Genomic DNA, 111,784 nt, shown 5'->3' with positions numbered 1-111,784 from the left:
TGTGATAGGCTTCAGACCCTCGTCATCCTGGTAAACATGAGCGGAAGAGAATGGATGGAAGAACCGCTCCATTTAACATTTACCAAAAGCATTAAAAACATCCTCACACATACATGTACAGTGGGGCAAAAAAGTATTTAGTCAGCCACCGACTGTGCAAGTTCCCCCACCTAAAATGATGACAGAGGTCAGTAATTTGCACCAGAGGTACACTTCAACTGTGAGAGACAGAATGTGAAAAAAAAATCCATGAATCCACATGGTAGGATTTGTAAAGAATTTATTGGTAAATCAGGGTGGAAAATAAGTATTTGGTCAATAACAAAAATACAACTCAATACTTTGTAACATAACCTTTGTTGGCAATAACAGAGGTCAAACGATTACTATAGGTCTTTACCAGGTTTGCACACACAGTAGCTGGTATTTTGGCCCATTCCTCCATGCAGATCTTCTCGAGAGCAGTGATGTTTTGGGGCTGTCGCCGAGCAACACGGACTTTCAACTCCCGCCACAGATTTTCTATGGGGTTGAGGTCTGGAGACTGGCTAGGCCACTCCAGGACTTTCAAATGCTTCTTACGGAGCCACTCCTTTGTTGCCCGGGCGGTGTGTTTTGGATCATTGTCATGTTGGAAGACCCAGCCTCGTTTCATCTTCAAAGTTCTCACTGATGGAAGGAGGTTTTGGCTCAAAATCTCACGATACATGGCCCCATTCATTCTGTCCTTAACACGGATCAGTCGTCCTGTCCCCTTGGCAGAAAAACAGCCCCATAGCATGATGTTTCCACCCCCATGCTTCACAGTAGGTATGGTGTTCTTGGGATGCAACTCAGTATTCTTCTTCCTCCAAACACGACGAGTTGAGTTTATACCAAAAAGTTCTACTTTGGTTTCATCTGACCACATGACATTCTCCCAATCCTCTGCTGTATCATCCATGTGCTCTCTGGCAAACTTCAGACGGGCCTGGACATGCACTGGCTTCAGCAGCGGAACACGTCTGGCACTGCGGGATTTGATTCCCTGCCGTTGTAGTGTGTTACTGATGGTGACCTTTGTTACTTTGGTCCCAGCTCTCTGCAGGTCATTCACCAGGTCCCCCCGTGTGGTTCTGGGATCTTTGCTCACCGTTCTCATGATCATTTTGACCCCACGGGATGAGATCTTGCGTGGAGCCCCAGATGGAGGGAGATTATCAGTGGTCTTGTATGTCTTCCATTTTCTGATGATTGCTCCCACAGTTGATTTTTTCACACCAAGCTGCTTGCCTATTGTAGATTCACTCTTCCCAGTCTGGTGCAGGTCTACAATACTTTTCCTGGTGTCCTTCGAAAGCTCTTTGGTCTTGGCCATGGCGGAGTTTGGAGTCTGACTGTTTGAGGCTGTGGACAGGTGTCTTTTATACAGATGATGAGTTCAAACAGGTGCCATTCATACAGGTAACGAGTGGGGGACAGAAAAGCTTCTTACAGAAGACGTTACAGGTCTGTGAGAGCCAGAGATTTTCCTTGTTTGAGGTGACCAAATACTTATTTTCCACCCTGATTTACAAATAACACTGTAATAAAACTGTTTTTAATAATATACACTGTAACAGCTCAAAACAAAGAAATGACACAAAAGGAGCTGACCAAGTTTCTAGGAATCAAGCAAAGAAACAAGGTTTGGAGGCCTATCTCCCCCCACCACCACTCCCCCTGCCGGTGGCGGACTCCCTCAGACATCGGTGCGTTGGTGGTTCTTTGTGTCCGGGGGTGGGCGTCCAGGTACACACCGGCTCACTCCTTGGCGGCCGCTTATCGGGTCCTGGAGCCTGGGGCTCGCTCGGGCCACTTCGGAGGTGGGGTGCCCCCGGCCTCTCGGCCTGGGGCTCGGTCACTCAGGCGCAGCTGGCTGCCGGCGGAGCTCACGGGCGCGTCACTGCAACTCCCCCTGGTTTCTGCTCCGCGGCTGCTGAGTGAGCCCTCATCTGGGACTCTCCTCAGCTCTTTCTGGGACAGTGGCGCGGCTGCCCCTCTGTTGGTCTTCCTTGGTCTCTTGTGTTCTGGGGGCCTCTGGATGTCTGGAGTTTTGATCTCCTCCATACCTGCTTCATGCCCTGGAGGACGGGGCTGTGGCCCCCCCACACCCTCTAGCAGATCATTACATGAAGGAACCTTTTAAAAAAACAAAAAACAAGCGCGTCCATGCTCACAGGTGTACACACGGGGGATCACACCCACAAACTACACCCTTTTTGGCTCCTACCTCAAAGCACACTGTGTTCTGTTGATCTTATGTGCTGCACAATAATGTTTAATATTTACTGTCATATTCACATAGATTATTGCGATCATGTTTATTATGTTGCTCTTTTTTTGCTTGTTTTCTCTCTTTTCTTTCTCAGCAGGTGATCCAGGTGATTGATAGATGTGTTTTTGTCTGTTGGTTTTGTTGGTTTTTGCCCTTTATCCCCGTCCCTGTTTTTCTTTCTCCTGTTTCTTCTCCCAGTCAAGTCTGTGTAGCAAGTGAAAATTAAATGAAGTAAACAATAAAAGGTGAATCAAATAGACCAATACGGCAAGGCTGGGATGGCCCAGTTGGTAAAGTAAATCCGTTGGTTCTTTGCCTTTAGACAATAATTCTGATGGCAAAAGAGCCAAACAGGACAGGCGGAGAAAAAGAAACAAGCAAAGAGCTCGATAAACCCTTAAACAATGAGAGAAATCCTGACCTTATGGCAGTGCAGTCAAAACAGGTTAGGCAGCTCCACCCGAGGGATTTGGTGGAGCAGGAAATTTGCATCATTGATGTGCAGCAGCTGTGATGCTGTCAGCGTGGAAGCTTTCCAGCAGTTTGATATTTGATGAAGATCTCGATGGATGCTCAGGAACTCAGAGGAAGATCCTCCTGTTTGTGTGGACGTTGTGTTTTCAGCGGGATAAGGATGAAAGATGAATTATAGTTCGTCTCCCTGCTGAGAGCCTCGGTGTGTCGGTGCACTGGTCTGTTGAGGACCACTTTAAGCCCTGGCTGTTTGTAGAAGGACACTTCATGACCTTTCACCTCACCTGTCTGCTTCACAAACTGTGGAAAGCAGAAATCATATTAACGAGTCTGCGAACAGCAGTAATCTGTACGCTGATCTAAGTTTCAACTACAGGAAGCTGAACGAAACACGTGCGTGTGCTCATCCTGTGCTGTGGTCCAGAGATTGGGACCGAGACTGTTTAACCGTTCGACACGACAACAACTCCTGGCAGCACAGCGGCAAGAAGGTCCTGAGTTCGAGTCCAGCATCAGGCTGCGGGCTTTCTGAGCGGATACTGTCAGGCATTTGTCGTGTGTGTTATAAACACACACTTAAACATTTACACTTTGTACAACTTGGATACATCGACTTGCAATTTTCATTATGAACCATACAGGTACATACTCTCTATAGATGATCATAACTGACATAAGTATTCAGTCTTAGCTGTGCTTACAAATGTTTGCTGTTAAACTACAGCAGAGAACAAACGTGACGACAAACGTGCTGCAGTCCGTTTGAACAAAGAGTCAGAAACACGCACGTTTAATACGTTTATTGGGTAAAAAACAGAAAATAACATCGCACTGAGACCATGCTTCGTTTGTTTTTTGGAAAACACGTCACGATGCAGCTGCTATGGTGACGACCTCTGACCTTCCAGTGCCCTGTTCTACACAGGAAAGATGAATGGAGCCATCGCTGCAACATAAAGAAGAAACATATACATGTTTGCAACAACAACATCATCATCACGTGACTCTTGATGTTACCCAGGAAGGAAATACCTTTTCATGGTCACCACAGTGTCAATGCTGTGACTCTCCTCTGTGGGCTGCAGGTCTCTAAAAACAATCTGTGACACAGACACAAACATAAGCAGGAACCTGACAGTGATTCTAATAATAATGATGATTTTCTCTGGCTTATCCATCCTGGATCACAGGGGCAGCAGCCTAAGCAGAGAAACCAGACCTCTCCCCCGAGGCGATCTGAGGAATTTAGAGGCCAAGCCTAAAACTCAGGAACACCTCAGAGAAAACATTTCCCTGAAAGGGTGTATGTGGTCTGAGAGAATGCTGAGGTACTATGTGCCAAAGTAACATCCACATGGACCCAAGATTTCCCAGGAGAACATTGGCCAAATCATCAACTCTGGCTTGCTTCCCATAGTGCACCTGGTCTTGTCCAGGTAAGTGACAACACGGGGTATCTGTTCTAGGAGACACTTCACCATCAGTGCTGAGAGGAGCACGAGGCCACGGAGAGGACGAAGTCTCTGCTTAGACTTTAGTTTTTCTCTCTCTCATATCATCAGAGGAGAAACATGTTCAGATGAACCTCAGAAACTGCTGCAGGACGTCTCTGTCCAGCTCGGCAACAAGGTGCAGATGCTTAACATCAGCTTAACAAGCATGCTTTCACCTTCATGTCCTCCACTGTTGTGTTTGTGTCGCAAACAAATGACGTCACCGGACTTTTGGCCAACATGGTTCCCAGCTTGTTGTGACGTTTTTCTAAAGCAGTTCGTAAACTGTGACTTGCACCAGCAGGCAGACAGGAAGCAGGAAGTCTGTTTGTGCTTACCTTGGACAGCTTCTCCGGCTGCTCTGTGATGAATCGCTGGTAAATCTCCAAACACAGCGAGGACAGTTTTCCGTCCCCCCTGAGGATGTGATGTCTGTGGGCAGGGAGGGGTGTGCCCACAGGAAGGAGAACCGTGAACATCTCAGCTCCAGACTCATCCATCTCCTCCAACACACCACAAAGGTCAGACAGAAGCCGTTAGAAATTGATTACAGTATTAACGAATGATATTATGTACAAATACATAAGTAGTGTACAAAGACTAGCTCTGCAGAGCTGAAACATTTATGTTCATGTGCATGCAACAAAGACCATGTGCAACATAAGATGTTTATCTGAGGTCTGAGTACTTTTACTAGTATGTCAGTGGAAGACACATCCACTGTGACAGAGTCTTCCTCTGGGGTAAGGCCATCTCTGCCGACCAGCAGGCCCGCCTCCAGGGCTGCGCCCACAGCGATGACCTCGTCAGGAGGTGCCGCGTTGAGAAGCTCCACATCCGGAAACATTTCACGGATCATCTGCTGCAGACGAGGAATTCTGGCCGAGCCGCCGCAAAGAACCACCTGCAACACATGGCAGCGATCGAGGAGCGGCTTTTCTATTTAACACACAGCTATGCCATCACTCGTGCATCAGTAAAGACCTGCACGCCGTACCTTGCTAATGTTGTGAGGTGTAAGACCCGCCTCCTCGAGGACGGCTTTGATTGGCTGGATGCTTTTGTTGAAGAGTGAAGAGCAGAGCAGCTCAAATCGAGCTCTGAAAGAAATAACGCACAGAGGTCGTCACGAAGGACAAAACATCTCAGTTATCAGAATCCTGATAATGTGTGTTTGGAAAAGTCATTTAACAAACGACTTTTCCCTTAATTCTGCTGCTCAATTGATTTCATTTAGTTCTTATTCGTTAGCTTTATGCTTTCAAACGTTTATCTCAAATGTTTCGTTCCACGTCCAGCTTCAGCTCAGGCTCAGCCAACGATAATATTCAGATTCTTACAATCTGTGCGTCGACACAACAGCTCACCTCGAGACGCTGCACTCGAAGTCGATACCATCATGAAGGGAGTCAACGAAGCAGTTGGCTGAACCCAGCGAGGACAGGGAGTGCTTAGCCATCTCTGCACCATTCATCAGCTTCAACATAGCCCGAGGATTAGAGCTCACATCGTGCTTAAACGTGCTGTACAACACACACACACACACACACACACAGTGAGGACAGCTACACGGACTCAAACATACAGAAAAATCTTTAAGATGTTCGTCTGTTGCTTTGGTCCTTCTCAGTAAATCGTTCAGACTCTGATGTTCGGTTGGTACCGTTTGAATTCTGAGGCGAGGTGCTGCGCTAAGGCCTGAGTGAAAGCCTCTCCTCCGATGCTGTGGTCAGTGTGAGCGCTGCGACACAGGAACATTCCTCCATTGACCTGCAGCACTGTCACGCTCAGGGACGTCCCACCGAGCTTGTAGACGAGGACGTGACTGTGGAGACAGGACGCATCGCTAAAGGACAAGAAGATGGAAAATTCATTCAAACGGTGACTGCTCTGTCTGCTGGTAGCTGACGCACGCACTACTTCTGCTGGCTGTGGGTGGGGTTCTGGGGGGTTTCCACTTGGCCGTAGTACCCGGTAGTTTTTTCGTTTCGAGGTTCCCAGCAATCAGAGCCGATCTAAAAATGTGACATCAGCAGACAGCCTACCACCGATTGGCTAGTCAGTGGCGTCACTGAGTAATGAAAGCGTCTCCTTCATGAGACCACGCCTAACGTGTCCTCCGCTGTTTGTTGTGTTTGCATACAAATGACATCACTGGACTTTGGACTGGGTTGCTATAACGACCCCTGGACATCGTGGTACTGATACCTACTCGAGTGGAGTCGAGCAGGTATCAGTGGAAGAGGTCGAGCAGAACTCCCACAAGGATTTTAGATGCTCCAGCTTTTTAAACATGTTGTTGGATAAAGTTTTTTCCAAACAACATTCACATCTGCGCCGTAAGTCGGATCAGCAGGAGCGTCGATCCCTGCTCGCCAACACAGCTTACAAAGGAGCCCAAGCTGTGAGGAGCCCAAACTAATGTTAGGCTGATTCTACCAGTTGGATCAGGTGGTAGAAGTAACGGCAGTCCCATCCTCCTTAGATTCAGGAGAGTTCATGTAGGCTCGGGTACACGCCGACCACGTCAGTTTGAAACCAGTGACCATAATGAAATCTGAGGTGTTCCTTTCCTAAAACACACCTCTTCCCTGACGGCGACTCCTGTCCGATGTCATAGGCCAGCAAAGCAGCAGCAGGCTCGTGGATTAGCCTCAGGACATTGAACCCTGCAGCTTCAGCCGCGTTCCTGAAGGAAACAGAGGTGACGATTAAAAACTGAAACAGATGCATATTTTCAAAGTGACATAAAAAAGATGCACCTACCTAAGAGCACGCTTCTGAGCATGTGCAAACTCTGAGGGAACAGTAATGACAGCGTCACTTACATCCGAGCCTCCCAGAGCCGACTGAGCCGTTTCTGTGGAAACAGCCATAATCAGTCGGGTGATTACTTTACAGAAAACTGAATACCCACAATTCATTTCTGAGGCTTTACGTATCAGGACATTACAAAATCTCATCCTTCTGAAGTGAAACAAGCCCACATGACAAACACCAGGACATTATTACAGCACTGCTCAGTCCACTTTCAGTCACTGTGTAATAGCCGTGCATCGTTCTGTTGCATGACGCGGTTCAGCTGTTGGACAGATGCTCTCACACTTTAACACGCCCAGGACATGCAAACTTAACTGATGTCAGTCGATTAGAGAGTTTTCAAAAGTATCAGATGTCCAATGAGGACGATTTGATGATGGGAAATTTCTGACACATTATCAGGACCACACGCTGTGAGAAGCTGACAATGTTGCCCCAGAAATAATATGTCAAAATATATAAACTGTAAAAACAAAAACGTGTTTGTATGAAGCTTATATGAAGCGTTTTTTGTCGCCTCGGGGCGGTGTTGTGCGATAACAGTAAGACTTTGCCAACAACAGGGGTGGGGAACCCCAAGCCTCCAGGGCCGGTGTCCTGCAGGTTTTAGATGTCCTTGATCCAACACAGCTGATCTAAATGGCTAAATGACCTCCTCAACATATCCTGAAGTTCTCCAGAGGCCTGGTAATGAACTAATCAGGTGTGCTGAGCCAGGGTGAGCTCTGAAACCTGCAGGACACTGGCCCTCGAGGCTGCAGAAAGCTTGGAGGACCATCACTGAAGACCACATGAAAAATAATAAATCTACCAGCAACTTTGGCTCCTTGGAAATAATGACGAACATTTTCACACTAACAGATTTACCTTTCATTTTCTGGAAGATGAGCTTTGCGACATCTTCTGGAGCAACATACTTTGGCTGCTGTCCTGATGTGATCTCATAAAAAGGTTTGTTTTCTCTGCTGACAACCTAAACACACAAAACATCCTCAGACTCCAAAAACCAAACTGTGTTTTTGTGCCGTCATCACAGATCGTTCTAGAGAAACTCTCTCACAGACCATAAACTGGCATTTTCAGGAAGTTTAAATCTCAGCATGTGTGCCGCTGAAGGCAGCTTCTAAAAAACGAATAATGATAATATAATGCTATAATGCTTCTCAGTGTAAGTAATGCCAGTGTGTAGTTAGGATTATGTGTAAAATGTAAATAAGAAAACAAACTGCAGTTATCTGTAAATCCCTGCAGAACAATTCACTCATTATCTACTGAATCCAACATCAGAGGGATCCTGTCAGTACGAGTCAGTAAATGGAGCTGTGATCTAAGGATGTAGTCAGGAGGGAGAAGTGTGACACAGGGCTGTTTAACATTAATGGATCATCAGCTTTAAATCAAACAAGACCTGAGGCAACGTTTTAAAATTGTGAGCACAGAAGAAGTGTTGAGAATGAGACGAGCTGGCTCAGCACCGCCTCCTGCCATCTGTAAAACACCAGGATCCAAACTGTGTGGATCTCCTGGCGTTTGGTCTGCAGGCTCTTTCAGAGGGTTGTTGGTGAAACCTACCTGACATTTGGTCTCCGTTCTGTGCCTTTGTATCTCTGGGTCATCAAAGCTTTTCAATCAGAGAGAAAGAAACAACACACACACAGTTATGAGTTGCTGTCCACAGGATGTCGAGGATAATAAATAATAACAACACTCGTTCCTTCCTCACTCAGGCTACAACTATCACAGCATGAGTACAAATGTTGTCATTTCTGTCTCAAAAACATCGTTTCCTTTCTACTGGAGCTCACTGAGCAACTGCTACATGGATCAAAGCCATCCTCTCATATGTAACAGCTGATGGTCTGTCTCAGGTGTCTGACTGGATGTAGCAGCGAGTACAGGAGCCTCCATGTTCCTGCCACAGTGTTACTGTTTTTCCCAGAGGAGAAACCAGACTGATGTCCACGTGTGATGATACAATCAATCTGAACAAGCATCATCATCATCATCATTATTTTCTATGTTAGAGCTGCATAATCTTGCTTTTTTCCTTTGAGTTATTAATAATTACAATAATATGATGTAGGTTTCACATTTGCAAACAAAACATCGTCAGCTGTGTCACCTTCTCCCGAGCACTTGTTTCACTTTGATGACTGTGCTGGCAGCATTGCGGACCCGTCCCTGTTTTGCTGCTATACCTACAATCTGCAGAAGAGGTCAGAGGTTAAAAGGCTGCTGCAGTAGATATCTCACAGGTGCAGGAAGCAGCCGTCAGTAACGTAAGAATAATTCTGCACCTCAATGCAAAAAATCATCTTCTCCAAGTTCCAAAACCCAAAAAGCAAACAGCAGACGTGTCTGTGAAGGTTCTCAGTCATCCAGGTCATCGTAGTCTGAGGAGCTTGCAAAGAAAAGCGTCTGGACTTCTTTAAGTTGCTTGAAGACGTTTCACCTCTCATCCGAGAAGCTTCTTCAGTTTGAGGGTCAGATGGTGGAGAGTCCCAGATTTAAACTCAGTGGGAGTTTCCCCCCCACAGAGGGACAAAAGGACCCCTGATGATCCTCTAATCACATGAGCCAAGGTGTGTAAAGGGTGAGGGTCACAATCAGCCAGAGTTTCGGGTGAGCTCATTGTGAAACCTGGCCCCACCCTATCATGTGATTTCCTGAGGTCAGATGGCCCAGGATGTGATTGGGCCCAATTAGGATAGCCGCATGTTTTGAGTGCTTCCTTTACATGTGTGTTCCTTCTTTTTCCCTTCAGGCTTAGAGGGAACATTTGAGGGAGTGGTTATCCTAATTGGGCTTTTATAAAATCAGCAAAGATGCACAGAAAAGAAGATCAGACACCAGCGAGGGAGGATAAGAAGGACAGACGCAAAGGTGAAACGTCTTCAAGCAACTTGAAGTCCAGATGCTTTTGTTTCTAAGCTCCTCAGACCAAACAGCAGACAGATCTATGCTAGACAGATCTATGCTAGACAGATCTATGCTAGACAGATCTATGCTAGACAGATCTATGCTAGACAGATCTATGCTAGACACTATAAGGTGATATGACAAGACCATGACCACAGAAACATGTGACCTGTGATAACAGAGGAACTTCTCAGTTACTTTTAACACTGCAAATATTTTAGCAATATGTTTCATTGATTGGTCATCAACATTTCTTCTATACAGACATTGTGCAAAGCCAATATGATGCTTAGGGAATTTAAAATAGAAAGTAGCTCGTCCACAGAAGGACTGGTAGCTCCCCTTACGATAAGGGTTCAGATCGCGCGAACAGGTGTGAAATGTGTGTGTTTAGTTAGTTTGTTAGTTTGTTTGTTTTAATCAATTTTAAATCATGCTTTTTATTTGCTTTTGTTTCTAATGTCTCTGTAAAGCACTTTGAATCACCTTGTTGCTGAATTGTGCTATACAAATAAATTTGCCTTGCCTTAGTGCTAACAGGAAAGACTGAGTGCATGGGTCAGGCACAAACCCAAGAAGTGAAGCCAAAGTCGTACCTGTTCAGTGTCTCTGTAGCCCACCACAGTTGGCGTTACTCTGTCTCCTGCATCGTTAGCCACCACATCAGCCCGTCCATCCTAAACAACACGCAGCATACATTCAGAAACACTTAAATATATACTTTGCTCAAAACTCTTGGATATTCAGATGCATCAGCAGCTGATTTCCAGGCTCACTTATCCACATATATTTCATGTATGAATCCAAGCTGCAGATCTTTGTGAAAAAGCAGAGAAGACTTCAGTCCCCGTAGGGCTCCTTAAGGAGTTCAGCTTGGCCCAAGGAACCTTGACTACATGCCATAAGACTGTTGTTTGACTGGAGTGGAAAGACATCACTGTCCTAAACTGGTTTACTGTTGAATTACTTGAAAAACCTCAAATTAACATGCAGCACAAATGTGAACTGAGCCTTAATAATCAGAGTCACGAAAGGTTTTGTGTAATCGTGAAATGAAAGGAGACAAGAGGCTGTTCAGCCTCCTCAAAGTAATATCTAATTAAGGTTTGTGGTACTTAGTTTGTATCGTCTACATGTGCCATTACAGGAAGGCAGCAATGACGCAGCTGCAAAAAGCCTGGTAGACTCCAACGTTTTCATTTTTTTGCTTTCAAGTTTCCTAAAATGTGAAACTTCTAAAACTTGCTTGGATTTAAGACCCAACATGCTGAAAGGCTGCAGTGGCCTGGGTGCAGTTTCTGTGTTCCTTTGTGCACTTTGTAACAAGTTAAGGCTGTTGTATAAAAAAGGGTAGTTGGGTAGTTTTTACAGTAACAAGCATGCAGGCCAAGCGTCAGCCTGTCAGCGCCTTTAGTCTGAATCGTGGACAAAGTAATCTTTAATGACTTTAAAAAGCAAAGGCTGGGAGCACAAGTCTGATTTACACTGCACAGTATTCACTCGTCTGCCTTTACACACATGTGAACTTGAGTGACGCTGCATTGTTAATCTTTCTAAAGTTTAATATGATGTTTGCAGCTGTGACAGTTTCAACCAGGGATGTACGCGACTACTCGCCGTCAGCAGTGATGTCACTAGTCCAGAAGTACTCGTCATGTAATTTTATTCTTTTACATTTATTGATACCCAAATGTTGTGTCCTAAATGTTATGCTGCCACCAGATGGCGCATCGTTGTTGAGAAATGCCATGAATCTGTTCATCTCATCTTTTTGTTCACACTATTATTTCTGGTTCTTTAAAAAAGCAAAAACTTAGATTGCAGATACAAGCGGCGAAAAGTTGGTTTTGTGTGAGTGTGGAGGGGCTCTCCCTGAGCGATGGAGGTCAGTCATTCAGGGGCTCAGAAGACAGCCTCTCCATCCACTGACACAGCTGTGTGACTTTATGTACACAAAAGCTGAAATATGAACATTATAAACTCCACTAATATTTAGTTCATGTTTCCTTAGCAAGCATATTTGACCCTTTTTCTTGGAAGTTCACTTAAATCACTTGGACCCTGCAGTCCACACTATAAGGTTGGGGGCGGGGCTTCGGGAAGGCCATCCAGGAGTTTAAGGTCATCTCTAAATCATGTTGGGGTGGAGCTGGACTCTAAAGGTGGTGTCAGAGGTGGATGTTGTCCAAGTACAATACTGGACACTCAGTTTTCTCATGTGTTTGGCATCGATGTCCTATCGGAGCACCAAACTGTGTCCCAGTTTAAAATGCTTAGTTATTAATCTGAGATGAAGAATCTGGATGCAATCCTCTCTCCTTATTTTACCCACTGGACTAACTGAAACAATTCATTGACTTATATTCACTCTGCCAGCAGCTTATCGAGCACCGCGTCCTTCAGGACATGTAAATGTTCACATCAAAGACGACATGCGAGGTTTCATGAAGCGATACTCACCTTAAATATCGCCACACAAGCGGATGTATAACCGAAATGAACCCCAATCGCCGACATGCTGCCAGCCCTCAGCCCAAAAGACCGACAAACATGGATCCGGTTCTCCTCACCTTTGAACCGGAAGAATTTCTTCTTGGAGTAGTTCAAAACAAAAGCATGTATTTTTTCTGAAGTATTGATGTTTATTTTTTTTACTCTAATATCATTGTTTGTATTCATGATTTGTTTTGCAGATATCTTTGTGGCTGTATGATTGTAGTTGCCAACTAACCAGTCATATCTTTGAAGAAACGGCGACAAACGACCGTTTCCGTTTGATGTCCGTGAAACTGAAACAAATCAAATGTACATGGCTGACACGCTTTGATTCTCCTTTTGCACTAATTCTTTTATTACCGGTATTTGTAAACATATTTCAGACTATAACTAAGTACGTGTGTCAATGTCTGGTAGTGACTAAGTCATTACGCTGGGAAGCATCCAAAATAGACTGAAGGTGGCTGGGGGCGGAGCCTGATGCATAAAGAATTATGTCTGTTAAAAAAGGACACTGTTGTTAAGATAATACAAAGCATTTATGTACAAAGTAAATAAACCTCTCTGTCATCCTATTTATAAGGTTATGTGTCGTGCTTGACTGAGCAACAGTGACATCAGTCTGCATGTCCTGAGGAATGACTTTATAAACTGGGCCCTACTGACCGAGGTCATGAATATCACCTGTTGTTTACAGCTGAACAGCGGCTGCTGAGGTAAAGATATGAGACGATGTGGACAGATTATGTGAACACTTAAAGTTCTAGACTATCAGCACCAGTAGTTTAACTGAGAACATCGTCCCAATTTCATCCAAATTTGCACCCAAAAGAGAGACTGACAGACTGTGGACAGTCTCTGCGACGTCATGAACGGACTGTAGCTGAATCAGGAAACACAGACGAGAGGAAATGGTAATTACAAGCTATGATGATTGCCTTTAAGTAATGGGACTACATACTTACGTTTATGTAATATGAGCCCAGCACTTAGATGTATGCATTGAACTGAACCTCAGTCTCGAATTTTTAGAACTTTTTGGATTTCTTTTACAGAGCTTAAAAATAGCTCGATCAAATAGCTTGGGACAAATACTCGTGTACATGTAGTACAGCTTTAAAAAAGGGCTGTGTCCAGTCTGTAGTGCCTCTTCTGAAGCATCTGTGTAATGATGGGCTTAAAACACTGAAAGTTGTGGAGCTGAGAAGCATTTTAGCTTCCTGGGAGAAGAGTGTGAAGCCTGGCTGGATGATCCAGGACAAAGAGCCACCAAAAGAAGTGGTCTGATTATCAGCTACATTGATTGTCCTTATTGTACTTCAGACTCCTTATTAAACACTTATTAAATGATCGCCGAACAACTTAAAAAACCTTAAATTACCTGATAATCACGAAGTAAAAGTAAACATAAAAATGTCTGAACATTTCTGATTCCCATCCTACAATTACACCCGTTACTGCAGCTCTGCCATACTACACAGTATGTTTTTGTTATTGGGGAAATTAGAAATTCCCCTGGAATAAGAGCTGCTGCTGTGTGATAGCTAACAGTTCATATTAAGTTGATAGAAGTAACAGTAAACATACAATAAATCACATCAGAGCGCTTTTAAAACCTCGGGCATTCATTACTGCAGTAACACCGTTCACTAAAACTATGAAGCAGAGTCCTGCTGTGGGTTTGTGCAGCAAATGCAGCAGGAAATAATCCCACGCAGGGCTCTGCTACGACGCTTCACACTCATAAATTAGATTTAATATCATTTAGACACAGTAATTTAATTGTATATATATGTAACCTTACACAATAAGTAAGGATATTTTTGTTTGGTCAGCTCTTTGTTATAATAACGCTGACTGGCAGTAAACCTCGTGGCACCAATCATTCAGAAATAAAGAGCTATATTTGTGGTTAGCAGAGCTGAGTATGCAGGTTGTGCCCAGTAAAAACTTTATAATAATCCCTGTATTATATTATTATAAACTTTATATATAAAATATTCTCTGCCAGTGGCAAACAGCTTATTATGTTATTGATTGTTTGGAGTTTTCTGTAGCTCAGGCCAGACCCTGCAGTCCCCTCACACTGATGTGCTGGTGTCCATCTGTCCTGCAACCTGAACACATGGAGCAACGTCGTGTTTACCGAAGAGTCCAGACTCCGCCTACCTGCAGGTGGATCATGAGGTCACAGGTGGAGAGGAGATGCACAGTGCTCTGCTGCTTTTGGTGGAGGCAGTGGGGTGGGTGGAAACACGAGGTCCGTCAGTAAGAACAGCTGTTTCTATTCTTGTAGTTAAATCATATAAAGAACTTTGGTGCCTATCAAAAAGTTTAATGCACCTCGATTGTTTTGGTGAATTTGTCTGAATTTAGATCCAAACGTGTCATTTCCAGATTCCTCTGTGGAGATGTTACACGGTCTCCTTTTTACACCAAAAAGTCAATAAAGCGTGAAAACATACGTTACCCCAAATATACTAAATGATCCGTGAATACACCGAAGCATCAGACTTTCATGCACTTCTTGGAATTCTCCTGGATTCTCCAGTGAATTGAGAATTAAATACAAACCGTTTAGTGGTGAGAAACAACGACCTTTCTCATGTACGGAAGAATTCAAGCTTCAAACATACACAATGTATCACCTGCAGGGCCACAACCCCACACAGGAAGTCGGACTTGGCTCTCTGATGTTAAAAAGTCCTGACTATGAGTGTGACCCAGCAAGCATGCAGAGTGTAGTCGATGCAGGTGAGGGGACTCGCTCAGTCCGAACTCATCCAGCTGCCTTCCCTGCTAAACCATTAAGAAGAAAAATGAGCAGCCATGCATGAACCCACCAGCTCCACCTGTTAACAGTACGTGGAATCACTCTCACCCCATTTTCTCACTCATTGATTTCTCATTTATACAGTGAAAAAACTTATATTTTGATTCATCTTTGCTTACGAATAAATATTAGCAGATTATGAGGTTGGATATTAGGACCTTAAACCTCTCTTAGCTGTGACGTGGAGGCGGCGAGAGGAGGACTTCTTCTACGCCAGGTCACATGACACAGTTTAACATCACTATTATAATAACTCGCTGTGCACAGCTGGACTTCCAATGTGAATTAAACCAATATAGTTTTATTTTGCATAAAATATGCCAGAACAAACAGGAACCGTCTGGTTAACTTCATAAACTTGTAATGTTACAAACAAACCAAGCAAACGGTCACGTTTGGAGTCATTTCAACACAAAGCATGTTTTAGTAAAATACACATTTTCAAATTGGATACATATTTACATTGATTACCTTATTACAACATTAATATGAAAGTCTTTAGTCTGTATAGATTTACCTTAAAAATCAGAGCAATGCAAACACTTCAGTTTCACCACCACCACAAAGTCGATACTCAGATCACCACAAGATTCCTAAAGGAATATTTATCTGAAGAGAAATCCATAACTAATCAAATCCTCAAAACTTCTGCACGTTTCCACGGACGACCACACCCACGGACACTCCCACGGACACCACCTGGATGTGTGTTTCCTACAGCTAGTAGGAAACACACATCCAGACCTTTCACAGCAGATGCCAAAACTCATCATTCGAGATAACTTCAAATCAGGTGCTTCACACGTTCTGGATGTGTTAAAGGCAAAGTGTAGTTATGGGTTGTTCTGTCTTCCAGCTGTTTTAAGAGAATAAGGCACAGAAAATACATTTGGTTTGGCCTCAGGGAACATTTCAGCTACGTGACTGGAGTAAGCTGGGCACGTTTCAAACATGACGCCTGCTGTCGATGTTGATACTTCGTGTTCACTTTTGACAGCAGACGCAAAATTGAGTGGTTTAACGCACGCTGCTGTGGCGCTGTGTGTCACAGAAACGAATGAAGCTGAAGGATGGCTGCTGTCTGAGCCCGTGGAAGTGCAGTGTTTTCATTTTGTGAAGCTCAAACGGTTGCATAATCAAATCCATTACTTTAGACATTTTCAAGATTCCAGAAATATTCCAATCTTCTCCATCCTGCTGAGCAGACCTGTGGGGACCACAAACATAATACAAACATTGTCTATCACTCAGTGCTTTGTGGGTCAGCTGCAGCGGATTCAGGGGAGGGTGGCTGGCACGGTTGCAAACACACTGCTATGATTTGACTGTAGCTTCCCTGCTGTCAGACACAGCTCTGCAGCTGAGACACAAGCCACACTCCTCCACCACAACAATGTAATGTCATTATATTGAAGTATGAATACTGATGAGCACATACATACCTGGAGCTGGACACGTGTAGAACTTACATATCTGCCTCTGAAACGAGACATTCAAAACATGTTTATGCTAGCTGTGATCTGGCCGGTTACTCCCCGCCTGTTACAAACACCAACAATTTCAACTTAAAACTTCAATAAGGTCTTTAAAGCAGGCAAGTGTTGACTGATGAACATGATGCATTTGTAAAAACATTTCAGCGTCTCTGAAAATATAAAATGTGTTTTTACAAGAGGACAACATCTGAGACTACAAATTTGTTCTTATTGGCTTGTTTGTTAATGAGCGTTTGAATGACTACGTGTTTCTTTTCATGATGCTTTTAATATGAATGAGTGATGAATGGAGTATTAGGAACTTGCACAATGTTCTATGTTCTGTAATTGTTCTGTTTCTGAACCGTTTTTTATTCCATAGTTTTGTTTATTGTAAACAATGTTAGTCAATGTAATAAAATACATGATCTGAAATAAGAAATAAATATATAAATATAGATGATATGTGTGTACAAAACTAAAATACAGAACTAAGAAGATTTAGCAAAATATTTTCTAACCTCACGTACTGTGACCTGTGAAACAACAGGTACACACAGACACAGTGAAAAACACTCATACCCCAAATATATGTGTTCTTTTTCCCCCCATGAGTTACTCTGCAGGTGAACACATCCTCCTTGGTTGGGGTGAAAGGCACATGCTTGGTCATGTGGTAGTGCCAGTTCTCTTCAAAGGCCAGGTCGGTCTGCTGAGAGCCTGGCATCTCTTTGTCATTCCTGAGCAGCTCGATGGTGATTTCAGGAGGATGGAATCCACTGACATGGCAGATGAGGGTGTTGGCGGTCCCGTAGTGTCCGGGGGAGCGGGTGTACACCTGAACCTTGGGTGAAACTGGCAAACACAAAAACAGTCACTCACTTACAGATGAAATAAAGACAATAATTTAATCCAGATGATAAATATTCATTTAGATTCCACCAACTTATTAAATATAAACACGGCAATTATCTGCGTCACAGTGTGTCACGCACAACAGCCAAACAAGGAAGTACTCGTAGTACTCGTAAAACGTTACAGCGCCTTTAAGTACAAGTTATCAGTCGTTTAATACTGTAAGTACTGTAAGTATGTTACTGTTTGCCATTTCCCAGAGATTCCACTTTACTACCTTTAAAGCCGTTTTGCTTTCACTGGGCCCGAGCGCCTTCCGCCTGATAACATCGGGCCATTTCGGAAACACAAACATGTTCAGTTACCGGAGATCACTTACTGGTCTTGACTGCCGAAAGACCTGTGAGTCCCAGCAGAAGGACGACGGCGAGACACACAAACGTCTTCATTGTTTCACATACAGACCGACTCGATATATCGCTGTTGGAGATTCGCTCGACAGAGAGAAGACAACAGTGCGTCACGATCCACACCGAAAGTGAAACCGTTCACATCGGGAGTGTTAGCTAACAGACACCGGGACGTCCAGGCAGTGCTAATGCTAACTAACAAAAAGGGGGTCTGTAATCCCGCCCACCAAAACCATGTTATGGCGCCCCGTTTATAAAAACACAAGCAGCACAAACTCGTGACAAGACGACACGTGCCTATAATTCTACCAATAGGAAACTCCAAACGTCATGTTGCTAGGCGGAATTTACTCCGACATGTTGTTGTTCACTGTCGTTTGAGCAAATAAGCCGCCATGTTTGAGATGGCTGCCGGTGTTGTGCCAAAAACAAATGTTTCCGTGTATTTTTTATGTGTAATATCTTTACGTATGTTGGTAAACAGACTTCGGTGAACAGCGTTTACAAAGAGGTTTTATATAGAATTAAAAAATTATCAGTTTTTCAAGTATCTTTACAACTCTGTGTTGTTGTACTTACATTATAACCAATCCGGTCCTTTATCCCCACTTAAAATATTTTTACTGAACTATTGTAATATTTGCTGCCATTTCTTCTGTCCTCTTGGCCAACTTACTCTTACAAAAGACATTTTCAATGTTAATGAGATTTTTTAACTGCATAAATAAAGGTTATATAAAAGTCACTGCCAAAAACTGGTTGCGCCTTCTAGCTTGTTACACGAATGTTGTTTGTGGCTCAGTGTGACTTTGTGTCCTCCATGAGGGAAGCATTTGACATATGTTTCACAATTTAATATAACAAGTTACTTATAGCAGTTTAAATACGAGCAATCACTTTTTGGCACAACAGCCCGGAATTGCTGCTTTGTACTTTATTGACAGACCTTAGAAAATCCTCTCAGGTGTTTACCTTTCCAAAGAATTTCCCACACATCGTTTTGGTGTTGATAATAACTCTTGTTCTTTCTGTGATGGGAATACTGAATGACAAAACATTTATTTTACCAGTGTATACACTGTAAAGCCCCGTGGGACGATGTACACTACTGGCTTTTCCCAAAGATTCCAAACTTACGTGAATTTTCAAAAAAAAGTATTTTTGGATCTTTAAGAAAAAAAGAAACTTGAAAATGTCTTAACTGCGATCATTATTATGGGTAAATTCTTCATTCATAAATGTCGATCTCTGACAACAAGGCCGTCCTTTTTCACTTCTCACAGTGAACAGTGAAGTTTATGGACAAAAACAAGCTGTGGCTCTGCATCATATGGTTAATGCACTGAAGCTTTTAGAAAACCCCTAGGTTAGAATTGTATTTTATTTTATGTCTTTTAATTTATTAATTTATTTAATTAGTTATTATTTATTTATTTAATTTAATTACAGATAATGAAAATAATATCAACACAATTGTGGGCTGGGGGGGCAAATGAAATATTGCACATGGCAGTGGCAAATTTTGAGTGGCACTTAGTACAGTATTGCATGGAGTACGGTTTTTATTTGTTTAAATACTAATAACAGTGAAGTGACCAGTGCAGAGTGTAAAATGTACCTATGAAACTGTAGGACCGATTCTGAGTGCATCTGTGTTGTGTGTGTTTAGGTGTTGTGGTTGAAGTGTCGAATGGCTTGATGACAGACTCCTGTAACGTCTGCCAGATGGTAACAAGGAGAAGAGCTGATGTGCTGGGTGGCTGTGGTCCTTGATGATGCTGTGTGCTCTGCGGAGGCATCGCTGGAGATAAATGTCCTGAATGGCAGGAAGCCTCGTGCCAGTGATGTGCTCTGCTGCCTTCACCACCCTCTGTAGTGATTGCCGGCTGCTGGCAGAGCAGCTTCCGTACCAAACTGTAATGCAGCTCGTCAGCAAGCTCTCGATCGCACACCTGTAGAAATTTGAGGTGATGTTGGCGTTCATGCCAAGCTTCCTCAGCCTCCTCAGGAAGTAGAGTCGCTGGCGAGCTTTCCTGATAGCAGTGTCTGTGTGAAGGGTTGGAAAAGGCTTTGCAATTGTTGCCATATTTTTTGTACTTGTTACATTTGTTTAATTAATTTATAAAAAGTTTATCTGGTCTTTAAGTGATGACATGATGAATCCTGCTTCCGGGCCCAACGTACTCTGCATTTAATAATAATAATAATAATGGATTGGATTTATATAGCGCTTTTCAAGGCACCCAAAGCACTTTACAATGCCACTATTCATTCACTCTCACATTCACACACTGGTGGAGGCAGCTACAGTTGTAGCCACAGCTGCCCTGGGGCAGACTGACAGAAGCGAGGCTGCCATATCACGCCATCGGCCCCTCTGGCCAACAGCAGTAGGCGGTAGGTGAAGTGTCTTGCCCAAGGACACAACAACCAGGACAGAGAGCCCGGGGATCGAACCGGCAACCTTCCGGTTACAGATACGCTTCCCTGAGCAAAGGTCGCCCCAAAACTAAGGTAAAAAAACCCCCAACAACTGGTAATTCTTTGGGTTTTTTTTTTTTACATTTATTAAGTCTGTTGTGTTTTTAATGTGTTTTAATTCTTTGTATCTTGTTCTATTTAATCTCAACAAGCCCATAAAAACAGTCAGGGATCACTGTCGGCTTTTCTCATTTTTTATTACCGCTAATAATTTAAAGCTCAGTTTTTAAAACTTTAAAAACTATTTGGACTATATTTTCATATAGTCCAAATACCTAAACTAGCTTTTTATGATAACATACAAATCTTCTGCAGGTCCCAAAGTCAAACGAACACTGCGGCATCAATGAGAGTTACAAACTGTCTAAATCCTTTCATCTTTAATAAAATGATCAGTGTTGCTGCTTTACCAGGTGTAACAATTAAGTTTAACATCCAGGCATCCATGAAAACAGGATTTATTACATTTAGTTAGAAGTTAGCAGGAAGTTAGCTCGCTAGCTTCCACCTAAGCATGATATAGCATGTTCTGACTGAGAGGTTTCTGAAGCATTCAAACGTACAGCTCTGCTATCACTTCCAACATAAATGAAGACAGAAAACTAAACAGCAGAGATGTTTGTAGGGTTACTGAAGTTGAGCTAGCTGCTATATAATGATGTGCTACGTGATCGCTAGCTACACAGCTATGTTAGCATAGCATAAACACAGTGAAGCTGGAGGATGTGAGATGTTTGTTTAGTTTTTACAGGACTACAAAGCCTCGCGCAAATGATCGTTTTCATGATTGTCTGTCAAGAGACACTTTGCAGGACTCTCAAACTCGTGGAGACCTATGCCTGATGAACACACAGCACATTTGTTTTCACAACATAAAGAAATGAATCAATATTTCTGTATAAAATGATACATTTTAGGGTTTTTGTAAAATAATAATAATAAAAACACCAGAAATTTTCAAGAATTTTTATTATTATACATGTATACACACATACATATAACCCATTATTCTATCATTTGAGAAACTCATTTAGGTATAAAACAGTTTATTGCATAATGGCCAAAGAACCCCTCACATATGGAAAAATATTACAACAGGGTGAAACAAACGAGGCTTTTGTGATTACAGCTGAGCAAATCCATTTAGTCAAAGGCAAACCAGCAAAAAGTGACACCCTAAATTTTTATAATCTCTACATCATACCAAAATAATATTGAGAAATTACTGTTACCTAATATGTTACTGATAATTATTCTGATGAGAAGAAACAAATCTGACGCTACACGGCGGACTCTGATTGTACAGGAAGGACAGATGTTGGGTAGCGGGGACAACATGACCGATGTGACACTCTTTGGTCCCCATTGGTGTTTACATGTTTGACTCTGTAAAGAGAAAATATTAAGGTTATTCATTTCATAAAAGCACAGAAAGACAATTTCATTCACCGCTGATTCATTTATAAAAGTATTAAACATGTTTAATTTTCTTTTGTATTTTTTTTAAATTTGAGGTTACTACATAATGCTTATGACTGTATATAGTTTTGGCTATCTTAACTCACCCCAACCAAAGGTTTTTGGTTCTTGTGTCCCATGAGTGACTTTGCAGGCGTAGTTTTCTCCTTCCTTTGGTGTAAAAGCGACGTGCTTGGTCAGATGGAAGTGCCAGTCCTGGTTGAAGACCAGGTCAGTCTGCTTGGCATTAGGAATTTCTGCCCCATCCTTCAGCAGTGTGATGGTGATGTCAGGGGGGTGGAAATCACTCACGTGGCAGATCAAGACATTTTCCTCTCCATACTTTCCAGGATTACGGCTGTAAACCTGAGTCTTTGGTGGAGCTAAAGGCAAGAATGAAAGAGAAAGTAATATCCTTAATAAGGGATCAGTATTCATAAGTGGTCCAGCCTGTCTGAGGCCAATTTCGTTATGATGATTTTAGACCAGCGGTCCCCAACCTTTTTTGCGCCATGGACCGGTTTATATCTGACAATACTTTCACGGACCAGCCTTTGAGGTGATAAATACGACAAAATAAAACCAGTACCGGAACCAAAAAAGAAGGTTTATTCATAACACAATGAAAAGACCCAGGGAAACCGAGTTAACACTAAAAACGATAAAAACCTTGAAAACCATGAATTTCACACACGAGCCTCAACTCTTGCGGCCGGTACTGGTCCGCGGGCCGGGGTTGGGGACCGCTGGCTTAGACTATAAATATGAAAAGACTCGCTTGCTGAAAACAGAACTGAATTGGTGTTTGAATGACTTTCCTGTTTTTGTTTTGTGGCCCATATGTTACCTGTAAATGTATTTTTATCCCCAACACGACAAATTTATTTACCCCTGATAAAATGGGACGTGCTCACATACTGATGCTTTCACACTGAATCAGTGTGAAAGTGGATTGTCCTCAACAATATCAGCAAATACAACCAAGTAATTACTTTTGCAATGAAAGGACAGAAATAGTAAGAAGAGAAATCCTTGTATTAAAATATCCTGCAGCCAGCTGAGGGCGCTCTATGTCTTTACAAGAAATCGAAACCAAATCCAAAAAGCTGGGGGGGAATTCCACTCTGTTAAAAACACCATGGACGGTTTTCTCCTTACATATTTATTGTCCAGTCAAAACGAATCGTCTCTGGACTGAAACTGTTTAGAGTCGATAAACGCAGCTTTGTTTTCCTCAAATCAAAGCACCTTATGAACCCCTCCCTGACGGCTTTGTTTTGTCTTTGTTGAAAAACGTATAAAAATATGACGTAAAACTTACAGACTAACCAAACCGTGATTAAGATTTACACAAAGGATAGAAACCGTTTGACTTGAAGTTCAGACTTTTATAAGTTCAGTAAAATGACAGGACTCAACCTTCAGTATTTCAGGGAGACTTTTTGAAAAAAGTACTTACAGTATTTCCCCTCCACTGCGCAGTAAACAGCTGCGATAACAGCCAAACACAGGACGGCCTTCATGTTTTCTCTTTGTAGTCGCAGATCCTGCTGAGAGCTGTTCGTCTCTCGCGCTCGCGAAGCTGGAATAAAGTAAAAGAGTGGAGCGCGTGAGGATATGCGAGCGCTGTAAGACATCCCACAGCCACACGGGCCAATCATTCATTTCTCTCATGCTGTTACCAGGTAGAATCCTAGTAAAGAGGTTTCGCTCACTCATGACAGGCACATGTGGAACCTCCCTGGAAACTACCTGAAGTTTTAATCTCCATAGAACTATTATTTATGATATTCTGTAATTATTGTTGTTAATAATAATAATGATCTCATGCTAAAGTATTTATAGTTCCTTCGTTTCAGATTCTGTTTTCTTTTTCTTGTCTTTATTCACTTATTTTTTGTTTTCTTAACTTTTCCCCCTCAGTTTTATTCTGGTTTGGTTTTAATTCCTTTAAATTTGTATATGACTTGTTCAGGCACATTTTGGACAGCTCAACATAATTTTGGGTGATTGTAGTGCAGAAAGTAGAGCAGGTTACCTAATCAGAAGGTTGGTGGTTTGATCCCTGGCTGCTAACCCAGGCTGGTCTCCGATCCATCAGTGTGTGAATGTTAGATAGAAAGCATTTAATCATAGGAAAAGGGTGCTCGTATAAAGTGATACATGTTGTATTAAAGGACTCTGACTGTTCATGTTGAGCAGAAAAGAGCTATATAACAACCAGGCCATTTACCATAATCAGTAAGTCTTATTTCTTTATGATTTGGTATATTTTGTGCTAGCGTCTACATTTATTCATACTTTCAAAAGACAAATAATGCATCTCCTTCATTAACATACAAACAGGGGGACTCTGAGGAAAATCTACCGGATACAAGCCATGATCACCAGATTTGATATCACAAGAGAAACAAAATAATGAATAAATCCATAATTTCGTGTTTTAATCAAACTGTTCTCACTATTAGTTTTCTGTTTGCGCTCGGTTTGGTTTCAGTTAATTTCCTGTCGCCTATTTTAGTTTTTATTGTGTGAAAAATCTTTAAGTTTAGTTTCATTTTCATGACTTCAGTGTTGTGACAGACTAGCGCTGGTTAGTTGTTGTTTTCTCCTTTCATGTCCGGGGTGGAGCATATGAGGTCATCTCCCAGCTGTCCTGGATTGCCTCCATCAGATTGGCCTTCTTAAGACAGTTTGTGCAGCAGATTATACATCTGTGGTAACAAATAAAAAATGTGTTTTTTGACAGTTTCTTTTTAACATTAGTATGCCGATAATAGGTTTGATACACTCTTCATTAAAAGGATCCGAGCATTAACCTCAGGGTGTGAAGGGTTAACTCAGAGGGACAGGCAGAGCTGAGTGTAGCCCGGTAACAACTGTAAGGTAGGCAGGAGTTTTCTCACACAGGACTGGAGGTCAAAGAGCATTTCCATGTGGAAGGACCACGAGGAGAACAAATCGGGGAGTGCTGAGTCTAAACCACAGCATCTTCCCATCAATAGTCACAAATATTTCCTGCTTTCAATTGTCTAATATATACTTTTAATCATGAATTGTGCTTCACTTAACATAGAGAAGTCCACAGCTGTGCAATTCAAAGCTTTAACTACCAGATAATAAAATATGTGATCTGCAAGACTGTCTCCAGAACTTCTCTCAGTATAAAAAACCCACCACAACATAACAATCAGTGTCATCGATTTATGCTAAATTTTAGTAAATATTTGCACCAGCACTCATGGACAGGTGACAAAGACAAATTTGACCAAAGTAAAAACTCTTTGGCTCCTTTTCGAAAGGAGCCAGCTGAGGTGGTTCGGGCATCTGACCAGGATGCCTCCTGGGCGCCTCCTGGGTGAGGTGTTCCGGGCATGTCCCACCGGGAGGAGGCCCCGGGGCAGACCCAGGACACGCTGGAGAGATTAAATCTCTCGGCTGGCCTGGGAACGCCTTGGTGTTCCCCCGGATAAGCTGGAGGAGGTGGCTGGGGAGAGGGAGGTCTGGGCCTCTCTGCTTAGGCTGCTGCCCCCGCGACCTGGCCTCGGATAAAGCGGATGAAGATGGATGGATGAAAACTCTTTGGCTTAAGATTTGCTTTAATGTGAACAATAACATGCTGGAAATCCCAAAAAGATGATTGAGTTCATCTGACTGTAACATTTCCAGTGGGAGCAATGTTTCTTCTCATATGATGTTACATCTCTCTTCACTCCAGTCATTGAAACAGTGCAAGTAGTTCATGACAGATTACAGGATGAACCCAACCTCAGCAACAGGACTTGTCCCTGCGAGTGGGGAAAAATAAAGGAGGGTCCAATTGCAGGCACTCGTGGAGGTGCGAAGGAGGTTTATTGTAAGACAAAACACAAGCTGAAAACAGCGAACAGACTAAAGATAACCTGAACTGGGAAAACGAAACTACTGAGCATGAAGGAGGGTGAACAGCGGCCTATGACGGCTGAAGCACGACCAGACAGACCAGCGACTACAACATAAGAAGACACGACTTAAATACACACAGAAGAACACGGGGAGATTACACACAGGTGGGGGACACAGCTGGAAGTAACTGACGAGACAAGGGAGGCAAAACTGAATACACTCACATGAGACACGGACTTTCACAATAAAACAGGAAACGAGAAACCATTACACAAAGACACAGACTAGACACGGAACTGAACCTACACTAAACATGAGACACAACCAAAGAACTAATCCCTAAACACCAATAAACAGAAACATAGAATCCTAATAATAATCAACAAAGCACAAGAGGATCAGAAAACAATCCATAATGTAAAAATAAACAAAAACCTAAGAACTCAAGAGTTGGCAGTTCATCTTGTAATCGGAAGGTTGCCGGTTCGAGCCCCAGCTTGGACAGTCTTGGTCGTTGTGTCGTTGGATGAGACACTTTACCCTACTGCCTACTGGTGATGGTCAGAGGGGCCGATGGTGCGATATGGTAGCCTCGCTTCTGTCAGTCTGCCCCAGGGCAGCTGTGGCTACACCTGTAGCTGCCTCCACCAGTGTGTGAATGTGAGAGTGAATGAATAGTGGCATTGTAAAGTGCTTTGAGGGTCTCGAAAAGCGCTATATAAATGCAATCCATTATTATTATTAAAATGCTGGGTCAAAATGACCCAGAACCATGACAGGACTACTCTCAGCACCGGCCTACTGTGTCTGCCCACCAGCTCAAGATAGAAAATCCAAGACAGCAGTTGCTGCAAAGAACAAGCCATCACACCTCGGTGAAAGGAAAAAGAAAGGTTCAGTCTTTTGTCATGAGCAACACTCTGTGTCCCCCGTCTCTTCTCCCCCAAACAGCAAGAAAGTGTTGGGATAACCAAACCAATCCAAGTTCAAGGTTCAGTCTCCAGAATTTTACAGTACACCAGGAGCACTCTGTCAGTCTGCATCTCCTCTAGTTCATGGAGGAAAGACAAATGACACAGTGTCACCGCAGGGTCTGAAAACGATGGAGTTCGCTGTTCTCGCCGGGCTCTAGTGAGCCTCGACCTCCCGGTCAGCTATCGAGCTGGTGGGTCACAGACGTCTCAGAAAACGACGGAGCACTTTTGCAAATATGTGATGTCTTGATAAACCGAGCATATAATTGAAGTTGACACAGCTACATGAAAACATCTTAAAAGTTTATTTTGTGATCCAGAAAGAGTAATAATAGAAATATTAAAACTAAGTAGCTGCCGCCATTTTGGAAACTGGACTTGGCTGGGCCGCGCTATGAGTTCTGGGATATGGTGGGCCACGAAGGACACACCCGACCCATCCTTTAAATCTGGGGAGAAGGAGGACGCAATTGTTGGCCACATTCAGAGCAGCCTTTGTCGCCTGGATGTGACTTCAAATGCAGCCTCCGAAGGATGCAGCCTAGGAATTAGGACATACCTGTGGTGTCATTGGAGCTTCTGCAGTTGGTCACTGGTCAAATTTCCTGCTCTGTCTTGGCCTCAGGATGTCTAGAGGCATGAATCAAGCGCACCCAAAAGGAATAAGCGCATCAGTGGTCATGTGCTCAGGGAGGGAGAGACTAAAGCAGCAACAGTTGTAACGCGGTTTTGTGTGATTACATGTGTGTTAATGAACCTGTAAGTGTTATTCCCTTTGACAGGTTAACTGGTATCATAATGGCTGTAGCTGTTTGTGAATGTTGACGTTGTGCCTCAGTATAGTGATACCACGTTGGTAGAATTATTTAATTATTTAGTAAAGAGTTAGTAGCAGTGGTCAGAATCTCCGGTGATGATTACATCCAGCGGTTAAAGGATTTTTCAATCGTTAATTGTTTAGTTTAACTGTTGTTAGCCATGTTCTTGCCTTACTACTAGCAACTTGTCAGATGTGCTATTTAGCCAACTTATGGTCTACAGTGACCCCTTGTGGACATGGTAAAATATTGCTGTGTTGCGTAGATGTGTTGTGATTGTTTCTTAGTTGTTATTGACTCGACTAATTACAGAATTGCCTGTTTCTGTTTCCAGAAAACCATGCTTATAGTAACATAAACTGTATCTTCTACAACAATGAGTTCACGTATGGCTGCACTGCATTTGGATTAAGCCTGGCAAGCTCTGATGTTCTTCAGAAGAATCAATTCTTCTGTGGAGCTTAATTAAAGACAGTTAACCAAACTCCTGGACTGCTGCAGTCTTTCTGACAGAAGACTTGGGCCGGACTGTATATCCAGCACTTCCATTATATTTATATATATTCTACAGTCACGCCAAGGCGATACCCATAGTGAAACACCTCACTCTGTTATCAAAGAACCAGGGATTATGTTAAATAACCCAACTATGTGAATAATGATAGGCTAGGCTTCTTAGAATGTGAGAGTTTCGTCAGTAATGGGGAACATTTTAAACTCCACGTGTACCACAAACCAAAGCATACATTTCAGTATTTAAGATTTCATTTCGTCAAGGTGTCATCAGGACGCTACAACACCATTCCCATAGATACAGTTGCTAGGGAAGCAGAAGAACATCATATCAAAGAAGCCCTGAGTTAATGTGTTTATCCCAGCTGGACATTTGTCAAACCTGGAAAGGCGCCTAAAAAATCCCCAGCTGATCCAGGAGAGAAGAAGGACGACTGCTGCCTAAGGGGAACCCTTCGTGATCCTGTATGTGTCCGGAGTATTGAAACAGCTGAGACGCATTTTCTCTAAACACTGCGTCTCTGTGGCTTTTAACCCCAAAACACACTGTGGCAAAAATTGGTCCATCCTGTGGATCAGGTCCCCCGCAGGACTCTGCAGTCTGTCTACCTACAGGCCAGTGAACACTCTTTCAATGATGAGGATGTAACATCCTGGACAGGGAGGAACGCTGGTTTGAGGGCGGAGTCAACGAAGCCATTTACGTGAAAAGGGAAAGACCATCTCTGAATGGAGGAGGGGGCCTAAAGGTACATCTGTCACCATCTTACAATGCTGTGATTGCAGCCATTCCCCATTGATCAATTGTCATTAATCAATTATCTTTGATCAGTGGCTGTTGATCAATGGTCATGGCAGTTTGCATGAGCATTGATCATTAATGATGAAGGAACTGACCTCTCAGCCTATTGTTCATTCAGTGGTGCTGGTTTCAGTCACTGTTTATAGCAGCAGTCAGCTGAGACTGAAGACGTCACCTGATGATGACGAAACGTTTCTCCCACTGAAAACGTCCAGATGGACACAATAAACTTTCTAGGATTTCCTTACCTGGATGATTGAGCATGCATCAAGACAAACATTCTGGAGTTTTGCTCCTTATTGATGTGATAGCATCACATATAACTATAGTTGCTAAATATTTGTCTGCCATTCATTCAAATCCTCCATTCAACTACATCCCAAAGGCGCACCATTGGATTGTGATCTGGTGGCCATCGTTGTCATTTAAGTACAGTGAACTCATTGTCCTGTTCAAGGAATCATTTGAGATTATTTAGAGAAGACGTTTCACCTCTCACCATTTCACCCTAGAACTGAAGAAGCTTCTCGGATGAGAGGTGAAACGTCTTCAAGCAACTTAAAGAAGTCCAGATGCTTTTCTTTCCAAGCTCCTTAGACTATGGAACATGTTATATTACACTGTTGCAAGTATCAGGTGGAGAGTAGACAACTGACCCAAAACCTCAGAAACATAAAAATGAAACTAGATCTTTTCATTTTCATAGATTGATTTACTGCAAATGGACTCAAGAAGTGAAAGTTATCAGGTCTTAATTTCAGTTTTAAAAGAGGTGGCCTCCAGCTGAACGTCAGCAAGACCAAGGAGCTGGTGGTGGACTTCAGAAGGAGTCAGCACAGAGAGTACAAGCCCATTATCATCAATGGAGCTTCAGTGAAGAGGGTGCAGTCCGTCAAGTATCTTGGTGTCCACATCTCCTCAGACCTGACATGGGCTGCCCACATTCAGGTTTGGGAACAGCTGTGTGAAGGACCAAAAAGCTCTCCAGAGAGTGATCCGTACAGCAGAACGCTGCTGCAGGATTGCTCTCCCCCCGCTTCAGGACACCTACACCAGGAGATGCCGGATTAGAGCAGCGCAGATACTGAAGGACCCGTCCCATCCTGGCAACAAACTGTTCCAACTTCTGCAATCTGGTAGAAGGTTCCGCATCTTCCGGGCAAGGACAGAGAGACTCAAGAGGAGCTTCTATCCCCAAGCCATCCGTGCCCTAAACACACACACCCGCCCTCTCACATCATCTATAACTGACTGAGACAGGACTCTTCCAGACACTAAACCAAGGCACAATGTACATTTCAATTCCTTTAATTTTAAATATGTTTATATTGTCTATCCTGTAAAATAGTCAGATGTCTATTCATATTAATGTACAGAATTCACCTGCTTGCTGCTACTACTGCACATGCACAATGTATATACTATATGTGTGTATATATATATATAATGTTCTTCCTCTACACCCCCCCCCCCCCCCCCATTTTTTTTGCACATGTCGAGGAGCGTGTCAGGCTACATTTCACTGTGTGTTATACTTGTATAACTATGCATGTGACAAATAAAGAACCTTGAACCTTGAACCTTGAAAAGAGGGTAAATACTTTGGGAGGATTTAAGGGGTTTTTTGAGCCACGTTGCAGTTCACACTCCACACCGGTTGGTGGCGGTAATGCACCATTCAGTTGTTTGCCAACAGCCGATAAAATCTAGAAGAAGAAAAGGACTCTGCTCTTCCGTAAAGCAACTACGTAGCTTGAGAAACAAGAACACCTCAAGAAAACGCTGGTTTAACAAGATGAGCAGTGAAAAATACCCGCGGTCTTCTATCGAAGACGATTTTAACTACGGCACTAATGTTGCTACGGCCAGTGTTCAGATCCGTATGGGTGAGTAACAGACCCGTGCTATCTAGCTAACACTGATATCATTGGCCGTGTTCACGGTTTTCCTCTACACAGTTATTATTGGTTTCGTTAGCTTCCGATGGGTTTTGAGCTACTGTAACGCTGTTTCTTGGTTCATTAGGCTTTCTAAGGAAGGTGTACACCCTCCTGAGCTTGCAGATCATCTTGACCACAGCCACCTCTGCTCTCTTCATGTTCTCTCAGACCATCAAGGAGTTTGTTATCGCAAGGTGAGAATGAGCTGCTTCATATATAACCAGGTGCTGCTGTCTGTTTCATTTTTCTAAGGACAGGAGACAAAGAGAGTACTCCGTCTCCTCTCACGAGAATCTAAAGTTACATTATCTCCTGCGGAAGCTCCTCGTCTGCTTTCATTACATCATCCATGTTTACGCAAGAGTTGGCAGTAATGGTTAAATCCGCCTCCTCAATATGTGTAATATTTAGTGATGCCAACAAATCTCCTATCTCAGTGTTGTGCAGTTTCAAAGAGACAGAGAGTTGATATTGTTGTATCATAGTGTCATCGTATTCTTGCAAATATTAGATTTGCTTTATCATTATGCTGCACACTTGGAAGATGAATCAAAAGCAGTGTAGCTTTGTGAGTTCGTCTTTACTGCTGCAAATGTATAGACAGCAACGTTACACATTTGTACAATCTCTCACAGCTCTTTTAGGTGCACTGCCTTATGGTTAGTCTTTAAACACAAAAAACGAATACTTCTTACAGTACATCAATGAAATAAACATAAACAAAAGATGGTGTGATTCACCAGTCTTCATCTGCTGTGATTACAGCCCGGTACAGGTATAGATCCACAAAAGCGCCACGAGGTTTGGATGTGGCACCTTGCCTGGGATTACCATAATGACCCTAATGTCATTGAAAAGCACAGGATAACTACTTTGATTGCACAGTTTGACCTGAAACTGATAAGTGTGCGAGCGAACGAGTAAGTTTGTGTCTGTAATTCTTTAAAGGAGTGTGTGATGTCGTGTAAGGAGTGTGTGATGTCGTGTAAGGAGTGTGTGAGGGCTGCAGTGAAGAAAAGCGAGTATATCGAGTGTGTCAGCATTCTAAACTCTGCTTTGATCAAAGGATTTTATGCTGCTGTGAACAAGATGTTATGATGGTGTACATGTTTATTAATATTAAAAATAATGAAGTGTCCAGCCTGACAACCTTCAGGTTTTATTGGCTATTCTATTTTTGAATATTAATGCTATTTAATTAACAGAATATTTTCTATTATTTCACTTTTAATCTGGAGAATGTTACAAAAGCGTTGAAATAAATAAGTTCTATTGCAGTGATAAAGAAGGAAAAACAGTCATCAGTTATTGTAAATGTAGCCATTCAGTCCCGACGTTAGTGTCACATACAGATACGTTTTAACTGGACCTGAACACGCAGGTTTGTGAATGTGATCGTTGGAGAAGGAGGGACGTCGGAATAGAAATTCATCCCATAGTGTGTTTACTACAACTCTGACCTGTGACAGAGTTTCAAGGTCAGAGGTCAAGTTTTCTGTAAATCTTGTGGATGAGGCACGAGTGTTGATTTCCCCCCCCCATTCATTTTAAGTCCAGGGAAAAGGAGGCCGTAGCTCAGGGGTTGGAGTTGGTTGTCTGCCACTGAAAGTGTCATGGTTTGTTCCCTGAGTTGCCCCCATTGCATCGATCAGTATGTGTGAATAAAACATGTGTTTAGCGTGTTCATCAGTGTGGCTGTCCCTGTTGGAAGCAGCATAAACATAGCAGCTAGGATCTCAGCAGAGTCAGGAAGAGCATGAAGGACTAACTCACGACTGGTGACTATTTAACAAGTAGACAAGATTAGTGTTAAGCTACGTTGTCATATTAGCAAAGCCTCAAATAACTGCTGATAACAAATGTTAGAGAAACGTGTTTGCTTTGTGTCCTGATTGGCCAGTACGTCAGATTATTAAATCACCAGTTCTGTCGTGGTTTGGGGCTCAATTTCATCCTGTCAAAAATTCATGTCATGTAGTTTTCTGAACATAGAAATGAACTTTCAGAGTTTGAGCCATCGTGCAGCACCATCTGGAAATCTTCTGATTGGCGACTGATTTTTCATGGCAGTGGTCCCAAACTGCCAAATGCAGTTCAGGATGTCTGGATAGAAAAGTGAAACAGTGTGAGGTTAAAGGTGGCCAGTGTCCAAAGAGGCAGCTTTGGGGTGTCCTTCAGGGAGCTCGGAGGAATTTTTCTGATGATGATTTAAAGTAGAGCTGGGCGATATGAGATTTTTTTCATATCACGATATGTTTTTTTCATTTCAGGCGATAACGATATCTATCACGATATAAGCCAAATAACTATATTTGTAAGATTTAAATGTGCCGTTGCTCACAAGTAAAATGTGAAATAATCAGCAGCTTGTTTTTATTTAAATATTTATTTCCCATAATAAGTTCAACAGGGTAGATGTACTTAAGGAACATGAGACTTTTTCAGATAAATAAAGGCAAATATTGCAAACTACACAAAAGGCAGCCGCTAAAGCGTTTAAGTTTCAAAATAGAACAAACGAAACAGACTAAACTGTCAATTCCACTTAGAAACAAAATATTAATTCTAAAAATAAATCTTAGTTTGTTTTACAGAAGAACAGACAAAACTGACTAACTTTTGTCAATATCAAATAAACTGAGAACTAAAAGGAAATTCTCAATCTCTCCTTGTTGTATAGCTGAGCTTTTCAAACAGTTTTAACAGTTACTTTAGTCTGACAAAAGCCGAATGAAGAATCAGCGCTTCCAGTCAGAGACTGAGGCTACGTCCACACGTACACGGGTATTTTTGAAAACGGAGATTTTCCGTTTTCGTTTTAAAAAATAATCCCGTCCACACATAAAGGCAGAAATGAAGGAAAACGCTGCTATGAACATGCCAAAGCAGCAGGTGGCGCTAGATTCCTAACCGTGCAGAAATGCTGGCCAATCAGAAGTCTAGAAGCCTCGGTGGGAAAAAGTAAACAAAGCTGGGGCATAGAAGCAGAACCGAGTCGTATGTGTGGAGGGACAGTAACTGTGTGTATATGTAAGCATTTAAACACTGCAGAGAGTAGAATTAACAGTATTGTAGAAATTCATTTCACCGAAACAATAACGTGGCGCACAGTGTGACGCATGCACCAGTTTATTGTATTTCCAGACTTGCTTTCGGCACATTTACAGTGCACGCTACTCTGTTTTTTGTCAGACTTGAAATAGCCGAAATACCTTCACACTACGGAGCTTCTATGGCTCTTCCGTTCGACAATCTCTCCGGCATTGGAACCATCATCTGTTTTCTCTTCGGTCACGCTCGGTTGATTTTTCTAGTCGGCACACTCATTTCCTCCATTACCCGCTGGCTGCTTCCCAAACAAACACACGTGCGGCTTGGCACTTGTGCTGTACGTAACAAGCCACGCGACGTGACGCTGCGGCTGTGATTGGTTCGGCTCTGCGCTACTTAATTTGGATTGGCTGACCTTTTTTTTTTTCTTTTTTTTTTTTTTTAAGAGGACAAGAGCGGCGAGGTCTATCGCGATAGTTTAATTTCTCTATCGAGTAAAAGTTATATCGCGATACATATCGTTATCGTTCTATCGCCCAGCTCTAATTTAAAGACATTATTACACATCAGGCTGTGCTGAGGAGGAACGGTGGTTTTCCCAAATATGAACTTTAAAGCTCAGGAGAATTGTACGAAACCAGTTTTGCCTGTAAACTGAAATTCCTCTTCTGTTTGCACGGTTCAGTAAATTGTTGCTCTTATTTCTCTTTTTCCAAGCAAAGTGTTAAGAGGCGATGAGTGGCTGCATGTACAGTCTGATCACCTGTCCACAGCGTGCTGTCTGTGCTACCTGCTGTTATAAAATGATCCTTCGTTTTGCACATAATCTCTATGAAGCTTGGTTCTCCTTATTGTCTCACTGTGACCTGGTTCCTTCCTCAGCCCAGCTGTGGTGATGGTTTCATCTCTGCTCTCGCTGGTTCTTCTGGTGGCTCTCGCTGTGTACAGGCACCAACATCCAGCTAACCTCTACCTCCTGTTTGCTTTTGTAAGTTCTTCTGTTTTCAGTTTCTTGAATACATTTTTTAAATTTGATTGATTGTCATAACAGTCAAAATTGTTGTCTGCTGCAGGAAAGTAACGGTGATGGGCAGTGAGTCATTTTTCAGTGAACCCAGTCCAAGAATATTCGTGGTCTAATTCCTGCTCGTGATAAAACGAATGTTTTATAAGAACATACTTTTACACCAGGAGACGATGATCACCAATCATCATTGTGACCGTCGACAGGTGGAGTGATTAACTCTGATCGTCTCCTCATCACAGCATCTGTTAGTGGGTGGGATAGATTAAGGAGCAAGTGGAGATTTTATCCCCGAAGTTTGTATATTACTAGCAGGGAAAATGGACAAGCTTAAGGTTAGAGTTAGTTTGACAGGAGCCACATTTGATGACGGGGTCGGAGCATCTCCAAAGCTGCAGCTGTTGAGGGCGTTCCCAGTCTGCAATGGTCAGTATCTAAAAAGTGATCCAAGGAAGGAACGTTGGTGAACCACCGACAGAGTCGTGGGTGGTCGAGGCTCACTGATGCACGCGAGGAGCGATGCCTGGCCTGTCTGGTTTGATCCAATGGATGAGTTATTGCAGCTCAAGCTAACAAGAACGAGCTGCTGCAGGCTGCCCGTGCTGACCTCTGTCCACTGTCAAAGCACCAACAATGGGCACGTGAGCCTCAGCAGTGGACCACAGAGATGAGTCACATTTTCTGGTGCATCACGTGGACGGCTGAGCGTGTGTGCGTCACTTACCTGTGAAACACCTGGCACCAGGGTGCATTATGGGATGAAGGCGAGCCAGCAGAGGCAGTGTGATGCTTCAGCTAGGAAACCTGGAGTCCTGTTACTACCTGCCTAAGCATTGTTGCAGACCATGTTCAGCCTTTCCTGGTATTACCGATGGTGGTGGCCTCTTTCAGTCGGCGCCTTGGCACGAAGCAAAAATGATTCACATTTGTTATCAGCAACGTTCGTCTGTCTCTGGTAGATCAAATGATCAGAATTACAATCATAATGATCAGTTTATTTCCTCCATGAAGAGAAGCTAACACGTATAACAGTAGCTTGTTTATGAACAGTGGGTAATATAAGTATTCAACACGTCACCAATTTTCCAAGTAAATCTATTTTAAAAGACTCTATTCACAGGTGACAGTAACACCCATCAGTGCACTGATGGGCCTTTTGTGTTTAATACCAGTTTTACTCACTATAGATGTATAATAGATGAAGTAACTGATGAGGCATACTGTAAACAATGGTGGATGATATCAACTAAACAAGATGACAGAAGTTGTTTCTAAGATGGTATGAAGTCATAAAATGTTCTTGTTTTCTATTGTTTGTATTTGTGTGTGTAAAATAGTCTTTAAGGCTTTTTATATGTGACCTGTTTCAGCTGTGGTTACAGAGCCATAAACCTGAAGCTGTAACATTCCCCACGTTACTTTGTTGCCATGTTTCCTTTTTCATTTTGAGCTGCTCAGCGGCTGCAGCCGCAGTAACTGCTGCTTTAATAATGGCTGTGTTGTTGTGTTGCTTGCAGACTCTTCTGGAGGCGCTGTCTGTTGCCACAGCTCGTAAGTGTTTAGAGTTGCATTCTGTTAGTGTCCAGCCTTCCAGGCTACCGTAGACTCTGATGGGATTTCTTTCTCTCCACAGTCACCTTCTATGATTACTCCACAATACTGCAAGCTTTGTTTCTCACCTGTGCTGTGTTCGCTGTATTAACAGCCTACACCTTTCAGTCCAAAAGAGATTTCAGCAAAATGGGAGCTTGGTAAGTTCTGTGTTCTGATGGGACTCTTTAAATGTCTGTGAAGGTTCTCAGTCGTCCAGCTCATCGCAGTCTGAGGAGCTCGGACAGGAAAGCGTCTGGACTTAAGAAGACGTCCTTGAAGACGTTTCATCAGAGAAGCTTCTTCAGTTCTAAGACTAGAAGGTGGAGAGTCACAGATTTTAAGCCTTTTGGGCAGAGGCTCAATAGGAGGTCCACGACCCTCTTGGGTCCCACAGGGCTTCAAATCTGCGACTCTCCACCTGTTGCTCTGAGAACTGAAGAAGCTTCTCGGATGAAACGTCTTCAAAGAAACTTAACAAAGTCCAGTCCGAGCTCCTTCAATGTGCCGCCTGATCACACACAAGATGTAACATGCAGATGAGATGAGTGGAGTATATAAATATAACATTCGTAGATTTTGAAAGTTGTGACGACACGAAACACCTTCAATCTGAAGCTAGAAATGTACATGAGCTTTCCACTGATGTCCTACTATCTGACGTGCAGCTCAGACAAACTGAGTCCAGCTAAAGTGGACTGTCTGTTTCATCCCTGCAGGCTTTTCTCCTGTCTGTGGATCCTCATCATTGGAACCTTCATGAGGGTGAGTGGAGGGGCCTGATATCAGTGTCACATGGGCCTAATGAAAGAGGAACAAAGGCCAACGAGTTACAAACAACAGAAAGCTACAGAGAAAAAGGGCTGATGGTATTTCTGAGCTAAGCCTACACATGGGCTGTGCACCAATGTAAAGAAGTTTAGTTGGAGAATTGTAATGTTGGACTTTTTTCCACATCAAACATTTGCTGAGCCACAGTAGGTGAACTGGTCACGGGTAGAAGCAGCAAGCTGTGGCAGTGAGACGGCGTGCACAAATGAAACCTGTAGTTTCCCTGTTGTGAAGCGTGCAAACTGCAGAGCTGGTCTTTTTCTTGCCTGCTGGGGTAAAGGGCTTGTTGAAATAAAAGGCCTTGTAGTGCAGAAGACTTCCAAGTTTAAAACCAGCCTTTGTTCTGCTGCTTTTCCTTGTATAGGATAAGATGTCAGTGCTGCAGCTGAAGTTGAACACGGCTATAAACACGATGAAACAAAACATAGACACGTTGGTAAAATCAAACACAAACTGCTGCTGGGTGCTGTCAGTGTTAGGAGTGTGCTGATTCTTTACCTCCTTCCAGAGAGCAGTCGGCTGAACAAGGCCGGGACTGAAGGGCTCTCTGATCTCTGTAAGGAAGCTTTCGATCCAAGTGGGAAGTTACGGCAGCCTAATCACTAGAACGTCAGGGATGATGGTATTAAATAACAGTTTGAGGTGGACGCAGAGCAGTGGTGGTTTGGCTTTAGGAGCAAACCGATGGGAGTCACTTTAAATCCCCTTGTGCTCTGTTCTCTCTGCAGCTCTTCTTCCACAGTGACGATGCAGGTCTGTTCCTGGCTGGAGCTGGGGCCTTGGTCTTCTGTGGCTTCATCATCTATGACACCAGCATGCTGATGAAGCAGCTCTCTCCTGAGGAGCACATCTTGGCCTCCATTAACCTCTACCTGGACATTGTCAACCTCTTCCTGCACATTCTCCGCGTCCTCGACTCGATGAAGAAGCACTGAGTGCTGCAAACCCACAATTTGCCTGTTCTGTGATTAATTTATGCTTGTGAGTGTTGATGTTGGTGCACCAAAAATCCCATTATTGACCTTTGTAACTGTTAAAACAATCGGTGTGTTCTTGGTAAGCTCTTTCTGTTGTTCTCTGCTGTTTGTTTGAAACCCCAAATTAACCAGCGTTGTGGATTATTATCAGTTTTTCTGTCTTGTAAAACCAACAAGTACTCGTCGTTTTGTGGAGGAAGGCCACACTGCCTGATTTGATATGGAGCCAGTGAGCAGCTCGTCTGCCCCTAATGCAGCTCATTTCTTTTAAACAGCAGCTCTACACAGACCTCTCCAGTCGTGCTGCTCCAGTTCATGCAGTTTACAGGTGAAGACAGAGCCTCACACTGAAAGGAGAGCTGGATGGATGCAAATGCAGGAAGCATTGAGAAAGGAAACACTGACCAATCAGATGTGTTCACAGACGTGTGTGTGTGTGTGCACAAATCTGATTGGTCAGTACTTCCTTTCTGAATTTGATTGGATTCTGAATGATGCACACACACAAAGATTTGCAAACAACATTGGCTTTGTTAGAAAATCTAAGCACATCTTTAAAATGAATAATAATTTTGTCAGTACAGTTTTCCACGACGTGAACCAAACGTGCTCATATGCTGATGCTGATAAGTAATTATATAAACTGTACATCACGTTGAAATAAAGGTGAAAATACAGAAAAGGTCTCGGACCTGTCTGAAAAACACAGGTTCTGTTTAACTTTGCAGATCTAAGTAGGCTTAGAGAAAAGCAACACGTCCTGTCACAATGTAAAGCAGTGTGTCCCAACCTGTGAGAGCCACGGCTTTGGTATGATGTGAACAGGTTCATGTCTGAAACCCTCCAGTGTTGTTAAATTATGACAAATCTCCAAAGAGGAGTGGGCCAAAGTTCCTCAGTGATAACAAAGACCCGCTGGTAGTTATCACAAACGCTTGATTGCAGCTGCTGCTGAGGGTGACACGAGCAGTTATTAGGTGTAGTCAAGTAGTTCATGACATCAATTTAAATAAAATTAGAATTTAAAAACTTCTAAACTAATATTAAAATGTATTTATTTATATGACTGTTGTACAGCAGTCCATCATCTGAAATGTGTGACAAATACGCAGAAAGAGAAAAATTAGGAAGGAGGCAAAACCTCTGTGTGCACATTTGTGAACGGCCCGCTGTTTTAATTTGTTATGCATAAGATTTACTGCTGAGTCACCACAGACTCACTCCCCCTCTGTTAATGGTCTGCCAGATGAATACATGCTGATTTATAAAAGTGTAAATGCACTATCTAAATTCTAAAATTGTGATATTTACTTTTTAATTTATGAGCTTCTTGGTATTGTTTTAAATTCACTGTTTGTGTTTTTGCAAGTCTATACATGAAAAAGACTTTATTAAAACAATTAGGTGAAATCATGGTCTTTATGTGTGTGAAACTGATTATATAATGATTGTATACATATGATTGTTAGATTCATTTTAACTTGATTAAAACAGTAAGCTGTTAATCTGTTGATCTGAGTAAATGTGTGTGTGCTAATGAACAACAGCACTGCATGCATTTCCAGCATTTGCCTGCATTAAGTTTGGCTTTATCTGTTGACACATGACATATGATTGAAGTTTGTTCGGTCTTGTAAGACATCATTAAAATCAGTTATAGGTTATATCTGTAAACAGCAAAAACAACAGAGAAGCTTGTAGAGAAATGTGGAATAGATCTAATGAACACAACCCGAAAGCCAGAAGTTCAAAATCCAGGCCCAGAAATCTTCCTTCAGAGTAACACGCCCAGGATATGTTGCTACCATGTTAGGCATATTCAACAGTAACTGGGAACTTTTGTTTTGAAATCCAAAAATATATTTTCAAGTCAAGTGGCTTTATTTCCAACCATGCACAGTGGTGCAGCATACGGTGAACCGAGACAGCGTTCCTCCAAGACCACGGTGCTATGTATGACAGGAAATCAACACAGGACTGCAAGACATATGTAAAACACCCAGCTCGCCCCTGTGGGCGGTCTATCCTTCAAGCTGAGGTCCTCTACCAGAGGCCTGGGAGCTTGAGGGTCCTGCAGTATCTTAGCTGTTCCCAGGACTGCGCTCTTCTGGACAGAGATCTCTGCTGTTGTTCCCGGGATCTGCTGGAGCCACTCGCCTATTTTGGTCAGCCACCACCATTTTGTCCGTCTGTATCTGGAAGTCCCACAGGATCTTAGCTCGGTCATTCTCCACCACCCTTGGGGGCATCTCCCATTTTGACCTCGGGACTTCCAGGTTATACTCGGCACAGATGTTCCTGTACACTATGCCGGCCACTTGGTTATGGCGTTCCATGTATGCCTTGCCTGCTAGCATCTTGCACCCTGCTGTTATGTGCTGGATTGTCTCTGGGGCATCTTTACACAGCCTGCACCTGGGGTCTTGCCTGGTGTGATAGACCCCAGCCTCTATGGATCTTGTGCTCAGAGCTTGTTCTTGTGCTGCCATGATTAGTGCCTCTGTGCTGTCTTTCAGTCCAGCTTTGTCCAGCCACTGGTAGGATTTCTGGATATCAGCCCCTTCCTCTATCTGCCGGTGGTACAAACCGTGCAGGGGCCTGTCCTTCCATGATGGTTCCATCTTCCTGATGTATTCTTGGATGTTCGTTGTCTCATCCTGGACTGTGGTGCTGACACTCACCAGTCCCCGGCCCCCTTCCTTCCCTCCTCAGGACTTGCCTGACCCTCTGCAGGTACTTGGTTATATGTATATATGTGTGTGTGTATGTACATATACAGTACATATATAGTACAGTAATGTACTTACTGCGTAAAGTAAGTACTGCAGTACTTCACCTTGTCTGCAGTGTCAGTCTCCATATGTGGCCACCACATGAGCTTCTGCCCAGGCCCTTCATGCGTCTTTTCCTGGTTGTGACTGATGTAGCTGTTCTAACATGGGCGTCCACCTCGTTCTGCCCCCCACAGCACACACCCACCCTGCACACTCATCTCCTGGTGTCTCTGTCTGTAGGGCTTAAAATCAGAATGCTGTGTAGTTCAACAACCCCAAATAAGCTTTGAGCTCTGTCACTGATTTTGGGGGTAGCGCCCCCTGCACTGCTTTCACTTTAGCCAGCACTGGATGTAAGCTTGTCTTATCCACCCGGTGTCCTAAAAATGTCACTTCTTTCTCTGTGAACTGACATTTAAACTCAGGGCCGCCTCCTCTAATCGCTGCAGGACTTCATCCAGTCTCTGAAGATGTTCTCGTTCATTTTTTGGACCATTTACTCCATTCACTGAGTAGTAAAGTGGAATTTGTAAATAAAAAAATAACAACAACAATTGTTTAAAAAACAGAAAACAAACAAACGAGAAAAAAAGTAAATTTATTTGGAAAATATTTTATTCACTGATGCAGATTTTTCAAAGCAAAGCCTGACTGGAATTACTGGAAGAATGACGTAAAGCGATTCAGTGAGTCTGTGACGTGAAATTACTTTTATTACCTAACAATTTTGATTTAATGTGATTGTTTTCTCTGACTCTTTTTCCTTTTTGTGTGATTTGTATTTATTTATATTTTTCATATTGAAATTGTATGTTTTTCGTTGTTACCGTGCCTTCAGTTGTTAGATGGTTACTTTTGTTTGTTTACACGTTCAATAAAGCTATTTGTTTGAAAAAAAGTAATTAGATTTTTAATATGCGCACAGAAAAAGTGAAACAAACTATTATTTGAAAACATCCGCGACGTAATAAAGGGGGTGTCTGCGACATATTTTCGCAGCTTGTTGGTGATTTTGAACACAGCCCAGTTGGTTGCCACTTCACCTCTACGTCATTTCCGTCACAGAACCGTCTTCGAGGTCTTTTCAAGATGGCGTCAACACAGTTAACGGATGAGGAGCTTTTTTTGGAATTAAAACGCTTTGGTTTCACTCCAGGGCCCGTTACTGAAAACACTCGTCCGGTGTACCTGAAGAAACTCAAGAAGCTTCGCGAGGAGCAACAGCAGCGAGGACTAAGACCTGGTAAAACCCGTACTATCGGTGCCATTAACAGTACCACTGGCGGCGGTAGCACAGTGGCATCTAGGCCAGTCAGCCATGACGTCACGCACCTGAATACAAGCAGGAGACCGGGCCGGAAGTCCTCCCTCCTCGGCTTCAGCTCCGACGAGTCTGATGCTGAAACCCCACTAAAGAGGAAAGGCCTCGGTCCCAGTGGCAGAGCGAACAGAAGCTCCAGTTCTCAACAGCAGCCTAAGATTAGGCCTGCCTCACCGCCGAGTGTGGCTATCAAGAGTCGGTACGACCACAGTGCGACACCAAGCAGCAATTTTTCCCTGGGTCAGAACGGAGAGAGACGTGTCTCACTGGGCTGGGGAGTCGGTGACAGACCCAGTCCCGATGCGGGACTACGGCGTTACGACGACTCAGGGGACGAGGACAATTATGAGGAGGATATGGAAAAGAAATCTCGCTCTTTAAATGGTCGCGGGGCGTCTCGCCTGAATGCTAGCAAATTAGCTGGAGATTACTCAGACTCGGACGAGGAGGAAGTTAGTGGGCTTGGCGTCGGCGACCCAGAATGCGACAGATTGGAGCCTCGACGAAACCACCCCAGTGTGGCGTTATCTTCCGACGTTACTGATCGAGGGTCTGCGACCGATGGGCAGAACACAGAAGCTACGCCTCGTCGTTTTCTAAGCATGGGGGGGAGTCGAGGTGAGGATGAAGAGGAAGATGATTTAAGGAGAAGGGACTATAGCCGCTTGGGAGACTCGCGGAGTCACACACTTCCAAGGAAACCCATCTACAGGTCACTTACCGAAAACCACAAAGGCAACACCGGTAAAAACAGTCCGGCCACCGGGGAGGACGGAGCATCCAGAAGCAACAGCACCGAGCTGAGACCGCACTTCTCCACCTACAGCGGTCTGTCGCAGACGTACAGGCGCAACCACTCTACTCACACCCCTGCTCCCAACCATTCCTACGGCCACGCAGCGCTCAAGAGAAACGTGTCTGCTCCCGAAGATGAGCTTCTCCAGCAGTTCAAAAGGGAAGAGCTAGCTTCCTCAGGTAGTTTTAGCGCTCACTACCTGTCCATGTTCCTGCTCACAGCGGCGTGTCTCTTCTTTGTGCTGCTGGGCCTCATGTACCTCAGGATGAGGGGTTCAGGAGCCATGGAGGTGGATAACGTCAGTGAGTATCTGGGCGAACTGCCTATTTGGAGTGTTAACGTTTAGGGACTGTAATGCATGCAGTTGTTTTATTGCCTGGTAATGTATTCAAGTGTTTATTCTTTGTGTATTTTGAGTGGATGTTCCTGCTGAACAAACACCAAAGTTGGAGAGATTCCCAAATACAAACAGATCCAAAGATGAGCATTTTTAGACTGGCAGGAATCTGTACAGTCAGTCTGCCCAAGCACAGAACAGCAGTCGGACGGGGACGGCGCTCCAAATTCACTTCCACTGATTTCTGAGTTGTTTTTTGTGCCCCTACAGATAAAAGGATTATGTGACTATCAAAAGAATCACGTTACACTTAAAATGATGCACAATGTGCAAAAGCTACGAATGCACACACTAACAGTTTTATATTTAACAGAAAAAGTAATTTATGGATGTTTTTCTCAATCCGTGTACTTTGGAAACTTTTATGAGAATTGTCCTGACTGTCTGTCTCTTCTTCATTTTCAGTTAATAGCCCTCCCCCAGAGTTTGACACACCTAATGTAAGTAAATACTTTCTTCAGGCTCCCCCTACTCTTTAAGTTAAGAGGTTTTCAAATGTACAGCACAGAAAATATGATTAGATTAACAGTGTGTACCATTTCAGTAACTTGCAATGCTGATTTATTTATTTTTTTGGTGTATTTGTCACACGTTTCAGATCATCAACTGAATTGTGACATTAGATATCAGATAATCCAAGTTGGTACAAGATGATAAATGAGGATTTGATCTGAACACAGGTATACAGATCTAATGGGCCATATGTTGAAAAGTAATTGCCTTCTTGTTTAATCATTAATTAACTACAACTTAAAGAAACGTATGAACAGGTAAGAAACAAAGACTCTGACCTCCATCAGTCTGAAGAGGGTTACAAAGCCAGGCTTTGGGAGCAAACTGTGGTGAAGGCTATTATCCACAACTGAAGAAAACTTGAACCAGTGATGAAACTCCCCAGGAGTGGACGGCCTACCGAGAGAAACGGAGTTATCAGATAGTCTCACTTGCCTCAGTACAGGACAGTGTTTATGATTCAACAATAATTCAGTTTTATTCGTATGGCACCAGTCACAAGAGCAGTTACTGAAGGTGCTCTGTATTGTAAGGTAGAGACTCTACCGTATACAGAGACAACCCCAACAACCCCCCGTGACCAAGCACACAGTGGAAAGTAAAAACAACATTTAACAGGAAGAACCTCTGGCACAACCAGGGGAGGGTGACAGACTGTGGAAAAGAGCAAACGATGATAGATAAATAATGATTACATACAGAGAGGTGTGTAAGCACAGTGAGCGAACAAGAAACACTCAATGCATCATGGGAAGCCCACAGTAACCTAGGCCTATTGCACTGTAACTAAGGGAGGGTTCAGGGTGACCGGATCCATCCCTGACCAGATGCTTTATCCAAGGGGAAAGTTTGAAGCCTAATCTTAACGGTAGCGAGGATGTCTGTGCCAAACTGGAGGTGGCCCTGAAAGCTGAAGGCGCTGCCTCCCATTCTACTTTTAAATATGAACCATAAGTAAGCCTGCAGTCCGAGAGTGAAGTGCTCTGTTGAGATGATATTGTTATGAGGTCTTAAACCCTGTATGTGAGGAGAAAGATTTTCAGTTAGGTTCTGGAATGAACTTGGAGCCATGAAGCCAGTGTGAGAGATGATCATCAATGCCCTCGTCCCTGACAGCACTCTGGCTGCAGCGTTTTGGATCAACCGAAGGCTTTCAGGGGAGTTTTTAGGGCAGCTGAACAATAATGTATCACAGTAATCCAGTGTGGAGGTAATAAGCGCACGAGCCAGTTTTTAGCATTATTCGGAGATGGGATGTTTCTAATTTTAGAAATATTGCACAAATGCAAGAAAGGAGTCCTGCATATTTGTTTACTTTGCACATTGAATCCTCATCAACAACAACTCCAAGGTTTTACTAGAGTCGGTGTAAAGTATGTGGTTGGACATCATGTTTGTAAGCTTTTCAGGGCCGAGTACAATAACGCCAGTTTTGAATGAATTTAGAAGCAAGAAATTAGAGGCCACCCAGGTCTTTGTCTTTAAGACAACCTGTCGTCGTATTTCATGGATTGATAAAGCTGGGTGTCATCTGAATATGAAAACATAGCTATATGTTTTCATAATATTAATAATACAACCTAGCCAAGGTTGGCGTCCCATTCTGATGGACATGTATGCAGAGGGGATTGTTACTGCTGTTTGAAATATGGGCACTCGGGGAAAGTCTTTGCTTTCAGTTGTGACTTCTTCCCTTCCTATAGCAACACTTATGTCATGATATTGCCTGAGTGCTGCCACCTATTGTTCACAAGAATACTGCAGCGGCTTCTTGCGCCCTAACAGCAGGAAAATCAGCGGCGGTGAGCAATGCGAACGCTACAGTGGGTTTACTGGTGCCCTGAGGGAAGCATCAATAAGACAGAGATGGGGTGAAAATGCCGTCCACGAGAGCTCGAAGCTAAAACCACTGCTTACCAAAAAGATCGAGGCCGTAAAAACAATGAACAGATTTGGTGGCTACATGAAAAACAAGTCTGCAGAAGTCCTGTAGAGTGATAGCAACGACTCATTGGCAGTTATCACACATGCTCGATTGCACTTCTTGCTGCAAATCATGGCGTCACCAATTATTAGGCTTAGTGGGCAGTTTTACATATTACATAGAACCACACTGACAGCCAATCAGAAGACACACCTTCTCATTTAATGTTGTCTTTATTTTTGCTGCTTTCTTCATTGTAGATACAAACTGAAGACATCAAATATATGAAACAAGATGGAATTATGTAGCAAAGAGAAAGTTGATAAATAACTCTAAATGTGTTTTATATTTTAGACTCCTCAAAGTTGCACGCCGTCCAGTTTGTTAGCGTTGCAGACAACCTCATAAAGCTCATCGGAGAATACCAGCATGTGCAAAGGAAGAATCTCAAGCATGTTTTGAGTTGTTTTACACTTCTTTGTTAGCTACATACATACACATGAAGATAAAGAAAAAGCATTAAATGAGAAGGCGTGTCCAAGCGTGTGACAGTGTAGGTTGGATAGCTTTTTAAAAACATGATGTCATCATCTGAAAATGACATTTTCAGTTTCCTCAGTTTATCTTTGTTCATATAAGATCTGAAACATTTAAGCACAACAAACATGCAAAAATAAACACATCAGTTTGGTGGCCAACATGTTTTCACAGCACTGCGCCAGCAGTGTTCCTAAAGTTCTGACAGATGTTGACTCGCTGTCATTAGCAAAGTGGGGTATCTGCACTTCCCAGCTTAAACAAAACAACACCGTGGAAAAGTGCTACTTCAATGCTTTTTATTTTAGAATATCTCAACCTACGTAGTGTTTTGCCTAAAGCTGACCAAGCTGCAACAAACAGCAGATTAAAAAAAGCTCATGAAGAGCGATTTCTGTCAGAGGCCTGTGTCCAACTATTAAACTGCAGGTCAGATAACCTGCCTGACACCTGATGACATGGCACCATGACCATGAATCTACTGTTTATTCAGATAATGCTTCAAATAAGAACTACCCACAGTGGATTAAAGATGGCTGCTGAGTGGAGGTAGAAAAACGCATGTAAATTTGGTGCTAATACTTTCTGGCACCAACAAGTACGCTCGTGGCTCAAAACAAGCACCATTTCTGAAGATACACATAGTAAAATAATCCTATTTGTCCTCAGACACATCTAGACGCTGCTTGGGGTCAGTCGGCTCTCTGAAACGATTCCTCTGCCTCCTCAGCTGGGCCTCGTCACGGAGTTTTGACTCAGAAGTATTATGATTCTGATCATTTATTCTTACTTCTCCATGTTTATATCTGTGTGTAAAAACAAAGCTGACACTGTGAGACTTGATCAGAGGTGTGAGCATCACAGCAGAGGCCTTTGTGTCAGAGTAACTGAGGATCAAACAGATTTTGATGGTAAACTGGTCTGTGGGTACACTGAGACGTGCCGTCGGGTGAACGATCCACGCTCTGTGTTTACGTCTTTGTGTCCTGCTCTCGTTTGGTGATTGTTGAAATATTTTTATGAACTTTGACCTGAGATTCTGGCAAATTTTATACTTGAAAATCATTCAGGATTCAATGAATCAATAACGCTTTATTCAAACTAAAATCCATTTGAATTGGGAAACTGATTTAAAAAACAAACCCACGTCTAGTCTCAGCTCCCACTGCCACACTGCCCACCGGAAACATGAACGTGACCTCCATGAAATTCTTCCTGCTGCCCAGAGTCGTTCTTCCTTTTTATTGTCCAGAAACGTCTCTGCTCATTGGGATGATGTCGACTCTTTTCACAACGTGTTTTTTAAGAACTTAAATCCCCAACATGTTTGTTGTGTTTGTGTTTGACCGAAAGATTCAGAGTGGCGTGCTGCTTTTTGGCCACGCCCTCTGCGTGTAATGGCCTTTTTCTCTGCAGAGATTTTGTCAGTAAAATGAATAAATATGCAGATCAGTGCAGTTTTGTTGGTACTTTCTAATATAATCGGGCGTTTCTTTTTACAGAAGGATGTGATCCAAAAGCTGCTGCTCAGTCTTCATGACCACTTGGCCTTTGTTGCTGGTAATGATTTTAATTTTTATTAACTGTATATGGAAACGGTTATTTCACAGTATCAGATTTATGACAGCACAGTTACCACATCAGCTAATGTGAACACAAGATTTTAACATATTTGCTCCATTTTTACATCGTTTAACTTCCTTTGAAATTTGATTTAATAGTAAATTTTCAGACACACACAGAGTACAGAGAATGATCATTATGGGACATTATGTGGTGATTCTAACAGGCTGTATTATTGTCCTTACAGAAACATATAGCACAAACAGATGTCTGTGACATTTGTGTGGTCTGTCCGCTCATATCAGCTCGTTGTTGTGTGTGTGCTGATCTGGGGAAGTTGGATTAAAGCGAGATTATCATCAGTTTAATCTTGTGATTACAGGCCAGCATGACTGTGGAGACCCAAATCATCCAAACCGGAGTGTGTCCATAGATGAGGCCTCGCTGTATTTACTGGTACATCCACACAACAACACATTCAATAGGAAACGTCAGCAGTTCCATCTTTTATCACACAGTTAAATCAAAGTGTGGCAGCAGTCTGATTGCTGTCCATGTGGAGTAACCAGGTTAATGCAGCTTACTCGTATGTGCTTGCACATGTGAGTCTTCATGTATAAACATCATAGCACCTGGCTCTTTAAGTGAATCAGCAGAAATTGCTTAAAATAAATGAGAATCATGTCTCTTCTTTCTGTGCAGGCTCAAAATAAATCGTTTAAAGGCTTAATTAATGACTCTCTGGACTGGATCATCCAAAAAGGCCAGGAATTTGGCATTAGGTAATGTTCAGCCTCTTTGAAGAGTTCCTCGCTGCCTCCGTGAGAGCGACACGTGCACTCACTTTCTGTGCCGGTGTTTGCAGGCTGGTGGGAGCGGTGCCGGATGAGCCGGTGACTAAGGTGTCTGAGATCGCTCGGCTGGAGTCCACTCATCCCAAGATGTCCTTCACGTGCCGTTTCCGCCGAGCCTTCTTCACCATCATAAACAGAGTCCTCCTCATTGCAGTCGGTGAATAAACCACGTTACACAAACTGTAAACATGGAGTTTATAATGAGGACTGTGCAGGTGGGTGCTGTCCCTCACGAGATGATTCAGAAAGCCTTCCCCTCATGGTAGCGGGGGCAGTTTCTGCATCTGGTTTGTGAATGAGGGGCGAGCACCTGACGTGAGTCATTTTTAGAAGGAATTATCAAACATGTCTTTGCAGTGTGTCGTGATTTAGACACAGCTTCTTTTTTTAATGGGATCTATTTTTTAGTCATTTGTAAAGGAACACACATTTTGTCTTTCGACTGATGTTTGGAAATCAGTCAAACCCCATCCAGGTGTGAGATCCATGTGGTGTTAATGCCATCATTTGATGGTCTGCTGCAGTAGCTGCTGTTGGCAACTAAAGTGTGGTCTGCTACAAAGACACTAAAATGGGGCCAAATTGTTATTAAAGCAAAACCCACCAAGTTTCTGGTCACACAGGTGATGATTGTTTCATGCATTTTTCTCAATAAATGATATAAAAACTTTGACACTAAACAGAAAGATCAAATAGTTTGTAGGTGAGCAGGAGTGACATTCTGTTGTCAGCTGATTGATAAGAAATGGTTCCTTAAAACAAGGATAAACGAATATTATGACTAAATATACCCTGAATACGTTCTTGTCAGCAGCACCAGCTTCAGTGATTCATCCATCAGAGTTTAGATTGATACAGATGTGGAGGCAGTGTTTAGCTGGTCTGTTTGAACCTGTGAATGCTGTGTTTGTCTGCACAGCGGCAGCTTGTGTGTGGAGCGTGGTGTGCTACGTGAAGTATCGCTGGAGGAGAGACGAGGCGGAGACGAGACAAATGTACGACATGGTGGAGAGGATCATCGGTAAGGACCGCACCGTATTCACTTGGATGTCAGACAGGAAGTGTTTGCTTATGAGTTTGGTACCTTCTTCCTATCCAGATGTGATGAAGACTCATGGTGAGGCTTGCCAAGAGAACCAGGACCTACAGCCCTACCTGCCCATCCCGCACGTCAGAGACTCGCTGGTTCAGCCGCAGGACCGGTAAGTCCCATCTTTAGTGTTAGACCTCAAAGCAGTTTCCTCGGGTAATCAGATTACTGATTTATTTATTTAGTTATTTTTTAATTTCTTTGGTTGAGGTGGGTCTGAACTTTTTGTACGTTATAAGATTTAACTTTACATCGTTGGTCTTTGAGGAAATTTCACATTTCTGTCCAGACGTCAGAGCTGGATTGAAACTCAACTCTCCGTTTGTGAAAGGTATCAATAAGTAGAATTACTGTGTAACTAGTATGTAACTTATTTTGCGATATAATTTGAAGCACGTGCGGTAACGATATATAATGATATGTATCGCGATATATTCTTCTGTATAACGTATTTTCCACACTTAAAATCCTTTAATGTTCTCAAAAATCGAGAGTGGGCCTTATGTATGAATTCTGGTTGTGCTTACTGACCTCGGACCGATTTTGGCAGAAATCTGTTAAAAATGTTTTAGTACAGCTTTGATAAGCCGCACAGCTTGATGGATCGTCAGAGCATTACGGCTGCCGTAGGGAGGAGCTTCATGGAGTAATCTGGGTCCAAAACTCCGTCAGCTTCAGGTCCCAAAGTCAAACGAACACTGCAGCATCACTGAGAGTTTAAAAACTGTCTAAATTCTTTCATCTTTAATAAAACGATCAGCGTTGCTGCTTTACCAGGTGTATTAAGTTTAACATCCAGGCATCCATGAAAACAGAAGTTATTAAATTTAACGGAGTTAGAAGTTAACAGGAAGTTAGCTCGCTAGTTTCCACCTAAACATTTCATACCATGTTCTGACTGAGAGATTTCTGAAACTAATTAAATCGTACAGCTCTGCTGCCACTTCCAACATAAATAACCAGTGTGTGAATGTGAGAGTGAATGCATAGTGGCATTGTAAAGCGCTTTGGGTGCCATTATAAATGAAGACAGAAACTAAACAGCAGTGACGTTTGCAGGTTACTGAAGTTGGACTAGCTGGTATATAATGTTGTGCTACGTGATTGCTAGCGACACAGCTATGTTAGCATAACAAACACAGTGAAGCTGGAGGATGAACTTTTTTTCCACTCGATAAAAGTTAACGTGAGGGATTCTGGTGGTCAGGGACAAATGCAGTCGCATAGCAGGATGCTGTACACGGGCCAAACTTCAGTCAGGAGAACAACTGAGATCATTCATCCACAATACGAGGTTAGTGTTTAATATACTGCAACAACATGGGAACAGAGCAGCTGCAGAGGATTCAGCATTAATGAATCAATGTTACGGAAGAGGAGGAAGTGCAGTTTTTGGCTTTCCCCATATTCCAAAAGTGCTTCATCTCTTTGCTGTGACTGTCGCCCGCCATCATTTGCAGATGATAATGGTTGTAGCTGCTCCGATTCTTTCGACCAAAACAGGCGCAGCTTGATGACATCATCAACATGCGCTATCGCGATAGAGCGGTGTAGTCAAAATCTGTCGCTGGCCAAATGTATATCGTTTATATCGCCCACCCCTATGTGTAACCTTTGGAAGGTATTTTTCTGACGTGCATTATTGTTATTTCTTCATTTAATCTGGGGTGGAATAGGGGGTTATTTGTTGGATTTAATTATAGATTTTAATTGTTTCTAGGTATTTGATACATTTCCATGAGTCTGTATCCCACATCATGGACGGGATATTGTATAAGAGAAATTCCGGGTTGTGCCCAGTTGGGGTACTGATGATTTGGGGATTTTGTTTTGCAGGAGGAAAATGAAAAAGATTTGGGAGCGAGCCGTGAGTTTTCTTTCAGCGAATGAATCAAGGATTCGAACAGAGACTCAGAGGATTGGTGGAGCAGACTTCCTGGTTTGGAGGTGGATCCAGCCTTCTCTTAATTGTGACAAGGGCTCCTCCAAAGTCTGGCAAGGAAAAGGTAACGCACTAAAGAGCGTCTAGTTGATCAGATGGCGTTTCAGGCCACTTGTTTGTCTAAATGCTGATGGACCTAATGGCACGTTAACCAGTCTGTAAACTTTATGGAGATGTTCTTACTGCGATCACCTGCCCGTTAACAGTTTGATCATGTTGCTGTTTCAGCGTTTCCGTTGGACCGGAGGAATTCACCTCCCAACAGCCTGACCCCATGTCTGAAAATCAGGAACATGTTTGATCCAGTCATGTAAGTTCTTTCTTCTGCATGTTTGATGATCTGTTAGGATCACATACATCACTAAAGATGTCCCAGGGTAGAGGACTAGAACGTTTTCAAGACTAAGTACGTTATAAATGGAAAAGATGAACATGTGTTGTTTCTGAAAGTACGGACCGACCCTGTAATCAGCAGCTCAGGCTGGTGGTAGTGACACGGTGTGGGGCTGATGTTATCGCCACACGTTGGGCCTCTTGGTACCAGCTGAGCATCGTTTCAAAGCCATCAGCTGCTTCAGTCTTGTTGCTGACATGGATACGACTCCGTGTCACAGAGCTCATTGTACTCTAATGTTCTGTCACTAGATCAGTCTTATGGAGCACCGTTGGGATGTGATGGAGACTTTTTGGAAAACAATTGTTGATGGATTGTAATATTAGGATATTAATGTTACCATAACCATTTAATGGATGGAGAACGGTGCTCATTCACTGCATTGTCCAGTTTGGTGGAGGTGGGCTGTTTTTAAGCAGTCGGCCTTGCCCCCTTACTTCCAGTCAAAGGAACTCTTTGTGCTTCAGCACACCAAGACATTTTGGACAGGTTCGTGCTCCCAGTTTGGGGATGGGCCCTTCTTGTTCCAACATGACGGCACCCAAGGACACAAAACAAGTCATTAAAAACATGGACGAGTGAGTTTGTTGTGGAAGAACTGGAGTCCTGACCCCAACCCAAGAGAACAGCTTTGGGATGAAGCAGAGGGGGAACTGCACACCATGCTGTAACGCCCCCAGTCCCCAAAGCCGGCACCACAGACACGCAACTCTGCTGTTGGTGTTTGTTTAATTTACCGTTTCTTGACGGAGCAGCTTTTCAGTCGCTCGTCGTTTTCTCCGTGCCCGTCGCTACTCTCTCTCCCAGGCCCCGCCGTCCTACTGGGATTAGATGACTGCTGTCAGCTGGGACAGCCAACCTTCCCCCGGCACCCCACCCTCAACCCTCTGCTTCACAGGCATTCTCATCCAACACCAGTGTCTGACTGCACACGTGTTCTTCTGGATGGTCAAATATTCCCATGAGCACACACCTAAACCTTGTGGAAAGCCATGCCAGAAGAGTTGAAGCAGTTAAAGCTGCAAACAGTGAGTCTGCATATCCAGGCGTCCATATCTACAAACAGGCTGTTGTGAGACTCGACCAGTTCACCAGGCTGTCAGTCTCCCTCCTACAGATGGACTCGTCTGCACCTGAGATGAGCCCGATGATGGGCTGGTGACTAAAGGTGCAGCTGTTGGTGAACAGGGAGGAGAAAGTGTAAATAGTCCTGGGGGAACTGGTGTCGATGCACTGAGAGTGAGGCATGCCTGCCTAGTCTGTCCGACAGGAAGTGATCCAGCTGCAGGTGGAAGCTGGGACGATTTTATAAAAAGCAGAACTAAAGTTCCCAAAAGTTCCCAGACAACTTTCTGCAGAGTCCAGATGTTGGAGGGGAAATGCAGTCCCGTGTTAAGAGCATCGTCTGCTGACCTGTTGGCTCCGTGTTATTTGTTCCTGCTAAAGGTTGAAGCAACAATTTCCTTGCACATTTAGCAAAGTCCTGTCCAGCAGCTCTGCTTTGGGTGGAAAGTTGTTGGAAGCTGGTGTTTTATATCATTTTAAGAACTACACGTTTGTTATCGCCCTTCTGTCCTGATGGAACAGAGGTGACAAACGATTGATGCTTCTGTCCTCAGTGTTTACAGACGTGACTTTCTGCTCTTGTTACCTGATGTTTTCAGGGAGGTGGGGGAGAACTGGGACCTAGCCATTCGTGAGGCCATCTTGGAGAAATGCAGCGATAATGATGGCATTGTCCATATAGCTGTGGACAAGACCTCACGAGAGGTACGTTGTGCCTGCCCACAGTTTGGCTTTAATGCTGTTAGCTGCACGTGTCACTCCCGCCTCCTTTATCTTCACAGGGCTGCGTCTATGTCAAGTGTCTCTCTGCAGAGTACTCAGGGAAAGCCTTCAAGGCGCTTCATGGCTCCTGGTTTGATGGTAAATCACACATGATATGTTATTCACAATAAAACATGAAATATAGCGAATGTCTGAGAAAATATACAGTTTTAAGAAAAAATGATCATATTGAATTTGATGGAAGCAAATAGATACCGTAGGTAAATCTCCCAAAACTCTCCTAATGAAAGTGGACTGTAAGTGCAGCTGGAGCTGCTGCCAGAGTCCACGCCAGTATTGATGCTGCTGAACAGGAGCCAGGATTACAGCTGCTTTTCAAAGTTTTGATCATCTCCATGATGCTACTCCCGTGCTGCAGTTAAAGGAACCACTGAGATGTTTGGATCAAGTTCAGTGACGTGCTGTGAAATACAATCATGTTCAGCTCACATTTGCTCCTCATTGAGTTCACACAGAGTCTAAAGCAGCGTCCAAATAACCTGATTGATTTCCTCTGATAGATGCGAGATTATCTCCCCCTTAGAACAGTTCTGCTCACAGCTCAGGTGCTGCTGTCGAACATGTTCAGTTTAACCAAAAACATGGAAGAATTTTATACGAATGACTGGAAAAAATAGTTTTCTATGTCAAACCCTCACGTAAGGTTTTATAATGCACAGCCATCATTACTCATGTGATACATGAAGAGCACAGAAAGGGAACATGTTTGTCAACCCTGTGATTAACATCAGTTTCTACTGTAAATGAGAGCAAACAGGACACGTTGTGCTTCAACACTGAGGAGCCTCTGATATTCACTCTGGGCTTCAGCAGGATTTCCCTACAAAATGATATAAGCCATGTAAGTAAGGATGGTCTGTAACAAGGGGAACAGCGATCCAAGGATGGAACTCATTCAAGACTTTGAACATTAAACTAAAATATGTGTTGAATATTAAAGGTAGGGCTATGAAACGGAAAAGAGAGAATTTAATTTGGGGGATTTTTAACATCGATATCAGTAACTGAACTTCAACAAAGACTGGCTACATGTTAGGCTAAAAACAGAAGTTATTAGTGTGAGATGGTTTTGTCACGGAGGCCCAAACACACCAGCATACTATCAATAAAATCGGTCTGGTGTCACCCATAAGAAAGTTAAAGTGTGACTCCAGAGTCGGCCTGTAAGTAAGAATTGAATAAAATAAAATGGCAGCTGCTTGGATGCCTGTCAGAGGGAACTGCGTCTGATCCAAGTCAAGAAGTGTTTTTGTGCCTAAAACCAAAATTTAAAACTGATTCGAGCGCCAGACTGAAAAACCACTGCTGGAGGATCCGTCAGAGGCTCCAAAACATCAAGTCTAATAAATAATCACATTTAAAGCAATAATCTGTACTCTTTGAAACACTGTCTACAAATCACTGTGGTTTATGTCAGCAGTACCAATTTAACAAAAATATCAACAGACATGATTTAGATGCTCGAAGGACAAAAACCCGTCCTTCAGGCGTTTCACGTGATAGTTTTCCAGCTTTCTGAGTGACGATGCACGTGGCCGACAGTGAAGTAAATGCAACCTGTAGGTGAACCCTCGTATGCTACGCATCTGCTAGAGGTCCAGTTTGCCACAAACATTGAAAGAATCAGCTTTATGGGAATACATGTCGCTCATATTCATGATTTATGACTCTGTGATGGGTTGGCTCATGTATGGAGGAGCACTGCAGTGATTGCTTCTGTTTCACAGGTAAGCTGGTGACGGTGAAGTATCTACGCTTGGACCGCTATCACCAGCGCTTTCCACAGGCACAGGGCTGCAGCACGCCGCTCAAGGCCTCTGGCCTCGCCACAAGTGTCACGAACACTACAGCCCACCTGCAGCATCACCGCTCAGCCAGCTCCCCGGGCTTCTCGTGAGGGCGGCTCGTGTTTGAACCTCCTACCGTGTGCTCCTCCCACGTCACAGCACCAGTCTGATGTTGCTGCTTTATAACAGGAAAGCCTTCAGTGTGTCACAGCAGAGCGTTTTCATTTGTTTCAGTTTACTTTTCTGAAAACAGGAAATTTGCAAGAGAAGATGTTCAGCAGTGTTTGTTTTTTTCTTAATACTCTTTATATTAGAAACGTCACAGATTTTAGAAGTAAGCAAAGCTCTTGTGGATGTTTAAGGTTTTTGCAGAGACTCCAGTCTTCTATTATTCGTAGTATAAAGTCCTGCTATAATGGAATACGTTTGGCCATGTACGGCTGCATGTGGCAGAGCGTGCCTCGACATAAACTTTCAGTACAACAGTGTATTTAACCTGTTTAGTACCATTTAGTAAAGACAGGCTTCTAGGTTGTGCTGTAAATATGTGAAGCACGAGCTTTACGACATCTTTGTACTCAAAGTAAACCTTCGGCGCACATTTTTCACGCCGCGCTCGGCAGTACAAGGATGCACGAGGTTTAGCTGGAAGAGCGGAGCGTCGGTCGCGTCGTGGTCGCGTCGTGGTCGCTGCGTTTGGTTTTTCAGCCACTCTTTGGGCTCGATTTGGGGGACAGCAGCCCGCGGGGTGCCCCAGTACTCTGCTGTTATAGCAAAGTGTTTAACATTCACCTGGAGCTCTCGTCTCTTGTTATAGTCCTTTATATACCCGAATCTTTTTGTTTCTCTTGTTTGTTTCCCCTCTTACGTGTTGGGTCGTTAATGCGCCAGCGTGTGGTCTTTACATGCGTGGCCTACAGAACTGATCGTGTTTCCTCACCTGTCAGCCTCTTGTACTGATACAACCACTGGTTTGTCTCTAAAGCACTATCACGTTTTTTACAGGTTAGAATACTAATTTCCAAATATTCCAGAGACTGTAAGGAGGCCAAGGATTCCAGGTGGTCTGAACAATGAGCGTTTTCCTTTTTGCAGTGTGAAGTTGAACAGATGGCGCAAACTTAAAATGCTCAACGGCTGCTGCAGCAGTTTGCAGTAGACGACCCAACGGTGCCTTAAACCTTTCCCCTTTCTTTTCATTGTTTTGAACTGGTGATGCATTACTGGATAATGTAACGGGCTTAACAAATGGAGAAACTGTTTAAAGTGTGAGTAACGCCAGTTCTGCGTGACATCTTGAGATTTGGTGTTTTGTAGCAGTTTCTTTTGATATGAAACCAAAAGCTTGTATTTATTTAATTTTTGACAACCGAGCTGATATATTCTTATGTCGCTGGACCGGTTAAATATCTTTTCCTCCATCAGGGATGACCTTATATTGTCAGGACGTGTACAACATAAATAAAGACTTTTCAGAAATCAGCCAGTTGTTAGTGCATCAGTGTAATCTATTTTTGTACGTGTCCGCCACAGTGATTACAGGGGCTGCATGTCAGTGTTTCATGTGATGGCTCCTCTGCTTAAACGCATACACCTGATGTTTTATGTAAACCCTGTGTATTGATATAACTCAAATATGCCATTATATGCAGTTTGATTTCTCTTGTATGGGTGTGGTTCGACTTTGGGATTTGCAAATAATTTCAGACATTTTAATGCGATTTGTAAATTGTACAAACTGCTCATATTAAAGGTTTATTAGTTTTTATATTTGTACACGTGTGTGTTTTCTGCCGTTTGTACGCGAGACGGAAAGAGTTTATACATTTTATTTATTTTAATTCAAAGCTGCCGCTTTAACAACTCCGGAAAAACCGGGAATACCGTCCGTGGTTGGAATTATGGAACGGTAGCTCGCGGGACCGTGAAGGGGGAGGGGCTTGGAGTCGCCGAGTGAAGTCGTGGCCATAATTGGACATGTGCAGGTCGTTTTACCCGGACGCATGTTTGGTTGCGCCGATAACCTTCCGCTGTTTGCCTATGACGTCAGCTGGCTTATGCTCCGAAGAGTCGCCGGCACGGGGAGCTCCTTCCGCCGCCAGCCGCTCGTCAGCGTCGCGGTCCTGCTGCTGCTCCTCGCTGGTACGTTACCGCGTTGTTAGTAAACCGGGAATGTCTTCGTCCATCGGGGACTGTACGAATGTAAAACACTCAGATTTTAAAAACAGGGCGAACATTGAAATGATTTAGTTTCCAAATGAAGACCGAATATTAAGATGGGGATATGCTCGGCGGGCAGAGACGGGTGGGAGTGTGGAATAACTTTAACACGCGTGTCCTCGTTTCCTACTGAGTGCATACTTGCTGCAAATATCGGTAAATGTGGTGCGTGTTACATAATCCCACTCGTGACGTAATCCACGGTGCTACACCTAACTGACATCTAGTGGCCGAAGGTGTCGCCATCATGACGTATCTGGTGAAAATCTCACGAATTGTCACAGTTGGAGGGTTTCGTTCCCGACATGAAGCACCAGCCCTGTGGCTGCTCTCGCACTGCTGGGTGTGCAGTTCCTGGGAGCACCCAGAGCTCTAAGCTGAAACCTGTATTTACAGTTTGAATGGACGTATGTAATGCTGTCCCTTATCCACTCTGAAGCAAAACTCTGTGCTTTCCACACGTGTGTATATAATGTAACCATTTTACATTACAGGCCACTTTCACACAGTACTATAAAAAGTATTTCATTACCTATAACACACATATGTCACACAAACGCACAATTTACAAGATGAATTTCAAAATGTATTAGAAGAGAGTGTGTGTGTGTGTGTGTGTGTGTGTGTGTGTGTGTGTGATAGAGAGACATGGATCAGCTCCTGCAGCCACGAAACAGCTGTTTCAACAAGAATTCATAGTAAATAGTTAAATGCAGCCATGCTGGTGTTCAGCAGTATTTACCCACAGAACTTACCTCAAAACAGTTTAACTTATGAATCACAGCCAGTAGATCCCATTCATGCATGTTTTCTGGGGTTAATAAAATAATCCAAATATGATAGTCCTCTTTTCTCTCTCTCTCTGTCTTCAGTGTGACTGTTATGGCTGTCCTCGTCAGACGTGGCCTTTTTGTGGCCCTGCATCATGCCCTCAGGCAGGGTAGCAGCTCAGTCTGCCACCCTGCATTGCCTGCTGCTCTTCTAGGTACCTGCTGCTCGTCTAGAGTAACCTGTTAGTTTAGGTGTAAAATCATCCATATAACCAACGTTGGCTGTGGTTCTTATTTAGTCAAAGAAGCTGTGTGTTTCAATCAATCTAATGTAATCCAGTGCTTAAAAGCATACCGTATACGTACTGTACATTATGACCAAAAATATCAACACACCTTAGTGCTACATAAACCATGCATACAGCTGTGTCAGCTGCAAACACAAGCATTTATAAAGAGATGATAAGTAGGCTACTGAAGTGCTGTGGTTTTAATGTGTCAGGACCCACTGATGGAAACATCGTCACCAGAACTGGGCTTGAAGTATTAAAGTACCGATCGTACAGTAGAGCCGCGACTAGTGTGCTGGATGGGTTTGAGCTAAATAATGACCTGTTTAAGAGCCAGTGGTGCTGGTTTCAGTCTTTATGCAAATGTGCTGTTTTTAAGTAGGGCTGCCACGATTAGTCGACTAGTCACGATTAGTCGACTATCAAAATCGTCCACGACTGATTTAATAGTCGACGCGTCGTTTGAAGCTTTGTAAGATCACAAAAGACGCAGGAATAAGTAGCAGGATTTAAGAGTGTAATAACGGACTGAAACAGAAGATGGCAGCACTGCATGTACAAGCATGCCGGCTGCCGTTAAACCCCGAAGAAGAAGAAGCTGTGTCCCAGAATTCATAGCGCGGCCCAGCTTAGTTTCCACCAATGGCGGCAGCTGTTAGTTTTAATATTACTCTTTCTGGGTCACAAAATACACTTTTAAGATATTTTGAGGCGTGAATGTAGCTGTGTAAACGTCAGATACCTGCTCGGTTTACAAGACATCACATATTTGCAAAAGAGCTCCGACGTTTTTGGAGATCTGACACCCACTAGCTCGAAGCTAACGGGAGGTCGAGACCTACTACAGCCGGGAGGAACACCGCTTTCCCGGCACATCGTGCCTCGACCTCCCGGTCGGCTTCGAGCTGGCGGCCTCCGAAGAATGTGGCTAAAACTTTTGCGAGATCTCGCAAAAGTCCGTCTTAATTTTTTTTTCCTCCCTAATTTTTTTTTTTCCTCCCTAATTTTTTTTTTTTTCCTCCGTAATTTTTTTTTCTCCCATGTCCCCTGGGGGGCTCCGTACAGGTTAAACATGATATATGAGTCACTTAGATAACTTAAAATGTTATTGTTTGGCTTTTTTCAGTGTTTTATTTGTTCCTGAGTAAATCGGTTTGGCTGAGATTAAAGTTATAGTTTTTACACAGCTGAATAAACATCAAGCAGACAGCTGATTATCAGAAGTGTGAGATGCTGGAGAATATACTCCGGTGTCCTGTTATAGTTTAGATAGCAAGGAGTTTATTAAACTTCACCGAAACAATCTGCAAATTTCATTAAAATTTAATAAACTATCATCTTGTCTTTATTTTTAGTTAGCACAGACCTTAAACACTTAAAGCTGTAAGCTAATGATAGTTATATAAGAGCAGATGCTGCTGGTGCAATAAGCTGTACGTTTAACGTCCAATGGATGATGATCTGATTAGTCGACTAATCGCAGAAATAATCGGTGACTAGTCGACTATCAAAATAATCGTTTGTGGCAGCCCTATTTATAAGGTTGGAAACCTGCAGCCAGGTGAGACTGAAGCAGTCACCTGATGATGATGATGCTGAAACGTTTCTCCATTGAAAACATCCAGATGAACAGAATCAACCTTCTGGGATTGACTTGGATGATTGAGCGTGCATCAAGACATGTAAAAGACGGCTTGAACACACCAGGATGTCTTGTAATGTTTTGTAATACAATGATGAGACAATCTACAGAGGTGAGGTGTAGGCACTAAACAGCTGGTGCCAGGACAACAACCGTTTCTCTCAACGTCAGCAAAACAAAGAAGTTGATGTTGGACCAAAGAGAAGAACACCTGCCCACCCACATCAGCGGTGCTTAGGTTCCTCGACGGGAACATTATCAAGGACATCTCCAGGACTCATGGACAGTGTAGTCAGGGAGGTGTGTCAGCGCTTATACTTTCTAAAGGAGGCTTAGGAGGTTTGGCTTGAACGCCAACATCTCCTCAACCTTCCGCAGAAGCACAATCGAGGGCCTACTAACAGGCTGCGCGACAGTTGTCAACAGCTGAATATCACTACAAGGAACGACACGCGCCTCCCTGACATTAAAAACATCTGTGAGCAGTTTTCTACACTTTCAGAAAACTTGTATCTGTTTTCACAGCACTGAGTTCATCTGTAAAAAAAGATCTAATCCAATATTGTGTCTACAGATGACGGACAGCCTGGTAAAGAACCAGTTTTAAGGCATTGATGCACTTTGTATTAGCAGCGTGTCAGAAACGCTGAGGTAAACCATATTACACAAGATCTCTGCTGAAAATCAGCGACAAGCTCTCATTGAGTAACGGTTCATGAAGTCGGCGTCATGGACGAGGAATCTGAATGTGAAATATTTGGTTCAATTGTCATTAGTAATGAGGTATAACAGCCATCTGCAGAACACCGTGGGGGAGGCTGTGTCATTGTTTGGGGCGGTTTGTCCACTTGTGGTGTTTGGCCGTCTTGTCAAAGCTAACAGAATAATGAAGGCAGGAAAGTACTGTCAGATTATAATCCCCATCAAGTATCTTTTGAAAAGCCTCTGACTGGATTCAGTCTGCAGCACGACTGTGATCTCAAACACGATGGAACATTATTGGTCACAAAGGAGTCTGGGATCACGTAATCAAAGGGAGTCAACATCCAGAAAGCCTCGTAATGTCCTTTGATAAGTGTAGAGACGGGTTCCTGAAGACTGCTTCAAGACATTAACTGCCTAAGAGCGTTCAGGATGTGCGGAGAATAAAGGGGGTCGCACTCTGTACACGTCACTTGTGCCGTATATGATGCATTTCATTTATGTTTGCATGTTTCAATAAGTCGTTGCACCGAGTTTTGCACAGTTCTTTACTTAAGTTAACATTTCTGTAATGATAGTGTTTATGAAAGTCTGAATTATAACGTGATAGCCTCGTTGATGTTATCCCGTACTTGAACGAGGCAGACCTGCTCATGTTGTGATAACCTCTCTCAGAGAATTCATATGTACATGAATGTTTAAGGCTGTAAACGACTGTTAAATTGTAGAAGATGTTGCCTGTAGTCTCGTACTGTAGCAGTCTGACATTCTCTGCTGGGTCATCAGGTCATCTCATCTGAGACTCTGTTCGTTTGTAACTGCTCGTGATGTTGTTTCACCCTCTGTCTGCTACTCTTCATACAGCCCAGTCCTTGGTTGCAACCCTGCTAAGGGGTGTTTGGTTCTAGTGCTGGGTGGAATACGTTTCTCCAACATCCATGTCGGGCTTCAATCTGCTGCATCTAATAACCAAGAGTCAGCCTGTAGCTCTGAGGTCCTGCAGTCTTCCCTCAGGTCCACTGATTGGGTGCTGTGTGCCTGCTCTGCTTTGCCTCACTAAAACTTTAACACTCCTGGTGTGTCAGCCTGACTTTACATTTTTCCAAGATTTTGCACTGATAGATGTTTGACAAATACAGACTTGGTGCCAGTTTGTGTTTTCCAGTAAACTTCATCCTGTAAGAGCTGCTTCATGTGTTGCCAGGTCCTAGATTTGGCTGAAAAATGAGTGCAACCACTGTAACTCGTCTTTAGTCTCTGACCTGCTAGTCTAACAGATAAACGATTCACCGCTTGGCTTTCTTGCAGCTTGCATGCACTGAGTGATTTTGTTTGTGACGTTGCACCACATCCTGCTCGTAGATTCTTGCAGTCTGAAATGGTGCCAGTGTGTTTTTTGTTTTCCTGGACAGCCAGTTTTACCAACATGCACATATGTTCTCTGTCAACCCAGAGGAGCATCTCCGTAAAAGCCTTGCACCTTTCCTTCAGTTCGTACATAAATACAGAGCTTCTCAGGTGGATATGATCCATTTGTAGAAATCCATTTGGAACATTTTGATTGTTGAGGTGTAAACAATCCAGCTTATTCATCTCAACTGTAGCACAATCTGTTTTTTATTGATCCACCTGCTCTTAGATGTATTCATGTTGTTTATATGACGGTGTGCAGTGTAGTTAATACTTGTTGCTCTCTGTGCCTGACCTCTCAGGAGCATGTAGGACTAAAAGGACATGGCCTCTGAGGTTCACACAGGAGGAGCTGAGACAGCGCCTCACACCAATGCAGTACCATGTGACCCAGGAAAGAGGAACTGAGAGGTACAAGTTAGTTTTTCAAAATAAACCACTGAGGTTCATTATGTAAAAACTGTGACCTGGTCGATGTAATCACAGAAGTTACTCTGGAAGCCGTACTTCAACCCGTTCAGTATTTGAAACTAAATCATGAAACTGTCAGCTTATAGTTGCTGCCAGCTGACAGATTATTGCTTACATCATTTATGGTGATGTTTTACTACTTGATCTAAGTTATTACCAGATAAAATCAATCCGCTTGTTGTTCAGTTACATGAACAGGACTGGGATCAGTTTTATTTACACAGTTCCAACAACAGTCGCCTCAGTGCGCTGAAAGGTCCGAACTGAAGTGCATCACAGCTAAATGAAGTCAGTGTCGTGAAGTTTCACTTCGTTCTTTTCCACAGCGCCTTCAGTGGAGAGTTCACGTATCAAACAGATGAAGGGACCTACGCCTGTGTCGTCTGTGGGTCGGCCCTGTTCAGGTAAGACTGCCCTGCTGTTGTTGTGTGACTGTTAGCGCAGTGCTTCAGTGCTGCCGTGTGCATACGTACTCGCCTGCTGCCCCTCAGCCTCTGTACACGGGCACCTGTGGGATAAAGGTGAAATCATAGCATAGTTCTGGTCAAGCTCATCTGAGAGTTTCAGTAGATGTAACTTTGGTATTAATGTGAAAATCCCAGGTGACTTCCTCCTTCAGTTGTCACATTCACAAGAATTTCTGAAAACTTGACCTTGTACTTGAGGTCGCCAGTACGCCATCAGCTTTTGATGGCTGTGGGGTAAAAACGTAAAGGTCAGTAGAACAGCTGACAGTAGGAGACGTAGCACGCCACTACAGTTTAAAATAATATGGCGAATAAGACACAAACCAGTATTTTTCTTCATGGCATTTTTATTTTCTCTCGTAGTTCCAACTCTAAATTTGACTCCGGATCAGGTAAGTTAAACTTCACATTTTAAAAATGTAAAAGATTATTTGAATGTACTGTATGTAAAGCTACGTGTGTGCTAAGAACGAGCTCTTACTGCCTTAAACTGATACTGTACAGCACGCAGGAAACAAGCTGAATGTGGGACACGGTCAACAACAGGCAGACGTGTAGCCGCAGGAGTTTCTGACTTGTTTATCAGTCTTTTGTAAATGTTGGAACAACTTTTATAAACACATCAATAACAATACGGTGTGGTCCAACACTTCTGTTATTATAGTTTATTTCCACTAGACAAACAAGATGAATATTTTACAGCTGCTGAACAGAAAGAATGAAACTGTGGATCAACACAATCATACGTGGCTGTAGTGCGTCGTAGTTCATGTCGAAGTGATGGTCATTACACTTGGCTGGATGTCTCTTTTGTTATGCATTGTTGTAAAGTTTTCAGGTCCATGAATATGAAAATAAATATCGTTAAATCTGCTTCTGACTAAAAGCTCTGAGCTGGTTTGGTAGAAAACAAAGTTTCACTTCATGTAAACAAACAACCGACTCTGTAAAAGAGATTCACAGTAACTCCGACAGACAAAGGTAGCTACAATGTTACAGATGATGATGCAGCGTGTTGTTACTAGACGACGTGATGCTGTCATGGTTACAGGTTGGCCATCCTTCAGCGACCTCATGAAGGAGGAATCCATTACTAAGGCTGATGACTTCTCCTATGGGATGCACAGAGTAGAGGCTACTTGCAGTCAGGTAAACTCGTCATCAACAGCTGTTGTTTACTCTTCTACTACGAGGTCGTCAGTCTGTCACAGGGCTGACACAGACAGACAACCATCCACTGTCACACCTGTGGGCCAGGTGACCTAACCCCACTGCATGTGTTTGGACTGTGGGAGGAAGCCACACAAACACAGGGACACAAGCTGTTAGCCCGAGGTGCTACCCACTGGGCACTAAAGTGGATGAAACTTAGATGTATTCATGCACTGAATCATTTTAGGCTGTGTTACTGTTACTGATCGCTATTTTCAATTAGACAGAAACACATCGTTTCTCTCAGATCAACGTTTGCCAAGATTCAGTATGACTCACAAAAACGTGACTCACAGCACTCATGTTTCTATGTTTCACCAGTCGTTACGTTCACTGTGACCCAGGCTCAACAAAATGTAGCTGAAGGGTTTTTAGAAAGCATAACATTTGCCACCGGATCAGAATCAGACTGCTTTCAAACAGTCTCTGTTCTTGGCGACTGAATTTTCACCAAAATGATGCAAATAAAGTCATGTGGAGAATATCGTTGCCATTTATCAGGATCAGGAGTAAATCTCTTCCTTTCTGCTTCAGTGTGGAGCTCATCTGGGACACCTGTTTGACGACGGTCCGAGACCCACAGGGAAGCGATACTGCATCAATTCTGCCTCACTGGCGTTTCAGCCTAAAGACACCGCGCCCTCTGCCTCCAGGGGTGAAGCTGAGGGTGGAGCTGCCAGTAGCTCTGCGAGCGATGAGAAGACTGAGCTGTAAAGAAAAACAGAGGAAAGAAGAAGAAAGCCCCTGAGATTAGTTCTATTCTGACTTACTGTGTAAGAAACAGGTGATTATGCGGTGATGTTCAGGATTCAGCCACTGACCAAATATTCTCTGTGAACAGTCATGCAAGAAGGAAGTTGTGTATTTCTTTTTGAGATGCAGATAAGGAAAAGATTAGAGGAAAAATAAGCTGTTTTCAATCATTTAATGATGCGCACAGGAACACACTTCATTTAAAGTTCTTGTTACTCTCACTTATTAAAATTTGGTTAATGGATTGACTTTGGATTTTAAAAACAAACTGCTGTCGTCTTGTTCTGTCACACCAACCCTCTGCATGTCCTCCTCTACATTCATCAATCTTCACTCTGGTCTTCCTCTTTGCCTCCTGCCTGCACCGTCCCTCCTCTGCAAATGTCCTGCCCATGTTATCCTGCCCATCCAGGAAGAAACCCCAGCATTCATTCCTCGTGTCTTTAGCACATACCTCCACCTTTGTGGGGGTTCACCTGCCGGCTCCCTACTCTCAGTACAGATCCCAACTATTGCAGTCATGGAGACTTCTGTCTGACCTCATCTGTCCACCTCCGTCCCCTGCAAACGAGGACGGGCTCACAGCCCTGATATAATCTCACCCCCACCATGAACCTGTCTTACCTGACCCCAGGTGCCTTGCTATCCTCATGCACTTCCTCTCTCGTGCGTTCTCTAGATCTTTCTGACCTTCTTTGTATTTTTTCATCAACACTGTGGCGCTGCTCTGCTGCTCACCGATTGTTCCTGGATTCAAAAACTTGTCCCTACATGTTCATGGTATGGCTGATCAGCTTCATCCACCCAAAACCTTTCATTTCCTGTGTCTGTATTTGGATTGTGTCTGCAGAATTAAACATGATCTGGTTTGTAGGCATGCACACACAAACATGTAGACATTGTTATATCGTCACTTTGAAATGATTAGATTTTATGACCATATATTTTTGAAGACATGGTTGCACACTTATATTTTATTAATGATATATACACTTGCTCCTTCTTTAGCTCTACCTTGAGAAATATTTGCAGTTTTTGGTCACAGTGTGAATTGAAATAGTTAACTGGTGAATAAAAAGTATCCAACACTATGACTTGCTGCTTGTATATTTGAAGCTGTAACGTATTTGTGGGTAGTTCCCAAGGGACCACAAGGCAACACGAGACGGTTGTTAAGGGCTGGACCAGTGAGCTGAACGCTGCTTGCTGTGAGTTTTATCTTCTAGTATCACAAAGAGCAACAAAGGCTTCTTCTGGTAAGAGTAGATGTTACGATTAGGCAATGAAAGTGTGAAGCAGGTATAGCAAAACCCAACATGAAACTATTAATTGTTTTTGTGAACATTAAACTTTATACAAAGTGTTCTTTCTATCAGTACCTGTTATCTTTTTGTAGTCTGATTACTTCAGTTGCCTTGAACACTCACCGTATGTCTGAACCTGCTGAGGTGCACGGTTGGTGGACCAGTCCACTAGTTCGGACAAAAGCTGGACGGTCATGGCCAAGTAGGCTGTTTGTACTCGCTGGCCTTTTGATTAAGAACACCTTGCTAGAACCGGACTAGACCTTCCAGAAGTGCCTTAATTCTTCATGGAATTGCTTCAACATTACTGGAAACACTGGTCAGAGATTGTGGCCCATATTAACGTGGTAACATCACACAGATGCTGTAGATTTGTTAGCCGTACATCACTGATGCAAATGTGTTGGAACCCATTTATAAGGTGTTCTTTTGGGTCAAGACTTTGGAACCCATTTGAGTCCACTGAACCCACTGTCATGTTCAAGAAACCAGTTTGAGCTGAACTTTATCCACACTAATCAGTTGATGTCTACTTCTAGCAGGACAGCATGTCATACAGAGATGAACTTAGTAAGCAACAACACTCAGGGAGGCTGTGGTGTTGAAAATAAGCAGCTGTGACCTCTGAGATCCAATCTTCTTTAAGACAATGGGATGGAAAACTGTTCTGCACCAAACGTTTGTACTGGGTCCCCCCCCCTCTTTCTGGGTGTCACATCCTCTGAGATGACTTGTAACTTCAACCATTGTCACCATTGTTGACAGACCCTGTCACCGCTCTCTTTATGTCCTTCCTTTAACGTGATTTAAAACATAAATCAAACTTTAAAAGCACTAAATTACATTTAGTTAACAGACTAAATATGTATGTATATATAAATATTATGTAAACCCTAGTGATTAAATAAAGAAAATCTTAAATAGGAATGTGTGTGGGGGGGGGGGAGCAAATGGGATATTGCACAGTGGCAGGAATGAGCAGCAGCACAGACTGAACAGCACAAAGGTTTTATTGGCAGTTAGTACAGTATTGCACTTTAAAAAAAATACCAATAAAGTGAAGTGAGCAGTGCAGATTATACAGAGTACTTGTGAAGCTGCAGGTAGCTTCTGAGTGCGTCCTGTGTGTGTGTGTAAGTGTTGTGGTTGAGGTGTCGTATGGCTCGATGGTAGAAACTGTTTTTAAGTCTTGTAGTCGGAGCAGACAGACTCCTGTAACGTCTGCCAGAGGAGAACAGCTGATGTGCTGGGTGGCTGTGGTCCTTGATGATGCTCTGTGCTTTACGGAGGCATCGCTGAAGATAAATGTCCTGAATGGCAGGAATTCAACCCTCCTCATCTTTTCCAAGTGTTTTCACACTATTTTTGCATTTGGCTGGGTCAGTGTCACTACTGGTAGCCTGACAGGGTGTGTAGATCACAGAGAGATTCCACAGGTAGTCCAGCTCTTTCAGGATGGCACATCAATACATGCCACTGCCAGATGTGTTGAAGCCAACAGAACCACACTGAGGCCGCCTAAGTGAAGGAATTAATTTTATTTTCCATTGAAATCTGATGTATTTTCAAAGTGTTCCTTTAACTTTTTCAAACAGTCTATTTAAAAATAAAATCAACCTCATTCTGAATCTTTACCTTTGAATTAGTGTTAAACTAGTTACATTCATTGCATTTAACTGACGCTGGGGTGGCTGCAGCAGGTCATCTAATTGAAAGGTCGGTGGTTTGGGGAACATACTGAACCTCACAGCTGATTCACTATATGGTACATCACATATAGTATGGGACATATATACACCTCCCACAGACTAGACACCGAGGTTGCCATTCTCACATCCTGAGGCAAAGCAAGACCTTTGGTGCTGTAGACGGATGAACTTCTGTAATCCAGCAGGAGAGTGAGTCTCTGTTTAGACAGAGCTGGCAGGTCACACATTGCACATTCTGAGTGTGGTCAATGTAGGTATATGTAGCACACGCAACGGACACACAATGGAAACTCCTCTGCTCCTCAGATGCAGAAGGAGAGAAGCAAAAGCTCAGAAGCTCAAATTCCATAAAGCTATAAGCTGCAGGAATAACCCTGGGTAAATATGCAGTGTTCAGGCGCAACAGAAAGTGAGAAGCAATGCAGTCTTATATGTAGGGATGGGTACTGATAAGATTTTCACGATTCCATTTTCGATTCTGTTTAACGATTCGATTCTTTATCGATTCTCTTTAAAAAAGGAGAACACTAAGGTCGATTAGCTTAGAACTTTGTTTTATATCTTCTCTTTGAACAAGATAGAAATTTAGGAGTAACATGGCCTTACAAACCTAACAGATCTTAAGAGATCCAGCCCACGGCTCTTTAATGGGGTGTCACAGGGTCCCCAGGAAAAAAAATTGTAAATGTAAAATAATAAAATAAATATTCTTCTGTAGCAATCAGAGATGGGCGTTACTGTAATCAGATTACTTTTTTCAAGTAACGAGTAAAGTAAGGGATTACTATTGCAAAAACGGTAATTAGATTACCGTTACTTACCGTTAATTACCGTTACTTTCAATAACTAATTTTTTCACTTTCAATAACTAATTTTTTAGGCACGCTGCGTTACTGCGTTACTAAAACCGTGATTTTTTGCGAGAATGTCTCATGACAGTGACGTAAGTGAGTGCGACGTTCGTGACAACAGCTGTGTGCAGATCAACAATGGATCATATATCGAGTGCAGAGAGAGTATGAGCGTGCAGCGTTTAAAGCGTGGAAGTACTGACCTTACTTTGAGTTTGATTCCATAAAAAGTGACAAAAACATTAGTGTCCGCTGTGCGTGGGAAGAAAACTTCTTTTTACAGCGAAAAAACCCCTAAACTTCCAACAAGCACCGAGTAGCTACGACGTAATGGGAAACTCAGAGAAACTCGCGGATTCTTCCACTGACCGCAGCACACCTGCACCAGGGTAACCCTCCGCCTGCCCCACTCCTGCTTTACAGGTGAAAATAGAGCAACAGGACCGCTGAGTCTTTGACTTTATTTATTTTCTGCTGTGTTTTACTTGCATCTATTTGAAAGACTGAGTGTAAACACAAAAAATATTTTATTTTATGTGCTGGAATGTGCAGAAAATAGGTTTAAATGTTAAACTAATTTATTCAAGTCAGAGAATGATGCAGATAATTACATTTTTGCTTGATGCATAAAGTTAAAAGATTAAAACTAATAAAACAAGTTTTAAAAAGAGACTTTTCCATTTGATTACATTTTGTATGATGGATTATGCAGAAAAGTAGAATTGGGCTGAAAGATCTATCGCTTTATCACCTATTCAGGTTGTAAATCGTGTTTTTAAAAAGTAACTAAGTAATTAATTACTTTTGAAAATAAGTAATCAGTAAAGTAACGGGATTACTTTTTGGGGGAAGTAATCAGTAATTAGTTACTGATTACTTTTTTCAAGTAACTTGACCAACACTGGTAGCAATAACAAAGTATGACATAAATTATTCTGTAGCAATTACACAAGAATATCCAGTGATGTCCCTGCCTACAATTAAACACATTCACTTACTGAAAATCATCTGCTGTGGCAAACGGGTGCAAACCTTTGACCACAAACTGAGTCTCTGCTCGGTGACATTCGTCTATCCTGCCTGAAAGGAGACGCTACCGGCAGACTGCAGCGAGAACTGCCAGCATCTGAGCCAGACTCTGTCTCATCATGGTCACTAAATGCACAGTAATGGTAGGTTTGTAATAAGGCAGATCGCGCTAACATAATATGCACTGTTAGTTGATTATTTACCTGCCGCATTAACGGGAGAGGACGTGCAAACGTTACCGCTGCTGCTGGGTTGAGATTCACGAGTCCGGAGTGGAATTAAAAACATGACATTCATTTAAGGTCATCGCGTGTTTGTGAGCAAATGCTTTTGCATGTTCGTAGTGTTTCCTCCCTTAAATGAAATATCTACTTTTCAAGTATTGCAAGTTGCCCTGTTGTCATCCGTTCTCGTAAAGTATAACCAAACTTTTGAGCGTTTGAGCCGCTTAGGCGTCGTGTTTCCTGCCAGGTAAATGACGCTCCGCAACGTGGTGACGTCATTCGGGGCGACTGGAATCGATAAGGGAATCGTTTGTAAAAATGGCAAACAATTCCAAGGAATTGAGACAGTGGGAACCGGTTCTCAACAAGAACCGGGTTTCGATACCCATCCCTACTTATATGAAAGAAATGTCATATCCACAGAATCCATGAGTTCAAAGAGCGAGGGCCACAAAGGGCATCCAGCACAGAAGTCAAGGCCCATGAAGGGACGCTAACCCCTTTCAAAAAATCTATGGCAAGGACATGTGCAGCTGGTGTCACCTCATCAAAGCCAATATGAGGAGGAGATGTAGCTGCTAAGAGAAGGTCTGGCCTCAGGGTCAGATGGCCTGGAACATGAGCAGCTCTTACAGGCAGAAAACAAACACTGCACCATAACAACAGAGAGTGAGACAGCTTTAACAGAGGAAAGGACCGCGTCCCTCCCTACCTGTTTATGTAAAAGACTGCTGTTGAAGACAACACCATGCAAAACAACACCCTCTCAGTCTAAGACCCTGGTGCAGGAGCCTGGACTCCCTCCAGGGACGATCTAGTTACCCTCAGCCTCCCCCTGAGGTGACACGATGCACACAGGCTGTGAGAGAGTGTCCACCACCATCTTTAACAGTCTGAGTGGCACTAAGCAATCGTTGATGCCATTGTGCCCAGTAACCATAACATTGTTTGGAAATGCCATCTGTGTCCCAGCTGAAACTGAGCGAGGCAGTGATAAAACACGGCCCCTCTGTGGTCCGACTAATGTATCCAGTCGCAAATCGAAGAAAGAGATCTGCTGACTTGGAGTTCGTCAGCTCTTTTTAAAGTTCACTAAGAAACCCAGTGCCCGAATGTGGAACAGAACCAGCGAATGCAGGAATGCAAACCTGAGAAACTGCCTGTGGCTCAGGTGTCTAGCCATGTTAGATTGTCCTGTGGACCAAACGGGATTCATAAGCTGTCTGACTGTTAGAACTGGAACGTTTGTAGATATTTGTTCAAGACTTGCAGGGCCCATATAACCTTCAGGATTGACTGTTTGTGGGCCAAAATCACACCTGCATGCCTCTAGAGTTTCCATACAAGAGGCAACTTGAAACTGTCATCACCAGCAAAAGCTTTTCTACGAAGTATTAAATCAATTTCAGTATATTTCTCATTATTACCCTTAATTTATGGACATCTGTAGTTTGATTTCTTTGCATCCGTGGATTGGATGGGTTGTTACCAACCAACTCTGGTGAGAATTTAATATTAATAGCACCTTTAGAAATGTATTTACTTATAAAACTGGTGATGCATTCAAAACTTATTGGGGAACAACAATGAAATATAGTGGGAACACTTGACATGGTCACCTGAACATTTAACACAGCCCAATTCCACCCATTCTCACAGCTAGGAGGACTGAGGCTTCTTCGTCCTGGGCGTTGGATCCTGCCAGGGGCCTGAAGGTGGGCCTTTGCTCTAAGCCGACTGGCATAGAACTCGACCAGGAGGCTGCGCTCTCACTGGTGGCGCACCCACAGCGGTGGCAGTGGGCGCCACTCTCTTATAAAATTAATTTGATACATAGAAAAAAAACTGAACAAGTGAAGCATTGTGAATACCTGAATGCACCGTACTATATAAATATTCAGACCCTAGGAATCATATTTCCAGCTGAATTCAGAATTTGCTTTGGGGGTTTTGAATTAATTTAGTGGTTTGATTGCAGTACATCAGTTTCATGTCTTGCACTTGAACTATGTTAAACTGCACTGTCCCTTTTAAATAAAATAAATTCAAGTTGATTTGAATATATGTGACAAAATTAGGATTTATTTTGTGTATCCATTCTGCAATTGAAACGTCATTAAAAGCCTGCGCTACACTGACATCTGGTGGAGGGTCAGGCAAACAGGAAAGGTAAATGAAAACTAGTTCATGTCAGTGCTGCTTTTATTTTGAAAGTGTGACTTTTATTTGTGTAGACGTGCAGGTGAATCCTCATGTCGGATGCAAAGAGAAAGATTAATAGCACATGCCGCTGCGCTCTGAAATATCTTCCGTTTCTTTTGTCACACACAAACTTCTACCCTCGTTGGCGTTTGACTTTCCTACGAAGAACACATCCGGGCATTTTGAGCGCACTTCATACGTATTTTGGCTGCGACTGATGACGAAGTTCACAAACGACAGCGTTCTCTGTGGCGAAACATGTCACCCAGAAATCCGGGTACGACGCTCGGTAAGTAAACGCATGTACGGGCAGAACGTCCGCAGTAATCGTGCTCCCACGTTACCGTGACCCAATAGCACGATGATTTTGTTACCAAGGAATATTCACGTCGTCATTTTGCTTTGCGCAGGATTTCACGCTGAAACTTTGAGTGTACGATGCTAAGTTAGGACAGGTGAAGTCAGTGAAGCAGTTAGAGGTGACTGACCCTGAGAGCACGGATGTTACTGCACACTAACAAATAGAACCGGAACAAGCAAAGGAAGCGTTTTAATCCTGCTTTCCGACGTGTAGCTAGTTTTTACTGAGCAATCATGTGACAGCTGGCTCTACTGTGTAATTGAATACTCATGAGGTCTGATTAAGACCTAACACAGCACTGCGGTCTGCTGACAGTTTGTTTCGGACTAGAAAGAAGAGCACGTGGGTTTACCTCGTGACACTACAAAAGTTTAAAGAATGACAAAGTTGATTTATATTCTATATTTCCACAAATGTCCTGCTGTTATTATTCTTCCCACTCACTCCTTCTGTGATTTGACGATGGCCACCTCAACATCTACACAGTACACTTTAAGTAACCTGCGCTCAGAGTGGATGTTTGTCAGTCCAACCAGAGTCACCTGTGAGGCACCTGCACCTGTACTCTAGTGTATTTGTAAGGGATGAGCACAGAGGTCGTATCTGATGTATGAACATGAGATCAGGTCAGAATGAATCCAGACGTGTCACAGGTTAACCTGGCGGTCACATTAACAGTTGGTGTTTTCTGACATTTGTTGAGCTGATGGAAAAGTTGCATCTGAAATTATGTGACATAAAAAAACACGTTACTCTTTATGCCCGCTGCTCTTCTGCAGTGCTACATGCTAAAGTAACATGAGCACAGCTTATAGACACCTGACTATGGTGCTATACATTATGCATACATTTCATTGTCTTGTGTCTTTCATCTCTTTGTATTTGATAGGCCCTTGTGACTGACAGACCATTTACTCAAGTAAAGTACAGATACCTGAAAATTCTACTTAAGTATAGTAACTAAGTACTTCCCACCTCTACAAATATGTTTAAAACAACGACTGATGAAAAACTCAGCATTTTCATTCTTTCAGACTGTTGGTGTGCCACAGAAAACAATCCGACACTACCATAAGGGAAAACACTTAAGCCCTTTTCCCATTAGTACCTACTCAGATTGACTGGTTTCCATTACCTAATGTGTGTGGTTGTTGTTATAGCAACGTGACCATTGTCCCATGACGTAATTGGTACACAAACACTACAAGAAAGGAGGTCGTCGACGTGAGGATACACCTGCTGCTCGGTGTGTCTTTTTGTCACACTCGGGGACCGTGGCGTTGTTTTTGTAGCCTTTCCTTCGTTGCCTGGGTTCAACAATGGTGCTTTTGATTTTCATGAACAAGACGCTCTCATGACTCACCGAGTGATGCCACTGACTAGCCAATCAGTGGCATGCAGTCTGATGACATCACATTTTAGTACCTGCTTGCATCACTTTGTAACCCCAGGTGAGCAGGTAATATATTAGTACCTCATACCAGGTACTATGACCAACTGCAAAACCCTGAAAATCGCAGCGAATCATGGCGAGTCGATCTTAGTAGGTACTAATTAGGGCTGCCACAAACGATTATTTTGATAGTCGACTAGTCACCGATTATTTTTGCGATTAGTCGACTAATCAGATCATCATCCATTGGACGTAAAACTACAGCTTATTGCACCGGCAGCATCTGCTCTTATATAACTATCATTAGCTTACAGCTTTAAGTGTGTAAGGTCTGTGCTAACTAAAAATAAAGACAAGATGATAGTTTATTACATTTTAATGAAATTTGCAGATTGTTTCGGTGAAGTTTAATAAACTCCTTGCTATCTAAACTATAACAGGACACCGGAGTAAATTCTGGAGCATCTCACACTTCTGATAATCAGCTGTCTGCTTGATGTTTATTCAGCTGTGTAAAAACTATAACATTAATCTCAGCCAAACCGATTTACTCAGGAACAAATAAAATACTGAAAAAGCCAAACAATAACATTTTTAAGTTATCTAAGTGACTCATATATCGTGTTTAACCTGAGTAGACAAAGACAGGCTTTCTAACACGTGTGGGGTCCGGTGTTATCCCCGGCTCGAGTGAGCCTAGCCCCCGGCTAGCTATCAAGCTGGTGGGTAACAGACGTCTCCGAAAACGTCGGAGCACTTTTGAAAATATGCGGTGTCTTGATAAACTGAGCAGATATTTGAGGTTTACACAGCTACATTCTTGCCTGAAAATATCTTAAGTCCTGCCATCTTCTGTTTCAGTGCGTTATTACACTCTTAAATCCTACTACTTATTTCTTACAAAGCTTCAAACGACGCGTCGACTATTAAATTAGTCGTCGATGAATTTGATAGTCGACTAATCGTGGCAGCCCTAGTTCTAATGGAAGGGTACAGGCAGGGTGTTGGTGTTGATTGCCCGGATCTTGTTCTTTCCAAGAGCGAGCATTCCCAAGATCTTGGGTATTTGGTGGTTTCGGCTCCTCTTCATGGTTCCCATTCACCTGCAAGATTCTAAGGTACTTGTAGCCGTCCTCAGTCTGCAGTGTCACCTACTGGTAGTACAATCCCCTCATTTCTGACCATTTTTTTGTCTCTTTGTTGCTCCAACTGCACGTCTCCAATATGAAAGAAATTCTCATGTCGTTTCTGTAGAGCCTCATTCACTCCCAGCATACAGCTTGAAGCCATCCATGTTAGGGCTGCAGCTATTGATTATTTGAGTAAATAAGTTTGATTATTCCATCGATTATTTTGATAACAAATACTTTGGTCTTATTAATGAGCAATAATAAATATTCAAACGATGAAAAACGGAGGTCTTTCAGAATAAACTATTCATTGTATGGTTTACCTCAACTTACTCTAAGACTTACCGTATTTTTCGGACCATAAGGCACTTTAAGCAAAACAAAACAGTCAGATAAGTCAAACTTTACTCAGCTCATTCTTCTTGCTTCCTCCACTTCTGTACCATTGATTCATTAATGTTGAATTCTCTGCAGCTGCTCTATTCCATGTTGTTGCAGTACATTAATGACTAACCTCATATTGTGGATGGATTATCTCAGTTGTTCTCCCGACTGAAGTTTGGTCCGTTTACAGCATCCTGCCATGCGATTGCATTTGTCTCTAACTAGGGCTGCTCAATTATGGCAAAAATGATAATCACGATTATTTTCACTGACATTGAGATCTCGATTATTTGACGATATTTATTTAACAATAACAATGTGTTGAATAATGACTTTAAAGATTGTAAAAAAATAATATAAAATAGTGTGCAAATACTGATAACAGTGCAAATGTTTGCAATATAAAAAATAATTGAAAATGTAAACATTAATGTTTAGTGAACTTTGCAGTGTTGCTCTGTGGTGCAGCTACGACACTGTAGCAAAGTTTACACACTGTGTCTAATTGATCCACGTCTGACTGAACCCATAATGTTTCCACACCACTGGAGCTTTTTTTTTTTACCTCTTTTCAACCAACTGCAGTCACTCTCCAAATAACTTCTGCTTAGCTTTCCGAGCTTCCCTCTGGTCCTCTTAATCAGCGGTCCCCAACCCTCGGACCGGTACCGGTCGGTGAGTCGTTTGGTACCGGGCCGCGAGAGTTGAGGCTCAGGTGTGAAATGTCTGGTTTTCAGGGTTTTTATCGGTTTTCAGCGTTATTTTGTTATCGTCTTTATCGTTGACTCGGTTTTCCTCGGTCTTTTCACGTGTGTTATGAATAAATTTCATTTTTTTCGGTACCGGTACTAGTTTTATTTTGTTGTATTTATCCGCGACACCTTAAAGGCCGGTCCATGAAAATATTGTCGGGCATAAACCGGTCCGTGGCACAAAAAAGGTTGGAGACCGCTGCTCTTAATTGTTGTGACGCGTGTTCGAAATGCAGAGAGGTGCGTTCGATTTGCCACACGGAGCAGTGTGAGAGTAAAGCAAGAGGGAGGGGCTAATAATCGGCTCAGTCACTTTTAATGATCGTTGAAAGCCCAGATTGTAATCGAGATTAAAATTCGATTAATTGAGCAGCCCTATCTCTAACCATCGGGAACCCTCACGTTAACTTTTATCGAGTGGAAAAAAAGTTAGCATTCAACCTCCAGCTTCACTGTTTATGCTATGCTAACATAGCTGTGTTGCTAGCCACACGTAGCACATCATTATATAGCAGCTAGCCAACTTCAGTAACCCTACAAACGTCACTGCTGTTTAGTTTTCCGTCTTCATTTATGTTGGAAGTGATAGCAGAGCTGTACGTTTGAATGCTTCAGAAATCTCTCAGTCAGAACATGCTATATCATGTTTAGGTGGAAGCTAGCGAGCTAACTTCCTGCTAACTTCTAACTAAATGTAATAAATCCTGTTTTCATGGATGCCTGGATGTTAAACTTAATTGTTACACCTGGTAAAGCAGCAAAGCTGATCGTTTTATTAAAGATGAAAGACTTTAGACAGTTTTAACTCTCAGTGATGCTGCAGTGTTTGTTTGACTAATGGCGTCAGACTTAAACACCAGATTGTTCCAGTATTACTGAGTCTCCAGCCTTTGGCGGCTGTTCTCATGTTGTTCCCCTGATGCTGAGTTTCTACCTTGTATGGCTCAAAGCTGACTTACTCTCCTGGTTTCTCTCTGGTGTTCCTCTTTGGGGCAGATAGCTGTGAGTCTTTGTAAGATTCAAGCTTCTTTGTCACGTGCATAGTTATACAGATGTAACACGCAGTGAAACGCTCCTCAACTGTGCAAAAAAGAGAGACAGAACTTTATATACAGTGAATGAGTATTTACAAAGAGGACATTATGTGCAGCAAGTGGGTGGCATTATATAAATAAAGATAAGAGGCCTCACATACAACAGTTTGTTGTGCTTAGACACCTCATGCTCACGTCCCTCTGTGCTGCTTTGATCTCTGCCTCTGGTATCGAGAGGACATCTGATTGAAATACTGTTGAAATCTCCCAATTCTTTGAATCTTTGGGCTGAAGGAAGGACAATACTCGGTGTATTTATGCTCAATCAACAATCATTTATTTCCATACAATTCAATACTTAAGAGCATAAGGACCATCATGATGGGGAGACATGCCTGAAGAGGGTCACAGCAAGTCTCAAAATGGTGACGGGTTGCTCAGCTTTTTATAGTCTCTAGTGGCCCCCATCTAGTCGTAAAAGCCAAAACATCACATTCTTTCTCTGTTACAGCGCCTAAGTTACGACCTCGGCAGTTGTTTCTCTGCTTTCTGTAAGGTGGGGGTGTGGAATGTGGTCTGTCTATCTCCCCTGTCTTAGACACAGAGTCTCCTTCTCTTCATGATTCAACAATAGAACATGTCAAGAAAACAGTGTAACACATTCCCAGCCGATCAAGGATACAGAGTGATGCACATTTATCTAATGAACTAATATGTGAATATGTTCTGTTAACTCAAAAGTATAATGAGAACTACACTACATACAGCTCACACACTCTATATTAAAGGGTATAATATGATCTACAGCAGTATTCTAATTCAACTACTTTGATTACATATATAAGGTAACATATGATAACAGAATAATATCACAATACTCTCTGTGTGTTTCAGCCACTTTAATAAAGTGAGTTTGTTTCTGTTCTTCTGTGTTCATAACAGACCTGGAAAGGATATCCAAAGTGAGAGTGAACACACAGGCTGTGTTGAAGAGGGCTCAGTTTATCCAAAGACAGAAGATCCCCAAGAAACAGTGGCAGGTGAGCTGTGCTGTAAGCTGTGGTGCACGATGACAACAAGCCCACGCTGTCTTAACTTGTAACACCAAAATGCATTTATGTGTACGTACATGTAAGCACACCTCTGTGGTCATAGACAGTATTAACTATAAGGCGGGTTTCAGGGCTACATTTTTAACATGTCTCACGGTGTATCCTTCTCTGAGCGCTGTTTCCTTGTGTGTCCTTGCAGGCTGCGTGGCTGCTGAAGGCCGCGACCCTGATCGACCTGACCACTCTGGCCGGAGACGATACGGCCTCCAACGTGCACAGGCTCTGTTTGAAAGCTATCCAGCCAGTTCGATATGACCTGCTCAAGAAGCTTGATATGCACGACAAAGGTCCGCCCTCACGTCTGTCAGGAAAACTGATAAAATGAAAACAAGCGTTAGTGTCATAAAATAATTATTAGTAAATAATGAGCTAGCGTATCCTGTCACGATAGCTTCAGTGGTGCTTAGTATTAATTCTCAACGTCTCTCTGCTGTTTTGAATATTGTTGTGTTGAGCATCATTAGTGTAAAAGGAATCACAACAAATTTGTATTCATTTGCAGTTTTCCCAAATCATGCCAGCAAAATCCCGTCGGCATCACGTGAGAAACAAGTAACAGCTGTTTCCATGTTACGATTTCACCTATCAGGACATAATGTGTAAATCACAGGTCGCAACATCGGACAAATATAATCCTGCATCAACAAAAAGCCGTGAAATGTATTTATTTAACACAAACAAAAAGTCGTGTGTGGCAAAACTAACCTTACTTTAAAAGCAGATTTTCCTGTTTGCTGAGAAACAAAATAACCATTAACCGTTGTTGCTGCGTCCCAGTCAAAGTCCAGATCAGGGACGTGACGGGTCATTAATTCTAAAAGAACCTCTGAGAGCCTCTAACACCGGGCTCACTGGATGAAATAAAAAGATATTACACGTGCATTTTAAGTTTAATCACGTTCATCGTTAATCCCATAATGTTTGAAACGTGCGTTACTCTGCACACACAGTGTTGGTCTTTATTAGTGTCCACGTCTCTGTGCAGAACAGGGTTACACATCACTGTGGTTACGCGCTCATGTTCCAGTTTGCTCTGACAAAGACGCACAGCTGCTTTTTCCCTTTAAAGCCAGTGTGAACAGAGCGTTGGTGGTGAGGACGGCTGTCGCTCATTTATTCACAGACAAAGTCAAACACAGGAGGCTTTGAACCATTAACATCTCACAACCGCATGAATTCAAATGTTTTATTTACCTTTTTCTGCTACCATGATCTCATTGATCAGTTTTATCATCCTATTTGTCATCGTTACCTGATGAGTAAGCATGCCAGACTGCTCAGACACTAGTCCGCCTGCAGAGGGAGCCACAGGCCAGTTTATCACCACGTTTCTTCTTCTTTGCTCTGATCCCTGATGTCAGGCGTGACAACAGCAGCGGTGTGTGTGTATCCATCTCGTGTGACTGATGCTGTCGGAGCACTTAAAGCAGCCGACTCCAGCCTTCCTGTCGCCTCAGGTAAGTCGTAGCTATGGCAACCCTGTGTGTGTAATATAGAAAATGAAAGGCTTGTGCTGCCTGGGCTCCACTGTGTTATCTGTTTCTCCCAGTGGCCACTGGCTTCCCAGCTGGCCAGACTCCACTGGAGACCCGCCTGCAGGAAGTGCGCATAGCAGTGAGTGACGGCGCGACGGAGATCGACATCGTCATCAACAGGATGCTGGCCATTACAGGACAGTGGGAAGGTATGCTGCAGCCTCACTGTCGTTACTGTGGTTGTATGGAAGGATCTGTGTGTTGAATACTGATGTCTGAGCCTGTAGTAAGAGTTTAATACGTGATGAAATGCCAGTTACAAAACAAACCATCGACTAATCCAGTAATCCGCCCGTTTCCTGTCACTTCTGTCTGCGTCATGAGGGCAGCAGAGAAGGTGAGGCCTCCCTCCCTCAGTGTCGTCCCCCCCCCCCCACACACACACACACACACATGGGCGTGCACTGAACACGTCAAGTGATTTCAGTTTCGTGTCTCCCTCTGCAGCCATGTACGACGAGATCCGTCAGTTTCGGGAGGCTTGTGGCCCCGCCCACATGAAGACCATCCTGGCTGTCGGAGAGCTCGGCTCGTTCACCAACGTCTACAGAGCCAGCATGGTCGCCATGATGGCTGGTCAGTCTCACAGCAGTGTGTGTGTGTGTGTGTGTGTGTGTTCATCTGATAGTTTAATTACACTTTCTAGTGAAGCTGATCATAAAATAAAAACTGCATGGTTCCAGCTTTATATTTGTTTTCTGTTAGTAATTTCAGTTTAAAGACGAGCAGGTTGGGCTGTGGATGTAATAACAAAGCACTGTGTTAATGAAACGCTGCATGTATGAAGCTTCTTTACTCCATGGAGGCCTTTTACAGATGCAACTCAGTCTGTCAAGCTCGATTTAAGGTTTTACGACATGTTTAGCGGCGTCTACAGAGTGTGAGGTCACTGGGCTGTAGTTTATATTTGCTAACTGCTGAGAGAACCAGTAACCCACTGTGTGTGGGGTCATTTACTGCCTCTGGCTGCAACAGCATCCCATCCACTTTCACTTCCTGTTGCTCGAGCTGTTCGTCGTTCTTTGTCTCGCTGCACTAAAATGTGAAAGTCTGTCTGTAGCTGTGATGTTCAGGTTTGTATAAATGAGTGAGGGGGGGGGAGTCTAACAGAGATTTCTGAGAGTTTGCTGATGTTGGGATTCCCAGTCGTGCTTTGGTAAGAAATGTTGTGTTTGTAGTGTGATGCATGTAGCAGCTGCTTATGATGTTTGGGGGGAAAGACAGTTTTATTCCATTAAATGATTGCATGTTGCAGACGTCTGCTCTCTGCTCTGCCAACAGAGAGATGGAGGGAACTATTAGCAGCTACGAGCCGACCCGGTGATGTCGTGTCCTGCACAAGACTAAACTTTAAACACGTATCACACAGTTACGTCTATGACCGTTGTTGAGAACAGGGCTCCATGATGTAAATGAGCCTTTATACATGCAGGCTTCATGTCCACGTAACGCTGGGTTCATGGTTTTGATCAAAGGTGTGAAATCATAAAGATTTTTCGGCAGAGTCACAGATGCCCTTTGGGCTCGCAGCAGGAAAGGCCTCCAGTGTAAACTCGCTCTCCAGGCTCTTCACTCTGACAGCTGTTAAATGACTGAGACTAGCTTACAGAATAAGTTGATACACAGGATCTCAGACCCGTGTTTTCATTGGTCAACTGTTCTGTCGTGTCAAATGAAGCACGTGGTCACACAGGCTGTATGACAGTAGCATGTTGATCTGCTCCTAACTCTGCTTTAATAACAGCTGATCTGCACTCACTGCCTGCATACCTGCAGCGTATGTAGAAACATTTACGCCATGTAACAAAAATTGCTGACACGCACGCACACGGGCGCATGTGCACGCACGCATCCACACAGGCACACGTGCACGCACGCGAGCGTGCTTAACCAGCCGTCACACAGGCACACGTGCACGCACACAGGCACACACAGGCACACACACAGGCACACGTGCACACACACAGTAAGCCGATTACGGACCTAAATTGTCAGGCGCTCTGATAGAGATCGTCATTAAAATACATTGCTTTTGTCACCACACTTGCTCCTTAATCTCCTCTTGTTCCTATGAATTGCATATGAGATTCCTGAAATTGAATGATAATTTTACCTATTAATCTCTGATATAGCCTTTTTTACCCCGCCGTTCCCCGCCAGTATCTCCCTGCCCACGCAAATGAATAGAGCTTCATTACCGCCACCCACATTTAATAACCGTTATCCATTATCTGGTAATTAAGACTCCGTATAACGAATCTTAAGGATTACGCCAGTTTGAGAAAGAGGGGAGAGAAACTGAAAAAATACATATAACATGTCTTTAATGAACTGTAAAATTTCCATCTTGTTCTGTTCGGTAATGAACGGTCATTATAACTCAGGGAGGCAGGAGGGCGGCGCCTCTTTTTTCTGCCCCTGCAGTTTGTGGGTAATCTGTTAAACTGCGTCATTTCATCTTCTATTTTTATCAGTCTAGCTGATAAAATATAATTGGCTGTGAAGGAAGGCGAGGAAAGAAATAATGATTTTTATTGATGAGCATTAAGCTGTCGTTTGTTGCAGCAGCTTACGCTTTTCTCCGGCCGCGCTGTCGGTGCAGTCGACCTGCATGGGAACGCCGGCCTCGAGCCGTTTGTCGTCCCGTCGGACAAATTTGAAGTCGAAACCCGACAGCTGAGCGATGCAACATAACCTCAGTACGTGCTTTTGTTGAAGACATCTCATCTGTTCCAACACGGCAGGTTCAGACTTCATCAAGACGTCTACAGGGAAGGAGGCTGTCAATGCTACTTACCCTGTTGCCATAGTGATGGTGAGAGCCATCCGTGACTACTTCATGAGTACGGGCCACAAGGTACAGTGGGCGTGAACACTCACTGACTGTAGAACAGTTACTACATTTATTATGTTCATGAAACCAGCATCACGTTCACTGTGACTGATGGACGGAAAGTCTTTGACATGGAAAGAAGTACTTGTCATGTGTTGTATGAGCAGCTCGAGTACTCGAGTAGATGAGAAGCATTTTATCAAACAGCAGGAACTTAATTCTGCTCAGTTTCATTAAGATGCAGCAAAAATCTTAATGTAAACATTTACATGGCAGCGCTGCAAGACAGGTTGAGTCACCATGACGTGCGTCTACATCAATAACCGATCGTAGGCCAGTCGAGGCTCGCCACAGTGTGCTCTCTGTATTTAGTGTCAAAACGGACGGTTTTGATTTTAGTGCTGTGGAACCAGGTTCAAGCAAAGTTCCTCAGATTAAAACACTCTTTATTAGTTACACCGTGTTAGTTCTGACCTGCTTTTGCCTTCAGAACTTTATTGTCAGTGTTGCGACAAACAACTACTACTGAAAAAGTACCAGGTACTGTGACCTAATGGAAAACCCCGCAAACCGTGGCGATCTGAGCTGAGTAGGTACTGATGGACCAGTAGAGCCCCTGGTCCATCAGTAACCCTGTCCCCCTGCCATGTGAAAGCCGGCAGGGGGACAGGGTTACTGATGGACCAGGGGCTCTACTGGTCCATCAGTAACCCTGTCCCCCTGCCATGTGAAAGCCGGCAGGGGGACAGGGTTGTACTGATGGACCAGGGGCTCTACTGTGTGAAAACTGGCAGGGTTGAAGTCACCAAAGATGGAACCTCGGGTGCTGAGTCTGTAGCCGGGCTCTGGCAGAGTGGATAATGTCGCAGCAGAGGGAGGAACGTAAACAGCCACAGAGGTCACATGGGTCCAACTGCTGGTTGACGCATGTGCACGTAACATTTTTTAGGCATGTGTATTTCCAAGTACCACCTTTGTAGATGTGTCATCGTGCTCCAAGTGTGTTGTGTGTTTTATTGACACACGTGTGCATGCCTTCTTTTAGGTGGGCTTTAAGCCAGCAGGGGGCATCCGAACAGCTGAAGAGTCTTTGGTTTGGCTGACTCTTATCAAAGAAGAGCTGGGTGATGATTGGCTCTGTCCCGGCCTGTTTCGCCTGGGAGCCAGCAGCCTATTGGCTGACATTGAGAGGCAGGTGGGTACGCAGTAAGCACGCAGTAGATGTGACATGTCTTGTTTTACACAAGGTTTTTACAGATGTTTTTGCTTGGACAGATTTATCATCAGGTGACTGGACAGTATGCAGCGTATCATGAGCTTCCCATGGCTTGAATTCACCTGCTTCACGTTTTAAAGAGAAGCTCAGAAGATCCACACGAGCCTCATTCGTAAATCTGCTGCTCCTTCAAGGTGCTTTCAGTGTCCTGATGAATAACCCAGCTGGTAATTTAAAGCTTGAAGCGAAGAATGTGATGAAGATCAAAGTTTTTTACTTGTTATAATTTAACAATCGCACTTCATAAAATAAACACGGAGTGGAAAAACAGTTTGTTTCCTGTTTATTCTTATAAATGGGGGCGATCGTGGCTCAAGAGTTGGGTGTTCGTCTTGTAACCGGAAGGATGCTGGTTGGAGCCCCGGCTCGGACAGTCTCGGTCGTTGTGTCCTTGGGCAAGACACTTCACCTACCACCTACTGGTGTTGGCCAGAGGGGCGATGGTGCGATATGGCAGCCTCGCTTCTGTCAGTCTGCCCCAGGGCAGCTGTGGCTACGACTGTAGCTGCCTCCACCAGTGTGTGAATGTGAGAGTGAATGAATAGTGGCATTGTAAAGCGCTTTGGGTGCCTAGAAAAGCGCTATATAAATCCAATCCATTATTATTATTATTATTATTATTATTATTATAATAAAAGTTGGTAAACTGTAAAAGATGCAGCAGAGTGTAAAGTTGAGTTTAGTTTAAAGTTATGTTGGCTGTAGGTGTGTCAGCTGTCACATCACAGCCTCATTAAACATTTATACTGAAGCTCCACAGTGTAAAATGCAGCACATTAGTGTTGGTGGAGAAAGACAGGAAGCAAAACGGTCTCAGTCCGTGTTTTTTAAAGTTTCTCCTGAAAGCATGAAGAATGTTTAAGGAAAAAAACATTACTGATCATTTTGGGAATAAAGTCAAAATTTCAATATTAAAGTCGAGATTTTGAACTCTAAACTCTGGTAAAGACGAGATGTGCTGAGCAAAAACACACAAAGGCCCAGCTGGACTTTTGCTGTCAGGTGACCGTGCAGCACCATGCTATGTGCAAGAGATGCACCATCAGCTGAAACCAGAGTGTGGCTTTTGCAGCAGTTTTACGTCACTCGTGGCAGAACCACCAGTCGTGTCGGCAGTGATGGCAAATATAAATGAGCCATCAGAGCAACAGATCTGCGATAGGAAGCGTGCGGCTTATGCTGCCAACCATAAGTGATCCTGACCTGTCCACTGATCTGTGCTGAACGTCTTCCTGAGGATTAGACGCAGGGCTTGAACAGCATACAAATACATTTGAGGTTCATCTCAAGGCAGAAAACTTTTTCTTTTATACTTGAAGACGTTACAGACGCTGACCTTGGACGAATGAGTCGGTGCCTTGTGGAGTGATGGGCACGAGCTTTTTCATTCACCTTCCTCCGAGGGGTTGCCTCAGCTGATCCTCTGCTGTCACACGATCCCTGCACACTCACTGCATCGATGAATGTTCTCTGTTGTCTTCCTGTTTTCCTTCTGCCTGTCAGCTCCATCTTCAACATCACCTGCCCACTATAGCCACTATCCCTACCAAGTAAGTGGGCTAATCTAAAGACAAGGTTGGTGAGTAACTAAAATAATAAAAGAAAAACAAGTTGTTTTTTCTAGTTTGAGAAATGGCATCATGTCTTTGAGCCACAGGGAGTTTGGGGGGTTAGGTGACTTCCAGTGGAGTAAGGATACACCGTGTTGTCACCAGGATGTAAAAGCAAGAAACTTTGTTTTGCAGGGAAGCTGCATTTTTTGATTCAGTGTGTTTGCCAGTTCAGTGACCCCATGCTGCCTGGCTGGAGGGCAGGAGTGTGGTTTGGAGTCGGACCCACGGCCCTTTACTGCTCGTCTTCCCCCACGTCTCTTTCTCCCTCCCTGCTTTCTCGTCTCTCTTTGCAGCTTGGATTTTGGGTTCTGTTCTGGTGAACTGAAAAAGAAATTATCTGCAGACATAGATAAGCTTTGAGAGATTCCCATAAACTGAATTGTTATTATTAATAGATAAAAATTCACCAGTTGCTGATGCAATGAAGTCATTAAATGTATCATCTGAAAGCAGAAGTGAATAGAAACCCCGTGGGAAGGAGAAATGGGATTGGTCTAGAGTCCACAGTAAGGGGGGCACAGCTGGATGACAGTCAGAGGGAATCACTTTAAACTGTCAGTGAAAAAAATCAATACAGGAATAAGATTAAAAAAATGAATATGTCCTTGTTTGTGGATTAAGAAGTCTCCAAGAGTCAACACAGCCATCATGTAGTTAAAATAAGATGTAGATCTAAGTGTGGGGGATTAGGCGCAGGTGTGACCACGAGCGGTCCGTTTGAATGAGTGGCAGATTTCCCAAGGACATTTCAGGGTAAAGTGGTCTCTATCCTGTAAATGTGTGTCTGTAGAAAAGTTCAGCTTTGAGGTGAGAGAATCACTTAGATCACTTAACAGGATGTTTCACATCTTTAAAATTCAGTTTAGTAATCTGAATAATCGACTACATCAAGATTCTGGAGGATATCAAACATACTGAGAGTCATTTAAATAAAAAGGAAAAAAACACTGAGTCACAGCGTCATAACTAAGAAACAACCCTTTCTTGGAAGCAACAGTTCCTCCCAGTGTTGGAACATTTGCTGTCAATGTGGATTTCAAAGTTTCCATCCTATGCTTGGTTAGAATGGGGGGGGCATCTATTTTGGAGTGTCCTGTATGTGTTAGACAGTAATTTTGGGGCTTTTGAGATCAGGTGTTTGTATTGGAGATTACGGGTCGGAATTTCAGGAGCGGGACCACGCCTCCAAACACGCTCCCTCCGGTTCCCTCAGTTCTGCAAGCTGATCATTCTCGTCTACGTGCCCCTCCCTCCTTGTTCTCAATTCTTTAACTTCTTCACTTCTATTTAGTGCATGAGGATCTGCCAGGGAGGCGTCACCAGTCGCCTTCGAGGTCTTCCCCAAACTGCAGCTCAACTGTGGGCCAGCGAGTGAAATTGGACTTGATTAGTGTGAGATAGCGATAAGACGACAGCATCAGCAGACTGCTCAAGTTTCTTCTTGGTGTATTTTATTTTCTGTCATCTTAAAAAACCCCGGTTGTCCAAACCTCACTGGTTTCATACAGATTTGTACACACCTGAACCTCATCAGTCTCTCATTAACAAACAGGTTAGCCAAAAAACAAAACACTTCATCTATCTTACAAACTCATTTACTCTCAAATGGTTTCAAAAGTAAAACACTTTATGCAGTACAACTCAAAAAGCTTAGTTTGTACCCAGTGATGCAGTCAGTGACATCATGAGCCTTCATAAACAGGAAGTGCTGGGCCAGCCCCGCCCACACACCTGCTCTGGATGTGAGATCTGAACAAAGGGACAAACAACGGTAAGTGTAACCAAAGCAACGTCAACAAGCATAATTCAACAAAAATGTTCCTTTAACAGAAAAAGGACCTGATGGTTCAATAGTGTTAACTTTAAAAACATATACATGGATGTAAACTAACATAATGCAACCACAAACTAACCCGGGATAGTAAGTAGAGCAAAGCTAGAACAGCACACTAAAGCATTGTGGGTTTAGTTTAGACGTAGACTGCTTTATCTTTGCTCCTTTGCAGTGTTTCGAAGCTGACACGCGGGGGTTTAGAAATACACAATCCAGAGATCTGAACCAGTCTGGAGCTCGGGATCATTGAAAATAAATGATTGATTCTTGCTAAGAGCATCATTTTTATTGAACGGACCCTTCACATGAGCGATGTGGGTAGAGATTTCCATCTAGACACATCGTCTTCTACGTTCTTTCTTTAAACAGTTATGGACATATAACACTGTGGAGTATGTCAAAGCTTGCAGCACCTCCATCCTCTTAAAATTTATGAATTATTATAAATTTTTATTGTTACCAATTATTGAAACATTTTTCTCTGTGTTATTTAATTGTTGAAGCAATGAGAAAATGTGTTTTAATACAGTCAGATATTTGAATTCTGACAGCTGTTTACAAATATCTGTCATTTCTACTCTTTACCAAACAGGCTTGTTACTTGAAAGTGAAATGCATTTGAGGTATTTTTTACATCATTGCATGGCTTCATGAATCAAAACCATTTCAGCCTAAACAGGAACAGATCCAGTCCAGTAGCTCCCACCCACCCCATGAGGTGCCGTCACGGGAGGCTGTTCAGCTGAAAGGACTCCTGCCTGCGGCTCTCTCTGTACAGCTTTTATAAGCACTCATACGTGCGACAATAGTATCTGCACCTCAATTTCAGCTTCATTTATATTTCAATTTTGTGTCATATATCAGAATATTTATATATTAGAGCTATTCTGTAATATACTCTAGTATTTTATATTCGTCCTTTAATGTGTTCTGCCGCTCTTTTATTGTCTCGGAGCAGCTGTGACTTCCTCTGGGAATAATAACGGATTCTGATTCTGATGGGCGTAATCTTCTGAGCTGCAGAGTCACCAAGAAAAATAGCGTCCTGTGATTTGCCCGAGAGAGCGGTAACGCAGAAAGCCACATTGATTCCTTGCCAGGTAATTAGGATGCTGGTTGTGATATGCAGCCATTGATTTCTTATGGTAGCCAGTTTATACTCTCGGTTTAAGACAACGGTGACTAAATTCCAGCGTAGCCAATAATCTTAATGCCACGAGCCAGGCACAGATATTGATTTAATTACAGAATGCCTCCCAGGTTCTGGACACGTACAGTTTTTTATTGATCAGCAGCAGCCTCCACATCAGCACCATCACACGACAATCAGTGACAACAGGATGGAGTTGCATAATAGGGTGAATAAACTGACACGTTTAATCAGAGTTTGGAGGGTGACCTCAGCTGATCAGTGAAAGCATTTTTACTGCAAACTGTGGCAGAATATTCAGATATAGTGTGGTGAACGTATCCAACCGGATTTCTTCTCTCTGGTTAGCGTACAACAAGAACACAGTGAATCACAGCCAGGTGGGACAAACTGTTCAGTAAGACTGGGGATGATTAGCAATAATTTATTTAGCCAAAATGAAACGTATGGACAGATAGTAAAAATACTGTTTAAGCAGTGAGACTGGTAATCAGTTCATGTTTATTACAGTGAACCTGAAACGTTTAAAACAGGAGCTAAAGGTCATACAGCAGGAATGGAAGTAAAACACAAATAGATTATTATAGGAAAAAAATCCAAACACAAGATTCATAAGGGAAATTCACAATTTCATAACAAAGAACAACTAAAGCTGTTTGTGGCTGTGTCAGAGTGAGGACTTGGCTCCTCCCCCCACTGCGCTGTTATAGGAGCTGCCATGTTGCTACTCTGTGCAGCTCCAGCTCGCACACCTGCTGGACACGATCACGCTGTCCTGCACTTTCTAAGACGCCCGGCTGCTCCAGCTTTAACTGCTAATGGTTTTACTGCAACTGACAGATTTAGAATTAAGTTAAATATATTTATATTTATTTAAAAAGACACACATCTTATAATACTTACATTATTCTTCTCTACTTGTCAGCCTGTTAGCGGCTTGTTGTTGGCTCATTAGCCGTGCTACACCCATGTGTTGGTCTCACAGTCAATGTTTGAATGATTCGTCCACAGATCCAGCCTCTTCTCATTATAAATGAAGAAAGGGTGGAGTCTGGTTGCACTTCCTTTGTGCCTTGGGGAGGGCCAACCTGGCCCAGAAGCTGCTGCTGGTCTTCTAGTGCTCCTCAGTGGAGAACGTGTTCTCTTACCGCCTGTGAGTTTAGTACGCTGGCACCACCACTGAGAACAAAAGGCCACGCAGAAGGTAATTACAGTTTTCCTTGATTGCCTAAAGAAACTGGGATCCCCTCAGTTTTCATCGTCTCTGAGCAGAGCAGGAGACGCCTCTTCCAAATGTGTCAACCCTTTCCTAACACAGCTGTCATTCAAACAGCCCAAACCTCACTGTTTTAGCTAATGCAACCAAACAGCTCCTAAATATTAGAAACCATCTAGATCCGTATGAAATCACCAAAGCACCTGTTTGACACGCCTTCACTCAAATCTTCAATTAGCACTCAGTCTGCAGGCCTTCAGAGGGGGTCTGTGCTGTTTCTCATCAGCGTGGATGGAGGAGTTCTAAGAGGAAGAGGAGTCTGTGTGGGGTAGAGGTGTAGCTGGAAGGTCTCAGATGAAACCCGGGGAACTGTTATTGAGCACGTTATCGATCACGGCCTGAACAACCTGTTCTCAATGTCTCAGTCTTCCAAGTCCCGTGTTTTCTATGAAGAGTTATAGTTTCTGAATTTTGCAACTGATCTGTTTCCAGTTTTACTTGGTGGATGAGTTCATGCATTCAAAGCTTTGTTTCAGTGACATCAAGTGGCAAAACAGGAGACAGCAAAACAAAAGGTGTGTCCTAAGTCTGCATCCTTCCCAGGACCAGGGCTTCACAGTCAGGCTGGGCCTTCAGAAGATCGTGAAGGTCAGAAGTGTCGTTTGATTGTCGGGTTTTTTCTGTGTCCAACAGTAATTTTAAGATTAGCTAGCAACACTTAGCTAATGTTGTTCATGAGTAGAGTCAGCTCACTTTGGTAATGTAAATATAATATGGCCAAAATGTAATTTATTGTATTAATAAATAAAATGATTGAATAAAAAATGTACAGCTGTAAAATTGAACCGTTTCAAACACTGAGATCATCTTCTCAAAGACGAGTATTTTTTGCAGTGTGTGCTGCAGTGTGTATAAAAGAGAAATATTGTTCTTTTAATATTGCATGCTATGATGAACTGTGTGTTTTTGATAAAATGAGGAACAGACTGATTAAATGTTAAAGAAATATTTTACAGTTATGGCATAAATCATGCAGGATAGAGATCAGAGCTGAAACAGGCTGAAACTGGGCAGAGATGATACAAACACATCCTTTAAATTATGATGTAACACTGTAGATGCAACAAAGTGAAAGAAATATTTATAAAATATTTGTTTCAAATATTATAAAAATGATTAATTATAAAATATTCATTTTCAGGCACATTCTGCTGTCTCGGTGTTCTCCGCTCCCTCTTTGAGGGACCCAAACAGTTTGCTGAAATCTCATTATTGAGTGAAATCTGTTGTTTCACAAACAGAGGGGTAATCTTTTGTTTGGGGTTTCCATGACAACCGGTGAGTTTTCAATTTCCGGTATCTGAGTTGGTCGTCCCAGAAACTGTGAGAATAACCGTCATCCTGCCATCGCCTCACTCATGACCCCCTCCCATCCTGTACACACACTATTCCCACAGAGCAAAGCTGCTATGGCCCACACCACACACAGTGGTGGTCCTGTGTAGACCACTCAAAGTGCTCTATAAAACACAATCACCCACTCAGAGACTTTTTCTAACTACCAGGGATCGAACCACTAACCTTCTGATCAGCAGACAACCTGCGCTACCTCCTGAGCTACAGCCACCCAGTGGTAAACACGAGTAAACCCTCACTAGGTTTGAGATAAAGTGTACACTCACAAACCTGCAAACCTGCATTTGAAACGTTGGCTACCATAGCAGTATAGTATTGCAACATGGCATTTGGGTCATCTAACTAAAATAGGAACATAAATGGTGCCTCATTGCCAGACCTGACCCACATCTGGATGACATACACCCTGCCAGTCAGTCAGAAGTGCCAGCTTGATGCCCCATCCAGGCCAGACCTGTTTTCTATGTGGGTTAAATCATGTACTAACAGAGACGTACAAGAGAGACGTAATGTTTAATAATCCACATTTCCCTGTTTCCCTGGAGCGGATAGACTAGGAAACCTCTCATCCGAGGACCAATCATGTTAACATTCAGTTTTTACCAGATGCAATAAAAGTTTTTACTGCTCTGGTGCAGCAGCCAGAGAGATGGAGGTCCATGCAAAACTCATTTGAGATCAACCGTTCACTCACCTTTTGATAATAAATTTATAATCTGAGCATAAACCCAACAGTATGCTGGAGGGATGACTCAGAGGCTATACCTAGAGGGTAGTAACGGTCATCAATGATAATGTCCCATGGTTCATTAGTGCAAAGTGTTTTCTTTTTAACTCCGCCCCCTAGTTTGTGCCCCCTGTGCTGCTTTTATTTTGAAAGCGTGACTTTTATTTGTGTAGGGATGCACGTGCAGCTGAATCCTCATGTCAGACACGTCAGCTCATGTAATAAAAAAGAGATTAATACCAACTGCTGTGTTTCTAACAAGGTCTGGACTGTAAAATGTTTATTTACAGAAGTCAAAGAAAAAGCTGTGAGCTTATTCTGCAGTTCACAGGTCGCTGTGTTCAAGGACTACAAGCTAAATCACTCTGTGACCAAACATGCAGAAAAATACAAGAACTCGTCTGAAGGGTCAAAGAGTCGATGCTTTGTTAGCTACAAAACTACACATCCAGGCATGCAGTGATGTCATATCCCCCAAAATCATTCAAAGACGCAACAAGCTGCTTTCTGATGGTGGACTCTGCAGGGCTGTGTCCATATAAATCAGTGCACATGTCGAAGCCCAAAACAGACTTTTCAATTCAATTATTTATTTTTAACAAGACAGGACAAGAAAATCCCAAACAAGGCAAAGAAGAACAAATCCCGGTCGGCCTGTTTGTCCTGCAGAAAACATTCAGTTCACAGGACGACGTCATTGTCAGAGTGGGCTTCAAACAACAAAACCAAACTTCAGGGTGAAGTCAAATGAGACCCAATTCCACCTTAAAAGTAGAGCAGTCTCAGTAATAATCAATACTGTTTAACAGTAGAAATCAGGCTAATGCTAACGCTGGTATTTCATAACCAAGTTTCTCTCACAAAAACAAACAGTTGTGTTTCAGTGCAGAGCAGAAAGCCCACACCAAGTCCTCCAACGAGCCTCGCACAGTAGAAAGGCTGACTTTAACAAAGCACTTACTCTGCTGCACAGACCACGTCCTGACGTTCCTGCTTCTCCTCTAAGCTCCCACAAAGGGATATAAATCTCCCCTGGGCAGGATAATTACCGAGATAATTTTATCCATAATGATACTTGTCAGTCAGGAGTGCTGATGAAATTAAAGAACTTCTTCTTTGTGAAATTTCTCCTCCAGATTTATCCCGAGATTTATGTGTCAGAGGAAGAAGAAGAGAGGAAAAGAAAGTCGGAGAAACTTTTCCGTCTATAGTAGGCTCCATAAATCCCTGCCGTGTGAGCGGTGCGTACGTTTGTTACGTGGCCTCAAGCTAAAAATCAAAGTCACATCAAGCTAGAATAAAGGTTACAGGCACGCAGATCCCTGTTGTTATATTTTATGTAAATATTTCAGAGTGGCAGAACATAATGTTCTCCATGTATTTATTCTTCATCACTCAGCTCGACTCTTCATTGACTGTATCTCTATCTGAGGACGGATTTGTCCTGATTGATTTGACCTGCAGCAAAACTGTCAACTCTTTAATCCTCAATCTGAACTCTGAACTCTTCGGACTGGACCTGCATCCTGTCATTAAGGCTCGGTGACAAAGGTAAAGGCCTCCTGTGGATGAGAGCAGACAAAAAAGGAGGAAGAAAAGCCGTCACTGCCTGAACGCAGCGAGAGACGCGGAAGCAGCACCAAACATTCCTACGAGGAGCACCACGTCAGGGTTTTGTTTTTAAATTAACGTGGAAGAATTGGTGCCGCGTTGTATCGTTGAACAAAGGCAACTGAACGAGTGCTTATGTTAAAGTGTGACAATGACAGAATTAGAGCAGGTTTCCTCAGCTTCGTGCTCCCCACAGGGAGCTTTGCACACAAAAGAAGTACACTTTCATTGTCACTGGAAATTTCCTTCATTAGCATTTTCTAGAAAATGGGGCCACATGAAAAATAAAAATGCCACCAAGAGACGCCCGACGAGATCCAAACCCTGGAGACTTTCAATAGAATCGGCTGTTTGGTGATTATGCAGAGTTTCAAATATCTGAGAAACATCCTAAGGTGGATTGTAAAATTCAGTTTGCTTTCTTTGATGACACGAGGAAGACGTGTCAGTGTCGTTTCACCTGCAGCGTCTGTCTAAGCATTAAAATCGGGACAGGATCCCTCAGAGTCTCGATGCTGGTGGTGTTGAAGATGAGGCTCGGGTGGAGCTCTGTCTGAGGTGGTCAGCAAGATGGCGCCAGCAGTATGCACGGCGACACGTCTGCTAACCCTGCTAACTTTGCTTTGGCTTTGGCTAGCCTTATCCTTCTCCTTTCTATCCCAAAATGCTCTCGCTCTGCGTGTGTATAATCGCCAGTTACTCCTTGAAATCAAAGCTTCATATGACCTCGCTCTTAAACAATCGGTGGTAGGAAATGCTTACGGGCCTCCTCCACCACTTCCAGAGCCCTGTATCCCGGCCTACTTGTGTCAACACACCTTCACAACGTCCTGGAAAAAGCGTCCGAGGAAACGAGGAAAGCGGGCTGGTACACTCATCAAACTCCGAGCTGTTCTCCGCGCTTCTCGCGGAACTACTGGACCAGCAGAGTGCATCTCGAGATGGATCCTACCTGTTGTCCCTGGAACTTCCACGTCACTTGATCCCCCGTCCTCAGCTTTTTATTTTCCTAAGCGGCCTCGGACCCGTGGATGCGGTGTGGACCACAGAAATCTTCGCACACTTAACCGAGCTGGAGCGTCCGATGCTAGGATCTACACATTCCAAATGGCCTTGCTAAATGTAAGATCATTAGCAAACAAGACGTTTGTATTAAACGACTTCATAAAGTCTCAACAGTTGGACTTTCTATTTCTGACGGAAACATGGCTCCAACCCGGTGAGTCTGTAGCGTTTTCGGAACTGGTTCCTCCCAATTTCTCATTCTTCAGCCTCCCTCGGTCCTCTGGCAGGGGGGGAGGCCTAGCCACTGTGTTCAATCCTCGATTTCATTGCCATCAAATATTACAGCATGACTCATTTTCTAGTTTTGAACTCCAGCTGTTTGAGTTACACCTTAATCCTGCTGCGCCTCTGCTGTGTGCCCTCATATATCGCCCTCCCAAGTTTAATAAGGATTTTATCAAAGAGTTTTCTGATTTTATGGCTGGAATCGCTCTTAAATACGACAGCTTTTTGATCCTTGGCGATTTTAATATTCATGTCTGTTGTGATTCGAAATTTTTGGTCAAGGACTTTTTAAATATTATTGATTCCTTTAACTTGACCCAGTGGGTTTCTGGTCCCACGCACGAAAAAGGTCACACACTGGACTTGGTGCTTTCCCACGGGTTGGAAGTGTGCATCACGGATATATCTGAATTACGCATTTCCGATCATCTTCCTGTGTTGTTCACTCTAACACTGCACTGCTCGATGGATAAGTCGAACGCCCCACTGCGCAAAAAGCGAGCGCTTAATGTACTAACAGCACCTGCCTTTTCTGCTGCCTTTATGGACTCTGGAATATTGAACTCCAATTGTAAAAATGTTGAGGACCTTTCGGCTATTCTTCATTCTACTTGCACTTATATCTTGGACTCTATTGCACCATTCAGAACTGTGCGCGCTAAGAATTCATCAGAACCGTGGTTGAACGATTACACCCGCTCCCTCAGACGCGACTATAGACGCGCTGAAAGGAGATGGAAAAAGGACAGATTGTATGTTTCCTTACAGATTTTAAGGACTCGTCTCTCTGCTTATCAAGAAGCTGTAAAAACTGCAAAAACACAATTTGTCTCAAACTTAGTATCAGCAAACGGTCATAGGCCTCAGGTACTTTTTAACATTCTTAATCGCTTTTTTAGTTTATGTGATAATCCTGGAGTTACTTCTTCATCAAGTATGTGCGATGATTTTTTAGCATTTTTCAATAACAAGATCTTATCGATTAGGGCCCTTGTTTTGTTGTCTGTTGTCTCAGTTCAAAGCCCTCCACCTGTGTGTTCAGCTGTCTTAGAGCAGTTCGATCCCGTCTCCCTTAAGGACCTGACCGCGATAGTTAGTGGCCTAAGATCATCACACTGCCCCTCTGATTCTCTTCCCCCGAGTTTGCTCAAAAACACTTTTAATATTGTTGGCCCTTTTATTCTGAAATTGATTAATATGTCCCTTACTACAGGCTGCGTCCCACTATGCTTTAAACAAGCTGTAGTTCAGCCTCTTCTTAAAAAACAAAACCTGGACCCAACTGTTCTGTCTAATTACAGGCCCATCTCAAAGCTTCCTTTTCTATCTAAAGTTTTGGAGAAAGTGGTCTATCTACAGTTGCAGGCACACCTCGATTCTAATATGATTTCAGAAAAATTTCAATCTGGTTTTAAATCATTACATAGCACTGAGACAGCACTTTTAAGGATTTTTAACGATATTCTCTTAACTATGGATTCTGGCAGCTCTGCTGCCCTTTTACTGTTGGACTTGTCAGCAGCTTTTGACACGGTTGACCACGACATCCTGTTATCACGGCTAGAATCGCATGCTGGCCTAAAAGGATCTGCCCTTCAGTGGTTTCGCTCCTACTTGACAGAAAGGTTCTTTTATGTCAATATGGGCCCCCACAACTCCAAATTAGCTCCTCTTAAATACGGCGTTCCTCAAGGCTCTATTTTGGGTCCCGCCCTCTTCGCACTCTATTTGCTGCCATTGGGCTCCATCTTCTCGCGGTACAGCATTTCATTTCATTGCTTTGCGGATGATCTACAGATTTATCTACCTTTAAAATCAGGATCAGATCAACCGCAGCTCTTATTACGCTGCCTTGACGACGTTAAACAGTGGTTATCATTAAATTTTTTACAGCTAAATGAAAACAAAACTGAGGTTGTCATTTTTGGCAATTTCAATCATATCGACAGCACGTTGGGTACCCTCTCCTCGTATTGTAAAACACATGTAAAAAACCTCGGAGTTTACATTGATGGTTCTTTTAAATTGAATAAGCAGGTGAGTGCAGTAGTTCAGTCCTGTTTTTTTCAGCTAAGACAGCTAGCCAGGATAAAGCCATACCTTCCGGCTGACGTCTTCGAGCGTATCATCCACCTTTTTCTTACTTGCAGACTGGACTACTGCAATTCATTGTATTATGGCCTAGATCATGCCACCATCCATCGCCTTCAGATGGTTCAAAATGCTGCTGCTCGCCTGCTAACCGGTACTAAACGGAGAGAGCATATAACCCCAATTTTAGCCTCTTTACACTGGCTCCCTGTCCCCTACAGGATCCAATTTAAACTTTTACTTTTTGTTTTTAAGTCACTCAACGCCCGAGCCCCCCCCTACTTGTCTGAGCTCCTCTCTGCCTATGCTCCAGGAAAACCCACGAGATCTAGTTCAAAACTATTGTTGTCCATTCCACGGACTAACCTCAAATCTCGTGGTGATAGATCCTTCTCTGTGGCAGGTCCCAGACTTTGGAATAGTCTCCCCTTTAATATTAGATCTGCTCAAACTCTTGAGCAATTTAAATCTTTACTAAAGACACACTTTTACGCTCTGGCTTTTAACACATTATGACCCAAGCATTTTGGATTTATCTGAATTAGTTAGTATTGTTTCAATTCTTCTATTCTATTGTTTCTATTGTTATTATTGTACTGAATTAGTTAGTATTGTTTCAATTCTTCTATTCTATTGTTTCTATTGTTATTATTGTATTACACTGTAGTTTTTAATTTTATTGTTATTGTTAAGCACTTTGTGCAGCATCGGCTGTTGGAAATGTGCTATATAAATAAATCTGACCTTGACCTTGACCTTGACCTTGGAGACGGGGAGGAGGTGGGTCTGAGTCTGAAAGGGAGAATGATGAAGAGCACAGATTTAAACTGTGCAGAGAGGAGGCTGATTGTCTCAAACAAGGCAGACAAGAAGATGATTGGACAGAGAAATGATGTCAGTGTAGAGACTGACAGTGAGGGAAAGTAGGAGAGATGTAGAGACCAGACGAGCAGCAGGAACACCAAACGAAACTTCATCTCCATTATCACTGTGCTATCTGATATGTTAGCTTTCTTATAAATAGCAGGTTCCACCTCGCACTCCTTAAATCCTTGTTAATCGACAGTAAATTAGGTACCCTCTCCTAGATGATCTAATTGGAACCCATTTATTCTGTTTGCTTGACGAGCAGCAGCTGCACTGCCGAAATGAAGAAACTGAAACATGAAGCAGAGTCTCGGCTTTTGTTGCAGCATTTTCCTGCCTAAGCTCCTGCACTGATACACTTTGGTAATCACATTGTATGATATGTCATCAGGTGTCACTCAAACAGGTTTTTGACATATTGCAGGGATTTGGACTGCAGATAGGTAACAAATAAACACGTTATTGAAGGATTATAGATGATATACAGTTCTGAAACCCTATGTTCTATAATAGAATAGTATGCAGCTAAACAGTGTGAATCAGAGAGTTTTACTTTGGTCATATTTAGTAAAATGATGCAAAAAATCAGCAAAGATTTTTACTTTGTTGATGACTTTAAGTCATTGACTGTGTGTGTGTGCGCGCACACACACTTAATCCAAAAAAAGAAACTCACAATCGGAGTGAAAGTTCGACACCCTCCGTGTGAGTCGACCATCCTGGAGACACACTTGGATGTTCTCAGCACAGCCACTCTGTGCCTGATGAGAGGACGCATGCCTGAGGGTCCGAGCTGCCACCTGAACCATCAGTAAAGTGAATAAAAGACAGGTGACCCTCAACCAATCAGAAAACGTGACGTAGGCTGTAGATGATCAAAGTCCTAAAGAAAACCCAGAAAGCTGGCAGTCACCTCTGAAACATGGGGGCAGTTCAAAGCTCTTGATGGGCTGCAGCACAGTGAAACACTGAGATGTTGGAATGTTTACGGGAAGGCAGACAACAGAGACCTAATGTTTGATAATCCACATTCCCTGTTTGACTCTTCGTGGCTGGACTGAGCATTTGCTCGGTGGGCCGATGGGTCAGTTGAAGGGCTTCTGCCTGTCGGCCCTACAAGCACTGACCCACTCATTCGTTATCATTACCAACACTGTATTGCTCCGGAGCAGCGGGCCCTCCCCTACCTTGGCTGTGTGCTCGCACACTTTGGAGAACTCAGTTTGGTGTGGAAGAAGTGGAAAAAGGTGGAGCTGTAAAAAGACAGTAAAAACAGAAAGTGTCAGTTTGCCTGACATGTAACAAGCAGTACCAAGTCCTCGCAGTCACAGGAGGCTGCTGCTAGCATTAGCTGTGCAGAAATGCAGGGGGAGAAACTGCAGCACCAACACAGACAGAGGAAGCGGAAATTGGTCTGTTTTACACCATAAAGACTCGAGTGGATCAGAAAACGTACAGACGAGGCGGAGTTGGTAAGAAAACAAGTGTGAGTGTGTGCAGGCTTGATTATCTTATAAGATGATTCTGAAAATTGTTCAGCCAATGAGACGACCTCACTCGCCGCATCCTGCCAACCATGCTGCATGATCACATGAGTAAAAGGTGAATTATAAGTTTGCAGCTCTCATATTCACGTAAATATCAATCACACGTTTTTCTGTTGCTGTAAAAACACAAAAACAGAAGTTTAAACTTTTTATTCTACAATCTGTCACATTTTGCAGCATATTTCCATTCATAAAAAACCAAAGCTATATAAACAGTGGAGAGCAGGAGCGATACACCAATAATTAGTGTGGGATATTAACGTGACACCTAATTGTTCTGTAAATAGTTAAATAACACCAAAGCCTGAAGCATTGCTTGTAACGATTTCCATATAACGCTGCAAAATTTGTGCACGAGTTTTTGAAATTTACAATTTCTATTTGATTTTAATGGTAGAAAAGAATTTGCTAAAGTTTTTAATACTCAGATGTTTTTTTGTCTGTAATTTTTGGTTAATTGTGTGAATACAGTTTGTAAATGTGAGGTTGAAAAGAATGATACCAAAAAAGCAAGAAAAGCATTTTTAAAGGTGAAATAAAAGGATAAAATCAAACGTAGTTTCCAGCAGACTCCAGTGTGGTAAAGCCCTAAAGCACATCTAAGAATTAAAGCTGAATGTCTGGACTTCACTGTTGTTAACTGATGAACACAAAGAATAAATCCATGTGTAGTGAGATTCAGATTTAGGAGATTTTAAAGCATTCATTATAAAAACATAAAATCCCCTCATTGTACTGCAGCTTGCATTAAATTAATATGAGCTGCTGGAGACGTTGAAAGTAAAATGTAAAGAGCAGAACCTGCTGTGGTTCCACTAGAGGGAGGCATTTTAAAGTCAGCCGAGCTGCTCCGTGTTAGAAGTCACGTGGAGCAGATGTAGCTCATGAATGTGCTTCAGCTCAAGCAGGTTTCTTCATTAGATTTCCTGAACTGCTCCTGCGTGCTGCATTGTGTCCTTCACTGTAAGTAAAAACTCGTTTGTTCCTCCAGGGTCTGTCCCTTTCCTCAGACCAGAACAGGTACGTTTATAACCAACAGCCTCAGACACGCCCACTACGCCTTACTCACAACGAATGCAGCATAACTGGGACTGTGTCGACATCATCAGTTCAATTCCAGTTTTCTGTAGCGTCATCAGCAGAAATCCTAAAAGGTTGAAAACTTACAATAAAAAAAAAGAAACAAGCCCCCAAAACATTAACACTGAAACAACCACAGCCATGAGCAGCACTTATAGGTAATTCCCAGTGTTCAGATAATATTTACCCATTTTACCCAGTGTGTGTGTGTGCGTGTGTGCGTGTGCGTGTGTGCGTGCGCGTGCGCGTGTGCGTGTGTGCGCGTGTGTGTGTGTGTGCGTGTGCGCGTGCGCGTGTGCGCGTGTGCGCGTGTGCGCGTGTGTGCGTGTGCGTGTTGTATGTTTCTTTCTTTTTACTAACAAATGACTGATGAGTATTTTACTTAAAACAAGCACGCCTCAGCTGTCAGCCATTGTGTTCATTCTGTGTGGGAAACAGTTAAAGTAAAAATCTCTTGACTAAGTTAATATTTTTAATTGCTGCCATATTTTCAAACTATGTGAAGATCCCTGACAGAATCTGATGGATTATTAATTTAATATTTAAGACTAAAGTCAACAAGTAAATAAATAATAGATATTAATATTATAAAAATTGTACATATTTTTAAAAAAATAATTATTTATTGAATTCTGATTAAATAAACACTAATGTGGATGTTTCCCATCCATCTGTACGTCAGCACAATATGAGGGTAACATTTGTGAACACAGACATACATGATCCACTTCATATGTTTTAGTCGACGGTAGCACAGAGCCAGTAGCTTGTGCTGATCCCAGTTATGGGACTAAAGGTAATTACCATCGGTAATTTAAATATTATTGATTTGCCCTCTTGCATGATGGAATTGAACACTTCAGCCAAGCAACCAGTTTTAATCATCCATCTGTGAGTTAAATAGAGTGGCAGGTGGGAGATTGTGTGGGTGGCAGGCTGCAGACAAAACTGATCTTTTTCTTTTTTTAAGAGTAATTTTCTGATAAGTCCACTCTTCAAGAGGCCGTCATTACTAATCAATCAGTGTTAACATAAAAGCCCCTTTTTTAACTTAATTACAATTTTGGTGTTTTTAGATAACGAGGACTTTGCGCATTGTGTGTTTCTGTGCACAAAGTGGGATTGACAAAAAAAAACGATACTGGCAATTCATTCATTAAAATATTTGCAAATCTCTTTCATATCTTCTTAATTATACTGAACCATAATGGAAGCCCAATTAATAAAAGCAGAAAACTCCACCTGGGAGACACACTTGTGCATTCTTCACTTTTCATTAGGTCATTTCTCACAAAGGATCGCTATTTCTAGTTTTAATATTTTAGTGTTCTAACTTAAGTTTTAGAATTCTCTGCAGGTAGCGCACTACATCATTTTGACAGTTCAAAGTACTGAAACCTTTGGAGTAAAGTGTTTTTTATTAAATTCTATTAACATAATTTATGCTTGTCAGACACCCAGCCTTAGCAGAAGCTGTGTTGGAGCTGTGGTGAAATTCCAGCTCAATATTTCATCCGCTGGTTCCCTCAAATGAAAGAATGGGCTGCTAAGATACATGTGACACAGCGGTGATGATTAGTGCCAGAGACAAACTGCCCAGCGCTCTGTGTCATCTTTCACTTATGGCACAAACCACAGAAAGTGTCTAAGATGAATATGTAACTCTTAATGTACCCATCACTTCAAAGAATTCATCAAATACATTGTGTTCTCCGCGTTTGTCTTTTGTAGCAATATGATCGATATTTCAAAATTAAGTCACCAAAATCCATCCATCCATCTGTCCATCCATCCATCCGTCCGTCCATCTGTCCATCTGTCCATCCGTCCGTCCCTCCATCTGTCCATCCGTCCGTCTGTCTGTCCGTCCATCCGTCCGTCCGTCCATCCATCCATCCATCCATCCATCCATCCGTCCATCCATCCATCCATCCGTCCATCCATCCATCCATCCATCCATCCATCCATCCAGCCATCCGTCCGTCCCTCCATCTGTCCATCCGTCCGTCCCTCCATCTGTCCATCCGTCCGTCCGTCCGTCCGTCCATCCGTCCGTCCGTCCGTCCGTCCGTCCGTCCATCCATCCGTCTGTCCATCCATCCGTCCATCCATCCGTCTGTCCTTCCGTCCTTCCGTCCATCCATGTATAATACAATACAGATACATAAAAAACACTCCCAAAACAGAATAAATTATTACAAATAAAAATCTTTACTGCAGACACTAATTTTGTGTTGTAAGATTTGAGTTTCATGCTTTCATAGTGGTACTTGGGTACTTCTCAGGTGGTACACACAGTAAAAAGTTTGAGAAACACTGATAAGTGTCTGTGTGCTTTTGGAAAACATTTAAAGCTGCTGTACAGAATTTTGAAACAAGCTTAAAACACTTTTAAAAACAGAGCTTCTACTTCTCTTTACAGCTCCTCACTCCACCAGGGCTGTTTGGCTCTTTCTGATAGTGTGCAAATGTGGCGCACATACTGCAGCAGTCATACAGACAACTGGACGGTCCAAACGTTGGCCTACCTATTACTGGCTGAGGTTTTAGTAGAGTTGTGGCTGAACCCCATAAAAATATCTATACTTGTGTTGTTAAAATGTTATGTCTCAACCAACTACTGTATAATTGTTATATTTTTAGCAGTGTGTCATTAACAGCAAATATTGTCAAAAAAAGTAAGAAATCTTTGGGGGTGCTTTGATTCATTTTGGGGGTGCTGAAGCACAGAAAGGCCCTTTTCTGTCACCATGGGTACCTGCTCCTCCTCCATTGCCCCTGTTACCTCTGGTGTCCCCCTGGGGTCTGTGCTGGGTCCTTTGCTGTTCTCTTTATACTTGTTACCCTTGGGCCGAATCTTTGATAAATACAACTTTTCTTTCCACTTCTATGTGGATGACATTCAAATCTATTTTGAACTAGCTGAGGATGTCACGTCGTCGTTGCAACACTTCTCCGATTGTATGAATGAAGTTAAAATCTGGCTACTGAGCAATTCTCTCATTCTAAATGATAAGAAGACTGAAATTGTAGTCTTTGATACTCCCTCCTCTCGGGCTGAACTAACTGGTATTTTTGGGCCCTTTGCTGACTCCCTTTCTGACACTGTGAGGACCCTGGGTGTTGTCTTGGACAGTTCCTTCAAGTTGGACAAACGTGTCCTCTGTAGTTAAATCGAGTTTCAATCAACTACGTCTAATCTCTAAGGCCAAGCCCTACATACCATGTAAGGACCTGGAGAAACGTATCCATGCCTTTGTTACATCCAGATTAGATTACTGTAATTCCCTTTACACTGGTCTCCATTCTGCCCTCGTTCACAAACTGCAGCTCGTTCAAAATGCAGCTGCGCGTCTCTTAACTGGAACTGGCAGGTTTGAGTCTATTACTCCAGCTCTTTCCGACCTGCACTGGCTCCCTATTAAATTTCATATTGATTTTAAAATCTTATTGCTCACTTTTAAAATCATAAATAGCACCGCACCCAGCTATCTTAGGGATCTCCTTAGCTTTTATACCCCTGGGAGAGCGCTTAGATCAAATGCTCCTGGTGCGACCTAGATCTCGGCTCAAGACCAGAGGTGACCGCGCATTCGCCGCTGTCGCATCCTACCTCTGGAATAACCTCCCTCAAGCTATTCGGGCGTCTGATTCAATTCAATCTTTTAAATCTCAATTAAAAACGTATTTGTTTAGCCTTGCTTTCCCCGCCTCCTAGAGCCCACATTTGTAAGTGTACTGTAACTTATCTTTTTTGCTTTATTAATGTTTATAATGTTTTAACCTTCAGCCTTTCGGGTTGTGCCTACTATGCCTGGTGTATTATTGGTTAGTTTTGTCTCCACCTGTTGGTATATTTTATTTGTATTTATTTTATTTGTATTATTTTATTTATTTGTATTTATTATTGCTCTTATCTCGTTCTGTGAAGCACTTTGACATACCTGTGGTTTTTAAATGTGCTATACAAATAAAATTGCACTTTAAACGTTTTTTCTTCCCACTGCCATCACGTGCTTGCACCACAGCATTTTCTCTCTGTTTAGTAGAATTTGAAGCAGCTGTTGTGACAGTTGACTCAGGAATTGACTCTTTTTCTGCAGTCAGATTTATTCAATGACTAACGACATTTTAATTGTGCAGTTTATATTAAAAATCAATCAGTGCAATTATTCCTGCCACATAATTGTTTGTACATGTTAGCTAGAATCATGAGTTTTTACTGATTTCTTTTTATTCTTTATGTAACATGTAGCTCAGGGGTGTCCAACTCCAGGCCTCGAGGGCCGGTGTCCTGCAGGTTTTAGATGTCCTTGATCCAGTACAGCTGATTTAAACGACCTCCTCAGCATTTCTTGAAGTTCTCCAGAGGCCTGATAATGACCTAATCATTTCATTCAGGTGTGTTGCAGGACAGATCATAGCTATAACTTGTTCCCTGTATTGCAGTAACACTAAGTTCCCCTTGGATAAATGATAAATTATAGAAGACAGTTTGGCATCTTGTCCCTGTAGGCTGTCCCAGGTAAGTCCGGGGCCTCATTTGTGCTGTTTCAGGTTGGGAGAACCTTTAGCGGAGCCTCAGTTAATCTCTTTGGCCAAGCTGCTCAGAGAGAGTCTTGCTCAAGTGGTCTGCTTCATCTTAAGACAAACACTTCAGCCTCCACCAGCAGCTCCGCTTTTCTCTGCTTTCTCTCAGATTCAGTCTCTTTCCTGTGCTACCCACAGATTTTAAAACCTGCAAATACTGCATGAGGTGCACGTGAGGTTAAAGGCTCAGTGTTGGAGGTCACCAAAAGATGCTTTCAGGACTTTAACAGCATAATCTCATGTCACCAAATAAATGTTAGAGTGGAGGCACAGTCAGGTGCAACATGTTGCACATTTAACAGCAACACAGTGATCTTTCTTTATTACACTGCTTTGTATCCATATGGTTGATGACACACGTTCTCTCCAGTGTACACTTTTGCCTCGTTGTGACACGGACAGGAATCACAAAAACGACATTATGCAACATACATGTTGTGTATTGAATAGTCTACAATACACAACAAGAAACAAGATGGTTAAATAATTAAGTAAGGGCCATATACTATGATATACTGCAAGAATTTGTATATTTACAACAGTGACAAAAAGAAAGAAAAGTAAAAGTGAAGATAGAGTGGAGTGAAGCGTTTGCTCAGTGACTTCCTGTCCCCGACTCGGACGCCTCCAGATTCTGCAAAAGCAAAATAGCACTTTGTACCACAGGCTGAAAACGTGTTGGTGCACACATTAAAGGATCTGAGCTTCCTTAGAAAGCATCACAGTAGGGCTGGGTTTTTATAATCGATTTATCGATTAAAATCGATTCTGGCTTGGATAACGTAAAAGCGATTCATTAAAATCCTGAATCGATTTTTTAATATAAATTTATTTTGCCCGAAATGCCAGAATCTCTGGTGAAACCTCACAAACTTTCAACAACCACCAAACAGTTAAGACAGTAAATGAGAGCAGGTAGACGGATTCTGCACAAAGACTTAAACACACAGCGCGACCCGCGGATCAGAATCAGTGAGATGTCGCCTTTCTCACAGTCGGGGCTGAAAGCCGACAGCTCGCTGATTCTGATGTTTCGGCGCTTTGTGTTCACGCCCTTTATGCGCTGATTCTAAAGCTGTTAGTTTGATGTCTCTCCAAACAATACTGACCGAACCAGCAGCAAAAGAAGATCCAAACTACGCTTCACATAAACATCGTCATGAATTCACTCTGACTTTTACGGTTTTGCTTCCACCGCGATGCACAGCTCTCTCTCTCTCTCTCTCTCTCTCTCCCCCCCTCTCTCTCTCTCCCCCCCCTCTCTCTCTCTCTCTCTCTCTCTCTCTCTCTCTCCCCCCTCTCTCTCTCTCCCCCCCTCTCTCCCCCCCCTCTCTCTCTCCCCCCCCTCTCTCTCTCTCTCTCTCTCCCCCCCTCTCTCTCTCCCCCCCCCTCTCTCTCTCTCTCTCTCTCTCTCTCCCCCCTCTCTCTCTCCCCCCCCCTCTCTCCCCCCCCTCTCTCTCTCCCCCCCTCTCTCTCCCCCCCTCTCTCTCTCTCTCTCTCTCTCTCCCCCCCCTCTCTCTCTCCCCCCCTCTCTCTCCCCCCCCTCTCTCTCTCTCTCTCTCTCTCTCCCCCCCCCTCTCTCTCTCCCCCCCTCTCTCTCCCCCCCTCTCTCTCTCTCTCTCTCTCTCTCCCCCCCCTCTCTCTCTCCCCCCCTCTCTCTCCCCCCCTCTCTCTCTCTCTCTCTCTCTCTCCCCCCCCTCTCTCTCTCCCCCCCTCTCTCTCCCCCCCTCTCTCTCCCCCCCCTCTCTCTCTCTCTCTCTCTCTCACAGTTTCCCGTCTAAAAATCTGTTTTCTTCATTATTCGCTTGCTTGTTACGCACAGGTCTACCGCTGTTTACAGGCTGTCGGACGACGTTTTTTTTCTTCGTTTTATATTCTTCCGAAAAGAAAACCTAATTTCTGCCGTTCAATACTGAACAAATTTAAAGTTTTTAAAATTATGCAAAATGCAAAATGCCATGTCTCTAATAAAACCGCTGTAACTTCAAAGGTAACGTTCATGTGTTGATTTATGGTTTTCTTTCGTTTTTGATGTACTGCAGAATATTTTTATAAAATCCCAGAACAGGAAAACCTTCATGTTTTTCTGTGTTTTATCTTCAGCTACTTTGACACAAAGGCATCTGCTGTGACGCTCACACCTGTGATAAAGTCTTGCGTGTGTCAGCTTCCTTTTTATAGATACAAAAATATGTAAATGTACTGATCTGAATTATAATATTTCTGGCTGTCAAAATTTCCCAGATTAAAATCGAATTGAATTAAATCGAATCGTGGATCAAAGCGATTCGGGACGTGGTGAATCGGAATTGAATCGATTCTAGAAATCAGTGACGATACCCAGCCCTAATCACAGCATCACTCTTAGTCCTCCAGTTAAGTCTATTATTCAGGTGCATGCCCAAGTACCTGCAGCTGTCCACTCTTTCTTCACCATCTCCTTTTGTCTTGCTGACATTTAGACAGAGTCGATTTCTTCCTGACCACTCCACAGCCGAGAGTCAGGACGCTGCAACAGCATCACCCACCCTCACAAGAGGCTGATAAGCAAACTGAGTAAGAACCAGTCTCATCAGCACCTTCATGACATGTGACGTTAAGGCAACTGGTCTGAAATCATTAAGGTCAAAAGGGGTGGCTTTCTTTGGTACTGACACAAAATGTGATGTCTTCCGTAGCGTTGGTACCTTCTCCTGCAGCAGGCTACGCCCACACTAATGCGTTTTCGTTTGAAAACACTTCGTTTTCTCTCCGTTTTGGCTCCCGTCCACACTGAGACGACGTTTTCCCGCCGCTCTCAAAAACAAATACATTTGAAGACGGTGCGTTTGCGTCGCAGTGTGGACAGCGAAAACGGAGACTTTCGAAAACGATGACATATTTTAGTCATGTGATGCAGTCATGTGACCAATTAACCAAAGATAGCAGAGGGCATTATACAGCAGTTGTTTTGTTTGCTCTCAGTTTTGACAGCCCTGTTAAAGATTAATATCAGTCTGTACATGCTTCTCACTCGCTTTTGCAACTTTGTACTTTTGTGTTACTCGCAGCAACAACTCCGCCTCATTGTTAGTCCATTTAAAATACTCGGTGTTTTCCTCTGTGTTTTGCTGCGATGTTTCAACGAACCAGAAAGTAAATAAACGGCAGAAATGAGGCAGGCCGAATCTTCATGCGTTTCATGCAGGACTGGAACGTGAGTGTTTTTGGCTGTTTCAACGTGGACGCACAACTCTGTGAAAACGACTGAAAACGATAGTGTGGATGTAGCCTCAGATTGAAGAGTTACTGCAGGATGTGAGAAAGCCGGGCAGCACAGGACTTCAGGATGCTGGAAACGACATGATTAAGGCCTGCAGCTTTACCTTGGTGTAGTGGCCCCAGTTCTCTCCTCACGTCACAGTCATTTATAAAAGGGAAATTTGTGAGGAGGGTGTGGATGTATGGGGGAGGGAGCATGTAGTGGTGCATTGTTTGGTGGCCGAGGCGGTGTTAAGGTTGGCAATGTGTGAGGAGGGCAACAGGAGGTCCAGTAATGAACCTGCTGATAAACAGATTCAGCTCATTGGCTCTGTCCAGGCTACCCCCCGACTGCTGATCTCTTCAGTTCAGCTCAATTTCAATTCAATTTTATTTACACAGCACCAAACCACAACAACAGTCGCCTCAAGGCGCTTTATATTGTACAGTAGATCACACATTAATACACACAGAGAAAAACCCAACAATCATATGACCCCCTGTGAGCAAGCACTAGGGCGACAGTGGGGAGGAAAAACTCCCTTTTAACAGGAAGAAACCTCCGGCAGAACCAGGCTCAGGGAGGGGCGGAGCCATCTTCTATGATTGGTTGGGGTGAGAGAAGGAAGACAGGATAAAGACATGCTGTGGAAGAGAGACAGAGATTAATAACAGGTATGATTCAGTGCAGAGAGGCCTGTTAACACACAAGAATGACAACCCACAGGTTTATTTCGGAGGCCTTGAAGGCCACGGCAGAGGCCGATGCTTCAGAGTATGAATGCGTATGAATGTATGTTAGTTAGAAAGCGCTGACAAAGCATAGACAACAGTGCTTGCATGAATGCGTGTTGTATAGAGCACTTTGAGCACTCCAGGAGAGTAGAAAAGTGCTATATAAGAATCAGTCCATTTACCATTTACCAAAATTTAAACTACAAAACTTACAGTGTTCACAGGTACTCAATGTTTGCCCCTCTGGACGCATAGCAAATGTCCTCATGACAGTTGTCCCATAGTTTTTCAAGCATGTCTGGAGTCACAGCAGCCACTGATGTTGTTATGCTGCCTACTGGCAACCGTGGGAAACTCATGGAAACTCGTAAATCTCCTGTTTAACGATTGAAAACACAGTCGGTGTTTTCAATGTCATTATCAGTGAACAACTATAGAATTCAAACGCTTTGAAATCAGATTATTCTTTTGATACACACTGAACTGTATATTCTGCTGCCAGGACCTCAAGAGCTTTAAAAGTAAGAAATAAAATCTTAAAATCAACTCTAAAGCAGATGGAAAACCACTGTAGAGTCATTAAACTGGTGTAATATATGGAGAAGTCCTGCTCCTGCATTTTGAACAGTGTGAAGTCTATTGATGGGTATTATTTGATATTGTGTTCAAATAATTAAAATCTTACTCTCAGCTGATTCGTCCATTCTAACCATCATCATCTGGCCACTTTGAAGAATAGTGTGTGTGTGTGTGTGTGTGTGTGTGTGTGTGTGTGTGTGTGTGTGTGTGTGTGTGTGTGTGTGTGTGTGGAAGGTGGCTTGCTGTAATCTTCCGTTCATGGTTGAATTGGTAGGCTGGGGCCTAAATGGACATCTGGTAGAAGTTACTGCTACATCAAAAGAAAGACCCTGAGACCCAAGAGGCTGAAAGTCTGCACAGTCCTGCTTTCACTGACTGTTAGTTTGTTTCTATGTGTCCTCATTGCATCGAAGCTACTGACAGTGATAACTTGTGTAATGCTTTCCCTGGACGCACGCATGCATGCACGCACGCACACACACACACACACAATGGTAGTAAACAGTGCAAAAGTTTGCTTATACAGACATAATAAGCACAGATGTAATGTCTCCACAGATAGTTTGAGATTAGGATCTGAGATACTTCTTTAAAGCAGAGGAAATCAGATAGATACTACTTTGATACAAAGAATCAGTTTTATGTTTGTCTTTTTAAGAAGCAAACATTGCGTTGTGTTTTGTGACCTACTGATTCTGCATTTTGTTGTCCTTTGGTACCGACAGCAGAGCTACGCTTTCGCTAGAAAACTCAAATCCCACACAAACAAAAGTACATTATGCCTACAATAAAGCGCTAATGATCCAACAACTGGGATATACTTTCCAGGATGCCTATCACAATGTAGGGGCCAAAGGATAAGGAGCCATTAAAGCTGTGTTATCTGTTCCAGATAGCGTTGGTATGTCTGTAAAGATCATTATTTTTGCCCCTGCAGCCACTTGGCAAAGGGAGCAGGACTATCCACACACCCAGGA

At 43.0% G+C, this 111,784-nt stretch overlaps 7 protein-coding genes across 10 annotated transcripts; 4 read left to right on the top strand and 3 right to left on the bottom strand.

Annotated features, from left to right (window-relative positions):
• Positions 1-3,555: 3,555 nt before the first annotated feature.
• On the bottom strand, positions 3,556-12,611 carry hspa14 (heat shock protein family A (Hsp70) member 14). Its single transcript, XM_085252368.1, has 14 exons — positions 12,463-12,611; positions 10,599-10,679; positions 9,206-9,288; positions 8,656-8,704; positions 7,951-8,056; positions 7,030-7,123; positions 6,848-6,952; positions 5,927-6,088; positions 5,631-5,786; positions 5,261-5,363; positions 4,952-5,167; positions 4,602-4,766; positions 3,803-3,870; positions 3,556-3,716 (listed from the first exon to the last, which is right to left on the bottom strand). Exons 1-14 carry the CDS (start codon positions 12,517-12,519, stop codon positions 3,638-3,640), a joined length of 1,524 nt encoding a protein of 507 aa, XP_085108494.1. The 5' UTR covers positions 12,520-12,611; the 3' UTR covers positions 3,556-3,637.
• Positions 12,612-15,604: 2,993 nt separating this feature from the next.
• On the bottom strand, positions 15,605-18,285 carry LOC146556003 (beta-2-microglobulin-like). The gene is made up of 4 exons (XM_085252370.1): positions 18,041-18,285; positions 17,389-17,661; positions 16,774-16,810; positions 15,605-16,538 (listed from the first exon to the last, which is right to left on the bottom strand). The coding sequence occupies exons 1-3, from the start codon at positions 18,108-18,110 to the stop codon at positions 16,797-16,799; spliced, it is 357 nt and encodes a 118-aa protein (XP_085108496.1). The 5' UTR covers positions 18,111-18,285; the 3' UTR covers positions 15,605-16,538; positions 16,774-16,796.
• Positions 18,286-21,504: 3,219 nt separating this feature from the next.
• Positions 21,505-23,628, bottom strand: b2m (beta-2-microglobulin). Its single transcript, XM_085252369.1, has 3 exons — positions 23,470-23,628; positions 22,118-22,393; positions 21,505-21,938 (listed from the first exon to the last, which is right to left on the bottom strand). The coding sequence occupies exons 1-3, from the start codon at positions 23,531-23,533 to the stop codon at positions 21,925-21,927; spliced, it is 354 nt and encodes a 117-aa protein (XP_085108495.1). The 5' UTR covers positions 23,534-23,628; the 3' UTR covers positions 21,505-21,924.
• A 7,062-nt stretch (positions 23,629-30,690) lies between these two features.
• Positions 30,691-39,926, top strand: tmbim4 (transmembrane BAX inhibitor motif containing 4). The gene is made up of 7 exons (XM_085252060.1): positions 30,691-30,888; positions 31,028-31,136; positions 34,876-34,981; positions 36,535-36,568; positions 36,651-36,768; positions 37,327-37,372; positions 38,167-39,926. Exons 1-7 carry the CDS (start codon positions 30,798-30,800, stop codon positions 38,371-38,373), a joined length of 711 nt encoding a protein of 236 aa, XP_085108186.1. The 5' UTR covers positions 30,691-30,797; the 3' UTR covers positions 38,374-39,926.
• Positions 39,927-42,201: 2,275 nt separating this feature from the next.
• On the top strand, positions 42,202-57,931 carry lemd3 (LEM domain containing 3). The gene is made up of 13 exons (XM_085250917.1): positions 42,202-43,608; positions 44,109-44,143; positions 48,180-48,237; positions 48,623-48,696; positions 48,943-49,022; positions 49,106-49,251; positions 50,014-50,115; positions 50,194-50,296; positions 52,021-52,190; positions 52,355-52,436; positions 54,185-54,290; positions 54,368-54,446; positions 56,096-57,931. Exons 1-13 carry the CDS (start codon positions 42,279-42,281, stop codon positions 56,263-56,265), a joined length of 2,535 nt encoding a protein of 844 aa, XP_085107043.1. The 5' UTR covers positions 42,202-42,278; the 3' UTR covers positions 56,266-57,931.
• A 185-nt stretch (positions 57,932-58,116) lies between these two features.
• msrb3 (methionine sulfoxide reductase B3) lies at positions 58,117-67,183 on the top strand. Of its 4 annotated transcripts, none has more exons than XM_085250919.1 (7): positions 58,158-58,297; positions 59,248-59,360; positions 63,492-63,600; positions 63,987-64,064; positions 64,491-64,519; positions 65,179-65,276; positions 65,874-67,183. In XM_085250919.1, the coding sequence occupies exons 2-7, from the start codon at positions 59,258-59,260 to the stop codon at positions 66,051-66,053; spliced, it is 597 nt and encodes a 198-aa protein (XP_085107045.1). In that variant the 5' UTR covers positions 58,158-58,297; positions 59,248-59,257; the 3' UTR covers positions 66,054-67,183. The 4 variants fall into 4 exon arrangements, with proteins under 4 accessions (XP_085107044.1, XP_085107045.1, XP_085107046.1 ...); XM_085250920.1 differs by lacking the exon at positions 59,248-59,360 and adding an exon at positions 62,644-62,793 and having other exon boundaries at positions 58,161-58,297; XM_085250921.1 differs by lacking the exon at positions 58,158-58,297 and adding an exon at positions 62,644-62,793 and having other exon boundaries at positions 59,344-59,360.
• A 6,280-nt stretch (positions 67,184-73,463) lies between these two features.
• Positions 73,464-85,491, top strand: dera (deoxyribose-phosphate aldolase (putative)). The gene is made up of 9 exons (XM_085252179.1): positions 73,464-73,700; positions 79,408-79,505; positions 79,717-79,864; positions 80,939-81,034; positions 81,127-81,261; positions 81,560-81,688; positions 83,857-83,969; positions 84,991-85,140; positions 85,221-85,491. The coding sequence occupies exons 1-9, from the start codon at positions 73,670-73,672 to the stop codon at positions 85,275-85,277; spliced, it is 957 nt and encodes a 318-aa protein (XP_085108305.1). The 5' UTR covers positions 73,464-73,669; the 3' UTR covers positions 85,278-85,491.
• The last annotated feature ends 26,293 nt before the right edge of the window (positions 85,492-111,784 follow it).

Source organism: Mchenga conophoros, linkage group LG17 (genome assembly GCF_057382185.1).
Source record: "Mchenga conophoros isolate Kocher_MC1m ecotype Shallow Benthic linkage group LG17, M_conophoros_male_GT1.1, whole genome shotgun sequence".
Lineage (NCBI taxonomy): Eukaryota > Metazoa > Chordata > Actinopteri > Cichliformes > Cichlidae > Mchenga > Mchenga conophoros.
Note: the sequence above shows the minus strand (reverse complement) of the source record. Positions and strands in the feature narration are given on the sequence as shown.

Coding starts and splice junctions, on each gene's coding strand:
- hspa14 (XM_085252368.1), bottom strand. CDS start 12,519: ATGTCGGCGATTGGGGTTCATTTCGGTTATACATCCGCTTGTGTGGCG. Junction 10,680..12,462: donor CTTGTGTGGCGATATTTAAG/GTGAGTATCGCT, acceptor CGTGTTGTTTAG/GATGGACGGGCTGATGTGGT. Junction 5,168..5,260: donor CACCTCACAACATTAGCAAG/GTACGGCGTGCA, acceptor CATGTGTTGCAG/GTGGTTCTTTGCGGCGGCTC.
- LOC146556003 (XM_085252370.1), bottom strand. CDS start 18,110: ATGAAGACGTTTGTGTGTCTCGCCGTCGTCCTTCTGCTGGGACTCACA. Junction 17,662..18,040: donor TCTTTCGGCAGTCAAGACCA/GTAAGTGATCTC, acceptor TGTGTTTGCCAG/TTTCACCCAAGGTTCAGGTG.
- b2m (XM_085252369.1), bottom strand. CDS start 23,533: ATGAAGGCCGTCCTGTGTTTGGCTGTTATCGCAGCTGTTTACTGCGCA. Junction 22,394..23,469: donor CGCAGTGGAGGGGAAATACT/GTAAGTACTTTT, acceptor TCTTGCCTTTAG/CTCCACCAAAGACTCAGGTT.
- tmbim4 (XM_085252060.1), top strand. CDS start 30,798: ATGAGCAGTGAAAAATACCCGCGGTCTTCTATCGAAGACGATTTTAAC. Junction 30,889..31,027: donor CAGTGTTCAGATCCGTATGG/GTGAGTAACAGA, acceptor TTGGTTCATTAG/GCTTTCTAAGGAAGGTGTAC. Junction 36,769..37,326: donor TTCAGCAAAATGGGAGCTTG/GTAAGTTCTGTG, acceptor TCATCCCTGCAG/GCTTTTCTCCTGTCTGTGGA.
- lemd3 (XM_085250917.1), top strand. CDS start 42,279: ATGGCGTCAACACAGTTAACGGATGAGGAGCTTTTTTTGGAATTAAAA. Junction 49,023..49,105: donor GGCCAGGAATTTGGCATTAG/GTAATGTTCAGC, acceptor CGGTGTTTGCAG/GCTGGTGGGAGCGGTGCCGG. Junction 50,297..52,020: donor CTGGTTCAGCCGCAGGACCG/GTAAGTCCCATC, acceptor TTTGTTTTGCAG/GAGGAAAATGAAAAAGATTT.
- msrb3 (XM_085250918.1), top strand. CDS start 58,159: ATGTTTGGTTGCGCCGATAACCTTCCGCTGTTTGCCTATGACGTCAGC. Junction 64,520..65,178: donor TAAATTTGACTCCGGATCAG/GTAAGTTAAACT, acceptor TCATGGTTACAG/GTTGGCCATCCTTCAGCGAC. Junction 65,277..65,873: donor TAGAGGCTACTTGCAGTCAG/GTAAACTCGTCA, acceptor TTTCTGCTTCAG/TGTGGAGCTCATCTGGGACA.
- dera (XM_085252179.1), top strand. CDS start 73,670: ATGTCACCCAGAAATCCGGGTACGACGCTCG. Junction 79,865..80,938: donor GCTTGATATGCACGACAAAG/GTCCGCCCTCAC, acceptor CCCTGATGTCAG/GCGTGACAACAGCAGCGGTG. Junction 85,141..85,220: donor TGGCTGACATTGAGAGGCAG/GTGGGTACGCAG, acceptor TTGCTTGGACAG/ATTTATCATCAGGTGACTGG.